The sequence below is a fragment of the Microcaecilia unicolor genome, chromosome 12 (genome assembly GCF_901765095.1).
Source record: "Microcaecilia unicolor chromosome 12, aMicUni1.1, whole genome shotgun sequence".
Lineage (NCBI taxonomy): Eukaryota > Metazoa > Chordata > Amphibia > Gymnophiona > Siphonopidae > Microcaecilia > Microcaecilia unicolor.
Window position 1 is genome coordinate 2,120,665 of NC_044042.1, and position 121,481 is coordinate 2,242,145.

Here is a 121,481-nt window from a genome sequence, read left to right on the forward strand (position 1 = left end):
ATAAGGTGATATTATGGTAGATAAGGTACATGTATGGTAGGTACAATTGGGGAGAACTTGGAGAGGAAGGGGGGAGGAAGGGTCAGGTAATGTCCATTACGGTCTTTTGTTATATTGTGTCGCTGGTGTCCAGGTAAATTTTTTAGGAAAGGAAAAACATTAATGTAAAGTAATTTGTATCTTGACTTGGGGAACAATTTATGACTCCAATATATAACGGATAATCTGATGGTCAAGGGGTGAAGGAGACTATCACAGAGGCGATAAACCATATACATAGAGGGGCATAATCGAACGGGGCCGGCCATCTTCAAGGCTGGCACGGTAAAGCGGCGTACCGACCGTATTATCAAAACAAGATGGCCGGCCATATTTCGTTTCGATAATATGGTCGGAGCCAGTCAAGTCTCAACATTTGGGCCGGCTTTAGAGATGGCCAGCATTGGTTTTCAGCGATAATGGAAACTAATGGCAGCCATCTCAAACCCGGCCAAATCCAAGGCATTTGGTCGTGGGAGGAGTCAGCATTTGTAGTGCACTGGTCCCCCTCACATGCCAGGACACCAACCAGGCACCCTAGGGGGCACTGCAGTGGACTTCAAAAATTGCTCCCAGGTGCATACCTCCCTTAACTTGGGTGTTGAGCCCCCCAAATCCCCCCCAAAAAAAACCCACTCTCCACAACTGTACACCACTACCATAGCCCTTAGGGATGAAGGGGGGCACCTACATGTGGGTACAGTGGGTTTTGGGAGGGGGGTTGGAGGGCTCCTATTTACTACCACAAGTGTAACAGGTAGGGGGGATGGGCCTGGGTTCACCTGCCTGAAGTGCACTGCACCCACTAAAAACTGCTCCAGGGACCTGCATACTGCTGTGATGGAGCTGGGTATGATATTCAGGCTGGCATAGAGGATGGTAAAAAATGATTTTTAATGGGGGTTTTTTGGGGTGTGAGGGGGTTGGTGACCACTGGGGGAGTAAGGGGAGGTGATCCCCGATTCCCTCCGGTGGTCATCTGGTCATTTGGGGCACTTTTTAGAGGCTTGGTCCTAAAAATAAATGGACCAAGTGAAGCCGGACAAGTGCTCATCAGAGCCGGCCTTCTTTTTTCCATTATCGGCCGAAGCCGGCCATCTCGTAACCACGCCCCTGTCCCTCCTTCCGTACCCTGACGAAACGCCCCCTTGAACTTTGGCCGGCCCTGCGACGGAAAGCAGTTGAAGCCGGCCAAAATCGGCTTTCGATTATACCGATTTGGCTGGGTTTAGGAGATGGCTGGCCATCTCCTGATTTGTGTCGGAAGATGTCCGGCCTTCTCCTTCGAAAATAAGCAGGATAGTAGAGCAGGTTGTCAGACAGCAGCGTCACACATTGCAAATACTGGCTAACAAAGTCTGCTCAGCTAACACTGTCCCAGCAATTACATATATACTGTTGCAAATTACGCTTCTCATAAATCATATGATTTCTCCCAAACTAGAAATCAGAAACTATCCAGTGCCATATATGGATAGTCCTGTATTATATCACTCTCTCCTGATGTGGGTTCACGTGGACAGTCGGTGGTCATTGGCTAATTAGCTATCAGTTCTGCGTGCACAGCATGTAGTTAGCCACAGGGCATAGAACAATACCCTTGTGTCCTCTCTCTGTCTCTCTCCCCAGAAATGTAACATTCTCTTAGGCTTACGGTGTATGGTCAGTCTGTCAGCAGCTTCCAAGGTTATATCCATATTATACAGAAAACATACTTAGCTGCAGCCAATTTTATCACTGAAGTGTCATTCCTCAGTCCTGAGAAAAGCACTGTATGTTGCAAAGATGCTAACTTGTTAGGCCAACTTGTGAGAACCAAAGTACAGGCCTCAGTAGCAGTAGTTAGCCCTTAGTAACAGGCCTAGCATAGGAAGGAATATACAATAGTAGCATAGTAGATGACGGCAGAGAAAGACCTGTACGGTCCATCCAGTCTGCCCACTTCTACTACTATTTAGCATTTCTATAGCGCTACAAGGCGTATGCAGCGCAGTACATAGAAGAAAGACAGTCCCTGCTCAAAGAGCTTACAATCTAATAGACAAAAAATAAAGTAAGCAAATCAAATCAATTAATGTGCCCAACAAGATAAACTCATATGTGCTACTTTTTGTGTATACCTTACCTTGATTTGTATCTGTCATTTTCAGGTCACAGACTGTAGAAGTCTGCCCAGCACTAGCCCCGCCTCCCAACCACTAGCCCAGCCTCCCACCGCCAGCTCTGCCACCCAATCTCCACTAAGCTTCTGAGGATCCATTCCTTCTGAACAGGATTCCTTTATGTCATTAGTAAACTAACCTAAGCTCCTGTAATAATGGATCTCATTATGTATTCTTTTGATCCTTTTCTGTTCAAGATGCCAAATTCCCTATATTTATTTATTTTAAATATTTATTTATGCATTCTTGTATTCCACTATTATCCAAAATCAAGTTTCGGTTCAAACTGGCTTACAATTTACATTTTTGTGGAGTTACAATAGTGTTGTGCAATGATGAGAGGGTGTCTATAGTTTGTGTGGTTATTCATGTAGTTTTTGAAGAGGTAGATTTGAAAGGAAGGCAGAGGGCCTTTGTCCAGAATTTAGAACATACCTTACATAGTAACATAGTAAGTAACGGAAGATAAAGACCTAAATGGTCCATCCAATCTGCCCAACAGTTACATTCATTATCGATTCAAGATGTTACAATGTTACTATGACAATAAATCAACAATGAACGTGATATTATATACTTGATCTTGGTCTTTCTTTGGTGTTTCTGGGACACAGACCATAGAAGTCTGCCCGCTTCTGACCTTATGTTCCAACTAACTTGTCTGCCATTAAGACATGTTTGCCTCATCTATTGATATATAAAAATAACCAATTGTTCATTTTGAATGCAGACTAATATTTTATTTCTGGTTCTGCGCTATGATGACATAGGCATACTTTGATCGTCATCTGTCCTCGCCATTTTCAGGGTAGAAGTCTTCCCGGCACTGGCTTAATTTTCATTTACTGGAGTTGTCATTGAAGCCCACTCCAGCCCAAACATCTATCTAGCCATATAGAGACAAAGACCATAGAAGTCTGCCTGTCACTAGCCTTATTTCCAACTAATAGATTTGCCATTTAAGCAGGACTAAAGCTGTTTTGATTCCATGTAGGAATCCTTTGTGTTTATTCATGTAGTTTTTGTATTCATTGTACTTCCCTTCACCCCCTGGGGCAGCTCCGCTCTTCACACCTTGCTCCTTCTGCATGAGAACAATTGTACTTTCCTTTCTGAAGCTGTCAACGATGGTTAATCTGCAAATTAAATAAACACTAGCCAGTGCTCAGAATACAATTGTTTGGTATATGGGTGTGCAAAGTATGACAGAGGTCAGCTCCTTAGAACTAGAGGACATGGATCCAGGTTGCAGGGTGGTAGATATAGGGGTAATGTCTGGATGCCTGGAACACCCTTCCGGGAGAGATGGTGGAATCAAAAACAGTGAGGGAATTAAAAGTGGGATGCCTGAAGTGAAAAAGGATGGAAACACAGCATGGCTTTGAGGTGTAATGTTGGCCAAGAGTAGTTGGGAACTGTCATAAGAATTTAACCATTTATACTCACGAACAGCACAAGACCAAGTCAGGCTTGAAGCATTCTATTTCTTGCAAGAGAGACAAATTCAGCATACGTTCATGAAGTTGTCTGATGATCTATACAAATCCTTCTGTTCTTACATATCTTTCTTCCATCATTAGATCAATTCATAGAAACGAATTCATTATCCTGCTTGTCCAATTATCTATTCCCTTATATGGTCTATCTGCTCAGTTTCCCACTTACATTTCTCCATGCCTTATCTCATGCTGCACCTGGGTCATTATTTTTTAACTCCTTTTGGATGAACTTCATGACCCAGACAATTAACACATTCTTGTACTTTATTTACATTCAGCTGTATCTAAGTTCCATTCCCACTTCAGGCACAGGCAGCTCCTTGTGACTCTGGGCAAGTCACTTAACCCTCCATTGCCCCATGTAAGCCGCATTGAGCCTGCCATGAGTGGGAAAGCGCGGGGTACAAATGTAAAAAAACAAACAAACCATGTTATAGCTAACCAAAAGCATGTCTAAGACAAACTACAGTGCTTCTTGTCTAGAAGGTGTATATCTACTATAATAAAACTCACCCTCAACGTTCTGAGGACACTGACGTCAGTGAAGCCAAGCTCTGACTTCCTTCAAAAAGGTTTGAAGGTTCGTGGTGGTGAAGCCACCAAAATCGCTCCGGGCCCCGCCCTTGAGGGCGGAGCAATGGCAGAACAACAAGGGGTTGGCAGGGAGGGAGGCGGGGGGTGGGAAATCACTCCGGGCCCTGCCCTCGAGGGCGGAGCAATGGCAGAACAATGAAGGGGTTGGCAGAGAGGGAGGCAGGAAGGCGGGGGGGGGGGGGGGGGGGGGGGAAATCGCTCCGGTCCCGCCCTCGCGTAAAACGTCATGACGTTGGGGACGGAGCAATGCCAGAACAACGAAGGGGTTGCCCAGGGAGGGGGGTGTTGGCGACGAAAACCTTGCTAGCGCCCGTTTCATTTGCTCTGAAACGGGCCTCTTTTACTAGTGTAAAAATGATTAAACTATTCATTTCCCTAACAGGAACTACAGCCGATGCTGCTTCAACGGTCTGTGTTCTGCAAATGGCAAAAGAAAGGTGAAGATCAAGTATGTGTATTGTGTATAACTTTATTATCATATGCTAGTTGTGAGGAGGAGGGGAGACATCTTAATGTTGAGATCAGCAAATTTATTACTTTTGGTTATAAAGGATTGTCCCAAGTCTACATGGTAATTAACTACCTATATATGTTGGCATGATGGTAAATTGCCAATGCTTATTTTTTTGTTTGTTTTGCATTTAGAACAATACAATTCAAAGACAGAACTCTTTGAAGGAAATCCAGCAATAATAACAAAAGAAATAAAACAAACGGCCTCTTTGTAGATCACACGAGTGACTCCCGGTGCGGCAAATGAGAGGCAGCTCATTCAGTTCCTGTGGGCTTCCTCTTATTGCCACACGGTTTAGTAAAAGAGACCCAAAGCTTGGAAAAAAGGAAAAGAGAAAAGGCAAACAGAACAGTCCAGAAGCACAAAGAGGACCAAGAGCTATGAACCAAGAAGTGCTGAGTATAATCAACCTACTGCTAATACATTAACAGGACCTAATAGTAACATAGTAACATAGTAGATGACGGCAGAAAAAGACCTGCACGGTCCATCCAGTCTGCCCAAGATAAACTCATGTGTATACCTTACCTTGATTTGTACCTGTCTTTCTCAGGGCACAGACCGTATAAGTCTGCCCAGCAGTTTTTCCTGCCTCCCAACCACCTGTCCCGCCTTCCATCACCGGCTCTGGCACAGACCGTATAAGTCTGCCCTCCCCTATCCTCGCCTCCCAACCACCAACCCCTCTTCCCCCCACCTGCTCTGCCACCCAATTGTAGCTAAGCTGGCAGGTCCCTGGAGTAGCCTAGTGGAAGGAGTAGTTGGAATTGACTTACAGACACTTTTTCTCTCAAGAATAAATTGCAATTGCTTAGGTTCATAACAAATATATGTTAACCTGATAAGAAATAATACGTTTACATGAAAATGTAACTGAAAGGACACCCCTAATTTAATAATAGGTTGGTAATAAAGAGATGATACCTTTTTTATTGGACTAACTTAATACAATTTTTGATTAGCTTTCGAAGGTAGCCCTCCACATCTCTGTACTCATCATAGATTGGTAAAAGTCAAAACCTTCTTACATCTAAGTTGTGTCCATTTGGGGACATCTGGAAAAAGAAACACCCTCTCTCCCAAAAAGGAAACAGTCTTCAATTTATAATATAGTCTCAATATAGAATTTTTGTCTTCAAGAAAAATCAGGAGACCAGTAGCTTAGGTCTACCGAACGCAACAATCTCTGAAGTTTCCAGGAGCCTAGAAACATCTCGGCCTCTGTCATCTTCTTTAGGTAAAGTTGTGTGAAGGGAAATTTTCCACATGACATCTAAATCCAACTTTGCACATTTTGCTGGAAATGTCCAAAGTCAAGTGGCAAACATGGCCATTTCTCAATCTGAAAAAAGTCTATCTTTTTGTTTCAAAAATTACCATTTCCTAGATGTTTTGTGCTCAGTGCATTTTTCTTTTGTGACCAATTTTGGTAAAAAAAAAAAAAAAAAAGGAAAAAAGCACAAAAACAAACCATTGGGATGTCTTTGGGGGGGGGGGGGCATTCTTATTATTTGTTTATTTATTTTGATTTTGCTGACACTTTTTTTTAGTAGTAGCTCAAGGTGAGTTACATTCAGGTACACTTATTTCCCTGTCCCTTGAGGGCTCACAATCTAAGTCTGTACCTGAGGCAACGGAGGGTTAAGTGACTTGCCCAAGACCATAAGGAGCAGCAGTGGGATTTGAACTGGCCACTTCTGGATGTCAAGAGTGGTGCTCCAACCACTAGGCTACTTCTCTACTTAGTAGACTGGCCACACAGACATCCCAGCAGAGCAGTGGAGTACCCTATGGACTTCACATAAAAGGTCCCAGGTACACATCTCACTGTTACCCCTTTATATTGTATGGGGAACCCTCCAAAACCCATTCAAATCCTACTGTACCAAACTGTACACCACTTCGCTAGCTCTTATGTCTGCAGGTGTGACCTATATGTGGGTACAGTAGGTTATTGGTGGGTTTTGGAGGGCTCACACTTTCCACCATAACTGTACCAGATAGAGTGGGATATGGGCCTGGGTCCCTTTCTCCACAGTGCACTGCACCTACCACTAGGCTACTCCAGGGACCCACCTGCTGCTCTAATAGGACTGGCTGTAGCATCTGAGGCTGTCATACAACCTGGTATGTACTGTTTCTTTTACATCTTTAGAGGATGGGAGGGGGGTTGGTGACCTCTGGGCGAGTAAAGGACGGGTCATGCCTTAATCTCTCCAGTGGTTATCTGGTCATTTTGGGCACCTTTTTGGTGACTTAGGGGCTCCTTTTCAAAGCACTTAGAAACCTATGGAACTTTGGAAGGCTAAGTGATTTGAAAATATGCCTCTTAGTAGACCAAAATGTTCAATTTTTAGCCCTGGATGTTTTTGCTTTGTTCCATTATGGCATAAAAATGTCCAAGCTATTGGAACACCCAAATCCCACCCCCATTGTGCCCCTGACCCGCCCTCTTGTGATTTGGATACACTGCAGACAAACTGCATAACAAAAAAAAAAACATTTTAAAAATGTCTTTCAAAAATTGCGATTTGGACATTTTTGCAAGAAAAACGTCCATCTGCCATTTTGTGCTGCTTATTGGACGAATATAGTTTTTGTACAAGACTCATATTTGTTTCTGAGAATTTCAAAATTGACATCAGGAACTTATAAAAAAAGTTCCTCTATATTGGAGACTGGAAAGTTCAATAATCTTAGGGTCAAATTTCTATTCTGGTTCCCCAAATTTTCTACCTTTCTCAACAACAATTTATCTTCCACCTGTTGAGTAATTGTGGTTTCCACCTCCTTAACCATTTTCTCCATAATATCCAGTCTTGAAGAATGTTGTTGTAAATCAGCCTGAAGAGTAGACGGCTTAGTTGAAGTTAAGGAAATTGTAACAAAGTTCGAACAAACCTTATGTAGGCCTTCCAGAGCGTTTCACAGCACCTGCATGTCTTAACCAACGACTTGAAGCGAGCAATATAGGCAAAATCTCCTAAAGCCACAACACCCAACAAACCAGGGCTTCTTACTTGCTCACATCAAGTTTCAAGTTTATTGAAGTTTGATATACCGACCATCAAAGCATCTTCTAAGCAGTTTACGATATATAATTCAAATGACAAAGGGAACCACAATCAAGTTATCAAAGAGGAAAGGATAGAAGGTACACAACAAAGGACAAGAGACAGTGCAGTGCAACAAGACCCTCACCACCATGGACTTCTGACTTAGGTATTAACCCAGATGGTGTCACCTTCTCTCCCAGCACTGACGCTGAAGTTGAAAATACCTTCAGGGTTAACTGGTGCCCCTGCTCCACTAAACCAGAACTACTCCGCAGGTCCTCCAAGAGTTGAGGTGAACTCTCCAGCAAAAGGACTCAATGAAGCTTCGTTGTCCATGTTGGGGTCCTTCCCAGCCTCGACAACAGAACTGCCCAGTGCAGTAGAAACCACAAAAGATGTTATTACAGTCTGGCACAGAGAAGTTATAGGTCGGACTGGAGGATTTGCCCTCTGTCTCCCCCTCCTTCTTGGCATCTGAAATTCGTAAAAGATAATGTTAAAAGGTAAATGTTCAGCCTTTTGGGATCAGAGCTGTTCTAATCTGCATCGTACTCGGTTGCCATCTTGGTCTCCTTGACAACTTTCTTATCAATTCCAAAACTATTTAAAATGTTTAATAACAATTGATTATCCACAAGGTCAAAAGCACTTGAAACATACACTTGTAAAATAATAAGCTTTTTGACCTTGTCCTACCATCTGCCAACAAAGAGCCCAAAACTGTCTCAGTGCTAAAATTAGCTCGAAAGCCTGACTGAGATTCAAGTCAAAGTTGACATTTGTAAAAAAAAAAAATATATCAGATAGAAACATAGAAATATGACGGCAGATAAAGGCCAAATGGCCAATCTAGTCTGCCCATCCTCCATAAATCTTAACTCCTCCTTTTCCTAAGGGATCCCACATGCTTGTCCCATGCTTTCTTAAACTCTGACACAGTCCTCGTCTCCACAACCTCCACCAGGAGGCCATTCCACGCTTCCACCACCCTTTCTGTAAATTAATACTTTCTTAGATTCTTCCTAAGCCTATTTCCGTTCCTGTACATTAATGCCCCTGAGATATTCAAATGTTTCTATCATATCTCCTCTTTCCCTCTTCTCTTTCAGCGTATACATAGTAACATAGTAACATATTAGATGACGGCAGAAAAAGACCTGCACGGTCCACCCAGTCTGTCCAACAAGATAAACTCACATGTGCCATTTTTTGTGTATACCTTACCTTGATTTGTACCTGTCTTTTTCAGTGCACAGACCGTATAAGTCTGCCCAGCACTATCCCCACCTCCCAACCACCAGCCCTGCCTTCCACCACCGGCTAAGCTTCTGGGGATCCCTTCCTTCTGAGCAGGATTCCTTTATGTTTATCCCACGCACGTTTGAATTCCATTACCGTTTTCCTCTCCACCACCTCCCGCGGGAGGGCATTCCAAGCATCCACCACTCTCTCCGTGAAAAAATACTTCCTGACATTTTTCTTGAGTCTGCCCCCCTTCAATCTCATTTCATGTCCTCTCATTCTACCGCCTTCCCATCTCCGGAAAAGGTTCATTTGCGGATTAATACCTTTCAAATATTTGATCGTCTGTATCATATCACCCCTGTTTCTCCTTTCCTCCAGGGTATACATGTTCAGGTCAACAAGTCTCTCCTCATACGTCTTGTAACGCAAATCCCATACCATTCTCGTAGCTTTTCTTTGCACCGCTTCCATTTTTTTAACATCCTTCACAAGATACGGCCTCCAAAACTGAACACAATACTCCAGGTGGGGCCTCACCAAAATCTTATACAGGGGTATTAAAACCTTTTTTCTTCTGCTGGTCACACCTCTCTCTATACAGCCTAGCAATCTTCTAGCTACGGCCACTGCCTTGTCACACTGTTTCGTCGCCTTCAGGTCCTCAGATACTATCACCCCAAGATCCCTCTCCCCGTCCGTACCTATCAGACTCTCCCCGCCTAACACATACGTCTCCCGTGGATTTCTACTCCCTAAGTGTATCACTTTGCATTTCTTCGCATTGAATTTTAATTGCCAAATGTTAGACCATTCTTCTAGCTTCCGCAGATCTTTTTTCATGCTTTCCACTCCCTCCGGAGTGTCCACTCTGTTGCAAATCTTGGTGTCATCCGCAAAAAGGCAAACTTTACCTTCTAACCCTTCGGCAATATCACTCACAAATATATTGAATAGAATCGGCCCCAGCACCGATCCCTGAGGCACTCCACTACTGACCTTTCTCTCCTCCGAGCGAACTCTATTTACCACCACCCTCTGACGTCTGCCCGTCAACCAGTTCCTAATCCAGTTCACCACTTCGGGTCCTATTTTCAGCCCGTCTAGTTTATTCAAGAGCCTCCTCTGGGGAACCGTGTCGAAAGCTTTGCTGAAATCTAAGTAGATTACGTCCATAGCACATCCTTGATTTAATTCTCTGGTCACCCAATCAAAGAATTTAATGAGATTCGTTTGGCACGATTTCCCTTTGGTAAAAACATGTTGAGGTTCATAAGCCTGTCCTTATATGTTTTATGTCCAGGACTGCTTACCAATTTTGATGCTGCCCTCTGGACCGACTCCATCCTGTTTATATCTTTCCGTAGGTGCGGTCTCCAGAATTGCATATGGTACTGGGCACCATCACCTTTTTCTTCATGCTGGTCATCCCTCTCCTTATGCACCCAAGCATCCTTCTGGCTTTGACCGTTGCTTTTTCTACCTGTTTTGCCACTTTTAGGTCACAGACACAATCACCCCCGTCCCTTTCTTCCTTTGTACACAGAAGCACTTCATCCCCTATATTTGTACTGTTCGTTTGGATTCTTGTGCATTTTTTAGCATTAAATCTTAGTTCCCACATTTTGGACCATTCCTCAAGCTTCACTATGTCCTTCCTCATGTCATCCACAGCCTCTAGGGTGGACACCCTGTTGCAGAGTTTGGTATCACCGCAAAGAGACAAATCTTATCGGACAGCCCTTCTGCAATATCGCTCACAAAGATGTTAAAAAGAGCCTGCCCTAGGACCGATCCCTGCGGTACTCCACTGATAACATCACTTGTTCATAAACCTTATTTTATCATCCTCACTTTAATATTCCCTTATCTCTTGTTTGTCCTGTTTGTCTGTCCTAATTAGATTGTAAGCTCTGTCGGGCAGGGACGGTCTCTTCATGTTCAAGTGTACAGCGCTACGTACGTCTAGTAGCGCTATAGAAATGATAAGTAGTAGCAGTAGTAGTCTTTGGGGTTACGGAATCTTGCTACACTTCGGGATTCTGGAATCTTGCTCATAGGTTTGCTTGCTTTGTTTTGAGTGTACTGGATGACGGCTGCTTAGGGGTAGTAGAAACAGAGATTAACCAAATGGGCTTCCTTGCGTACAGTGGACTAGTTAGGCTCACTTCCACTCCTGTCTATTAAACCTCCTTGCAGCAGCTCATAGGCTTGAATGCTTTGTTTTGAGTATACGTGGATGATGGCTGCTTAGGAGTAGTAGAAACAGAGATTAACCTAATTGCCTTCCTTGCTTACAGTAGACTAGATAGGCTCACTTCCACTCCTGCCTATTATATTAACCTCCTTGTAGTAGCTCATAGGTTTGCTTGGTTTGTTTTGAGTGAATGGCAATGACGGCTGTGTGGGGGAGTGGAAATAGAGATTAACCAAATTGGCTTCCTTGCTTACAGTGGACTAGATGACGCACTTCCACTGCTGTCTATTAAACGTCCTTGCAGCAGCTCATAGGTTTGCTTGCTTTGTTTTGAGTGTACTGGATGATGGCTGCACGGGGGAGTGGAAACAGAGATTAACCAAATGGGCTTCCTTGCGTACAGTGGACTAGATGACGCACTTCCACTGCTGTCTATTAAACGTCCTTGTAGTAGCTCATAGGTTTGCTTCCTTCGATTTGAGTGTATGGCAATGACGGCTTCACATGGGAGTGGAAACAGAGATTAACCAAATAGACTTCCTTGCGTACAGTGGACTAGATGACGCACTTCCATCCACCCCTGTCTATTAAACCAAGTAAAGATGGCCGCCGGGGCTTTTCCTGTTCGCGTTCTCCTCCCGGAAGTGACGCACTAAGGCCGCGCCGCGACTTTCCTGTGTCTCGCCCGGCTGCTGGAGCCATCGGAAGAGCGAGGAGCAGCAGCAGCCATGGCGGCCGGCGGGCAGGGAGCGGAGAGCGGCAGCGTCCGGCATTGGTTACGTGGCGCTTACAGGTTCGCCCTGGACAAGAACGACTTCCGCAGGTAACAGAACCTGTCTTCCTCTTTAAGTGTGAAAAACCTTTTCCACCCCAGGGCACTAGACCGATCCTCCCTACCCCATCTGCACCTTCTTCCCCTCCTTTACCAGCAGAAAGCGGTGAAGAAGCAAAGTAGCTAATTTGGCAGGACTAAGGCAGGTAACGTTGTAAATGGACTGAACAACAGTCAAACTCATATCAGCAATGAATGAGATACAAAATAGAAAGGTTAGGGAGCCGCCTCCCCCCCCCCAAAAAAAAAAAAAAAAATCCCTGGTGTCTAGGGCACACCCTGTGTGATTGCTACCCCCCCCCCACCACCATCCTGGGATGCTGTCATTCTTGCAGAGGCAGGAGCCAGTAGGCATTGCTCCTGTTTCTTTGAAAGGTATGCAGGGGGTGAGGAAACATACTAAGGTCATGGTTTTTTGTTTTAATGGGGAGGCTAAGGGTGCTGATGGAAACCAGGGATGTTTATTTTCTTGTTGGGTGAGGGATAGTCTGCTGGGGATGTTTATATTAATGTTGGGGGGTGGGGCATAGCCCTAAGTAATGCCACACTGGGAAAAGACCAAGGGTCCATCGAGCCCAGCATCCTGTCCACAACAGCGGCCAATCCAGGCCAAGGGCACCTGGCGAGCTTCCCAAACGTACAGACATTCTATACATGTTATTCCTGGAATTATGGATTTTCCCAAGTCCATTTAGTAGCGGTTTATGGACTTGTCCTTTAGGAAACCGTCTAGCCCCTTTTTAAACTCTGCTAAGCTAACCGCCTTCACCACGTTCTCCGGCAACCAATTCCAGACATTATGCATTGGGTGAAGAAAAATTTTCTCCGATTTGTTTTAAATTTGTTACACTGTAGTTTCATCGCATGCCCCCTAGTCCTAGTATTTTTGGAAAGCCTGTTCCACTCCACTCATTATTTTATATACCTCTATCATATCTTCCCTCAGCCGTATCTTCTCCAAGCTGAATAGCCCTAGCCTCCTTAGTCTTTCTTCATAGGGAAGTCATCCCATCCCCACTATCATTTTAGTCGCCCTTCGCTGCACCTTTTCTAATTCTACTATATCTTTCTTGAGATGCGGCGACCAGAATTGAATGCCCACCCTTGGCTATGCCACTGTGATGATCTGAACATATGACTGGTTATGTCTCCACTAGTATAGGTTCTAGTCACAGGTGGTTTAACCATAAAGCAAACTAGACTCTTGCCTAGGGTGGCAGTTGCTTGGGGGGGGGGGGGGGGCAAAACAGATCCATAGGTCCTGAGAGCCATAAAGAACAAGCAGATGTGATCATAAGCAGTTTTCAACATAGGTAAACAACTTTTGGAAATTGTCCTAATTGAGAACTATAAATTAGGTTTCTGTAGGGGCACCAGTAATACAAATTTACCTCTGTTATGACCGAGTTAAGGTCTGTGTCTACTTACACACATTGCAACTCCATCCTGGGAATATCTAGGTGCAGTGCAATTTGTACGAGTCATTCACTATATATAAATCACTTATAAAGTTACTACCAGTCTGTAGCAATAAGAAATTATTTGATGAGGAAGTGACGTCAGCGCTGGGTAATGGACGCCTGAAGCGAGAGCTCCGCTCCTGACGGAACAAAAATAAGATAAAACCCCTCCAAATTGAGCGCAGTACTCATAAATTTCTATCGGAAGGATAGCTAAACCCATGGCAGCCCGAAAGAGTCTCGCGAAGTACAAGTTCGCTAGCGAAAAAGGCGAGGCAAGCAAGATCGCGGGATCGCGATCGGGCACACGAGGCGGCAAGATGGCGGCCGGAGACTCCGAAACGGAGCCAGATCCCGAGGAACCGGCAGTAAGTGGCACAGAATTGGACAGAAATGAATATCACGCTGGTTCAAAGAACTAAAAGCAGAAACGATTGCTACCCGGAAGGGAATACAGGCCTCTGTGGCGGAGCTCCGGGAGGAGCTGAAAGACATTGGATTGCGGGTAGCTGAGACGGAGGAACGCGTGGAAACGCTGGGAGACGAAGTGCAGACGCTACAGGTAGCATTAAAGAAAGAACTGCAGTCCAGATTGGATCTTGAACAAACAGTGGAGGACTTGGAAAACCGCTCAAGGAGATGCAATCTCAGATTTAAAGGAATACCAGAGGAAGAACAATTTAGAGATGCCTTGAAAGTGGTGCAGGAACTTAGTGCACACATACTTAAAGAGCGGCAGGGAGGTGGAGACCAAGAAGAGAGAGAATTACCAGTCTTGGACAGAGCACACCGAAGCCTAGGGCCACAAAGAGGCAGGCAGCCCAGGGATATTATTGCATGTTACCATGAATTCAGAGTGAAAGAAGCTGTATGGAAAGCAGCTCGTGCAATGGGAGATTTCAACTGGAAAAACTGCAAGCCAAAGATTTATCAGGACTTGGCTCGAGCCACTCTTCAGAAACGGAAGGAATTTAAAGAGGTGACTCAATACTTGCAACGGATGGGTCTAAGATACCGGTGGCTGTATCCATTTGGGCTCCAGGTCACTGTTGGAATGACGCATAGAAGGCTGCAATCACCTAAAGGAGCATGGAAGATCTTGAGAGAAATGGGGTGTGAGGACTTGCCAAATGAGGAAAGATCAACACCATACCGCAAGCAGACACCAGTGAAAGATCGGAGTCTTGGAGGAAGCCAGACCAGGGGAGAAAAGGAACCGAATATTATGAAGGAGAGGCAGAGAGAATCCGAAGATGAAGGAGTGGACTGAATAAGAGCAGATAAGCTAATCATGGGGACTCAAGTTTTTATATATAGTGAATTAAGCTATAGACTATAAAGTTACATGAAAGTTCAAGGAGGCTGCAAGATTGAAGGGGAGATTCGACTGGGGAGGAGGGGGAGGACATGGAGAAGTTAAATGTCGGGGGACATTGCCAGTGGGGACTTACTTCCTTTGGGAGGAACTGGCGAAAAGGGAGGAGAGCCAGTTGAAGGGGAAGGGGAGGGTGGGGGGAGGGGGGGTTATAGGACAAGGGAGGGGGGGGGAAGGGGGGGATTTTGAGGGTAGGATCGTGGAATGTAAATGGCCTTAACAGCCCTGGGAAGAGAAGTATTATTTTCAGAGAATTACGCAGACTGGAGTGGGATATAGTAATGTTACAAGAGACACATGTACAAAAGAAGGATGAAAAATTGTTAAGGAACCAGGTACTAGGCGAGGGGTACCTATGTGCGAATCCCAAAGGGGGGAAATCTGGGGGACTGGCTATATATGTTAAAGATAATCTGCAATTCACCAAAGAACAAGAATTCAGGGGGAGGGAAGGTAGATGCCTGGCAATCAAAGGATCAATTAAGGGTCATCCAATTACACTCATTAACATCTATGCACCAAACGAGGGACAAGGGGAATTTTTTGAAAAAATACGAACAAGTCTAATGCCTTTTGTTGAGGGTCAGATATTGTTGGGGGGGTGACTTTAATTTTCCCGCAGCAGGGCTTGATCACTCGAAAGGAAAAGAGCAAGGGGCGAAATACACAAGAGGGAAATTTATCAAACTAATGCGGGAATTAGATCTACTGGACTTTTGGAGGTTACAACATCCAGGACAAAAAACTTACACGCACTACTCACATGCACAAAAGACATATGGTAGGATTGATGCGATCTGGGGCAGTCGCTCGCTATGGGGAGCTCTTCGAGGGTCTGAAATTGATAATATACATGCATCAGACCATGCTCCGGTGTGGGTTATGGTGGGAGGTTTAGGCAAGGAGAGAGGGGAAAGGGTATGGAGGCTTAATGAGTCTTTGATTGACACTGAGGAAAATTGCAAGGAAGTGAAAAACATAATTCAGGAATACCTGACATTCAATGATAACACAGAAGTAACAGACGGGACCTTATGGGATGCTCTTAAAACAGTGGTAAGGGGGCATCTGATTAAAAAAGGGGCACAACGAAAGAGGGAACAAGGGATACGGGAAATGATGATTCGTCAAAGATTGGCAGAATGTGAGGTGCTCCACCAGACAGAGGGGAATGCCCAAGTGTTCAGAGAATTAGTGGCTTGTAGAACTGAGCTGCAAAAGTTACAAGTTGGGAAGATGGAATTCCAACGGAAATTATTACAACAAAAATTCTTTGAATACAGCAATAAGGCAGGCAGTATGTTAGCTCGGAAATTACGCTGCAGACAGGTGCAAATACGATAACCAAACTAAAAAGGGGGGGAGGAAACATGGTGCATCAAGACGGGGATATCAGGGCTGAGTTTGTGAAATATTACACGAAATTATACTCGAAAGAGGAGGGAGCAACAGTGGAGGAGAAGCAAAAATACATAAGGGAGTTAGGCCTCAATAGAATAACAGAGACTCAAAGGGTGAGCTTAGAAGCTCCAATAACGTTGGAGGAAGTGTTAGGTGCCATCAAAGGACTAAAAGGAGGGAAAGCGCCGGGGATGGATGGATATACGGGGAAATATTATAAAGTATTTAGGCACGAATTAGCTCCCCTGCTGATAAGAGTGGGGAATGCCTGTTTCAAGGGGGAAGAGTTGCCAGTGAGTATGCATGCAGCGGGGATCACAGTACTCCTCAAACCAGGGAGGGACCCCACTTTATGCGGCTCCTACAGGCCGATCTCCTTATTGAACATAGATGTTAAGATTCTAGCCAAGGTGATGGCAGAGCGTTTGAGCAAGCTTTTACCATTTTTGATCCATGAGGATCAAGCGGGGTTTGTGCCACACAGGCAAGTAGCGGACAACATTCGCAGAACTTTGAATATTAAGTGGGGAGCCCAGAGGAGAGGGGATTCCCTAACTCTGTTAGCGATCGATGCAGAGAAAGCATTCGATAGAGTGGATTGGGAGTTCCTATGGGAGAGCCTGGCACAGATGGGGATGGGGAAGAATTTTTTAGGCTGGCTGCAGAAATTATACGTTCGCCCGGTGGCAAAAATTAAAATTAATGGGGGATACTCTGAACAATTTGATATTCAGCGGGGTACTAGGCAGGGATGTCCGCTTTCACCCTTATTGTTCGCCATAGCTATAGAGCCATTCGCCCAGAGGATCCGGTTACACCGAGAGATACGGGGGGTCAAGATGGGGGGGAAGGAGCACAAGATCGCATTATTTGCGGATGATATTTTATTTTACATCTCAACCCCTATGCAGACAATGCCTACTTTGATTGAAGAGTTGAAGAGTTATGGATGGGTATCAGGATTTAAGGTGAATTATGATAAGTCAGAGGTGATGGGGGTTACGATACCAGAAGTGGAGGAAGAAAGAATAAAAGAAGCGTTCAAATTTAAAGTAGCTAAAGAGAGTTTTAGATACCTAGGGATACAGATCCCGCGGAATCTTACTAAATTATATCAATTAAACTATATACCCTTATTAAAAAAAGTAAGAGGGGACATGACCAAATGGTAAAAGGGGTGGCTCTCATGGTGGGGCCGTATTGCATCAGTAAAAATGAATATTCTCCCTAGGCTTCTATTTTTGTTTCAAACACTTCCAATCCCAGTACCCAAGAGGGAACTAATGAGGTTGCAAACGGATATAGGAACATTTATTTGGGGGGGAGCACCGGCAAGGCTAGCGCGGAAAATAATGTGGGGCACACCAGATCAAGGAGGGAGGGGGATACCAAATTTACTCTGGTATTATTGGGCATCACAGCTTAAACAAATCGCGGTATGGGGAAAGGTAGACTTATCATCCATAACAAAACTAGAGCAGATTTTTGTACAAGAAGGGGTGCTCGAGGGATTGTTATGGGCCCAGATTCCGGATAATACATATAAGAGGCTTACCCTAAATCCCTTTGTATCACATCTCTTAGCATTATGGGGCACTTTAAAATTTAGGCTTAGGGGATCTAGGACTAAATCCACATTTGCTTGGATCACACAGGACCCAGGCTTCCCGGCCGGGATTCAGGGTGGAGTGTTTAAAACATGGTTCCATAAAGGGCTTATCAGATTCAGAGACCTGCTGACAGAAGAGGGGATTAAACCCTTTGCAGAATTGCAGGAGGCCTATGAATTATCATCATCAGATATGTATGCGTATATGCAAGTAAAACACTATATAGCTTCCACAAGGTGGATTAAAGATAAATTAGTAGAAAAGGAAAAGATGGAAGATGTATGGGGGAAGATTGATCTATGGGGAAAAGGAATATCTAGGCTATATGATCATATAAGGGGGTCACAATTCGTAAAACATAAATACATGCAGGCCTGGGAGGGGGATCTGAAACAGGAACTGACTGACTCCGAGTGGGGAAGAGTATGCAGAGAGGTTAAAAAAGCCTCGGTTTGTGTGTTGCTGAAAGAAAATGCATATAAAGTACTAAGTAGATGGTATTACACGCCGGAGAGAGTAAAGGCAATATTCCCGGAGGCTTCAGACAGGTGCTGGCGATGTAAGGAGGAAAAAGGCACCTTTTATCATATATGGTGGGAGTGTGTGCTCATACAGAAATTTTGGGAGGGAGTGACGGGACTATTGACAGAGGCCCTGGAAACTTCTTTCCCATATGATCCAAAATGGTGCTTACTGGGGTGGGGGAATCAAAAAGGAGAAAAATGGGGACAAAGGATTAAGAGGCTGGGCCTCGCGGCTGCAAAATCTATAATAGCAGTGTTCTGGAAACAAAACAAGGGACCTACAATACATAACTGGATTGGGAAGGTCAAGGGTTTAATGGTGATGGAGGAATTGACAGATAAATGAAGGGGGAGGTATAATGTTCAGGCCAAAGAATGGAAACAACTTGAACGGATATTGGGGAAAGAATTGTAAAGGGGGGGGGGGAAATAAGGAAGGGAACTTGGGAATGGAAGGGACTAAGGAAGCGGGAAGGGAGGGGAGGGGGGGGGGGAAATAGGGGAGGGGGGGGGGAAAAATGGAGGAGACATAAGAGAGGACATTCTTTATTGTCTTTATGTTTGTATTCTATGGTTCAGAGAAAAGAATGATTGTTGTTACCAGAATTTAGGATGAGACATTATACTGTAACATTTATAAGGTTTGTTCAATAAACTTTACAAATTTAAAAAAAAAGAAATTATTTGATAATTTAATATTGTAAAAGTATGATGGCCAGTTATTGATTTTTACAGGATAGTTGTGGCAGGAGCTGTGCAGGATAATTTATTTATTTATGGTTCATGTATACCCCACAGTTTCCCACAATTGCAGGCACAATGTGGCTTACATGAATTACAAAAGTAGAGAAGTACAACACATGAATTTTACAGCAGAATAAGGAGAGAACACTAACAACAATTAGGGTGACTAATAAGCAGAATTACTAATGGAGTAAGTTTTTAAAAAAAGGAACGTTTTCAACATCTTCTTGAAAAGGTGATGATCAGATTGAGATTTTAGGTTCAGAGGTAAAGCATTCCAAGTGTTCGGGCTGGAGTAGTGAAAAGTAGAGGCAAAAAGAAGCTTGTATTTGACACCCCGTCAAGACGGATAATGAAGTTGGAGATAGGTGCGAGCTGTGTTGATGGCATTTCTAGGTGGGAGGTCTACTAGAGGAATCATGTATTCCGGAGCTAGACCGTAGATAATTTTATGCGTTAAGGTGCAGAGCTTGAAAGCGATTCACTCTCTAACTGGGAGCCAGTGCAGATTGAGACGTAGAGGTAATTGCACTGGTTACCTATTGTTTGAAGGATCAGGTTTAAAGTTTTAACCCTGATCCATAGAAACATGACGATAAAGGCCAAATGGCCCATCCAGTCTGCCCAAACTCTGTAACCCCTAACTCTTCCTTTTCCCACGCCTTTTTAAATTCTGACAGTCTTCGACTCCACAACCTCCACTGGGCGGCCATTCCAGATTTTTACTTGGAAGTCCCATCTTTTCGATAGATCAGATAAGATGCTTATCTATACTCTATATTATTTCCATATCATCAAGCTGATCAATCCATAGACTGGTGGGTTGTGTCCATCTACCAGCAGGTGGAGATAGAGAGCAAACTTTTGCCTCCCTATATGTGGTCATGTGCTGCCGGAAACTCCCCAGTATGTTCTCTATCTCAGCAGGTGGTGGTCACACACAGCAGCAGCTCTGGCTAGGCCTCCAAGCCTAATCCTTAGGTTTTGTTGAGGCCTGGGGTTGAGGGCTCTTTTGAGCAAGTGCAAACCTGGTGGTGCCAGGTCCCTCCTTTTCTCCCCCCTCCCGCTGGCTCCGTTTAAAAAAAAAAAAAAAAAAATTTTAAACGTCTTTAAAGGCGTTTAATTCGACGTTTCTTTAAACGTTCATTGCAGCTACTCACTGGGACACCAGTTCGTTACAGCTCGGAGCGGCAAGCAGGTAATTTTACCTTTTATAGCGGGCAGGGGGTTCCCCGATTCTTCTCCTCGTGGCAATGGCGTCGGAGGGCGAGGGCGCAAGGGTCGCTCCCCGGATCGCTGGAGCGCTTCTAGAGGGGATGCGGGGGTTTTACAACCTGATTCGCCCTTGATGGGTGACAGTTTAGTGACCGATGAATGTCCCGGTCGTTCCTCCGGCGTGGCGGTTTTTTCCCGCCATAAACGCCCATCCCCCACTCCTCGCCTCCGCCATCTTGGCCGGCCACGCGGCTCGGACGGCTTCTTCGTGGGCCGCCCTTGAGGTTGGAGACATTAATGCCATGAACGCCCTTAATTTGGGCGATGGCACAAGCGGCTAAAGTTAAGCGCCGTTCTTCCCGCGCGGCTCCTTCGCGGAGTTTCGCGCCGGACGCCATTTTGGATGCGCAGCATGTCTCTCCCCCGCTATTGCGAGCGCCGGTTGAGAGTGCGTCTAGGGCTGTTGCCCAGGCTGCGGAAGTGCTCAGTCTGGGGGGTTTCTCCCCCGAGTTTGTTTTGCTGCTGCATCAGGCTTTCCTCATGCAAAACGCTGCCCCTGCTCCCTCTTCTGATAAAGAGGTTGAGGTTCCCAGAGGTAAACGCCCTCGGGTTGATTTCCAGGCCTTGGAGGACTTTGTCTCCTCCGATGTAGATGAGGGCAGCGGTCTGAGGTCTCCCAACGGTCCTTTGCGGATTCCTTGGAGGAGATAGATCCCCGCTCGGATGGAGCGGATGACCCCTCTGCAGCGCGGCTTTTTAGCCCAGAGGATTTGCCCAACCTGTTTTTACAGGCCATGGACACTTTGAAGATTTCCTCTCCGGAGGACGTCTCTCCCTCAGCCCCTGTTGGCTCTGCCATTATGCTGGGGACGAAGCGCCCGCCTAGATCCTTCCACGTGCATGATGCCATGCACACCTTAATTGCGGCTCAATGGGATGTCCCGGAAACGAGCCTTAAAGTGGCTAGGGCTATGTCCCGCCGCTATCCTTTGGCTGTGAGTGAACGTGAGGCCTATCTGTGGCCTACCGTGGATTCTTTAATCTCTGCGGTGACTAAGAAAACGGCGTTGCCGGTGGAAGGTGGCACGGCCCTAAAGGACGCCCAAGACAGAAGATTGGAGGCGGCCTTAAGGTCGTCCTTTGAGGCAGCTGCTTTAAGTTTGCAGGCCTCAGTTTGCGGCTCCTATGTGGCCGGGGCGTGCCTGACTATGGTGCAGCGGGCTTTCCCCTCGGATCTTTCCTTGTGGGCTGATTGGCCGGCCCTGGAATCGGGCTTAGCCTATTTGGCAGACTTGCTGTATGATGTCTTGAGAGCCTCAGCTAAAGGCATGGCTCAGACAGTCTCTGCGCGGCGGTGGCTTTGGCTGAAACATTGGTCTGCTGACCACGCCTCTAAATCCCGCCTGGCTAGATTGCCTTTTAAAGGCAAGCTGCTCTTTGGGGTCGAGCTGGACAAAATCGTGTCCGATCTCGGCACGTCTAAGGGCAAGAAATTACCAGAGGTCAGGGCTCGGGCTAGTACTCGTCCCGGTACCTCCAGAGGACGGTTGCTGGAAGCCCGTCGGTACCGCCCGGGCAAGTCGGGTTCCTCTGCCCCCTCTTCCTTCAAGAGGAATTTCTCCCCCAAGCAGCATTCCTTTCGCAGGGACCGCCGTCCCGGAGGTGCTCCCTCCGGTCCTCCCCCAGGGTCTCGTACCCAATGACGGGGCCTTGGTCCACGCCCCAGTGCAGATTGGAGGACGGCTGTCCTCGTTTCTGGGCGAGTGGACCACTATAACTTCAGACGCGTGGGTGCTGGAAGTCATCAGAGACGGCTACAAGCTAGAGTTCTGCCAACCCTTAAGAGACGGGTTTGTACTCTCTCCCTGCAAGTCTCCGGTCAAGCTGTGACAGTGCAGCAGACCTTGGACAACCTGATCCGCCTGGGTGCGGTCGTTCCGGTGCCAAAAAATCAGATTGGCAAGGGACGTTACTCCATTTACTTTGTGGTTCCAAAGAAAGGAGGTTCTGTCCGGCCTATCCTCGACCTCAAAGGGGTCAATCGGGCCTGGAAAGTGAGGCACTTTCGCATGGAGACTCTCCGCTCTGTTATAGCGGCAGTGAAGGCAGGAGAGTTCTTGGCTTCCTTGGACATCAAGGAAGCGTACCTGCATATTCCCATCTGGCCTCCTCTCCAACGCTTTCTGCGTTTTTCAGTCCTGAGACGACACTTCCAGTTCAGAGCCCTCCCTTTCGGGTTGGCTACTGCTCCGCGGACCTTTTCCAAAGTAATGGGGGTCTTAGCGGCCTTCCTGCTAAAGGAAGGAGTACAAGTCCATCCTTATCTGGACGACTGGTTGATCCGAGCCCCCTCTTATGCAGAGTGCGGCAAAGCTATGGACCGGGTAGTTGCTCTTGTGAGCTCCCTGGGATGGATCATCAACTGGAAGAAGAGCCAGCTGCGCCCGACTCAGTCCCTGGAGTATCTGGGAGTTCGATTCGACACCCAAGTGGGCAGAGTGTTCCTGCCAGACAATCGGATTGTCAAGCTTCAGGCTCAGGTGGACTAGTTCCTAGTAGCCTCTCCTATTCGGGCTTGGGACTACGTGCAGCTGTTGGGCTCTATGACGGCCACGATGGAAGTAGTGCCCTGGGCCAGGGCTCATATGAGACCACTACAGCTATCTCTGCTGCTGCGCTGGACTCCGATGTCGGAGGATTATGCTGTGCGCCTTCCCGTGGACCCAGCAGTGCGCAAGGCGCTGAGCTGGTGGACGCAGACAGACAAGTTGTCTGCAGGATTGCCTCTGGTGACCCCGGAGTGGATTGTCGTCACGACAGACGCCTCTTTGATGGGCTGGGGAGCCCACTGCTTGGGAAGGACAGCGCAGGGGCTCTAGTCTCCTGCAGAGGCAAGTGGTCTATCAACCTCCTGGAACTCAGAGCCATTCGGTTGGTGTTATTGGAGTTCATCCCGGTACTGGTGTTGTAGCCTGTACGGGTCCTGTCGGACAATGCCACGGCTGTGGCCTATATCAACCGCCAGGGAGGTACCAAGAGCGCCCCTCTAGCCAAGGAGGCTATGAGTCTTTGCCAGTGGGCGGAAGCGAACCTGGAGCAGCTTTCAGCGGCCCACATTGCCGGAGTCATGAATGTCAAGGCGGACTTTCTCAGTCGCCATACCTTGGAGCCCGGAGAGTGGCAACTATCTGCTCAGGCGTTCTTGGACATCACGAAGCGCTGGGGCCAGCCGAGCCTAGATCTGATGGCGTCATCGGCCAATTGCCAAGTGCCGCGCTTTTTCAGCAGAGGACGGGACCCTCGATCCCTGGGAGTAGATGCTCTTCTCCAACAGTGGCCGACACAAGAGCTCCTCTATGTGTTCCCGCCCTGGCCCATGTTGGGCAGGGTGCTAGACCGGGTGGCAAAGCATCCCGGCAGGGTAATCCTGGTGGGTCCGGATTGGCCCAGACGTCCCTGGTATGCGGACTTGATCAGGCTCTCAGTCGACGATCCTCTGCGGCTGTCAGTGGAGCAGGGCCGGTTACATCAGGGTCCCGTGGTGATGGAGGATCCCTCTCCCTTTGGTCTTACGGCCTGGCTATTGAGCGGCAGCGTCTGAGGAAGAAGGGCTTCTCAGACAAGGTCATCGCCACTATGCTGAGAGCGAGGGAAACGCTCTACTTCTACTGCTTACGCCAGGGTTTGGCGTATCTTTGCAGCATGGTGTGAAGCAGGCTCACTTTCTCCCTTCACTGCTCCAATTTCTTCAGTGTTGGCGTTCCTGCAAGAAGGTCTGGAGAAAGGCCTGTCGCTCAGTTCCCTTAAAGTCCAGGTAGCGGCTCTGGCTTGCTTCAGGGGCCGCCTGAAGGGTGCTTCCCTGGCTTCGCAGCCAGATGTGGTGCGCTTTCTCAAGGGAGTTAATCACCTGCGCCCTCCTCTGCACTCAGTGGTGCCTGCGTGGAATCTCAACCTGGTGCTAAGAGCATTGCAGAAGCCGCCGTTTGAACCCTTGTCAAGGGCATCTCTGAAAGACCTGACGTTGAAAGCAGTCTTTTTGGTGGCTATCACTTCAGCCAGAAGAGTTTCCGAGCTCCAGGCGCTCTCATGTCGAGAGCCTTTTCTACAGTTCACTGAGGCAGGAGTGACTATTCGCACAGTGCCTTCCTTTCTGCCCAAGATTGTTTCTCGCTTCCATGTGAATCAGCAGCTCTGTCTCCCTTCCTTTCGTAGGGAGGACTACCCAGAGGAGTACTCTGCTCTTAAATATCTGGATGTGAGACGAGTCATCATCAGATACTTGGAAGTGACCAATGATTTCCGGAAATCGGATCATCTGTTTGTCCTGTATGCAGGTCCTCGTAGGGGTCTGCAGGCTGCTAAGCCTACAGTGGCAAGATGGGTCAAGGAAGCCATTGCAGCGGCTTATGTGGCCGCGGGGAAGGTGCCGCCTATCCAGCTGAAGGCTCACTCCACAAGAGCTCAGGCGGCCTCGATGGCAGAGGCCGGTTCCGTCTCCTTGGAAGAGATATGCAAGGCGGCAACTTGGGCTTCGGCCCATACATTCTCCAAGCATTACCGCTTGACTGTGGCTGCTCGGGCGGAGGCCCGGTTTGGAGCTTCAGTGTTGCGGTCAGGGATTTCTATGTCCCGCCCTGGGTGAGTACTGCTTCGGTACATCCCACCAGTCTATGGATTGATCAGCTTGATGATATGGAAGGTAAAATTATGTATAATCATACCTGATAATTTTCTTTCCATTAATCATAGCTGATCAATCCATAGCCCCTCCCAGATATCTGTACTGTTTTTATTCTGGTTGCATTTCAGGTTCAAGTTCAGTCTTCAGTTACTTCAGAAAGACTTCGTGTTCAAGTTTTTTCACTTGGATTCTTCAAGAGTTAAGACGAGTTTGTGTTACAGTGAGCTGCTGCATTCCTCTCCCCTCCGTTTTACGGGGCTGGATTGAGACTTAAAATTCTGCCGGCACTCCCTCCCGCTTCGTGCGGCTGTAGGGCAGTTTTGTACCCCTCCCGCTTCGGCGGTGTTAGGGTCAGTCAGCTCCTCCCGCGGTTGCAGGATAAGGCAGATCCCCCCGCATCGGCGGGTGTGGTGTCCCTCCCCCGCTCCGCGGGGATGAGCTGGACGGATTCCCCTCCCCCACTTGTGTGGGGATGAGCTGGGTTAATTCCCCTCCCCCGTTTCGGCGGTGGTGAGCTGGGCAGAGTGTCCCTTCGTGGGTGTAATTCTCTAAGTGCTGAGTCCTGCGGATGGAGCTTTGATATCGACATACTGAGGAGTTTCCGGCAGCACATGACCACATATAGGGAGGCAAAAGTTTGCTCTCTATCTCCACCTGCTGGTAGATGGACACAACCCACCAGTCTATGGATTGATCAGCTATGATTAATGGAAAGAAAATTATCAGGTATGATTATACATAATTTTACCTTTTACTGCGGGACCTGGTTTAATAGAATGCATTACCTGAATCCTTGTGCAAAATCTGTATTAAGGCATGCATGTTTACACAGGCTTTTGCTATTGGATTAATGGTTCATTATATTTAACTGCTGTATGTAAATTTTGGTTTATTTTGTGCTTTACTTGTTAAGAATTTTTATTGATATTTTATTGGAGACCGCCTAGAATTGTAGGATAGTGCTGTTTATAATGTTTTTAATAAAGAAATAAAAATTTTCTTGTTCTCCCTGTGATTTTGATAATAGTGCAAGCTTAGGGTTTACCTTGGGTCATTGGTTAGTTTGAATTCACAGGATGGGAATAGTGGTGGGGTAAAAGCAAGGAGTAATTGTTACAAAGGAATTTTTTTTCCCCTCCAAGGAACTTGATTGTTAACCTGGGACTCTTTGCGGTAGGAGTTTGGGTCGCAAGAAACTTGACTGACATTGACTTGATGGCACCTCAGCCTGTGGGATAGAAAGGCAGGTAAGACACTGACATGAAGCCAACATCTCAGTGCTTGCAAGTAACTTGTCAGAGCAGCACTTTGTGACCTGAATTGGATAAATAAGAAAAAAATATCTTGCTTGATATTTTTCTTTCCATTAGTCGCAGCAGATGAATCCAGAGACTAGTGGGTTATGCTATCTACCAGCAGATGGAGATAGAGATCACTGTACATATCTGCTCAAAGTGTTTTTAGGAAAAAAAGTTGAATATATAATTAAGCCCTGAATCTGCTGCCAGAAAGCTAGGTTTGAAGAAGGTCTGGAGGACGGATCATTAAAACGTATTAGCAAGATAGACTTAGGTGTGTCTCCTGGACTGTCTTATTCACATCTACCAGGTACATCAGATCGGTTGCGTTCAGAGATAGGATACTGCACTCATGAACCACGGGTCTGACACGCTATGTTTTTATCAATGCCTCTCTTTGAAAAGAGAAAATTCCTTTCTCCAGAGCGCTATATTCAATCTTTCAGATACAAAGATAATTAATAGAAGGGGAGTGCCCTTGAAACTTCCCCTCAGAGTTTACTGTACTCTCCTCTTCTGCCACTTCACAGGAGGAATTGCACCCAGTTGTTTCCTAGCTAATGGCTAATCAATACTGTGCTAAAATAAATCTCTTAAAAACAAATAAGCGAGATCCCTGGAGAAAGTTATGTATCCTACAGTTATACAGGTGGGGGCTGTTTGCAGGGTGCACAGGGTTTACTCCTGGTTTGGACTCCAGTAATGTTTAGGGTTGAGGTGTTTTGATGTTTTTGAGATTGTAGGTTTGTGTTCCACACGTGTTTGCTGGTAAACCTGTGAGGATGGTTCCTGCACTAATCAGGCTGCCTTTCTGCTCTGTTTCCACAGGCTGCTGTTGGAAGGAGGTATCTTAAAATTCTGATCACACCTCTAATCCCTACCTGTAAGGACACATGATAATGAAGATTCTGCACCACCTTTACTTTGTAAAGCCACAGCCTATGACTGTTACTGGGGATTGTAGAGAAAGCAGACTACATCGGACATGTCCTTGTGAAAAATTGTCTGAAAGATGTTCATATTATATATAAAACAGGCCTGACAACGCAGGAAATTTTATTTGTTTTAATAGGAAACTTTTCATATTACAAAAACACAGTGTAAAAAGAGTAAGATTTACAAAAAAATCATAAAAACATGATTCATAATTCACACCCGAAAGAGAAGAACATGTCTCCATGCTGTACTGCATGTAGAACCTGTCAGCTGTTCATCCAGAAGGGCCTTGGCCTCCTCTGAGCCCAAAGAATGGGTGGGAGTGGTAGAAGAGACGGGATCTCACATGCGAGTCACATTGTGTCCTGTACATATGATGAAGGTGCTCTTGTAGTCTCTTGAGCAGATGCTGGGGCCATGGGAGATGAAGGGATTCTAGGAAACATTCTTCATGGTGGCTGGGGTGAAGATGTTGATTTATTCAGTAACAAATCTGTAAACCCAGCTTTTGGGCCCCCTCTTCCATAAAGCAGGTCCAGTCCAGTGCTAAGGGTATTTACTGCCCTAGCACTAAGCTCCTGCCTGCTCTCATTCCACATGTGCGCTCAGTTTTACACATAGGTACTTCATTTATACTAAGGGGGGGGGGGGGGGGGGGAAGGGTGTGCAAAGGCTTATAGAGCTTTCAGCCAAAGTTGTAATGGCACTGGCTTAAATGTTTGCTTTTGGGGCAATACTGATGCAGATTTTTTTTTTGTTCAGTATTGCTTTAGCTATTTTTCTTAGCTTGTTGTTGCTATAAATTAAATTCGTAGGCCTTTTGTTTTCCTAGTTTCTTTTGCCAGCCACTTCTCTCCGTTCCTGCGTCACGTCACTGCCTTTTAAACGTGCACATTCGCAGTTGCTGGCAAGGTGGCCATGCTTCATGTCACCTGTCCCGTTGTTGCATTAACTTTTCTATGGTTATGACTATTCCCTAAACACAGATTTTTAAAAGAGAGAAATAACTTGCATACTGAACAATGGCTGCTAGGAGAGGAAGGTTTAATATCGCTGGTAGGGAAGGAAGCCCCCTCCATACTCAGCTCTAAACACATAGGATCGACTGTGCGCTGCTGCATGAAACACTAACGCACACAGTTCTTGGCCTGTAGTCCTACAACTGTCCACTCGGTTAAGAAGGGCTTAAGCCAGCACACAGGGAGATAGTAGCAAGAACAAAAGGGGACAGTCTGCATTCACATCATTCCCAGAATGGATTTGTGTCACTTGAATCATGAGAGGTAAAACCCACCTGTGCTTAGAACTTGGCTCCCCTTGGAAAGTTACAGTAGATACAAGGCACCAAATTGAGTTCTGAAAGCTTAAGCCACAGCTGAACTGTGTTCTCTGAGAGGGCAGATAACCTGCCAGTAAGCTTCCATCCAAAAAAAGGAGGAGGAGGATGGGGATTTTGAGTACACTTAGATTTGGGAAAGGTGATAAAGGAGGTACAGGTAATGTACTAGCTCCCTGCCCAAAAATGGACCCCAGCACAGCCCGTGTAGGGGTTCCCCCCTAACCCTTCTATGAGAAGCATACAGCCATGTCATCTCTTCTCCAGAGAGGAGGTAGATCACTGGAAACAGCTCTCACGGCCTCTGGTGCTTGTGTGTGAGCTTAAGTAGCATCGTACAAAAGGCACCCTCCCCATCAATGGATCTGGGCTCACTACATGCGACAGTGAAATGCTACGAAACCATGAGAGGCTGCAGCAGGCTCAAGGTGGGGTGTGTATTGGTACTTGCATGCCTCTTCACTTTTAGCACATATCCAAAAGGAAACAGTGCTTCTACTTGAGGGCCAGAGGTTTCCATTTCATGGTATGCCACAGACATTAAGGCCAGCCCTAAACACTGCAACTAATTTATTATTCACAGCTGTGGAGAGAGAGAGATATGCCAGCTTCAGGCTTATCTCTAGTGCCCTCCTCTGTGGCACTGCAGCACAGAGTAAGAACACAACTTGACACTATCACTTTGCAAACAAAAGCTAAACCCTACAGTGTTACAAAAGTTTAGGAGCCTGGCTCCCTGGCAGGGAGGAAGCACTACCTTCAGCCTCCCACCACCTACTCAATTCAAGTGACAACTATTTCTACCTGAATTCAAATATTAATGCAACATGAGCAGTCAAGTTTGCTTTTTAGGAGACTACAGCTGCATTTTCCATACTGTCTCCTCTCTTCCTCCACAGGAAATACACGGTTCCTTCCTCACTGTATGAGTAGGTCTAGGTAACCCTTAAGACTCCATGGGTTTATGGCAGTGGGGTTCCTGCCAAGCTAAATTGTACAAAAAATAGATCTCTGTTTAAAATGCAAAGTCCAGCAGGAGCTGGTGCTCACAGCACTCGGAGGAGCCACAGAACCATGCTAATCTCGTAAGAAGGAATGAGGAAAGGGGCACTTATAGGCAGCTGAACCCAACAAGGGACAACACCAAGAATAAAAAATAAAAATTACATCTTCCCCCCAGAAATGACCTGAGAAGATCTGTCCCCAGAGGTTGTTCTGAAAATACGAACTGGTATCATTCCAGAGTAAATCCCTTCCTACCCTTTTTAAAAGGGAGGCCATGACCATTCAGGAGAATGAGAGGCTTCTCACACTTGTGCACATGACTGCAGTGGCTGGGAAAGGTGAAGATGCTATGACTCCCATCCCGAGGGATGCAAAGAAGCAGCTATTGTGTTCTTAGAAGATGAGGCTGGTGTCAGAGGCAGGTCTTCATGTTGCTGTTGGGTGGCACCTGAGCTGGGAAAGGTGCTTCAACCATCCCTGGTTTGGCCTGCAGACTTGTTCTTTGAGTGTAGAATAGGATATAGGCCTGGGTTCTGCACACTTCATCCACACTGCACATATTCAGCTTAGAGTCATTACAATGCACCCAAAAACCTGAAAGCAGAAAAGAGCCGTATTACTAATGTGAAGTAGGCAGCAGATGTGGGTTGTTGATTTTTTTGTTATAAACTTCAAGCACTCATAAAATGAGCTAGTTTCTCCCAGGCCAAACTAACATAAATTATTGTTCACCAATGTAGATGACATCGTCAAGTGCTGCTCCTCCCTAGGGTCGCTGCCCTTATGTTTAAGAACATAAGAGTAACCAGACTGGGTCAGACCAATGGTCCATCTAGCCCAGTATCCTGTTTTCTAAACAGTGGCCATGCCAGGTCACAAGTACCTGGCAGAAACCCAAATTGTGGCAACATTCCATGTAGAACCCCAAAGAACAGCAAGATTCCATACTACAAATCCAAGGGCAAGCAGTTACTTCCACACGACTGTCTCAATAGCAGACTATGGACATTTCCTCCAGGAATGTGTCCAAACCTTTTTTAAACCTAGATACGCTAACCGCTGTTACCACATCCTCTGGCAAAATTCCAGAGCTTAACTATTAAGTGAAAAAATATTTCCATGTAACTTCCTTGAGTGTCCCCTAGTCTTTGTACTTTTGGAATGAGTAAAAAAAAATTGATTTACTTCTACTCGTTCTACACCACTCAGGATTTTGTAGACGTCAATCATATCCCTCCCCCCCCCCCCCCCCCCCGTCTCTTTTCCAAGCTGAAGAGTCCTAACCTCTTTAGACTTTCCTCATACCAGGGGAGTTCCATTCCCTTTATCAATGCTTACAATAAGTAGGCAATCTCAACAGCCAGTATCTCAGTAAAAATAAAGGTATCAAGAATATAAACAAAAAAGCTTCACAACAACTTTTTTTTTAAATTGGGGGCACCTGCTGCTTCAGTTGCATTTTGTGCACACACACTCTCTCTCTCTTCTCCCCCCCCCCCCCCCCCCCCAATTAACAACCTGATACTGGATTCTTTGGAAAAATCTGTGAATAAATCCCTTCACATACACAAAGTTCTAGTCAAAACGTTTAGCTCCTAAGCGTAGACAACAGACTCACTGTTTATGCAACATTATCAGATTCCTGCCATTCAGGATGACCTGGTCATCACAAACTAGCCTACCTGTAGACAGTGCTGTGGAGCAAGGGGGTGGGGGTGAGGTTGGGGGCAGGCAAAGGAAAGAGATACTGGACTATAGGGGAAGGAAGAGAAAAGGGAAGAAAAGATTCTGGGGGCTGAAGGGGCAGGCAATGAGAAGAAAGGAGAGATGCTGGACTAGTACATTGGGGGTGGGGGAAGAGGAAGGGGACAAACTGGCCCTGCTTGGTTTTGTTTTTATTTCCTTGTGAAAAGCACTCACCTCCCTCTGTATTGTAGCAAAATGCTGTGTAGTGTCCTGAGCCAAACCCTTTCCCGTGATGCATCACCACAGCGGAGAGGTCGTAGACATAGGTGGCATTGTCGCGAGAGGCGAGTGTGTCCCTGCAGCAGTAAGGTTCCATGTTTAATACCTGGTCAAAGAAGACATGGACCCCAATTTTCTCACGGTGATTACGTCCAGACCACCTACAAAAGAAAGGCACATTAGAATGTTCCAAGCATAGGATCCAGGGCTTGAGTACCTGCCATCACAGCAGACCCTCTAATCTTCAGGTATTATACTTGATTTTAAAGTTTGGCTACAGATTACTAATAATACACTACAAAAATGAAATTGCAGATGTATCAGTACTTGGGTGTATTAGTATCCGGTCCAGGTAATTTGCTCCTCTTAAGTTTGTCCAATACCACTTCTGTCTCCCCAGCTCAGTTTGGCTATATCTGTCAAGAACATTTGTTTTGATACTATGGAAATTTGGAAGAGAATTCCTTTTACCAGACTGATTACAATGTTTACCAGGACAAGACGCTGTGGTATGCGGGGGCTTCGGATGAAGGTGAAAGGGGATAGAATCAGGAGTAACCTGAAGAAATACTTCTTTACAGAAATAAATGATGGTGGATGCATGGAACGGCCTCCTGGTGGAGGTGACAACTATCTGAATTCAAGAAAGCATACGACAAACACACAGGATTTCTAAGCGAGAGGAAGGAAGAATGGGCAGACATGATAGGTCACATGGTCTGTTCCAGTCACTGCTTTATTTACCAGCTGCTTTTTTCTTAAATTATGAGTCATACCACTATGTCTCTAGGTAGTTCACATTCCTTGGGTCTAGTTCTCTACAGGCCCTCTCCACCTTCTCTTTTATGGTTTCCCTTGGGATGCTGAAGTCCATATTTCCCTACTGTGCTGTAACAGAATCTTTGGACTACTGCAGTAGCATGGTGGTATTACTCATTCTTCAGGTCACCGCCCCCCCCCCCCCCCCTAAAAAAAAAAAATCTGTAAATTTCTCCCTGATCAGAAGTTTTCTCTACAGCCATCATCAGACTCATCTGTTTCTCTATTGCAGGGGTTCTCAACTTGGAATACACCTAGCCAGTCAGGTTTTCAGGATACGCAGAATGAATATGTATGAGAAACTTGCAGGCACTACCTTCACTGTATGTAAATCTATCTCATGCATATTCATTGTGGGTATCCTGAAAATGTGACTGGCTAGGTGTTTCCTAGGACTGGGTTGAGAACCCCTGCTCCATCGCTCTGGGCTCCTTAGGTGACCACATTACTTGTGATCGGGTCAGTCTTGTGCTATTCATTCTCAAAGACTCAATCCTCCATCTCTGCTAGAGCTTAAAGTTGATGCCACGTGGTTCTTTCACCACAATCCATTCTGAGGCCTACATCGGTGTCTTGCTGCTGCCTTTTTGGCTGACATTCTTATACCCTCCTTTGTCACTCCAGGGCTTTAAACAGGGGGTGGGGATCACTGTCTTGATTCCTATCGGAAGTATTCGATCTAGGTGCCCATGTTAGATGGAGCTTCCTCCCTATGTTTACAGATTTTTTTTTAAATACTCTTCCACTGCTTTGCAAGAATGAATTAACTTCATTTTCAAATACTCAGACAGCTGTTTGAAGAAACCCATGGTTCTTGAAAGTAGACGGTTAAAGTATTTACTCTTCTATTAAATTGTCGTCACCTGGCCTTACTAACAAACGGTCACAATGAATTAACTGGAACACATGCTGTATTTGCCTTGTTATGATTTTTAATCTGTTACATCATCAAATAGACTCATTTTCTATTCCTTAGCATCCTTCTGAACTGGCCCGGCTGAATTGATGGGTTGTGCACGCCTTCCAGCAGGGAGACTGAGAAGAATGAGACCTGTGAGGGCTTTCTTCTGCCTCTGGAGCATACAGTCGGGTGACCGGGTCCCTCCTCCCTACTGTCACTTGAGCCTTCCTTGGGTGCTTGCTCTGGCAAACTTAGTATTGGAAGACTGCCCTACACCCCTTCGAGGGAAAAGGTCCTGTAGCCCTGCGAGGAACAGACACGTTGCCTTGATAGTATTAAAAAAAAAAAAAAAAAAAGGTTAAAGGGTGAGTTTTTTTTTTAATTCAGAGCACTGCATCGTTAAAAAAAAAAAAAAAAAGACCTGCACGATGCCGCTTACCTTTCTCTCCCTGCAGAGTAAAGAGGCTTGAGAGTTTTGAGCGCTGGATGCTTGGCGGGGATGTCACACAAGCTTTGGCGCTGTGCCGTTTGTCAATGCCGAGGAGTTTCGATAGACGGCATTTGTAAAATTTGTACCGCATCGGAATTAGAACTTCTGGCGGGTTAGTAGACAGCGAGCGTGGGCAGTCCTAGTGGCAGCAGGTTCTGTAATGGCGGGGCCGAGCAATGCAGTGGTACCGGTTTTGGCAGGAACCTCTGCCATCTTGGAAGTGCTGGATGCATCCGAGCAGTCTGTGGCGCGCAGGTGCTAAGCAGGCCCAGCTGACAGCTGAATCGGCAAGGGTGTTTCCCTCCAGACATTGTTTTGGCTATGTGGTTTATTTACTGCGCAATGCCTCTCCTCTTTAGCTGCTGAGCATGCCCAGGGTCCGTTACCTTGCGCTAAAAGACATTGGGTCTCTTGGGAAGATCAGGAGGTAGCGGCAGCTCTTAAAGGAGATACACTTTTAGTCGACACAGAGGACTATGAGTCTTCCACAAAGAGGACTTGCAGGAATTAATTGCTCTGGTGGCTACTACTTTAAATTTTGAGGAGAAGCAGCAACCTGTGGATCGCCGTAAAGTGGATGCTCTAGTTAAAGGGGTCCATAAGTTGGGTAGATCTGTTCCTATGCATCAGGGCATAAGGGACATAGTTCAGGTGCAGTGGGATGTCCCTGACGCTCCCTTTAAGCTGGCTCGCTCCATGGTTCATCTCTATCCGGTTGCACCAGTGGTGGTGACCAAGAAGAACATGATTCCGGTGGATGGGGGCACTGCCCTAAAGGATCCACAGGACTGTCATTTGGAGACGCTCTTAAAGCATGCCTTTGATGTTTCTGCTTTGGCAGTTCAGGCGGCTACCTCTGGAGCACTAGTGGCCCAGGCCTTTTTCCAGTTGTTGGAACGGGTTTTGGATAGACAGGCGGATGATTTTACCCTCATTGATCAACAGGTTGCCAAGATTGAGATGGGCTCAGCCTTTCAGTCCAATGCTCTTTATGATCTGCTTATGGTGTTAGGAGTGTCAGCTTGTAGGACTCTTTGGCTTAGATGTTGGTTGGCAGTTGCGGCTTCAAACTCAAAGCTGAGTAAGTTTCCCTTTCGGAGGTCTCTCCTGTTTGGAGATGATTTAGATAAGCTGATCAAGAGTTTAGGCGATACTAAAAGGTGCCTCGATTTCTGGAGGGCCGTCTGAGGGCAGTTGGCCAGGGGTATTCTTCTGTAAGAGGTAGAGGGCGTGACGCTAGGCGTTTTTGGACAGGCAGAGGTACCCATTTTTAAAGGTCCTGGTATTTTCAGCGTACCCAGTCCTTTCGGGGCTCATGGCGGGGAGGCAGGGACTATGCCTTCCCTTGTCAGTCTTCCGGTCGTGCGACACAATGAAGGTTTGCGAGTCCATCCTCCAGTACCGGTCGGGGGTCACTTGAAAGAATTTTAATGGAGGTGGGCCCAGATTACTTCAGATCACTGGGTTCTCAAAATTATTTGACACAGTTACGCTCTCGAATTCACTCACGCATTGTTGGATGTTTTTCTGGAATGCCCCATTGGTCTCGGGTAAAAGCTCAGGCAGTAAGGGACACTCTGGCCAGGTCGGTCAGTTCTTTATGAGCAGTTTGTCCAGTGCCGGAACAGGGCGCAAGCAGGTATTCCATCTGTTTTGTGGTTCCGAAGAAAAGTTCCTTTCAACCTCTTCTGGATCTCAAAAACGTCAATCGGGCTCTGAGTGGCACTGTTCCATATGGAGACCCTGCGGTTGGTTATTGTGGCCGCTTGGAAGAATTCCTCACGGAGGTTTATTTCCACATTCCCATTCTTCAGGCGCATCATCGCTTCCTTCATTTCGCAGTGTTAGGTTGGCATTTTCAGTTTTGTGTGATGCCATTCGGCCTGGCGACTGCTCCTTGGATCTTCACAAAGGTGATGGTAGTGGCGGTTCTTCGCGAGCAAGGCATCTTGATGCATCCATACCTGGGTGATTGATCAGAGCGAAGTCGTATCAGGAGACTTGTCAAGCGACGGCAAAAGTAGTTCAATGCTTGGAATTTCTAGATTGGGTGATCAATTGTTTCTTCCAGAGCTGCGCATTCTCAAGATGCAATAGCAGGTAGCTGCTCTCCGCAGACAAGCCGGCTCCATGTGCTCAGCTTTATCTTCAGGTTCTGGGGTCTATGGTGTTGACAACAGAAGCAATGTAGTGGGGCCAGGGCCTACAAGAAGAGTCTTCAGAACTTACTGCTCTCTAGATGGTGCCCCCAGAGAGACTCATTGGATGCCAGGTTGCCCTTACTATTGGTGGTGCGTCAGGATCTCTGCTGGTGGCTTCAGTTGAGCAATCTGTCAATTCGTCTGGCTCTCATTGAGGGCAAGGCAGTGCGAGTCTTGTTGGACAGTGCTACAGTGGTACCATACATCAACCGGCAGGGCGGTATGAGAAGTCTTTAAAGACTGTTTTAGTTCACTAGGCCCAACAGCTGATTCACTCAACGCTGTAGTGCTGCTTGTCTCCGTAAAGCTAATCCTGGCTGGCTGACACAGCCTCTGGCATGGGAAGGCATCTAAAGGTACGGTAGTTAGAGAGGTGCACCCACATGGGGTTCACAAGCTTGGAAGGATTGCAAGCCTGATGCAGTAATGTGTGGGATTCCAGTAACCACTCGCCTCCACCTACCCTCCTCTCTTCCTTCCTGTACACATTAATTGATTTGATTACTTTATTTTTTTGTCTATTAGATTGCAAGCTCTTTGAGCAGGGACTGTCTTTCTTCTATGTTTGTGCAGCGCTGCGTACGCCTTGTAGTGCTATAGAAATGCTAAATACTAGTAGTAGAAGTCCCAGGCTGCCGCAGGAGATCTGGGACGTCATGCAGTGGGCGGAGATGTATCTCCTGGATCTGTCAGCCTCACGTGGTGGGAGTCCTCAGTGTGCAGGCAGATTTCCTCAAGTCGCCAATCCCTAAATCTGGGGGAATGGTCTTTAAGCTCAGAGGTGTTCAACACAATAGTTCAGAAGTGGGGCTGCTCAGTGGTGGATTTGATGGCGATTCAGCAGAATGCCAAAGTCCTGCATTTTTTTCAGTCACAGAAAGGAACAGAGCTTGGAAGGTTTGGACGTGTTGCTGCACTGGTAGCCAGTGGATCTGCTGTATGTGTTTCCTTCCTGGCCGCTACTCGGACAAGCCATACACAGGAGAGACATGCAGGTCTAGTAATCTTGGTAGCTCCGGATTGGCTGAGACGGCGCTGGTATGCAGATTTAAGCATCAGGAGGCAGTGGGGCACTTATTCCAAGGGCCGGTAGTCATGCCAAATCTGAAACGATTTTGTCTTATGGCCTGGCTCTTGAGAGGGCTAGGTTAAAGAAGCATGGCTATTTGTCAGAAGTGGTAGGGGCTATGCTACATACTTCACTGGCTTATTTCTGAGTCTGGAGGATTTTCAAGGCCTGCTGTGAGGATCATGGAGTTAATTCTTTAAGGGCTTCCATTCTACAAGTTCTGGATTTCCTTCAGGGTGGTCTGGCTAAAGGTTCCTTTCGGGGGCAAGTGAAGGGCAAACCCTTGAGTAGTTATCCGGATGTAGTTAAATTCCTAAGGGGCGTTAATGCTCTGTGTCCACCCAGGTGTCCTCCTTTCCCTTCTTGGGATCTTATGCTGTACTCTCGGCACTGGTTCGTTCTCCCTTTGATAGTCTCTATTTCTATCAATGATCTTGTAGCAATATCGTCAGCAAGGTGAGTGTCGGAGTTGCAGGCTTTGTCCTATAGGGTGCCCTTTTTGGAGTTCCTGACAGAACGCATGGCTTTGAGGCCGGTTCCCTTGTTCCCGCCGAAGGTCTTCACGGCTTTTCATATCCGTCAGTCTTTGGGCCTGCCGACCCTGGGGGTATCCAAAGGGTCGGAGGAGCAGAGGTCTTTGCGCAAGCTAGAGGTCTGTAGGATGTTGAAAGAGTAAGTAAGGCGAACAGAGAACTTTTGCCGATTGGATCGCCTGTTTGTTCTGCTTTGTGGTGGTCGTAGAGGTTTTGCACCATCTAAGGCTATGTTAGCCAGATGGATTAAAGAAGCAATTAGCTTGGCTTACATTCTTAATAGGCCAATTCCGGAGGGGGTCAGGCAGTGTCTTGGGTGGAGTTTTCCTTGGTCGCTCCGGTGGATATTTGAGAGTGGCCACATGGTCCTCATTGCATTCCTTTGTTAAGCATTATAGAGTAGATGTTCAGGCACGGCAGGACGTAATGTTTGGTCAAAGGGTGTTGACGGTGGAGCTGTTAGGGTCCCTCCCTTAATGTATTGCTTTGGTTCTTCCCATCAGTTCAGCTGGGCTGGTCTGGAGGGACACTAAGGAAGGAGAAATTAGGTCCTACCTGCTAATTTGCTTTCCTTTAGTCTCTCCTGACCGGCCCACTTTAAGCTGATTGTAGTTCAGTCGATGGTTTATTATTTCTCTTTGAGGAACAGTAGTACTTTCTCTTTAAAAAAAAAAAAAGACACAGTCTGTAGTTATTAGATTTGTTCATGCACGAAGCTAAATTTAAATGCTCTACTGCCAGCATGTCTCTTGCTCTTTGTGTATGGGTGACTGTGGAACCCAGCAGGGCACAGATGTTTTCTTTCTTTCTTCTGCTTTGTTACTAATATACTGAGACTTGAGGGGGCTGAGCTGGGCTCCTATTGGCTCTTTCAAAAAAACACTGTTCTCAGTCTCCACCTGCTAGAAGGCATGCACAACCATCAGTTCAGCTGGGCCGATCTGGAGGGACTAAAGGAAAGCAAATTAGCAGGTAGGGCCTAATTTCTCCTTAAAATCTGCTGAAAGATCTCCCCCTCCCCCGGATATTCAGCGCTATTTAACTGGCCAGGAACACCTCCTGGCCGGATAAACAGTACTTAACTGGCTCTTTGCGAATATTCAGGGGGAGATAACTGGTTATCTCCTACTGAAAATTCACAGTTAGCGCTTAACAGCTAACCAATTATTTTGTGCAATATAACCGACTATCCGCTACACATTCAGCAGCACATCGCTAAGTTTGCTGGCCAAATTGGTCTTGGGCCGGTTTAAACTTAACGGCCAGCACTGAATATTGGGTTGGCTGGTTAAGTTTAAACCAACGCCGGTCACTGGAAACTGTCCGGCATCGAATATCTGGTCTCACCACTGACCGTGGAGTTAGCCGGGCTGCCTCTCACGGTCTGTATATTGGCCCCACTGTGTTTAACTTTATAATACGTATTGGTTGTTACAACTTCTGTTCAGTTAGGGAGTCACTGAACTTACAAATTGACCAGGGGTAAACGTTTCCATACAACTTTGCAAAATGTCTCAGCTATTGCAAAAAAAAGGAAAAAAAAGATAGAAAAATAAGTCTCCCTCTGTACTGCTGAAGTAATGCATCATAAAGGCAGCAGGAGCTGCTGCCACCGAAGCATCCGATACCTCACATCCTGCTCTTACCTGAATCGCTTAAGGTGCAGCCGGAGGACCTGAGGTAGTCTGTACAGCAATAACTGTTTTTTAGCTTCACTCAGAACAAGAGGTTTTGGAGAGGACTTTCGCCGTCTGCCTGAAAGGAAAAATGCGAAGATTATACAAACTAATAATTTGAAAAGTGGTAATATTTCTTTCCAACTAGACACACAGGGGCACAGCTGGAAAAAATAAGAAAAGCCTTAGTTGAGCAGGTCTGTATCCACCTAAGGGAAGCTGCTGCAGTCTGGGCCCACAAAAACCAAGACTACCAAGAGTGTGGAAACAGGAAAGAAAGCAGCACTGAACAAAATCAGTCTACTTGTTCATCATTACAGTCAGTCTGATTCATCGACATAACAGAATGGGGAAGTACCTTTAATGACTTGGGCCTGTGCTGTGGAAATCAATGACCACAATGAGCAGGACATGTGCAAGACACAGACAGAAAGCAAATCCCTTTTGATGGATCAGAAGATATTGATCAAGTGGCCGGAAATAAAGTAGGATGACACTTACTGTTGCACTGATCGCAAGCATATATTCTCCCTTCTAGGGCCTCTGTTTCCGTAAACTTTGTTAACATTTCTGTTAATGTGCATTCTGTAAGGCTGACAGGAAGGACCCCTTTCTCGATGCAGTGATAGCGTTCTGGGAACTCCAGGGAAAGATCCCAAAAAGGCTCAACAGTGTCCGATTTATAACTGCAGGTTAGACAGGTCACCTGTTTGGAAAAAAAAAGGACCTAAATGAATGAGGTTACAAGTGCCTCTGCCTGAGTATAAGCCACACCCTCCACTGGGTCAATAACAATACAAAGCGAAACGAAACTCCTTATTACGCATTCCTACAATGTCGAGCTCGCTTTCAAATACCGATTGGGACTATCTTCGTCTACCTTGCCAGGTACCACAGCAAATTCCGGTTTGTATGGATGAGCAGAAACTGAATGTACCTGACTGAGCAGCTGCCCATGGAAAATGGTGTTTACCACCTTGAGGACCTGCTTGGTGAGCTTCCTCTGAGAGAAGGGGATGAGGATTCGATGCTTAGTCCCTTCCGATTCTAGCTCCTGCTGCACTTTATCTAGTAGCTCACAAAGGAATTCCTGAGCGTCCTGCTGATCATATCCTCGAAAGGCAGGAATCAGGCTCCACACCGAATGTAGCATGGCAAACGGTGACACCAGTGCCCACTTTCCAGACCACATGACTCGGAAAAGCGTATGCAGTTCATGACAGAGAGAAATGTGCTTTGAACTCCGCTCTTTAGGCTGAACCAATTCCAAGCTTCGGTTTATAGAAGAGCCGCCATTTAGGCCAGCTGGTAAGTTCTGCCTCCCAGTTGATCCCAGTTTATCATGCTTTGCAGACATGTTAGCAGCAGAGCTGTTCGCTGGCTTGTTTGACATTCGAGATCCCCCATTTGTTGTTTTGGCCAATAACTCTTCAGTCTCATTAGGGTCAAGTGTCAGAAAACATTCCCTAAACTTTTGAAGGTGGCTGAGCACCTGAAGGATGGAGTTCATGTAACAGGTATTTCCAAGATTGCGCAGGCCAGTCACACCAGGGGTCACCATCGGCTTACGCCGGATGGAGTAGAACTGGTTAAACCTGCTGGTTGTCACTCGTTTTGAGGTAGGGGCACCTGTCGACATCTCCCTGAACTTTCTAGGGATTAGGTTGTCCCGGTGGACATGGGACAGTAGTCTAGCGCTCTTTCTTGGGGGGGTGCTAGCCAATTCCTCCAACAGACGCCGTTTCATTTCTTGTCTCCGCAGCCTGGCCTCCTCCTTCTTCTTCTCCAGCTCCTCCCTTTGCTTTTTCTGTTCCAGTTTCAGTTGGCCTCGTGAGCTCTTGTCAAACCAGGTTTTCAGGGCTTTGGCTAACAAGGACTGACGTCTATGCCACAAAGCAGTAAGCATCTGTGGCTCTCCCTGAGGGTTCCTGGGATGGCTGCACATGTGCTCCCCTGAGGCTTTGGATCGCAAGGTCCTCCCACTTCGGGGCGACAGGACATTTTTCTGGTTCCTAATCACAGAAAGTGTGCTCCGCAACAACTTAAGATCTCCCTCAGGGTTATCGTTCAACACATAGTCCTCACACAGGTAACAAAATACATATAGTTCAGACACTTCCATGGCCAGTGGATGTCTGGTCTCCTGAAAATGTTTGAATGCATGTTCTTCAATGTACCGTCCACAGGCCACATGAGAGCATTTCAGACAAGCCCAGACAGATTCCGTGGTCTCACAGTCCATGCAGTGCCACCTCTGTGGGTTCAGGATGGAGTGGTCTTGGGCGAGTCGTAGTCGCCCAACATGTTTGCATCTATCCATATCTTACAGGGGTCTCCACTGCTTCAACCTGATGAGAAAAGATGAAACAACACATACACAATCAGTTCATATGAACTACAATCGCTTACCTCATACCTCAAACCTCTGCTGTCGCACCAAACAAATACATAAGACTAGCCCTTAAATCTATCACCTGCAAACGCAGTTAAATTAGGCCCTAATTAGCACCATGATAATAGGGTCTAATTAGAGTTAAGTGGTGCTAGTTTGCAGTTACATGTGTCCTTTAGTAGCGATTCTATAATTTAGCAAACAGCTGCTTGGGGGACTTCAGGTGTTTCTGGGACAGGGCCAGCACTTGCTTGCTGAAGTTAGGGGCAATGTTTCCACCAGCCTTTGACATGGCATAAGTGCTAAAACGCAGACTTACGCTCAAATTCCATAACAACAAGTTCGTGCGTAATTGCTGATACAGAATTTGTGCTGGGTGCCCAGCATTCCAATACCTAAGAAATCTTTATAGAGTTAGGCAGCACAAACCTGGGATGGCACTGCTGCATTCACCCTCCTCCAAGCCAGGCCTGCCCCTAAAACAAAGCAAGGCCTGCTACACCCCCACCCCCCTGCAACAGGCCATGAATGCGCACACCTACCACTCTTACGTTTTATGGAGGGCAGTGGCCATAGCACTCATCCATTCCTACTGGGGGAGGGGAAGCAGGAGCTGTGTGGGGCAGAAGGTTCCCCATGTCCATTCCTGCAGTAGCCCTTGCCAGTCAGGTTTTCAGGATATCCACAGTGAATAAGCATGAACTTGATTTGCATACACTGCCTCCATTACATGCAAATGTTTCATGCATATTCATTGTGGATATCCTGAAAACGTGACTGACAAGGAGTATACTCCAGGACCGAACTTGGGGAAACGGTGCCCTAAGCTGTCAGATACATAAGGGGCAGCAATGCACGCTTTATACGCAAACACAGTGCCGAGGCATTGCAGACTTCCCTGGCACACCCAACTCCACCATAGGCAGCAGTAGTGCAAAGTTTCAAACACCCTTCCAAGATCAGGAACAACATGCACTTCCCCACAAAAGGTGTCTATTATGCATCTTTACTTGTGTTCTACTTAATTTACTGAAAGAGCAAAATAAACAATATGCATGGACCTTCTGAAACTTAGTGGGGCGGCTATATGCGCAGAGAGTGCGAGAGGTTGGCGAGTGGGAAGGGTAACTGGACTGTGTGCATGTGGTGCACAGGATGGCCTTGGGAGTGACCACATACTAACTTCTACTGCAACATAAGTACTTCCTCCTGCTAAAATGTCCCCTCAACCCTGGGTTGCAGATACAGAGAATATGATGCAAGCTAAGATCGATAAGGCCCATCCAGTCTCCTTCCTGGTGCATTATTGTAAGCCACACTGAGCCCGCAAATAGGTGGGAAAGTGTGGGATACAAATGCAATAAAATAAAAATAAATAAATAAAAATCTCTGGCTTTCCTCAGAAGCAGGATCCTTGGTGCATACCCCAAAAGCCAGCTTTTGAATTCCATTAATGATTTTGCCACCTCCCCGATGGGAGACCTTGGAGCGCTTCATCCATCACCCTTTCCATGAAGAAAAACAAACACTCTTTTGCTGTCCCCCCCCCGCATCCTCAGATCAGGGCTACTACTTCTGCAGCTTTTCTCTGAAAGAAGTATGACATTTCCAATGTTTCTCAAATCCCCCATTTCTCCTCTCCTTTAGGGTATAATTTGGATAGCTTTCTCTGTACCATCACTTGCATGTTCTCCATAACTGGACACAATATTCTAGGTGCGATCTCATCAACAACCTTTAAAAAGCATACTCAATACTCACGGAGTCCTGACTAAGCATTCTGCTGCTCTGCAGATGTCAAGGATTGGAGCTTGCAGCAGTCTCATGACAGCCAAGGGGATCTTGGCAATCCTTAAGGTGTACAGTTCACTTTCAGACTGGCAAATAAGAAGCAGCCCAGATTCACGCTCTGCAACAGAACAATACCTGTGTGACACAAGGAAAGAAATTATCTGCACTCTACAATTTCAGAGTACAAAAAATGCCACAGATGGATTGTAAAAGCTTCAACCATCCCCTGTTCTCCCACACCGATGGCATGAACAAGGCTGGTAATGGCCAGGCTGCACATGGAAGACCCTTTTCATCTACTATGCAGAACAATTACACAACAGTTTATTAAAACTTGCCTTAAACCTGTCTTGTTCTGAGGCCAGGTAAACACAAATGCAAACACGAATAACATTCCTGTTAATATCATCTTTGTATACATGGGTATCTACATAAATATCTTACACGAGCGTGTTTAACGTTAAACTAGGAGTCAAATAACTTTGAATGGTACTGCAGCGACCCTCTACAAGAAAAGTCTTCTTTCGCTTGTACCCACCAAACCCTGACCTACATTCGTCAGGATGAGAGAGGAAATGACAGTCCACAGGTGTCAATTCTTCAGTTACCCAGGGCCCCTCCCCACTGGAGTAATGACCTTTTAATGTGTAAAAGGAGGAGGGTAATTCACATCGCTTTAAAAAGAACTTCCAAGAACACCTCCTTGCCTGTACCCTATCACGTCAAGAACTGAGCCTGTGCCCAATATACATTGCATTAGAGGTGAGGTTCAGTGAAGGGTTTTGATGAAAATACAGTACAAGACTACATCACAGCGGTTTACAGTACATAGTTTTGGTAATGCAATTAAATAAAAACAGTACAACAGAGTTGAGTCATCGTGGATAGGATGTTGAAATCTTCCGCTCAATGTGCTGCGGCGGCTAAGAAGGCAAACAGAATGTTGAGTATTATTAGAAAAGGGATGGAAAACAAGCATGAGGATGTTATATTGCCGTTATATCACTCCATGGTGCGACTGCACCTGGAGTATTGTGTTTAGTTCTGGTTGCATCATCTCAAAAAAGATATAAAGGAATTGGAGAAGGTGCAGAAAAGGGCAACGAAAATGATAAAAGGGATGGGACGACTACCTTATGAGGAGAGGTTAAGAAGGCTAGGACTCTTTAGCCTGGAGAAAAGGCGGCTGAGGGGTGATATGATAGAGATGTACAAAATAATGAGTGGGGTAGAGCGGACAGATGTGAAGCGTTTGTTTACGCTTTCTAACAATAATAGAACTAGGGGACACAAGATGAAATTAGAATGTGGTAGGTTTAAAACAAATTGGAGAAAGTTTTTCTTTACTCAGCGTGTGGTTAGACTCTGGAACTCATTGCCGGAGAAGGTAGTGACGGCAGCTGGCCTTGCTGAGTTTAAAGGAGGTCTGGACAGATTCCCGAAGGAAAAGTCCATTGATCGTTATTAAATTTTGGGGTTTTGCCAGGTTGTTGGGGCCTGGTTTGGCCACTGTTGGAGACGGAGTGCTGGGCTTGATGGACCTTTGGTCTTTTCCCAGCGTGGCAGTACTTATGTACTAATAAGCCCAAGGCTTTTCAATAGGCTTATTATCCTTATTACTCAGCTACCTGGCTGGTTAGCTTTTGTGCTCCCTTTCTATTACTTTTTTTCCTTAGCCTTTGCTGTCCTCTCTCGCTCTCAGCTGGTGTTCTTATTCAGTTTTCCTTGTGTTTTTACTGATTTTATTTGTAAACTGCTTGGATTTTATAAAAGGCGGTATATTAAACTAAACACAGCACATCATATAACCAAGACACAGGCAGATTATTCAGTAAACATTATTATTTATTAGGATTTATTTACCGCCTTTTTGAAGGAATTCTCTCAAGACGGTGTACAGTAAGAGTAGATCAAACCTGAGCAATAGACAATTACAGCAGTAAAAATATTCAAAAACAATACACATATGGCATGGTATACTGTGATTGATGTAAAGAAAGTTGCACATGAGGTCAGAGAAATGGTTAAATGTTATCTCAGCTAGGGTAGGAGTGGATAAACATGACCTGCTGCAGTATATGAATTGATGTTAGACAGGTAATCGGTTTATTCAAGGCTGTAGGTAAGTCAGGTTCAATGGGTGTGAGTAGCTGCACATCATCCGCATAGATGTAGAACTGAGTGTCCATTGACCGAATCAGCTCAGCTAGTGGTTTGAGGTAGATATTGAACAGAATAGGTGACAGTATCGATCCTTGTTGTACTCCGTAGGTAAGTGTCCATGGTGGTGATGAGTTGCTGCCAAACATTATGGATTATTGCCTGTCTGATAGGTAGGATCTGAACCAAGCAAGTACTATTCCATTGATACCTGTTTATGTCAGTCGTGCTAGCATGATACCATGATCCACGGTGTCAAAGGCTGCAGAGAAATCAAGAAGTACTAACATCGAGGCAAATCCCTTGTCTCGGTTTCTGTGAAGATCATCTAGTAGGGATACAAGGACTGTTTCTGTACCATAACCAGGTCTGAATTCAGATTTGACATGGATTTAGCCAGTTTCTCTTTTCTAACCAATCATTAAGCTGCCCGTCTGTAGCCTTCCCTTCGACTTCGTTCCCCTGCCCCCCCCCCTCCAGCCACCCTGCGATTCTCCTCTCTCCCCTGCTCCCCCCTCCAGCCACCCATTGATTCTCCTCGTTACCCTGTTTACCTCCGTCGAAACGGCCGTGTCTTTGAAAGCCCTGCCCATCTGTAGCCTTCCCTTCGCGATTCTCCTCGTTACCCTGTTTACCTCCGTCGAAACGGCCGCGTCTTTGAAAGCCCTGCCCTCTGAGTCAAAAGTGCCCTGGTAGAATGGGCTCGCAAGGAAACCGGAGCCATCCGACCAGACAAGAAGCAAGCAGAACAAATCGCCTCCCGAATCCACCGAGCGGTACTTGGCTTAGATGCAGCGTGACCGCGTCGAGACCCTGAAAGAAGCACAAACAGATGATCAGTTTGGTGAAAATCATTTAAGACATTCGCAAATAGCGGAGAAGGACCCTGCGCACATCCAAGCAACGAAGGGCGTGAAAATCTGAAGGATAGTCTTCCTCTCGAAAGGCAGGAAGGCACAGGTCGCAAAGTCACTCCTGCCTCAGAAAATTGCGAAAAAGGATCACGACATGAGAGTGGCTGAATCTCAGAGATCCTCCGAGCTAAAGCCATAGCCACCAGATTCACCGCTTTCAAGGTGAGATCTTTCTCTGAAGCCTTATGCAAAGGCTCAAATGGCAGGCCCTGCAAAGCCCTGAGAACTAAGTTAAGGTTCCAGGATGGAGAGGGACGACGTAAAGGAGGACACAAGTGCAGACCCCCCCACCCACAAAAAATGCACCACATCAGGATGTGCAGCTAGGGAGGAACCAGAGACTCTACCACGAAAACAAGCTAGAGCCACCACCTGAACACGAAGGGAATTATAGGCTAAACCATCCTGCAAAAAGCCAAACGCTGAGGAACCGAAGCTTGTAGAGGAGATCAAGCGCGAGCCTCACACCACTCCACAAAATAGCATCAAACCCGAGCATACGGTGTAGAGGTAGACCGCTTGCGAGCCTGCAACAGAGTTGTGATAACCACCTCAGAACAGCCCTTTTTTCTCAAGCTTGCACGCTCAAGAGCCAGGTCGTAAGACCAAAGCAGCAGGGATCCTCTATCTGAATGGGTCCTTGAAGGAGGAGACCGGGAAGATCTGGAAGTCGAAAGGGCGGTTCCACCAGAAGGCGCACCAAGTCTGCATACCAAGGGTGTCGCGGCCAATCCGGAGCCACTAGGATGACCCAGCCCGAGTGAAATCTGATGCGCCACAGCATCCGGCCGATCAAGGGCAACGGGGGAAACACAAAGAGAAGATGATCCTTTGGCCAAGGTTGCAGCAGGTGTCCTGCCTGCTGAAGAAGACGGCCACCTTGGCATTCGTCTGAGTCACTATGAGGTAGATCCCGGGAACCCCCCCATTTCTGACAAATCAGCTGAAACGCCCCCACCAACAGCTCCCATTCTGCAGGATCCAAGGAGTGATGGCTGAGAAAATCCGCCTGCACATTGCTGTGACCCGCTACATGCGCTGCTGACAGGCAAAGCAGGTGCCTCTCTGCCCACCGGAGAAGACAATCTGCCTCGGTCGCCAAGTCTGGACTGTGAGTGCCTCCCTGACGATTGATGTAAGCCACCGCCGTCGTGTTGTCCGAAAACACACAAACCTCCTTGCCGCATAACAGTGTCCGGAAGGCCATCAGGGCGTTCCCAATCGCTCGAAGTTCCAGACGAATGATTGGCCAAGTCACTTCCAGTGCTGACCAAGCACCCTGGGCATAATGGTGAAGACAATGAACTCTCCATCCTGAAAGACTGGCATCCGTGACTACTACTATCCACTGAGGCGTTGCTAGAGAAATGCCTCTCCGAAGATGAGGGCCCTGAAGCCACCAGCTTAAACTGCGGCGAGCCTGGGCAAGCCAAGATAGCCTCCATAGGTAATCCTGAGACACCAGAGACCATCTGCTGAGGAGAGAAGACTGCAGAGGGCATATGTGAGCCTGGGCCCATGGGACCACATCCAGTGTCACTGCCATGGATCCCAAAACCTGGATGTAATCCCAGACCCTGGGAACTGGAAATGCCAGAAGATGGTAAATCTGGGAGCAAAGCTTGATAATGCGCTCCTCAGGAAGAGAAACCCTTCCCAGCTTCGTGTCGAAATGGGCCCCTAGATAATCCAACTGTTGCGAAGGAATGGGATGACTCTTGGGGGGTTGAGAACCCAGCCCAGAGACTGCAGAAGAGCAATGACTCGATGGGTCGCCTTGCGACTCTCCAACACCGAGTCTGCCCGAATCAGCCAGTTGCCCATACAGGGATGCACTCTGATGCCCTCCTTCCTTGGAGAACATTCAAGGAATAGTAGACAGGCCAAAGGGCGTTGCCTGAAACTGGAAATGATGCCCCAGAATGGCAAAGCGCAGAAATCGCTGATGTGGAGGCCAAATGGGAATATGAAGATACGCCTCCTTGAGATCTGTTAGGAATTTTCCCGGCTGAACAGCTGCCACAACGGAGCGTAGTGTTTCCATGCGGAAATGCCGTACTCTTAAACACTGATTTATATATCGGAGGTCGAGGATGGGCTGAAAGGAACCTCCTTTGCGAGGAACCACGAAATAGATTGAATAACGGCCAGTCTGCACCTCAGGAGGAGGCACAGGAACCACCACTCCTAAATTCAGCAGAGTGTGAAGTGTAGATTCAACAGCTGCCTGCCTGGGGGTGGAAACACAATGGGACTCAAAAACAATACACAGTATGGCATGGTATACCATTTACAATGTCAACACAATACGTAATAAAACATTATAATTTATAGCTAAGGGTTCAGCAAAAATATTATGCACAAAAGGAGATATAAAGTCCACTAGCATCCACGTGGTTCACTGATGCAAGAAGTGTGTAAAACTGATCACAAAAAAAAAACACCAGAAATTAGACTAAGGAAAAAATCCAGTGAAAGAAATGGACGGATGTTTGGACTGGTCTGGTAAGGAAGGAAAAATTCTGGAAGACTAAAGGAAAAAAAATTATCAGGTAAAACAAAATTTTTCCTTGTAGCCTTAACAGACAAGTCCAGACCAATGGGATGTTGCAAAGCTGTGGCCATACAGTGTGGGACCACAGAAAGAGACACCAGTTTCATAGGCATAATTCAGTGCTGCAGAAAATCAGTCAGGGAACGGCCTATACCTGACTCACTCATTATATACAGGCTGCTACAAACGGGCTTAAGTGGAACTGGTGCTTTGAGAGCTCTACTGAATAGCATATTTTACTATTCGGCTGAATACAAATGAGCACATCCTATATAATAAGCACCTCCAATGTTCTGAAGCTGACTCCGTGGCAGTGAAAGGTTGAAGGGTTCGTGCTACCTCTAGCGCTGTATCCATCTCCTGAATTGACGTCACGTACTTCCAGGTTCGTCACAAACAGCACTGACCAACCACAGGATACCAGCACGAGGCACAACCTCAACGTCTTTAGCCTTCCCTTCAAGTTCATTCCTTCAGAGTCCTGCTCTCGTGGAAAGAGGAAATGATGTCAGCAGGCAGGACTCAGAGGGCAGGGCTTTCAAAGACACGGCCGTTTCGACGGAGGTAAACAGGGTAACGAGGAGAATCGCAAAGGGAAGGCTACAGACGGGCAGGGCTTTCAAAGACGCGGCCGTTTCAACGGAGGTATACAGGGTAACGAGGAGAATCGCAGGGTGGCTGGAGGGGGGGCAGAGGAACGAACTCGAAGGGAAGGCTACAGATGGGCAGGGCTTTCAAAGACGCGGCCGCTTCGATGGAGGTAAACAGGAGAATGAGGAGAATCGCTGGGTGGCTGGAGGGGGGGGGGGCAGGCGAGAGGAGAATCGCTGGGTGGCTGGAGGGGGGGGGCAGGGGAGAGAGGAGAATCGCAGGGTGGCAGGAGGGGGGCAGGGGAACGAAGTCAAAGGGAAGGCTACAGACGGGCAGGGCTTTCAAAGACGCGGCCGCTTCGATGGAGGTAAACAGAAGAATGAGGAGAATTGCTGGGTGGCTGGAGGGGGGGGGGCAGGCGAGAGAAGAATCGCAGGGTGGCAGGAGGGGGGCAGGGGAACGAAGTCAAAGGGAAGGCTACAGACGGGCAGGGCTTTCAAAGACGCGGCCGCTTCGATGGAGGTAAACAGGAGAATGAGGAGAATCGCTGGGTGGCTGGAGGGGGGGGCAGGCGAGAGAAGGAGAATCGTTGGGTGGCTGGAGGGGGAGCAGGGGAGAGAGGAGAATCGCTGGGTGACTGGAGGGGGGACCCAGCGGTCTCACTCTCTCTGGTCACACACACACACTCGCACATTCACTCTCTCTCTGTCACACACACAGTCACTCTCACACACACTCTTTCAAATATACACACTCCGAGAAAAACCTTGCTAGCGCCCGTTTCATTTGTGTCAGAAACGGGCCTGTTTTACTAGTAAATAATAAAAGCAGCAACATGAAATCGGAGATCAAGCATTTATTTCGGTAGGATTTAGCACAATAGAGGACCAGATTATTCGTATTCAAATTTAAGTCACTATTCGGCTGAATACGAAGCGAATCAAATACAAATACTGCCCTACTTAGTTCACTTCTTGTTATGGAAAGGTTTTTGCTTGGTTGTAATTGGCTTAGGGAGTTACTACAAGGATCTGCTTTATCTTACACACCACTTTTTAAACTTCTGTGGAAATTAGATATTGATTTTGGGTTAGACTGACATGGTATTTGCTCCTTTCCTTGTTAACATGAGGAACAATACCCTACTATACCTGAATGTACAACCCTTTAAGCACTTTTGAGCTTGCAAGCAGTGTATAAGAAATTAAAATTAATAAACCCACATCATTGCCCTCTCTTGGAATACAGAAATCACAAAGCTGAAACTGCTGCAAGAGCATTTGTATTCAGAAGAGGTCACCCTTATTTCTAGGACGTTGCTTCAATATTCCCAAATACACACATTTAAAAGGGCTAGAATCTATTTTTTCTTCTTACTCCGCTAAGGGATTCGAGTTTTCTTTGCTTCTGTGCCAGGGAGAATTTCTGGCTTTCTGTATAACCCCTTCTTCCTGCTCTACTCGGTCTCTGGTTTCCTCATTAGTCAGGTCTCTTTTTTTCTTTGTAAATAATATCCACAAAACCATTACTTAGAAAAACAAAAACCTGGACAATGACAGCTTGAAGAATCTGCGATGCCATCAATGATTAGAAAGCACATGGAGCAATTAACAGTTTATTTTTACAGGACACAACACAAAGTCCTCTTATGCCACGGCCAGGGGACTGCTGCCTGGTTTGTTGCACCTGCCTCTTTCTGGAACTCCTAGGGCTCAATCGGTTATCTTATATTTGGTAATCTGGGGAAATTATTTGTTTACAAGTGTGATTTTGTTATGTCTAATGTACTAGAATTGTACTGCTCCCATATCCTGCCATCATGAAGGTCACTGCTAAGAAATGCATCTATGGGGACTACGACCCATGGGCCAAACACTAAATCCCCAGGGCCATCATACAGCAAATGATCCTGGATGTACAAGTCATCTCCATTTTAATTAGGTTGCTAATATAACAGCTGCCTTCAGAAATGTCCAGTGAAGCTCAATGCGTTCAGAGTAATCGCCACGATTGTTCTATTTGTATTGAATGAGAAATCATAAAATAAGTCGTGGCCCACAAGCATCTATACCTACAAGGGATGTTCTTCACGATGGGCTTAGCCTTTGGAATGCCAGATCTTCCTGCTTCACCAGTCCAGGAACAACCACCATCAGCAAAGGAACTTAAAAAAAAAGAGCAGGACACATGGAGGGGCATTTTTGAAAGAACGTCCAACTGATAATATCCATCCCGCAGCCATTTTCAAACGGGAAAAACGTCAGGATTTCCTGTTCAAAAATACGGGAGGACGTACTCTGAAAACGTTCAAAATGAACAGACATTTTCCAAAAATGTCTAGTTTCACTTGTACAAAAATGGCCACACAGACGTCCCTGCACAGCAGAGGGGCAGCCTAGTTTTTTACTTGTATTTTCACTATTTATATACTGTTTAGATGTAAGTGCTTCTTCAGTCTTCTTTTTCAGGTACTAGCACTGCCCCTAATGGGCTCACAATCTAGTATTATATTGTACCTGAGGCAATGGAGGGCTAAGTGACTTGCCCAGGGTCATAAGGAGCTGCAGAGGGAATTGAACCCGGTTCTTCAGGATCTGAACCCTAACGCATAATCATTAGGCCACTCCTAGTACTAATCCCACCTTAATTCATTTATAGGTTATTGTGAGCCCTCCAGGAACAGATAAAAAAACTAATGTACCCAAAGGTTCACCACTACAACAGCCACCATGCTTGCAGGTATAACTTCAGGTACAGTAACATAGCAACATAGTAGATGACGGCAGAAAAAGACCCGCATGGTCCATCCAGTCTGCCCAACAAGATAAAACTGATATGTGCTACTTTTTGTGTATACCTTACCTTGATTTGTACCTGTCCTTTTCAGGGCACAGACCGTATAAGTCTGCCCAGCACTATCCCTGCCTCCCAACCCCCGGCTCTGCCACCTAATCTCAGCTAAGCTTCTGAGGATCCATTCCCTCGGAACAGGATTCCTTTATGTTTATCCCACGCATGTTTGAATTCCGTTACCGTTTTCTTCTCCACCACCTCCCGCGGGAGAGCATTCCAAGCATCCACAACTCTCTCCGTGAAAAAATACTTCCTAACATTTTTCTTGAGTCTGCCCCCCTTCAGTCTCGTATCGTGCCCTCTAGTTCTACCGCTTTCCCATCTACGGAAAAGGTTCATTTGCGGATTAATACCTTTCAAATATTTGAACATCTGTATCATATCACCCCTGTTTCTCCTTTCCTCCAGGGTATAAATGTTCAGGTCAGCAAGTCTCTCCTCATACGTCTTGTAATGCAAATCCCATACCATTCTCGTAGCTTTTCTTTGCACCGCTTCAATTCTTTTTACATCCTTAGCAAGATACGGCCTCCAAAACTGAACACAATACTCCAGGTGGGGCCTCACCAACGACTTATACAGGGGCATTAAAACCTCTTTTCTTCAGGTACAGTAGATATTTCTATGGTCTAGGACAGGGGTAGGCAACTCCGGTCCTCAAGAGCCGCAGGCAGGTCAGGTTTTCAGGATATCCACAATGAATATGCTGGAGATAGATTTGCAAGCACTGCCTCCATGGTATGCACATCTATCTCCTGCATATTCATTGTGGATATCCTGAAAACCTGACCTGCCTGCGGCTCTCGAGGACCGGAGTTGCCTACCCCTGGTCTAGGAGGGCTGACATATTTGTACAGAAATAAAAGAGTTAAAGTGGGAGTTACACCTGGGTCCCTTTGTCCAAAAATCCACTGCACTGACCGCTAGGCTACTCCGTACCCTTGCTTGCTGCTTTCTTAGGAATGGCCATAATATCTGAAGCTGTCATAGAGCCTGGTATCCACCGTCACTCTCAATTCTTAGGGGAGGGGGTGGCTGGGGGGTCAGCAGTCACTGGGAGATGGAGGGGTCATGCCTTCACCCCTCCACGGGTCAGCTGCTCAATCATGGCACCTTTTTGTACCCTTGACAGGATTACATAAGAATAGTTATACTGGGTCAGATCAATGGTCCATCAGCCCAGGATTCCGCTTCCAACAGTGGCAGAATCCCAAATGATTGAAAACAGGTCTAGATAAAAACATCCTCTTTTTTCGACTTGAACATTTCTACCTGTTCCATTATCGCTAAAAGATGTCCTAATTTTCGTCCCACACTAGTCCTGCCCAAACATGCCTCGATGAACTGCCGTGTAAAAATGTCCAAATTTTGCCTTTCAAAAATCACAATTTGAACATTTTCTGTAAATGGACAGTTTTTTGACCATTTTCAGACGTCCATCTGCTTTGAAAATGAGCACCAAGGTGATGTAAGTTCATGCACACATGCACTTTAAAACTTCCTTAAAATAATTTGTTCATTGTCATCCAAATACTCCAATAAAATTTGATACAAATAGTGAATGAAGGGACTGAGTTAACTCAGTGTTGTCAAACTCATTTCAACATCAGACCTTACTAGGAAAGGAAAAAACATACTTTAAGCAGGCCCTTTGATGTTGTGGCCAAAGAGGCTGGCTGCAGTGCTTTATTTATTTCAATTTCTATTCTGCACATTCTTGGCGGATTACAAAGTTACATACAAAGTAATGAAATACATCACAACCCTCAAACCAAAAAAACAAAAATTGTTAACATAGCCTCTCCACCCCACAAATCCATGAAACCTCCCACCTCTGCAAATGCTTTTGAAAATAAAAATGTTTTAAACTAATTTCTAAAGCTAAGCAACGCTTCAGCTTAACGCATTTTCACTGGCAAGGTATTCCAGAGCTTAGGCTCCACAATTTGAAAAGTCATAGCATATTAAATTATGTATCTTTTTTTCTGATACGTGTCCACCTAATTTAAATTATAAGAACAGCCGTACTGGGTCAGACCAATGGTCCATCTAGCCCAGTATCCTGTTTCCAACAGTGGCCAAGCCAGGTCACAGGTACCTGACAGAAACCCAATCAGTAGCAACATTTCATGCTACCAATTCAGAGGCAAGCAGTGGCTTCCCCATGTCTATCTCAATAACAGACTGGACTTTTCCTCCAGGAACTTGTCCAAACCTTTTTTTAAAAACCAGATACACTAACCGCTGTTACCACATCCTCTGGCAACGAGTTCCAGAGCTTAACTATTCTTTGAGTGAAAAAATATTTCCTATTTGTTTTAAAAGTATTTCCATGTAATTTCATTGAGTGTCCCCTGGTCTTTGTACTTTTGAAAAAGTAAAAATCGATTCACTTTTTACCTGTTCTATACCACTCAGGATTTTATAGACCTTAATCATATCCCCCCTCATCCGTCTCTCTTTCAAGATGAAGAGCCCTAACCTCTTTAGCCTTTCTTCATATGGGAAGAGTTCCATCCCCTTTATCATTTTGGTCGCTCTTTGAACCTTTTCTAATTCTATATCTTATTTGAGATATGGTGACCAGAATTGAATGCAATACTCAAGGTAAGGTCGCACCATGGAGTGATACAGAGGAATAATAATATTCTTTGTCTTAGTTTGCATCCCTGTCCTAATAATTCCTAGCATCCTGTTTGCATTTTTTGGCCGCTGCTGCACACTGGGCAGAAGATTTCAGCATATTGTCTTTAATGACACCTAGATCTTTTTCCTTGAGTGCTGGCTCTTAAGGTAGACCCTTTTTTGGGAGGTGGGGGATTGCATGTTCATAGTAAACAGGAAGGAGGGGACAGAAAATAGAGGTAGGGAAGAGGAGATCTGTGGCAAGAGAATCTCATTAGAGACCCCAGAGGAACGAAGTGGAAAAAGATCTAGAGAAGGCAGATCTACTCATACTCCATGATACCTCCAACCCCCTTTACTCACCTCTCTTCACCATCCTGCACCCACGTTCCCCACAACCCACCCTCTAATTTCCTCACTTTATCAGAGATTCCCATCACCCTTTCCTTCAACAACCCACAAGCTCTCCGATCCTCTCCACTCACTGCTGCCACTCTCAGATGCTCCCACTCTCATGTCCTGTGATCTCCTTGGTTACGTTCTTATGATAATCCTGCTTGTTAAGATGAGGAACAGGAGACTGGCACTGTAAGCACCTACAGCCACATCCTCCTCCTTTAGTGCCAGAGGTAAGTGTTGTGCTTTGGGTAGGATGCTGTAGTGCTGTATGGTTCTAAGCATGATGTTCTGGCCCAGCAGCAGAGTAGATGTGGCCCCAGACATCCCATTGCCACTGGCCTCCTCTTAACAAGTGCAGGATCTGCACGGGGTAGAAACATCATGCTTCCAAGACACAAGGCTCAGCTGCTGTCATCATCCTCCTAAGCAGCAGGATCTATTCTTGGGAGGGGGCAGGGGGGGGGCAACACTCACAGCCCAGCCACAAAGGATGCAGCCTGAGATCTGCACTGCACTGTCCTGCTCAGTGCCCTGTGCCACATGCCAATATCACAGAGATCCTAAAGGGTAATAAAGTCAACCTGGCACTTTAGAGCCAAGCCACAGGGAGATGTCCTGAAGGCGTCTAGATCCATGGAGTACCCCCTCTCAACCACCTCCAGAACCCACTGCTCTGAGGTGATGCGGACTCATTCGTTACAGAAGAGAGACAGCCTGCCTCCAACCGGAAACGAGGGACCCGGCACCTGGCTTGCTTGGGACCTCAAAAGGACTCCTGTTTGAATGATTTACTCTGCCCCCCTACCTGGGCTGAAGGGTGCCGAGCGGACCTGAAGTGGCCAGCCCCCTTGAGGCCAAGGTTCACTGTGCACCCTTACCACAGTCAGGCAGATGGAAAGCCACGCCCCCCCATATCCTTCACCGCAAGCACTCCCTAAAGGGCAGCTGACTCAAAAGCTTCTTGGAAGCTGCATCCACACCCAGTGGTGAAGCCATGATCAACGGTGACCCTCGACACCGTCACTGAGCGGGAAGCCAGACGGACTAGATTGTATAGGATGTCTGCCCAAAAAAGCTAACCCGGACTCTAGGCAAGAAGTCTCCGGGGTCTCCGGCAATTGCTGGAACCAATGCAGCATGGAACTGCGTAACTGCCACAAATAGCAGCCTGAATGCTGGGGCCCCCACTGAAAAGGCTAGGTAGAACTGCTGCTCCACATATCTCTCTATATAAAAGGCACCACCAACGTTCTATGAAGCCTCCAGCCGGAAGTGTGAAGGGGGAGAGATATCCGGTTGCCCCATGAGTGTCTGCCCCGCCCTCTGCTCTCTCTGTAACACAAACAGTGAAGGAAAACACAGCAAAGTACGAAATCAAATCGCTCTCTCTGTAACAGTGAAGGACTCAGATGGGGGAGGGGAGCGAGGGCAGGGACACACACTCTCCCACATGCACACAGAAGAAAACCTTGCTAGCCCCCGTTTCATTTGCATCAGAAACGGGGCTTTTTTTTTTACTAGTTTTTCTATATTTTTCAAGGAGCTCCCTAAATGTAAAGCCCCCTTGGACAGGTACAGCAGTCACCATGTCCACTATTGGGATGACAACACTTCTCCACCTCCTCAGCAAAGGCCTACAGATGACCATCCAAGAACTCCACTCCACCATCATCAAGTGGATGAGGGCCTTATGGAGTAGAAAATTCTTTTGGGCCCCAAGTGACAAAAGGGCCAGAATCCATGGGACCCTCTTCCAATAGGGAGGGTCCTCTGAACCAGAGTCCACAGGGGACTTGGAGCCCAAGAGGATCTCAAAGTCCTCTTCTGCTCCCTCCAAAGAAGTTGGACCCCCTGGAACAGCCAGATAGCAGGTGCCGAGACCCCAAAACAGGGCCCTTGCTGATCTCGGGGCTCCTAGGTGCCCTCCCAAGAGGATGAGGGTTAGGGCAAGGGCTAAGATTAGTCCCAAGAGGGGACCTGTACTGGGCCTGCTTACGCATCTAGGTCAAGCTCTGGAATCAAAAAACCACCAGGGCTCCTATGGACCCCCAGGGGCCCCACCGGGACCCGTCCTGCAGAGGAACTCATGGGGACAGGAATGAAAAAGCCATCACCTGACCAGGGGTTTGTCCTCCCTATCTGAGTAAACAGAGAGGAGAGAGGATTCTGCCAATGTGCCTCGGCAGGCACACTGGAGAGTAAAATATACCCATTTGAGCTGAGGGGGGGGGGGGGGGGGGGGGGGAGGGAAGGGAAGAACAGCATATGTAAAATGCTCACTGAGAAAAGACAGACAGATTGACTGAATGAGAACACATTTACACACTATAAAAATAATACATTATCCCTGCTCAGATGCTGGCTCTGAAGGCCGTGTCGCCAGCACCTCGGCACAGGGCTCCAGCACCTCTGCTGTCCCTGGCTCTCTCCGGGTATGCCTAAAGGGAAATTCGCTACTTAGTTCTTTACTATAGCATTAGCCCCTGCCAAAGAGCATGAAGCTGGCCAGGCCAAATGACATTTTTTTTCTTTTCTTTGGAAAATGTGCTGCCGAAGTGAGCATTTTTGAGACGTCTGGGATATGCAGGAGGACCCTGCTGGGAGGGAGGGAGGGAGGAGGGAGTACACCCAAACAGGGTGAACGGGCAAGAGGGGTGGGAGAATACGTGCAATTGGGGGCTTCAGAGCCAAGCTTCGAGCTTAATCGGGTATGGTTCCGAGACTAAGGTCGCAGCTAGCGGAGCAGGGAGCTACGCCAGGGACAGGAGCACCGTCCGCACAACTTGTTGTATTTGTCTCTACCTTCAGTAGGTGGAATCGAGCGCTGTAGCTTATACTGGTGATGTCACCAGCAGAATCAGTATTCTCTACCTCCACCTGCTGGTAGCAAAGGATAACACCCATTGGTTCAGAACAGTGGAGCCGACGCTAAGAAAAGAGTATTACAAGGGATTAAAATTGATACTGAAAAATGCTTTAACATCAAAGAATAAGATAAAAGCAGTTAAAATTGTTATCAAGAGTTTTACCAACAAGGATGCAGGACTAGAAGAAAGAGAAAGACAACTCTTCCTTCTTGTGGAAAAAAGTCTTGACGGAAAAGTAAAATCATTGCAAGCAGAGCTATCCTTGAAAGATGAGTAATAGGATCAACACCTGGATTTTCTGAAAGCTTTCAACAGCCCCTCATGAGAATCTCCTAAGGAAAGGAAAAAGGCTTGGGATAGGAAGAAATGCCCTGATGTGGGCTGGGAACTGGTTAAAAGACAGAAAGCAAAGAGTAGGGTTGAATGGCCAATTTTCTCAATGGAGAAAGGTGAATAGGGACCAGAACTTTTCAACATATTTATTAATGATCTGGAAATGGGAACATTGGAGTAAAATGGCCAAATTTGCAGAAGACAGAAAATGAATCAAAGTTGTTAAACCATATGCAAACTGTCAGAAATTGCAGAAGGATCTCAAGAGGCTGTAAGACTGGACATCCCAATAGTAGAATGTAGACATAGTAACATAGAGGCATATTTTCAAAGCACTTTGGGAGGCTAAGTTCCATAGGTTTCTATGGAACTTTGGGAGGCTAAGTGCTTTGAAAATGAGCTTGATAGTAACATAGTAGATGACGGCAGAAAAAGACCTGCACGGTCCATCCAGTCTGCCCAACAAGATAACTCATATTTGCTGCTTTTTGTGTATACCCTACTTTGATTTGTACCTGTGCTCTTCAGGGCACAGATCGTATAAGTCTGTCCAGCACTATCCCCGGCTCTCAACCACCAGTCCCGCTGCCCACCACCACCAAATGCAAAGTGATACACACAGAGAACAACCCAAGAAAAGGATCTAGTGGACACTGTAGACGATAATACTGAAATCTGCTCAGTGTGAACAGCAGCCAAAAAAAAAAAAAGGAAACATTGTTAGAATTATTAGGAAAGGAGTACAGAATAAAACAATGAATATCTATATGCCTCTGTATCGGTCCATGGTGAGGCTCACTTTGAGAACTGCGTGCAATTTTGGTTGAAACAACTTCGATGTAGTGGAATTAGAAGAGAAAGATATCCAAAATGTTTCATATGAGGAAAGGCTAAAGTGGTTAGGGCTGTTCAGCCTGGAGAAGAAAAGGCCAAGGGGAGGCAAGATAGGGGACTACAAAATCTTGAGTGGAACGAGTAAACGCGAATCAATAGTTTACGCTTTCAAAAAGTACAAAGGAGAGAAAGCACCAAGAAGTTATATAGTAATAAGTTTTAAAAGAAATTCAAAAAAATATGTATTCAAAGCTTAAGTAATCTCTGGACCTGGCTGCCATAGTAAAAGCAGTTAATGCAGCAAAGGATTGGACAAATTCCTGGAGGAAAAGTCCATAAACCATTATTCAAGTAGACCTGGAGAATCCCTGGGGTAAGTAGCATGGAATCTCGCTACGTTTTGAGGTTCTGTCAGGCACTTGTGATCTAGACTGGACAATGTTGGACTTTTGGTCTGACCCAGCACGGCAGCTCTTATGCTTTTACCATGTGCTATGGAATTTTGTTTGGTATCTTTTTTTAATAGAGCTGGTTAAAGTGTGTGCTATGAAGTGCAGATAGTACCGGAGGGCCTTGGTCTCTATACTCCCCCTCCATCCCTTGGGATCTTCAAAACAAAACCTATGTTGTAGCCCCCCCCCCCCCCAATCCACCTCTCCAAGGGTCTGGCTACACATCTTTTCACAAGTTTCCTCTCCCCTCATGGTAATTTTCATCCTGTTTGATTAATTTTTCATAGTTTATTTTCCCCTTGGATTAGGTTTTTGGGATTTTGCCAGGTATTTGTGACCTGGATTGGCCACTGTTGCAAACAGGATGCTGGGCTTGATGGACCTTTGGTCTTTCCCAGTAAGGCAATACTTATGTACTTATGTAGAATAAACAAAGTTGCCACGCTCAGGGGTCAATGCAGAAGGCATGCAGTAGATCCACACACCAATGGTTGAGTTGGTGGCTTCTGCCGCAAGATTAGCAAGAACTATTTTACTAAACTGAAATCCTAGGAACTGAATGGGCTTCCTCTCATTGGCCGTGCAGGAACCGGTAGTGCAGCTTGGTAAAAAAAAATCAGACACGCGTGCACAAAGGTTTTGCGGTGAGGGAGCGTCACTGTGTCAGAAGAAAACCAGATCTGCACAAAACATTAGCTTTCTGTGGCGGTTAATATGCACAAAACAACGTGCCCAGATGAGTGCAGCCACTCATTTTTCTTTGGACATTAAAAAAATAAATAAAATAAAAATTATATCCTACATCATCTGAAAATTTTAAGTCGCTCACAATAAAACAGTCATAATATTGTCACATGAAATAGAAGTAAAAATGAAAGTAAAAAGCATTACACTTTGTTTTTTGATTTTAGTTACAAAACAGTAAAAACATAAAAATAAAAATTAGTCTATCAAGGATCTTTATTGGACATTCTATTCTTAAAATTTATAGTCTGCACTAATCTCATCAATAGATTCTAGGGGGATAACAGATAGACATCTAACCAGATACAGAAATTGACAACAACCGTAGATTACAATTTAAGCAAGTGCATCATTAACAACAATTAAAATAATAAGTGTAAAACTTTTGAGAAAATAAGATGAAATCCGACAGATTATTCCACTGCTTAGTTCCCCGATATTGAAAAGAATTTTCAATTAACGACGTTAAACAAACAGATTTTACTGAAGGAAAGTCAAGTTTCAACAAAGATTGATAACATGAATTTTTACAGTTAATTGGACATGACAGATATTATGGACCCATACCATATAAAATTTCATATACTAATGTTACTAATTTAAAAATCAACTCTCTCCTTAATAGAGAGCCAATCCAATCGTCACAAAAGCAGAGTAACCTGATCATATTTTTTTTGACTCAAAATCAGACAAGCTGCAATATTTTGGAGCAGTTTCAGTCTTGCTGTAATACCACCATAGAACTGCAATAATCTAATTGAGGTAAAATGATTGCCTGAACTACTACCCAAAACCTTTACGTTAAATATGGACGAATTGCACGCAATTGAAAAATAATCCTATCTGAATTCCCAAAACAAACTTGTTATACATCCAGTCAATCAATCGAGTAACATACTGGGCAAACCCATTCATTTCGTCCAAATTCACATATATGCAAAGAACATTAAGAGTGAGGCAGCTGTTACCGCCACTGTCTCTTGTAAAGTAGCAGGTACCTATAATCAGAGAAAAACTGGCATTAAATCCTCTTGACCACCATGGGCATGGTTGTGAATTTCTCGCACTGCGCACGTGTTAAAATCCTACCAAAGCATTTTACATTTATTATATGCAGGTATTCGCTGTCCCCAGTGGACTTAAAATCTAAGTTTTTGTATCTGAGACAATGGAAGGTTAATGAACTTGCCCAGAGTCACAAGGAGCTGCAGTGAGAATCGAACCCTGTTCCCCAGGTTCTCAGCCCACTGCATTAACTATGAGGCTCCTCCTCCACATTACCATTCATTTTGAATATCCTGTGCACTCATATGTCCTATGGGAGTTACATACTGCAGTGAATCCTTTTCTGCACTGTACAGCCAGTAACGAGCATGCAAAACACTTGTTAACTGCACAGTTCTGCCCGTTTGGTCCCTCTGTCACTAGCTTCGAAACAAAGATCCTGGGTGTTATCTGTTAGTTATGGCAGATCAGAAGTGTACCTGAATGTAATTTACCTGCAGCTATTAATGAATAAAATTAATTCCCCTTCAATGTAGGGATGTTTTGTTTGCAGCTCAGCTGTGCATTTGCAGAGCTTCACTAGAGAGAAAGTCTGGCTCCTGGGCACAGTTTACTTGGTCTTTGGTGAAACAGGTGTTATCACATGAAGTAACTGACCCTCTCAAACCATAATCACAATGCTTTTACCAGAGGCTTTGGGGGGGGGGGGGGGGGGAACGACACATATCGGGCTGAACAGCGCCAATTCTACCTAGCTGTTTCTTATATAAAGTGGAAAGTGATCTTAGCAATATTCAAGATTGAATGTTGGCAAGGAACAGCTAAAGAACATATTTATGTAATTTAACATAACACTTGAGTGCTAGGTCATTAATCAGATTACAATTCAAATAACTCATTTGCATTAACTTATGATCTTAAGCTACTGAACATAACAATCAACCATGCTTTTAAGAACTTCCTAAATTTTAAATGAGATGATTGCTTTTGTTTTGTGGCTGTCAAGTCCAATGTCTGGATGGCCTGTGATAGACAAAAGACTTTGCAGTGTCCAGGAGGCTATAAAGCCAGTTTTTTTAATATATAAAATTTGAAATCCAACCAGAAGCCAACTGAATGGTGATATGCGGGCTCCTGAGAGAAGCCTAGACAGGACCTGTTTAATCATCTTTTTACTTATACACATAATGGTAAGGCAGTCGCCTAAAGGAAGAAAACAGAAAAACATGGACAAATCTGTGCCAGCTTGGCGGCTCCACGTTGAGGATGCACAAGCAGCAGGGTCTTCACACCCACGTCACCATGTCTGCGTGAGGGAGTAGTTATCTGTGCCCCTGTATGATTTGATGGGAAAGTTAGGAAGGAATAGAAAAACAGTGAAACCCCCCCAGGTAGTTGTAAAAAGAACCAAGGCTACAGCACTACAAACTGATTTGGAAATCCAAGAGAAAAAGCATATAACTGTTCAAACCCCTCTCCCCATCAAAAATAAAAACTAAAGAACCAACCAATCAACTTAAGGTTGCATTTGCTAAGTACATACCGTATCCCCCCGAGCCCTTGGCTAAATCTAACGCACATAGAGACTGGCAAAGAAGTTCATTTGTTCTCATGTACTGTGCTACCACAGCTCACACCCATCCCACCCCAAAACTAATATTACTGAAAATGAGAACAGTTTACATGTAGGCTGTACAGAAAGTCAGAATCCACTACACTACAAACCTTCCAATATTAACATAAAACCAGATGTGTCTCTTTACAGCCACAGCACACATATGAAATCTCTTTCTGGACTTCTAAGAGCATTTCTGATGTTCATGATAACTTTAAAAAAAGGCAGATCAGCGTGTGCCTATGGAAATCAAGAAGTCCGACCTAAATGGGTACAGGAATGGGTCTGGCATATATACCTTTCTGTGGCACAACCTAAGCGATTCACATGTTACCTATAAGTACTCTGTCATTAATAAGCTCACAATCTAAGCTTTTGTACCTGGGGCAATGGAGGGTTAAACGACCTAACCCAGGGTGATAAAATAGCTGCAGCAGAAAGTGAACACCCTTTCCCTGGTTCTCAGCTCACTGCACTAACCATTAGGCCCTTCCTCCACGCCAAAGAACCGATGCCACTGCTCAGTGGTAATTCCACATCCCATTCATGTGCTGACTGCCTGGCAGTCTTCCCAAGGATGCTGGAGAAGACGATGAGCAAGGTATGGCCAGGATCTGCATCTAGCAGTGGAAGGAATATATTTAAAATATAGCTGCAACTTATGATCTATACTAGAATTATAGGATTGTGTGAAGAACCGAAAGAAAAGCGTGCTGAAGCAAATGAAGAGAGCAGAAAATCAGATACTCAAGGAAAAAGCAAAGATCTAGGGGGAGAAGCATTAAACTTACCGAGTTAACAACATGCTTTCTAGACCAGTTTTAGCTGCTTTAGCAAGCATGTTATTCAGCTGGAGATGCACAAAGGACAACTGTGGGTTTTTTTTTTTTTTTTTACCATGTGGAGCAGGAGAGAACGGGAATCCTATGCTAATCTATTTAAATTAGGTATTAAGCATTCCAAACAATGCACAGCCTTTTTCCTCAGTGATGCACAAAAGCAGCCCTTACCTAACGGGAGGCCTGGAACTGTCGGTTCTGGCAGCTCTTCATTGTTGCAGGTACTCCACAGCTGCTCAGGATCCTCTGCTGCTCCCTCCCTGCTTCACCCTACTCCCTCACAATTGCAGATCCATCTGGAGGGCAATCAAAAAGCTACACACATGATGGAGCAGAAGTTTACATGCGTGTATTAAAGTCATGGGAACGCTGTGGAGGGCTGTTCTGCGAATGCGCTGGCTTGAGCTGCATGGTAAAAGTCCGTGTAGCTCATTTGCATGCGATTTGTTTTGAGCATCCCTCGCTATTTCCACCTCGGTAATTTTTTTCTGAGATGGAAATAGCAAGTGACTTTGATGCATCCCTCCCCCCCCCCCCCCCAAAAAAAAAAAGGTCATTCTTTTTGTTCTCCTTAAGATTTGGATAATCCCTTCACCTCTTCTCCAATATAATGTTATTAAGAGACCAGCAAGGGCAGCCACCCTCAGAGAGAGAAGCCCCCTCAGAGAGAGAAATTTCATCCTCAACTAGGGGTGGGGGGTAGGCAGTAATGGTGGCAGCTCATAATGTCATTACAAAAGAAAAAAAAAAGGAAAAAAATCCTCTCTACCCCTGCAGGCCTCTGAAAACAAGGAAACCCAAGGGGACCTGAAAACCAGGCTTTTCCCCTATTTCAAATCAGTAGCAGAAAACAGGATGCCACTCAGAAACCGTGTGTGTGTCGGCTCCGGGAGACCACGGGGCCAGCAGTATTGGAAAAAGAAAACCTCATGTGTGGTCAGTCAACATTCCTTCAAGTCACCCCCCCTTCCACAAAGAATGAAAAGGGTCACATCCAATCGACCTTTGCAGGGCTGCAAGAATCTACTTGTTCAAAAACAAAAGACCAGAAATCTGAATGAGTGCTGGTCAAAAGAAAGCTTACCCCTTTGAGCAGAGGAGACAATGTGGTAAATACTGAAAGCATCACAGCACCCTAAAAATGTGTCAGAATCCCTCCAGCTCCCCCAAACCCAGAGAAGCCACAGGCTGAAACAGAAACAAAATCTTGCCCAATGCTCACATCCGAGACGTCCTCTGATGGAGTTCCCAGCACCAGGCTGAAAATTTCTCCTACTCAGCGCACCAGGGTACGTGCCCTTAACAGCCTCTGGTTCTCTCTCCTTCCATAGCTCAAGACCTGCTTGGAGGCCCGACTACTTCTGACTTGATTCCAGAGAAGGAGACAGAAATTTGCTCATTCTTAGCTGCCTATGGTGGTATCGCAGTTCATGACACTAAAAACACAGTCTTTCACGCCAAATGAGCTGTGAAGACTTTCTATAGCGCTGACCTATCAATATTCATTTAGACTGACACAGTAAACAGGTAAAGCCCAAGAGATTAGCGGAAAAATGCTGCTCAATCTTGCCAGTGAATGGGGGCTACGGCTAGCTGATAAATGGCCTCCATTTAGTCCAGAACAAAGTGTGAAATGGCCAGGTTCACACTTCACAGCCAGAGTGTCTGTACACTGGTTGCAGAGGAAAGAAAGCCCGTACCATCTGGAGGGGTTCACTAATGAGATACAGGTCATTTTCATATGGGCAATAGAATTATGTTTGTATGAATTAATTTGGCTTAAAAAAAACTATACAAATCAGAGAGTTAGACTCTAAGCCATACAGTTCCAAGGAACTTTTATGTACGGATTTTTTTTTAGGGGGGGGGGGGGGAAGAAAAGAATAGCATATAGGGAACAAGGGCTGCTAATAGATTTTTATTTATTTGTTACATTTGTACCCCACATTTTCCCAGGCTCAATGTGGTTTACATAGTACTGTAATGGTGTTCGCCAAGTCGGTTGATAACAAATACAAGGTTACATTGTGGTTTGATGAGGTAGGTGTGTGTCTGGCACCATGAGGATCGAAGGGAATGTAAAATTGTTTATTGTCCCGTACGATCATTGGTTATGCTGTGTTGCTGGGTACGGTGATATACCCCACCGATGATATACACAATGGGAAAAGCTTCATTTTACTGAAACAAAATTCACATCTTTTCCAGAAAATGTGAGTGTAATTGTGTGGTGGGTGTGTTTCTTCAGCCTAGACCTAACAATCATAAAGCTACATTTGCGATCCATAACAAAATCCCATCATAACTACATCACAAGTGCAAATGCAACCTGAAACTAGCCAATCCCAGCAGAAATAAGAGATTTACTGAGCTGAAATCCAGGGAAGCCAGGATTCAAATCCCAACTCTCCCTCTGACACACCTCATGACCTTGGGCAAGTCACTTGACATGCCAGTACCTAAGGTGTGCTTCCATGCAGGCATTAAGGGGGGGGGGGGGTAATGGATTTAATATATTTTTGCTTATTTTTGTTACATTTGTACCCTGCACTTTCCCACTCATGGCAGGCTCAATGCGGCTTACGTATACGGGTACTTATTTGTACCTGGGGCAATGGAGGGTTAAGTGACTTGCCCTGTGTCTGAAGTGGGAATACAACTCAATTCCTCAGTTCCCCAGGACCAAAGTCCACCACCCTAACCATTAGGCCAAATATACTGCCTCTCTGTAGTACAAAGTGGTTTAAATATATTATATGCAGGTACTTTCTCTGTCTCTTTTGTACCAGGGGCAACGGAGGTTTAAATGACTTGCCCAGATAATAACGAGCCACAATGGGAATCAAACCCGGTTCTCAGCCCACTGCTAATAACCATTAGGTTACAAAGGAGTGGAGGAGTAGCATAACACACAACATTTACCACAAGTCCTGGGACCCATGAACTAAAATGAGCACTAACAAAGTAGTGTTTACTAATCTAGACCTTAGATTGTATCTGATCGTAACTCACTTTTAGCAAGTAATCACATCTAAAATCCAAACCCTCCGTGGAAAACAGCCTTCGTGTTCTCCTGCCCCATGGACTAGGGAGGGACGGGAAGCACTTGTCTGCAGAACTCTCCGGTCACCTTCATGGTAAACTGTCCCACAGTGAACACAGCACACCTTCCCAGCTGCCATCTCTGCAATCCCACCAGATGTGGCATACCCCAAACCTATCTAACAAGGGAATGGCTTGAAAGAAAGCTATGTTCTAACTACCCACTAAATTGGAGCTTTACGGAAGCCATTTCATGGATTTTCAAAAGACATTTGACAAAGTACCTCAGGAAAGACTCCAGAAGAAATTGGAGACTCATGGGATAGAAGGCAGTGTCCTATTGTGGTTAAAGGATAGAAAACAGAGAGTAGGGTTAAATGGTTAGTATTCTCAATGGAGAAGGGTAGATAGTGGGGTTCCCCAGGAGATGGGCGTAACTAGTGAGGTAATTAAATTTGCTGACAACACAAGAAAGTTGTTGCCCTTCTCTGAGCCTTTTGCAGTTCCACTACAACTTTTCTGAGACGCAGTGATCAGAACTGTACACAATACTCAAGGTGCATTGCCTAATAATTCCTAACATTGTTTGCTTTGTTGACGACCACCATACAGTGAGCAGAAGATTTCAACATACTGTCCATGAAGACACTGAAATCCTTTTCCATGATGTAGTTGTAGTCTATTTTATCACTCATGAAGCCTCATTGTACTCATGAGATCAAACACTGCCACCCTGAGGTCCCATAAGTACATACTTATTGCCATACTGGGACAGACCAAGGGTCCATCAAACCCAGCATCCTGTTTCCAACAGTGGCCAATCCAGGTCACAAATACCTGGCAAGATCCCAAAAAAGTACAAAACATTTAATACTGCTTAGACCAGAAATAGTAGATTTTCTCCAAGTCCAATTTAATAATGGTCTATGGACTTTTCCTTTAGGAAGCCAGCCAAACCTTTTTAAAACTCTGCTAAGCTAACCGCCTTTACCACATTTTCTGGCAACAAAATCCAGAGTTTAATTACACGTTGAGTGAAGAACTGTGCTGGCTTGATAGTTCTCTAGAGCTCCGACAAAAGATCCTACGCATAGTTGTGACATTCCTGGGACATGGCTCTGTTAAGGTATCAGTGGAAGTGTTACCACCTGACCTGACTAAAACATTAGCACTGAAAAGTTAAATCCACTCTCTAGGAAGGAAGGAAGGTTTGGATCCCTAATAAATTAAGTGTTCAAGAGCCTCCAGCATGTTGTCCTTTAGCCAAGAGCGAGCCTCACAGACACCTTAGTGCAATGCTTTGCTCATGCTCACGTAAGCAGCGAGTGTGTGCTATATCGAGTTTGCATATAGGGTTCCATGGATAGATCACGCATAAGGGGATATGTTTAAAATCTTATCTAACCCTGTATACCAGACCTTGCTGGTTTATTAAGATTTCACTGGCATATACCAAAAGAAAGAAAAACAAGAGAAAATAGTTTTGTATGAATGTATGTTTACTAGGATGTTTACATTACGTTTTACTTTTGTAATAGGTATGATTTTATGTTAGTGATCTTGGGGATTTTTCTTTTAGTAAATTTGCTTCAAATAGGATTAAAAGAGGCAATGAAATACTATAACGAAAATAATACTGAGAAAACATTAGAAAACATAGTATGGACTGTTTTGGTACAAATACCGGGATTGGGTCCGCAGTGAAAACTTCACTTGGGCTGGTTTTTAAAATGGGGTTTTCCTGATTTTCAGGCAATTTGACGTTCATTTTACCCTTTCATTCTGTGCATGTACACTGTATGTAAGACAGAACTCGCAATCGTACATGCATTAATCCGTAGGCACACAAGTGATATGAGCGTACTTTAAATTTTTAAGCGTCCAAATGAACCTAGTTTATACTAACACAAAGCAACAGGTTGTTATTTTTTTTTTTTTTGCCGGGGGGGGAGGGAGGGAGGGAGGCTGAGGGCAGCGGAGAAAGAAGGAACATGCCAGTGTACCTAAAACTATCAGAATGGAAGAGTGGATCAGGCGCCAACTGATTCCTGCACATAAACAGGCGGGGCTGGTGGTTGGGAGGCGGGGATAGTGCTGGGCAGACTTATATGGTCTGTGCCAGAGCCGGTGGTTGGGAGGAGGAGCAGGTGGTTGGGAGGCGGGGATAGTGCTGGGCAGACTTATACGGTCTGTGCCAGAGCCGGTGGTGGGAGGCAGGGATAGTGCTGGGCAAACTTATATGGTCTGTGCCAGAACCGGTGGTGAGAGGCAGGACTGGTGGTTGGAAGGCGGGGATAGTGCTGGGCAGACTTATACGGTCTGTGCCAGAGCCGGTGGTTGGGAGGAGGGGCAGGTGGTTGGGAGGCGGGGATAGTGCTGGGCAGACTTATACGGTCTGTGCCAGAGCCGGTGGTGGGAGGCAGGGATAGTGCTGGGCAGACTTATATGGTCTGTGCCAGAGCCGGTGGTGGGAGGCAGGGATAGTGCTGGGCAGACTTACATGGTCTGTGCCAGAGCCGGTGGTGGGAGGCAGGGATAGTGCTGGGCAGACTTATATGGTCTGTGCCAGAACCGGTGGTGAGAGGCAGGACTGGTGGTTGGGAGGTGGAGATAGTGCTGGGCAGATTTATACGGTCTGTGCCAGAGCCGGTGGTGGGAGGCGGGACTGGTGGTTGGGAGGCGGGGATAGTGCTGGGCAGACTTATACGGTCTGTGCCCTGAAGAGCACAGGTACAAATCAAAGTAGGGTAAACACAAAAAGCAGCAAATATGAGTTATCTTGTTGGGCAGACTGGATGGACCGTGCAGGTCTTTTTCTGCCGTCATCTACTATATGTTACTATGTTTTCATTAATATATCAACTCCATCAGCTTTGTTCATTAACTTATTATATGGGAAAATTTCTAAAGTGTTTTCCACAACTGGGACTCCTTAAGGGCATGTCTGCACTTACACACAATTTTTTAAAAATGAGATGTTATGCTCATAAATTAATCTAGCAAATGTGTGCATGCTCAATTTCCCTGGGGTATGTGCATACTTCACTCTGAAAATTCAGCCACCCACCAAAGCATACACTCACTTTGTACACGTCTTTTTGGGGGTCATTTTATATGACTTAACCATGTAGAAGAGCATATTATGTGCTTATAGAATTACCTGGGAGGTGTATGTGCAAAAAGCAGACACTGGGAATGCACAAAGAGGCATTTTCGAACGGGGACACCCATCGCTAAGGGCGCCCATCTCCGAGGATGGCGCAGCGATGGGGCGGGGCCAACCGTATTTTCGAACGAGATGGACATCCATCTTTAGTTTCGAAAATACGGTTGGCTCCGCCCAAATCTCAACCTAAATGCTGAGATCGCCGGATGTAGAGATGGGTGCCCTCGGTTTTCCCCCATAATGGAGACCGATGGCGCCCATCTCAAAAACGAACCAAACCAAGGCATTTGTTCGTGGGAGGGGTCAGGATTCGTAGTGCACTGGTCCCCCTCACATGCCAGGGCACCAACCGGGCACTACAGTGGACTTGGCAAATTGGTCCCAGGTGCATAGCTCCCTTACCTTGGGTGCTGAACCCCCCAAAACCCACTCCCCACAACTATACACCACTACCATAGCCCTAAGGGATAAAGGGGGGCACCCACATGTGAGTACAGTGGGTTTCTGGTGGGTTTTGAAGGGCTCCCATTTTCCACCACAAGTGTAACAGATGAGGGGGGGGGGGCAGGTCTAGGTCCGCCTGCCTGAGGTATTCTGCACCCACTAAACCTGCTCCAGGGACCTACATACTGCTGTCATGGACCGGAGTATGACATCTGAGGCTGGCAAAAAAAGTTCTTAAAGTTATTTTTTTGAGGGTGGGAGGGGGTTAGCGACCATTGGGGGAGTCAGGGGAAGGGATCCTCGATTCCCTCCGGTGGTCATCTGGGCAGTTCGGGCACATTTTTGTGACTTGGACCTAAATAAAAAGGGACCAAAAAATGTGGACCAAATTCTCGCCAGGGACGCCCATTTTTTTCCCATTATCGGCCGCAGCCGGCCATCTCTTAACCACGCCCCGGCACGCCCCCGTCCCGCCTTCGCTACCCTTCAGACATGCCCCCGGGAACTTCGGCCGTCCCGGCGACGGAAAGCAGTTGGGGATGCCCAAAATTGGCTATTATGCCGATTCTGGCGCCCCTGAGAGAAGGGCGCCCATCTCCCGATTTGTGTCTCTTTCGAAAATGAGCTGGATAGTGTCTACTTGTACATGATCCATCTCTAGGCATTCCCGAGGGTGGACAGTGCAATGGTGTGAGTAGTAACAACAAAACCCCCACAAATGCATCAATTCCCACTGGCACACACATGACCAAAATTGCCCCTTAGGTGTGATTTGCTGAGATACTGAGGAAAAGTAACTCCAGAAGCTTGTTGCCCGATGTGCAGAGATGCATAAAAGGAAGAAACTGGTGCATTTCTGTGTGTCTCTTCTATTGGTACATATACACACAAGGTGACACCCGCCGAGAGAGTGTGTGTGTGCCACTGACTTGTATATCACTTTACTACTGTTTTGTGTATCTCAGCTGCTTGCAGTTCCTACACTGGTACCCCTTACCAATTGTACAGGTCCCCTTATGATGGCATTTTGTACCAAAACATGGCCTGTGTTGAGACTTTTTGTCAAGTGCATCCTGTATACTGCATGCGAAGATTGTAATGTGAATACTTTAATTACCTGGATTGCCTGTTATAAAAGTTACAGATTTACAACTCCACAGAGCTAATTCAAACTAGTTTTTCAGCTTGTTACTCTGCCCTACAGAAATCGGACCTGAGATGTAGCAGCACAAGACTCAGACGGACATGAGCACATGGTTCCCTGCTGTTCCAACAGGCACATTGTAAATGACAACCGAAAAGAAAAAGAGCATCTGCTCCAGCCAGAATGTGGAAGAAAACCCAGCCTGCACTGCAGGAACATCATACGACATCCAGATGCTGAAAATGTTACTCAGTTCTGTGGTTTATTCAGCTGTTTCTAAAATTCTTGAAACCAGCCACATTCAAAAGTGTCAAATGGTTTCACATTGGAGGCGAATAGCTCATGTAGGATCACGTTTGCCCGAATCTACATGTAACACTAGAATCCAGAAACAGCATATAAACGTAATAAACCTGATGTTATCTATGACTTCACAGTTCCTATGGACCAATCAGATCTGCTGGGTATAAGGCAATTATTGACGTACATACTAAGCACTGCACCAGGAGCTTTAGTTTAAGAATGAGCTAACAGTAACAAGGGGAGAGAAGACACAGTAGCTTGTCCCTCTGAAAAGCAGAAGCATCCTTCTGAGCCTGAATTACATCCTGTGTGATGTGACCCATAAGACAGGGAGTGATTTTGACGCCCCCATTTCTCTTGCCTCTTGTGTGGCGACACCCCCACCCAGCCCTTAGGACAGCCCTGCTGAAAAGTATTTCAAAAGTACACAAGAAGCATTAATTCATGATATCAATATTCCTGCTGGAAAAATCTGACAACACTATAATGCAATAATATATTGTTTTATATAGAGAGCATAAGAACCGTCATACTGGGCCAGACCCAAGGCCCATCTGCTTCCAACAGTGGCCAACCAGCCCACAATCACCTAGCAGAATCCCAAAGAGTAGCAACTTTCCATGCTATCCCCATGTCTACCTTAAACCTTTCCTCCAAAACTAGTCAAATCTATTTAAAATCCAGATACACTAATTGCTGTTACCGAATCCTCTGGCAACAATTCCACACCTTAAATATTTCCTCCTATTTGTTTTGAAAGTATTACCAAGTAACTTCATGGAGTGTCCCCTAGTTTTTATACTTTTGAAAAGTAAACAAACAGCTGTTTCTTTTCCAAGCTGAAGAGCCCTAACCTCGTTAAACTTACCTCATATGAGAAGTTGTTCTATTCTTTTTATCATTTTGGTCGCCCTTCTTTGAACCTTTTCCAATTCCACTATACTTTTTTTGAACACAATACTCAAGATGAGGTCACCCCATGGAGTGAACCAGAGGCATTATAGTATCCTTGGCCTTATTTTCTATTCTTTTCGTAAGCTACCAATGGCCCAGCGTGTCCATGTTTGCATTCTATTGCAACACCACAGACATGTGTTCAGTTTGTACATCTAAAATTTTAAACTGCTTGTACTTGCATATACCTATGAATTAACAGACTAAAAATCAATTTGTGAGCTTGAAGTTCTAGCAGCACTCATACATTGCACATGCAAAAACAGGACAGATGACAAATGAAAAAAAAATGCTCAAAAATCAGGAAAAGGTTGTTTAAAATGAGCAGAAATCAAACTTTTTTGGCCTTGCACATCAGTAATACAGACTATATATGATCTCTGGCCTTTCCCTAATTTCCCTGCTTTCTTGAATTTCGATACCAGTTTTTGTCTTCTCCGATTTTGGTTACATGGACCATGAACTGGGGAAACCACCGATACTCCTTGTGACGCTGGACAAGTCATTATCTTCTGTACAACCCATTTCTTCCAATGGGCCTTGTAGCAGACAGCCAGCAGGTATGTTTTAGTAAATAACTCCCTCTATCTTTCATTACCTTACTTAACCATTTAGACTATAAGCTGTTTATTGCACCTGAATTACTAGTAATGCTGGAAGCCCCCTTGGAAAGGCTGCCTTAAAAAAAACAAAAATGTATGAACTTGCAGTTCTCTGATCTTGACATGTTGGACCATGGAACTTGAGCATGGCAGATATGCACTAATCAAACCCAGGAGTCATATTGTGGCCCCTCCCCTTTTCTTCATTTACAAGTATTCCTTAAAATGTATAAGCACATAAGCACCGCCATACTGGTCCATCAATTCCAGCATCTTGTCTCCAACAGTGGCCAATCCAGGCTTCAAGAGCCCGGCAAAACCCACCAAAAAAAAAAAAAAAATTTTAATAATGTTCAATGGACTTTTCCTTCAGGAATCTGTCCAAACCCCCCTTAAACTCCGTAAGGCCAGCTGCTGTCACGACATTCTCCGGCAACGAGTTCCAGAGTCCAACTACACGCGGAGTAAAGAAAAACTTTCTCCTATTTGTTTTAAATCTACCATATTCTAGTTTCATCTTGTGTCCCCTGGTTCTATTGTTGTTTGAAAGTGTAAACAAACGCTTCACATCTGTCCGCTCTACTCCGCTCATTATCTTGTAGACTTCTATCATATCATCCCTCAGCCGCCTTTTCTCCAAGCTGAAGAGCCCTAACCATCTTAGCCTTTCCTCATAGGGAAGTCGTTCCATCCCTTTTATCATTTTCGTCGCCCTTCTCTAATTCCACTATATCCTTTTTGAGGTGCGGTGACCAGAATTGGACACAATATTCGAGGTGCGGTTGCACCATGGAGCGATACAACGGCATCTTAGAGGCATCTGAAAACAGTCTATGAATTGACCAACTTCCGTAAAGCATTAAAAACTTATCTCTTTGACAAGATATATCACAATGATCAACACATGTAACTGTACAACCCTTAATTCATCCAGCATTATCTTAAAATGCCTTTTGCTCTTACACTATCATGTATTTCATCTTCATGTAACCCAAAACACTCTATAAAACCAAATGTATACTCTCTTTTATTTCAGTATCCATGACGAATTGTAAGCCACATTGAGCCTGCAAAGAGGTGGGATAATGTGGGATACAAATGTAACAAATAAATAAATAAATAAATATCCCTTAAGAATCTTCATGTCATGCACTTCCTCCATTGTATGCAAATGCATCTCATGTATATTCATTATTCTGTGGCCCTTCAGAATTGCAGTTTAACACCCCAGGTGTCTGCAGCAGCAGACCACCATTTTGGTTAGAGGGGCAAAAAAAAAATTGCCAACTCTCCAAGCCCCGCCCCCAAGAATCTGATGCTGTTGGGCAAAATATTGCGAGGGCCTGGTGCATCCCATTCTGCTGCTCATGCCTGGTACAAAGGCACAACATATATATGTCTCCCTTAACAAGAGCAGATCTGCTGATTGTTCCATTTGCATGTTGATAAATGATTTTTCAACATATTGCCCCTGCAGGATCCAGCTTTGGATTTGCCCAATGTAACCTGGATTTGTAGTTTCAGATTTTTCCCTATTAATGCCCCTAAGAAAATCAGAAGTGCATATCCATGCAAGCAAGCAGACAAAAGCAACCCTGGATTGGTGAGGTAGCAAACTCTAGCCTCAATACTCACCTTCTTGCAGCCAGGATTCCACAATTCAATCACGACCATTTCCAAACCCTGCTTCTTGTGCCTATCCATCAAACCTGATATTTCTTTTCACTGACCAGCACATTTCAGCACTTGTGAAGAATCGCCTCAGCAGTATCCCAGACTCTGCAGGAGCCACAAGATTTTCCTAACCTGTCACTCGTTAAAATCACAGCATCTCAAGACCGGCCCCATTTAGTCTTCCTTGAACATAACGAACAGCCCACCTGGAAGGCCCAAATCATCCTCTTCTGTCTCTGCAGAAAGCTGCTTACTTGCTCCGATACCTGTGCTAACCGCAATAGCAATATCTCTAAGAAAATACCGAAAGCAGGTGCGAGATCAGATTTTCCTGCCTAAAAGAGTTCACTTTGCCCTGTTAATCATCCCTGTGTTCGGTGGCAAAACAGAGTAGCAGTAAGCAGAGTCAACAAGACAGACTGGCTGAAGCTAGCGAGCCTAGTGGCTACATCAGAGCTACACAGCAATTTCTGGTGTCCGCTGCATGACCAGAAGACAACACATAGACACTGTGCCTGAAACAAAGCAAAGGTCCAAGGCAATCCATACAGTAGGAAGCACCAGAAGAAAGAGAGGAATCTTAGAGGTGAATCTGTGTACAATAATTAAGTCTTCCTTCCTCGGGCAGGCTGAGAATAGCATCTATAAGAATAAAACAGAGTACTAGGGACTGGAAGCAGAAACATTTAGCCTCCTTGGGATGGAGGAGAGGCAGACTTCGATGCTGATGCACTTATCATGAGTTGTACGCAAACGTTACTGGCTGAGCACAACTTGTGCAAAAGACCTGGCCACACACTGCATTCAAATGTATGCTACTGAGACCATTAAGTATTCCACAGCAATGTACAGAAGGCCACTGTGGCTTCTGATACGCAAATAGCACAAGTAATTTTTCACCAAGTGCAAGGCAGTGCTGAAGGGATACGTGAGAGGGTTTCATGCTTTTTTTTTTTTTTTTAAACAATTTAAATGCCTTCTCTTTTTTTTTCTCCAGCCAGAACAGTATCTGCAACTTTAAAACACACAAGGGAGGTAACAAAATACGTGCACATCCAAATCAATAAAGTGTACCATACATCTACAGTTGTAGTTCTGCCTCATAAATATCAGCTGTACAAACATTTTAAGTGCAAGAAACTTTTGCAAGTTTAATATTTATGTAAACAACAGCCGCAGATGTTTGAAGAAAACTAAAGTTGCTAGCACACAAGAAGGAATTCCCCGATTACCACTCAAGTTCTGCGAACATAAAATCTGCATGTCATTAACTTTCTACATGGCATGGTTTTCAGCTTCCAATAGAAGCCATGAACCTTTATGCATCGACTTCTCTGTGCAGCACTTAAGGGTATGTTTACTAAGGTGCGTTAGCGTTTTTTAATGCGCCTGTAAATTTAAGGTGCATTAAACGCTAACGCGCCTATACATTTCTATGGACATGTTAGAGTTTAATGCACGTAAACCATTTATGCGCATTAAAAATGCTAACACGACCATAGCGCCGCTTAGTAAACCTAGCCCCAAGCTGGGGGGGGGGGGGGTGGTTTAGGGGGAAAATACTCAGAGTAATACCGAGCCCACCCCAGGAAGCTAATAGTCAGATTCTGTCTGGAAGGAGGCAAATCCTGAATGTTAACACCGAGCCCCCGGGATGGGAGCACTGTTCTCTAGGGATACTAATATAAAAACAAACTTTTTCCAGAGGAGGGAAGGTCATGAATCAAGGTTGTGGAGGGGCCAACTCAGGAATAATGTCAGGAAGTATTTTTTCACAGAGAGGGTGGTAGATACCTGGAATGCGATTAAAACGGTAACAGAATTCAAAAATGTGTGGGATAAACACACAGGACTCCTGTACAGATGGCTGGAACCAAAGAAGGTTAGTGGTGATTAGATGGCAACACTAGTAATTGGGAAGCAAAGCCTGTGCTGGGCAGACTTCTAGGTCTGTGCCCTGATTGTGGTGGGCCAGATTCAGCTTCAGGAACTGGAGACCAAAGCCAGTGCTGGGCAGACTTGTACTGTCTGTGCCCTGGTGGCTGGAAGATTTGGATGGGCTGGAGTGGGGCTATGATGACAACTTCAGTAGGAGAACAAGGCCAGTGCCCTGAACATGGCAAGAGAAACAAAGGAGTGAGGAAACGCATAAGGCAAAGATAAACACTGGCCTCAAGGATGGCAGTTTACTAAAACATTTCAAATCAAGCAAAGCTAATCAGTGTCACATCATTGCTTATACTGAGGTTGTCTTGCTGGGCAGAATGCAAGGACCATGCAGGTCTTTATCTGCCGTCATCTACCATGTTACTGTGATGATGGAGGGGGGGGGGACAGATACTGGGGGAAACAACGAGTCCCCCCCTCCAGGGGGTTAAGGGTCAGATGCTGAGCCCGGGGGGAGGGGGGAGGAGTCAGGCGCCCAGTCACACGCATTAACTGCCCTCACGCGCCCAACCCGCTCTTCACACGCATTGTTGAGCCCAGGGGGAACCCGACCCCCCCACCCCGCCTCTCCCCCTCCCTCCTACCTTCCAGCGGCGACGGTAATTCATCCAGGTAAGCCACAACCGGCCCCGCAGCTTTGCTTCTGTCCGGCGTCCCGCCCCCTCTGACGCCACTTCCTGTTTCCGGCAGGGCGGGACGCGGCAGAGGGAAGGAAATTACGTCAGGGGGCGGGCCGCCGGCTGCCTGGAAGGAAGAAGAGAGACTCTCCGGAGCAGAGACTGAGGTAGGATGGGGGCGGGGGGGAGACACGGCTGTCTGTGTTTTAGGAAGGGGGCGGGGTCGCTCCAGTCTCGTGCCGCGGTTAGTGTCAGGCGTCGCGTGGCTTCTACTAAAGGCAGCGCGAGGCTGAGCCCAGGATCCCCGCGTGCGGCCACCGGAAGGGAGATGAGCTGGTAAAAGACGGATCTGCACAATCCCCGGGATCTCCTCTAGTGCTGATACTATGCGGGGAATCTCTTAGCTGGGGGGCGTTAAAGGCCTCTCCCCATGCTTGGAATAAACTCCCTGAGCCCATACGCCAGGCCCCCTCCCTGCCCACCTTCAAATCCTTGCTCAAAGCCCAGCTCTTCAATGTCGCCTTCGGCACCTATCCAGGAAATCTAGACATTTCGTCCTTTAGATTGTAAGCTCCTTGAGCAGGGACTGGCCTTCTTTCTTAATTGTACAGCGCTGCGCAACCCTGGTAGCGCTCTAGAAATGTTAAGTAGTAATGAAAGATATGCTGCACACCAAAGGGTCATGGAAGGAAGAGAAGTGCTTAAAATGAAAAAGGAGAGCGAGATGCTGAATATCATTATCCCTTCTGTGGATGAATCTGTCTTGTCTGGCCCCTTCTCCTCTACTGCTAATTCCAGACTCTGTTCCTTTTATCTCGCTGCACCTCATGGCAGGAATAGACTTCCCGAGCCTGTACGTCTAGCACCGTTTTTGGCCATTTTCAAATCCAAGCTAAAAGCCCACCTCTTTAACGCTGCATTTGACTCCTAACCACTACTCACTTGCCCTGTATCCTTTTATCCCCACCTCTTTAATTCCCTTACCTCTTAATTGTTCTGTCTGTTTGGCTGTCCTATTTAGATTGTGAGCTCTTTGAGCAGGGACTGGCTTTTTATGCAGTGGCGTTCCTAGGCTGGCTGACACCCGGGGCGGATCGCCAATGAGCCCCCCCCCCCCGGCGAAATTACACCCCCCCCCTGGGTGCAGCGTGACACCCCCCCCCGGGTGCATTTTTACCAGCTGGGGGCGGGGGGGTGCCGCACGCCTGTCAGCTCCGTGTCCACTCGTTCCCTGCTGCTCCCTCTGCCCCAGAACAGGAAGTAACCTGTTCCACGCAGAGGGAGCAGCAGGGAGGGAACGAGCAGACTTGGAGCCAACAGTCGCGTGGCACCCCCCCAGCGGCGTGCACCCGGGGCGGACATTTCCCCACCGCCCCCCCCCCCCTTGGTACGCCACTGTTTTTATGTATGCTGTACAGCGCTGCGTATGCCTTGTAGAAGTGATAAGTAGTAGTAGCAGAAAGGCAGGAAGGAGATAGAAGGTGAAATCATGGCAGGGTAAAAGGAAGAAGAGAGATGCTGGAGCTCCAAGGAGGGAGAAGATAGAGACATACAACTGAATCCAGGTGTCTTTCTCACCACAAGGGTGATGGAAGATGTAACGGCACAAGTTGAAGAGTAGCAAATTGCCTGGACCAGATGGGGAACTTGTAGAACTGTGGTTAGTAATATGTAATTTATCTTTAAAATCTAGCATGGTACTGGAAGGTAGCCAATGTAACGCTGTTTTTAAAAAAAAGGTTCCAGAAGTGATGTGGGAAATTATAGACCAGTGAGCCTGACAGCACAGGGCAAAATGGTAGAGACTATTTTAAAGAACAAAATTACAGAGCATATTCAAAAGCATGGACTAATGAGACAAAGTCAACATGGACTTAGTGAAGGCAAATCTTTTGAAGGGGTGAACAAACATGGATAAAGGTGAGCTCGTCAATATTGTGTATCTGGATTTTCAAAAGGCGTTTCACAAAGTACCTCATGAAAGACTCCAGAGGAAATTGGAGAGTAATGGGATAGGAGGTAGTGTCTTATTGTGGATTCAAAACTGGATAGAAAACAGAGAGTAGGGTTGAATGGTCAGTATTCTTTCAATGGAGAAGGTTAGATAGAGGGGACAGCTACTTTTTAACATATTTATAAATGATCTAGAGATGGGAGTAACTAGTGAGGTAATTAAATTTGCTGATGACACAAAGTTATTCAAAGTTGTTAAATCGCAAGAGGATTGTGAAAAATTACAAGAGGACCTTATGAGATTGAGAGACTGGTCATCCAAATGGCAGATGATGTTTAATGTGAGCAAGTGCAAAGTAATGCATGTGGGAAAAGAAACCAGAAATATAGCTACGTAACGCAAGGTTCCACATTAGGAGTCCCTAACCTAGAAAGGGATCTAGGTGTCATCGTGGATGATACTTTGAAACCCTCTGCTCAGTGTGCAGTAGTGGCTGAGGGAGTTTCTCACAGTCCTCAAACTCAAGGAGGCTTATCTGCACATTCCTGTCTGAGAGCCCCATCAGCGATTCTGCTGGCCTTCAAGCAGAACATGGTTCTGACTCCTCTCATAATGTCCAAAAGCTGGATTTGTGAACGGTATTAGGCAGTTTGAAGATGACCAGTCCCTTTTGGAACTCCTATAAGATCTTTATCCTGTTTCAGGGGCCGCACAAGGGGAAAATGTCATCCAAAGAATCCATAGTGTGCTGCTGGATTAAACTGGACATTAAGGCAGCCTGCATAGCGAGGCACATAGTGTTCCAGTGGGGCTGCAATCTCATTTAACCCAGGCAGAGGCTTGGGCCATTCCACCAGAGCATATATGCCAATATGCTGCTACATTCCAGATAGACATACTGGTCAAATAGTATGTGACCTTTGGCAGGGCAGTTGTCAAGGACTGCTCTTGTACATCCCTTTGTATACTAGCCTAGCGGGAAAAAAGGGAATGTGAAATGTATTCATACCTGTTAATTTCATTTCTTTGAAGATTTTCATTTTGCACTTTCATCGCTTGACGCGAAGGATTATGGTCAAACCCTTTAGTGTCCAATGTTCCCGTAATAAGCCATATGGAAATAGATTGATGGGAACATTGGACACTAAAGGGTTAATTATGATGTTCTGCAGAGGTTTTCCATACAGGGAAAAATGTTTTGATCTTGTAGGACAGTCAGCGACGTGGTAGACTCTGTATTAGACCCTGATAGGAACTGGGTTTTGACATTTATTCGGAGACAATGGGTGAAGCTTATAGGTATGAATATAAATGTGTTCTCTGATGTTGCCCAGCTACCCAAAAGAGGAGGAAACAATTTCTGTTATTGAGACCTGGGGTACTGCAACTGGGGGCTCAATTTTGACTAAACGTTTCATGTAAATGTGTTTAATAGTTCTAAAAAGTCATCATGGTCTTGCTTCAGTGGTCTCTTCCCCTCAATGTTACTTGGGAGTTGATTCCTTAACACCAAAGCATGCAAAAAAAAGTATTCTGCGTGGAGTGCAAGCAAGCCTATGCAGAGGCTGGAACTGTCAGCAAAGAAGTGTTTGCTGACCTTAATACTTTACATGGGGTATAAGGATTTATTTATTTATTGCATTTGTACCCCACATTATCCCACCTTTTTGCAGGCTCAGTGTGGCTTACAGGGTGTTAATATGATATAGTCATTATATAATCTTAGATATAGTCGATAATAAGTTGAGGGTAAATAAGAAGGAACCCCCTCATGTAACGCTTTGAGTCGAGATCAGCATCTTATATAACAGCCAGAACTGTATAGAATGCCAATGGTAGAAAGTATAGAAAAGGGGGGAGGGGTTATAGGATCCCTCTGCCTTAGTCCCCCTAACAAATGAATTCCTGTATTCTGCAAAGTTCGTAAATGTTTCATAAGAAGATGACTAACACCCATATAAACAGTATTATCATAATCCATTTTAGAAATTAGTAAAAAAAAAAAAAAAAAGTGACAATACGTGCAATAGAATTTCATGACAATATAGATGAATTGACAATAACAACCTTAATACATAAAATCCAGAACAAAGTACTTTGGGTATCTGTTGCTCGAAGCACAGTTCTGAGACCAGAATAACTCCAAGATACTGAAAGGAGTTGCAGAACTGGATCAGTGCTCTTAAAAACTGAGGTACCAAAGTAGGGCAAGATAGATGGTCAACTAGCCATTCAATATCATCTATGCTGGATTTAAACCAGTCTGCAACTGTAACCAAACAATTATGTAAGGCAGTAAGGTCTGGCGCCTGAAAAGCACAGTATCCCACAAGTAAAATATCATCGGCATACACATAGACGCCTACATCAAAATCCTGAACCACCACTATCAATGGCGCCAAAAAAATATTAATGGTAATAATGTTGATCTTTGAGGAACCTCAGAAGACAAACAATGAACTGAGGATAACCCCTGAAAAAAGGTATGACTGGTTGGAAAAGAAACAAACTAAGCCAAGACTTGGTCCTTCCAACCCAGTGCCTCCAATCTATAAGTAATTGATGATCCAATACATCAAATGCAGAGGTTAAATCCAACCTTCCCCTTATCTAACTTAGCTCTAACATCACCCGGCAATAAAGCCAAAAGCATTTCAGTACAGTGACCTGCCCTAAAACCTGATTGGTAAGAGTTCAAGGCGTTGAACTCCTCTGATATGCTCAGTCAGTTGTATTAAACTACCCTCTCCACAACTTAGCCAAAAACCACAGATTTGAAATTGGTCTATAATTAGTCACATCCATACAATCCTTCTTTACATCTTTTAAGTACAGGACAAACCAATGCTAGCTTCTAAGAAGATGGGGACAAACCGTTACATCAAACTCCTACAAACCAAATCATACCAAATCTTGCACCATAGCTTGTAAGCCGCACTGAGCCTGCTATCAAGTGGGAAAGAGCGGGGTATAAATGCTATAAATAAATACAATATGGGCATTAAAACTGTCTTGAATTTTTATCCATGAAAAAGTGACCGGGTTCAGTACAGAACCTGTTGTTAGATCTTGTAACTGTCAAACAAAATCCTCTGAAGGAGGAATCACTAATAAATCCCAATCCCTAGTCTTCACACTCTCCTCCAGAGAAAGATCCAGTCACAATATCAAGGCTCTTCACCTATCCCTCCTCCTCTCCTATCTGAATGTAAAAATCACTCCTGGCATGGGTTGAGGGCACCTAATCATACTGTTAAGTTTAAGACCTTGTACAATTGAAATGGGAAGAGGTTAGGTACATTGTCTTTGACCTACAGAAGCTGACCACCTTTTTGGTTGGTAAGTAGACTCTTCCTCATCTTCTTCCACTACTACCTCTAGGATAAGGGATAGTCCATAAGTAATTAGTGCAGGTACTTCATCACTTGCTTTCTTAAAAAATGTTTCTTCTTGATGTGAGTGGGTTATGCTCCCCTTCTAGAGGACTGGATAGTCGATTCTACATCCAAATGTCTTTCTGCCTTATTTGGTTGTAGGTCCTTTTACAATCACTATTTTCTTGGCAAATGTAATTGCTTGATTTGTAACCATTTGAATCCTACAAATAAAGAAAAATTCACTATTCATTTTATTCTTGGTTCCAAGAGTTTGGTTTAATAAAACTTTCTCTCTCTCCCATTTTGTTTTATTGCAAAGAAATAAACTGAAACATCTGAATATGTATAGCCAATAATCTACAGTACAAGAAGCATCCCAAAATCCTCCCTCTCTCTTGGCTGATTTGACGTGTTCTTAAATCTGCTGTTACTGAGCTCTTTGCAGGCAGTTAAATACCTTTTTATTGGGACAGAGTAAGGCTTTCCCAAGAATGTTACTGTATAAGAGCTTTTCAGGCATTGTGACTGATTTTCATCCTTACTCATAAAAAGCAGTTGCTTTCAGTTTTATGTTAATGCCTTCTGTTTTTACTCATTTTCAGACCAGGTTGGTCAAGAGGGAAGGTTCTCTGAGTGCAAGTGGTGGTAATGAAGAGGAGGTCACCAGGTTGATGCATGCTTTGCTATACACTACCGGAGCACTGGGAAATTCCACTACAAGAAGGAAGGGGCCTATTCTATTGGAATAGTGAGAACACAAAGATGTGGATTGTGACTTTGAGTTTACTTATGCTAGAGTGTCAGCTGCAGAATCCCCAAAGTAGAGTAGAGTTTCCCATCTGTGTAAATAGGCCCTGGGACCTATTGCAACACTAATCTGCAAATAAACCTAAAACAGAATGTAAACTAATAGAAATTGAAAAGGGCTTTTCTGGCTTAAAATTCATAATATTTTACAATTAGGGACTCAATAGAGCTGCTGGAGCACTCGTATTGTCAATCACTAAATAGCCCCAGTCTTATTGAATACAAAATATCTTTATTAAACACGTGTGCTTCAAAACCTGCTCACGTGTATTTAAAACCTTTATTCACAAACAATTCTCTTATATCTTTCATGCTCATTCACACCTTATAGTACCTGCATAGAAAATCTATAACAAGGAGGATTTATATATACATAACTTTCTTGAATATCATTACACACTGTGTCAAAGTTCATGATATCTCGTCTCTCAAAGAGGCATCACAGAATTAGAAATAAGAAACCTTTGCATATGTCCATTCACTCTGCTCTTCCGGTTTCCGGTTTCACATGAAGTTTCATGAAAGTTCAAGACAAACCCCAACACACTTCTCTGGGGGTAAACAACTCCACTTGCAATAGATTTCAGGCACTACATTAGCGGGATGAGACTTTTCAATCTCATAACTGCTGTTACTCTAGTCCTTAAGCAAGCATCGGCTCCTCACGTGTTTAATAAAGATATTTTGTATTCAATAAGACTGGGGCTATTTAGTGATTAAAATTCATAAGCCAAACATTTAGAAGGAAGCTGAATTGCTATTTAATAGCCATTTGTGTAGATAACTACTAATCCAGCAATGCTTATATTAGGACATATTTATATTGGGGTTTTTCTTTTTTGCTGTCTGAACTCTGAATGTAATATTTATTCTTTTCTAGGATGCACTGTGGAACGCTGGATGTAATAGACTAGGATAGTGTAATAGAAGTGAATTTTAAAGATTGTTTTTCAACTCTGCCTTGACTGACATTGCACTTGGGGTCTGTATTTTTGATTAGAAGTAATTCTGTTTAAAAAATGATTGTTTCCTTTGATTGTGTGAAAATAAGTTGGAATGTAGAAGATAATACACAGCTCTAATTAATTTGGTATGTGAAGGGAGAGGTGGAGCCTGTTTTGAGTTCAGACTGGCCACCTGGACTGAGAAACATGTGACCACATTCCCACAGTATGGCTAATTTTCAAGCATTCTGTAATTTTCTGTAGCTCTGAACATAAGTTCTAAGCCTAATAAAAAAGGGAGTTTCTGTCAGTGAAATTGGGAGCTCATCTATGAGTAATGTATGTACGGCGTAGAGAACTATATTTCCTGGTCAAAGAAACTCCTGGCTTTTGCTGTGAACAGCCCCCCCCCCCCCCCCCTTGCTGATGATAAGAGCCTGGATGATGTAAGGATTTATGGACCAGTGATGTAATGATTGTTTATAGGTATTGTTTCTTTTCAGTTATATAGCTTAATCATTGTATATTTTAGAACCTCTAATAAAAGTCTCATTTACCTAATACAAATCCAAAAGAATCCACAGTAATTACTGAGTAGTCTGTGTCAGTGAGGTAGGCTGTAAACCTAGGGCAGAAGATAGATATCCTTGGAATTTTTGCCAAAAAAATTCATTAGCCTTTTTCCGATGACTACATCCCTTGGGAGCTGTGGACTATCAAGGTCAATGTGGTAATCTTCGCTGATGAGCAAGAGAAGCGGATGCACAGTGGAAAGAATAAACATTGCAGAAGTGATGAAGACCTGCCACAGATGCCAGTGCAGTCAGTAGTGGACAATATATGTTCTTTTATGTTTATGCAATTTATAAATATGACAAGATTTTGTACAGAAAAATGGTAAAGATGAAGTTACACATAAGAAAATAAAAGACATATGTTGGCTGGACTTTTATGGTTTGTCCCACAACTGGCAAAAGACAGATGATCAAGTATGTGTATTGTATATCAACTTTATTATTCTATGCTAGGAGGGAGGGTGCTGTGCATTTTAAGTTGGTGTAGAAAACATCTTAAGGTTGAGATTAGCAAGTTCAATACTTTTGGTTATAAAAGATTGTCTCAAGACTGTATCATACTTAGCTACCTCTAGGGCTCATTTTCAAAAGAGAAAAACATCCAAACAGTGGCATAAATTTGCATTTATTTACTGCCTTTTTGAAGGAATTCACTCAAGGCGGTGTACAGTAAGAATAGATCAAACATAAGCAATAGACAATTACAGCAGTAAAATATTAAAAAAAAACCAATACAAAGTATGGCATGGTATACTATTTACAATGTCAACACAATATGTAATTGAACATTATAATTGATAGCGAAGGGTAAAGCAAAAATGTAACATATAGAAGGGTAGGAAGAGTTAGAAAGCAAGGTGATTGATTTAAAGAAAGTTGCACATGAGGTCAGAGAATGTTAGCTAGGGTAGGAGTGGATAAACATGTCCCGCTGCAGTATGTGCAGCCCGAGTCAATCCTTGTGTGTGTGAGTGAGACTAACAAGTTAGTTACTTCTTCCGTTAAAGGCTTGGTTGAAGAGCCAAGCTTTCACCTGCTTCCTGAAGTAGAGATAGTCTTGTGTTAAGCGCAGCCTTTCAGGCAGTGCATTCCAGAGTGTGGGGGCTACTCCGGAGAAGGCTCGCTTGCGGGTATCACATCATGTAATGTCTTTTGGAGAGGGTGTAGGTAGTGAAAGTCCTTGGGAGGACCTTGGTGGTGTGTGGAGGATCATCCTATTTTTCAGGTACTCGTGGCCATTTCCAAGTTTTAGATGTTTTTCTATGAAGTCCATTCAGATCACAAGGCGGTGTGTTGGGGCACGTTAAGAATGGGATCTGGGCATTCCTAACACTTGGACATTTTTCTGCCATAATGGAACAAAACAAAAACATCCAGGGCTGTAAGATGTTTTGGTCTAGACCTGTTACTAATGAACAAACCACAAAAAAAGTGCCCTAAATGACCAGATGACCACTGGAGGGGATTCGGGATGACCTTCCCTTACTTTCCCAGTGGTCACTATCCCCCTCCTACCCCTAAAATGTGATTAAAAACATTACCTACCACCCTCTAACGTTATACTTGAGTCCATTAGAGCAGCATGCAAGTCCCTGGAATAGTCTGGTGGTGGGTGCAGTGCCTGCAGACAGGTGGACAGGCCCATACCTCCCCCTACCTGTTACTCTTGTGGTGGAAAAGTGTGAGCCCTCCAAAACTCACCAGAAAACTACTGTATCCACATATAGGTGCCCCCTTCACCCATAAGGGCTATTGTAGTGGTGTACAGTTGAGGGTAGTGGGTTTTGGGGGGGGGGGGGGGGCCTCAGCAGCCAGAGGAGCAATGGTTAGATGTGTACCTGACATCATTTATTTGAAGTCTACTGCCATTTCTCTGCTGGGACGTCTGTGTGGTCAGTCTACTAAGAATACTGGCTCCTCCTACATCACAAGGGCTTGGTTTTGTGCATTTTGAATTGGATTTCTTTTTTTCCATAAATGGACCAAAAAGAAACGCATAGAGCCTAAAAATATCTAACAACTAGCCATTTTCCAAATAAAAAAAATAGATGTTTCTCTATTTTGAAAATGGCTATATTCCCCTCTTGAATTTTGGATGCTTTTAGCAAAACATCCAGAGTTGAACTTAAACGTATTGAAAATGCCCCTCTGCATGTGTTGGCATAACCGATGCTTACACATGAATATAACTTCCAAAGTGGTAGGTGCTGCTTCACCTTGCTTGGGCTGACTGGGGTTCTTCATCTGTTGTCATTTACTGTGTCACCTCAATAGCATATATTAAGCCCACATTAGGAGGAAGACAAGGATAGACAACTGTAAAACTGAGTGCTCCCTGGACCACAGTTAATTGTTGGCTGCCATTAACACCTGATTTGAAATCTTAAGTTGCAGGGGGGGGGGGGGGGTCAGGTTTTCAGGATATGTCTACTGAATATGCAAGAGAGAAATCTGCACATAATGGAGGTGACACATGCAAATCTAAACCCGACTGGCTGGTTTGTTCCTTAGGACAGGTTTGAGAACCAATGGCATAGGCAGGTGTTTCTCAACTCAGTCCTTGAGAGCCACCCAGCCTGTCATGTTTTCAGGATATACTCAATGACTATGCCCAAGATTTGCATGCACTGGGGAACGGGGTTTGATTCCTACAGCACCTCCTTGTGACTCTGGGCAAGACACTTAGCCCTCCATTATCCCAGGTACAAAATAAATAGTCATATATAATATTTAAACTGCTTTGTCTGTAACCACAGAAAGTCAGTATATCAAATCCCATCCCCTTTCCCTTATATGCAAATCTATATTCATTGTGGAGATACTGAAAACCTGACTGGCTGGGTAATCACCAAGGACTGGGTTGAGATGTACTGCTGACAACCTCAGTTGCTCTCTAGTTTTCCTTTCACTTTATCACAAGTCAACTGTGCTTATCTCAAGCTCTCTTGAATTTGGCCAAGGCCAGAGCAAGATGACAGCAGGCAAGCTCAACTACTGAGCTGTGGCTCTTTTTTCGAGCTTTCTTTTTTACCTGAATTTGACACCATGGGTAAGAGAAAGGGGCAATCTCATATGTCATCACAGTCTGACCTGACCTTTGGCAAGCTGGATTGATAATTTGCAACTCGTGTCCTGGACATGATGGTTCTTCCGGAGATGCTACCACTGGAGAGCATGTCTTTAGTAGTAGGAGTCCAGCCCTCCATGGCATTAGAAACAACTTTGAGCCTGGAGGAGAAAAGACAGCCCTATCCCCCAGCTGAATCTTTGCCAAGCGGGGAGGCAGCGTGACAGAGAGTTCAGCCCAACATGGGGTTTCTCAGCTCTTGATGGAGAATATTGGTATGACATTTTCTCCCATGGGGGAGTTTGCTTCTCTAGATAATGTGTCAGCTTCCAATTTGGATCAGAATCAACAGGAGATTTTTTTGTAAGAGATTGGAGCATTTTCTTTGGAAAAGCTAGTGGTGGTTACTCTGGACTCCGACTGACTGGGTAAAGTACTATCATTTTATTTATTGGGATTATTAACTGCCTTTATGAAGAGACTCACCCACGGCAGTGTACAGTAGGTACAGTTTAAAACCCTTTAGTGTCCAATGTTCCCATAATAAGCCATATGGGAACATTGGACACTAAAGGGTTAACGTAACACATAATTTTGTTAACAGCTTAACAATAGTAAAATAACCAAGTATAAATGTACTTTACATAAACATTTTATTTTAAAGTTTCTGGGACCCAGATAAATAGGTTATCTGAAACAGTTAAGGAACAACTTTGGAGAAAAATGTGATGGTTTTGGAATTAAAATTCTATAAACTCGAGTTATCTGACTGCAATTATTAAGGATAATTTACTTAGTGCTAGGAAGCAGGAAAATCCCTCTCAAAGTAGAAATCTTCAGTTTGTAACTTTCCAGCCTAAGTGGTTTTGAAATTATCTGAAGAAGCACCTCAGAATTCTAAGTGCTTTTACATTACACTGATGTCATCTCCGAGTTCATGGGAAGTTCTAGAAAAGTGAACAGTATCAGTTGATACTTTAATAAATATTAGAGTCTGATAAAGACCAGAGTTTTATTTTTCAAATTTCAAACATTGAGATTCTGTGGTTCCCAGCTTTACCTCGAATTATTCAGAGAAATCAGCAATGCTTATTGCTATGGCCTAGGATGCAACAGCTAAAGGCCGTATCTTATGAAAATCCCAAGTGTCTTTTTTTTTAATATATCTAACAAAGCCCCTGGGGATAGAACAGAGCAGTTCTGGAAGGTGTCAAACCCGCTTAATGGCTTGAAGCCTTATTAAGAAATGGTTGCGCTAGCCTAAAGCTTTTTCCCTCAGTTTTCTTTATAGTCCTGCTCTGTAGTTTGGACTTCATTTTCAGAATATGTTTGTGTAATTTTCCTGATTTAAGAGAGTATATATGTTAACTTGTTACATATATTTCTGAATTACCTCAACAAATTAGCCCGGGTGTTCAGTACTTTATTCCTGAAAAGATAAAAGAAGGAAAATGGACTTAGGTAATGAGGAGCTACTCTTTGGCATCAATTATTTACCTAATCCACGGTGCTTTTATTTAAAAAGAAAAATCACCAAACTGATTATTTTAAGTTAATGATATTGACACAAAACTGCCTCCACCAACAATTCAAAGGAGGACAAGGACAGCTGGAGAACGTCTCCTTACCCACCCCACTAACAAGTAAATCTAAAGGAGTTGTAATTTTTGCTTCCTTGGGACAATAATAGTCCTGGTCTGCTGCAGATTTTCTAGTCAGCCTAACCAAAAATTTGTCATTGTGGACCTGGAGAAGGGTATGGAGAGATCTAGACAAAATATTTTAAATATCAAACCGGGGTGGGGGGGGGGGGGGGATTTAAAACTTACAGTACACTCACCAGCAGGTAAAAAAGTGTGGAGATAACCTACATCAGACTGACTCTACAAGATCAAATACACAGGGTAGTCGTAGTCCCTGTAAAAATGGTTCGTCATCTCATTCCAGTGCTCGATACTTGCTGCTGCTTGCGAATCTTATTCAGCAATTCCATGTATTGGATCATGGTGTCGGCTGGGCTGTAAACACTATCATGTTTGGAACCAAATACAGATGGGATTCCAGGAGTGTGGCTACCCATGAAGCTTTGCATGAACTCCATCATCAAGTTCCAGCAGTCATTAGCCACCACACAGGGACAATATTCAACCTGGTAACAGAGAAAGAACGTCAACCAAACAACCTGAGGGGTTGAAAACAAAGTGAGCAATCCTAACGGGTTCTATGGTATGGAAAAAGTGCTTATCCAGAGCAGATTTCAAGTGAGAACTGATGCAGCTGCAGAGGTTATTGCTCTTGCTGTGACATGCTACTTTGAATGCTGGTAAGTAATAAAACCATGAGTTTTCTTTGACCCAAGAAGTTATAAATGCCATTTTTTCTCCACATCCTCTCAAGTCAAGCAATATGCTTTCCCCTCCCCCCCTGTATCATTAATTCACAGTTCCCTCTAATCAAAACAATGCACCAATCAATGACTTTGAAAGACACTGCACACCTCCACTGATATCCCACGGGCACTGGGTCCCATAGTAACTGTGCCAATTTTCACCAGGAAGTCACAAAACTGGTAGCGCGTTCCACGGCTCTCGATCTTATTAGCCTTGGCATTCTGGAAAAAGCCTTTCAGCTTCATCATCAGGACATCAAAGTTGGTATCTGTGATGAGGCAGGGACCATTCTCAAAGAGGGCAAAGCAGCTAAGTGGGTACTCAGAGCTGTGCATCACGTACATCAGCTTCCCAGGTTGTGCTGGAACAAGAGTGGTTGAAGCATTACTACAAGCATTCACATCATCTTAAGTTTAGCTGGTCCCTTCCCCTAATATTGCACACAAAAATGCTATAAATTCTTTAAAAATGTGAATTTGGATTTAGTAAAGGCAAGGAAAGTAAAATAATACAAATTAAAGCCCAAAGTCAGTCAATCTTAACTGTTTAAAACTGGCTGGATTTTTAAATATGTTTTCGATGACCAAGCAAGAATAATAATGGCATTCTATTCTGGACCCAGTAGTTATCCCTCAAGAATGTCAATAAACCGGACCCCTGAATTCCTCCAGACTGGACAGTAGAGTTACTGTGTGGAGTGGAGAAATTAAATCCAGGGAGGATTCCTCAGAAATGAAAATACGTCAGGTTAGGGGAGCAGAGGCATAAAAAGATTGGATGAATGTTTCAGTATACGAACAGCTAAATGCAAAGGTGCAAAGAGTAAAAGTATGAAGTCTCAGAGCTATGCTTAACTAAGTACTCCTTTTACAAAGGTGTGCTAATGATTTAGCATAGTATAAATGGGCTTCTTAGCATTTAGCACATGCTAATCATTAGCACACACTAAATCTGTTAGTGCACTTTTGCAAAAGAACCCCTAAGATAGTAAAACCTAAGTGTCAGGTGCAAAGAAGTCCAGGATGCATCATACCTGGATTTCCCATGGTGGTGGTAGCAGTGTGGTAAGTCTCACAATCCACGCAGAAGGTGCCCTGTTTTTCAGCTCCAAGCAGCTCTAGTTTCCGTGTCAGCATCTCCACCGTCTGCTGAACACTCTTCCCTTCTGCTACTGGTATCTGGGATACACTGTGAAAGATAACAGATAGGAGACATTCCACTAAACCCCCAGAGTTGTTATTTTTTCATCTTTACTACTAACTTTGGCCAACACATGCAAAATTATCTGCATAAGGTAAAGCTCTGCTCCTCTAGCCTGGGAGAGGGGCAAGAGTTCTTTACAAGACACATATCCTTAGGGGTTACACTGGAGACATGTTAAGGATATTTTTGGCCTACATGGTTTTAGGATGTTCCCTATCACCTATCCATTGGTACTGTAACTGAGAGCACCCCAGTGTCAAGTAACAGGGAAGCTATTGATGTATTCTGAAAGCAGCCCCAGGGTCTGAAAGGCACCTTCCCCGGAGCTCAGCACGATTATTGCCAAGGCAATTTTTAAAGGACCCCCTGGCATGTCCCCACGTTTATGGACCATTTCACAGTTTTCCAGCTGCCTCCACACGCAGACACAAGGGAGGGGGGGCAGTGGTTTCCATGCAGCAGACACAGGGGCAATGGGGGGAGGGGCACCAGCAGCCTCTGGAAAGCATCACAACTCCTACCATGTGACCCCCATAGTCCGAGTCTCCAACCAGAAGCCGCTCCGCTCTTAAAAGCACTCTAGGAGGAGAGTAGAAACGTGCTGCTGCCCCTGTTAAAAAGATAAACAACAACTCCCAGAATGCTGAGCGGAGTTTGAACTCGGAAGCAGTCGGCGGGCCTTAACTCTAGGACCTCCTTGAGTGGCTCAGACTAGCGGAGTCCCGCCCCTCAAGGGGTGGAGCAGACAGATTCTGCAGCGCCTATTGGTGGAGACGGCGCGCCGGCGGAAATGAGAAAGGGGGCGGGGCTTCTAGCGCAGGCGCAGTGCAGGTTGCTTCTTCCCCACGTGTCCATCGTCCGGCTCCGCCATGCCCAAGGGCCGGAGGGAGAGGGAGCGGGGGGCAGCGCCCCGACCGCCCCCCCTGGCAGAACACATCCTGCAGGCCGAAGCCCCGAGGCCCAGCGCCCGGAATAAGCGAAGGGGCGACCCCGGGGGGCAGGTGCTGGATGGCGGGGGCTACGTGGACCAGAAGTTGTCCCGGAGGATCCTGGAACAGGCCCGGCTGCAGCAGGACGAACTGGAGGACGAGCACGGGGCGGTGGCTCCGCGCCTCAGGACTACGGTGCTGGGTGAGAACGGGGCTGGGTCAGGGGCTCCCCCCCCCCCACCTCCTTCAGGCTCCCGCTGACTTTCTGCTCTTCCTGCCCTGTTTTAGGCTCCAGAGCTGCTGCTTCGGACTCCGAGGATGAGGAGTGGCCGTCCCTGACCGCTCAGCTGGAGGAGGAGGAAGAGGAGGAGGGGGCGGAGGCAGTGCTGGTGAGCCTGGAGGATGAGAAAGCGATTGAGATGTTCATGAACAAGAATCCCCCCCTCAGGTGAGGCCCTTCCCCACCCCAATTCCTGTATCCCAAAGCACTGTGGGACTTGTAGTACCTATTCCTGCCCATTGACATCAGTGGTGTAAGAGCCAAATGCTGAGGAAAGGGGGAGTAGGCTCTTGAACAACACCAGTAGGCGACGTAGATAGGTACAATCTCTTTATTTAAATGTACACTCGACTCAACAGAGCCGTGTTTCGGCGCTACAGACGCCTTCTTCAGGAGTCTTGCGATATATAAATATACGAATATTAAGCTCAAAGAGAATGAAAGCAAGGCTTCTGCTACAATTGTAATCCACTGCCGATGCAGGAAAAAAGCTCAGCGTATTCAATTGCACTTTTTCCGGCTGTGTTGAGTCGAGTGTATAATTAAATAAAGAGATTGTTCCTATCTACGTCGCCTACTGGTGGTGTTCAAGAGCCTACTCCTCCTTTCCTCAGATTCTACTTTTCGTAGGAATTTGTGTACCTCCACCCTTGTGGTGGTTTGGCTTGCTTGTAAGAGCCAAATGCACCAAGATGGGGTGGCCAGAAATCCAGAATTTCCCAGCCTGGAATCGGGTAACTCGGCAATTTTGCCATCTCTGATTTCTTTTTCATGTCCTTTTGTTCATTGGCGGGAGGATTTCATTAAAAGTCTGCACTCTTTGCATTATTGCACCAATAACAATATACTAAAAAAAAAAAAAAAAACCCAGAACTTTCAGGATGTGAGGGTATTTTTCCCTTTCTGGAAAAAATGATACAAAACAACATGGAGAATGTTTCAAACAAATGCACATCTCAACTTTAAACCACTGTTTTCCTTCCAGTCTTTTTCAATGCAGAAATAACAAATCAAAGGTGAAACCTTAAGAAAAAGATCAAGGTGGCATTGTAGATAATACACTGAAATCTTCTGCTCAGTGTGCAGTGGTGGCCAAAAAAACAAACAATGCAAGGAATTATTAGGAAAGGGATGGTGAATAAGAACAAAAAAAATCCTTTAACACCTTTGTATCACTCCATGGTGCGACCGCACCTTGAGTATTGCATTCAGTTCTAGTTGCTGTATCTCAAAAAAGATATAGTGGAATTAGAAAAGGTTAAAAGAAGAGCGACCAAAATGATAAAGGGGAAGGAACTCCTCTTGTATGAGGAAAGGCTAAAGAGGTCAGCTTGGAAAATAGACGGATGAGGGAAGATATGATTGAGGTATATAAAATCCTGAGTGGTGTAGAACGAGAAGAAGTAAATCAATTTTTCACTCGTTGCAAAAGTACATGGGGACACTTGAGGAAGTTACATGGAAATACTTTTAAAACAAATAGGAGGAAATATTTTGTACACTCAATGAATAGTTAAGCTTTGGAACTCTTTGCCGGAGGATGTGGTCACAGCTGTTAGCATATCTGGGTTTAAAAAAGGCTTGGACAAATTCCTGGAGGAAAAGTCCATAGTCTGCTATTGAGACAGATATGGGGAAGCAACTGCTTGCCCCTGCATTGGTAGCATAGACTGTTGCTGCTAATTGGGTTTCTGCCAGGTATTTGTGACGTGGCTTGGCCACTGGTGGTTACTGGGCTAGATGGACCATTGGTCTAACCCAGTATAAGGCTACTCTTATGTTCTGGGGAAGCTGAACACTTCTTTGATGCAGCTCTTGGAAGCCAATCACCATATGTATATTTTTGCTTGTATTTGTTGCTTTCTAATTCCGTACCATGCAGAGGTCCTTAGGTATCGCTACAGGTGTTCTTAAGGCATCCGTAATTTCAGGAGAAAGGCAGGTACTTGCTATGATTGAGAATAAATTTGAAAGTGTCTACTTCTGATCACTCATATTTCCTGGTCCTTCAGGCGCACTCTGGCAGATATTATTATGGAGAAGATCACTGAAAAACAGTCAGAAGTGGAGACGGCAATGTCAGATATTTCTGGGAGACCCATGCCTCAGCTGAATCCCCGGGTTCTCGAAGTCTACAAGGGAGTAAAAGAAGTAAGGCTGTGTTGTCTGTGACCACCCGGACTGTAGCGATCTGTGTTATTGGAACTGGTCTTTCCCTGGTCCCAGCACTGCCAGATGATCAAATGCAAAAACATAACAACATAGTCTTCTCTTCAGTATAATCAAGAACACAAAACCAAAATAGTTTGTAAAATGCAGATAAGGAAGACAGTTTCCCTAGTTATAAGAACATAAGTGTTGCCATATTGGGATAGACCAAAGGTGCATCAAGCCCAGTATCCTGTTTCCAACAGTGGCCAATCCAAGTCACAAATACCTGGAAAGATCCCAGAACAGTTAAACAGATTTTATGCTGCTTATCCTAGAAATAAGCAGTGGAGTTTCCCCAAGTCCATTTTAATAATGGCTTATGGACTTTTTCTTTTCTCCTCTACTTAGGAAGTTAAGTCAAACCTTTTTTAAACTTTAAGAAATATTTTCTCCAGTTAAGTTTTAAATTTACTACTTAATAGCTCGTTGTGTGCCCCCTAGACCTAGTATTTTTGGAAAGAGTAAACAAGCGATTCGCAGCCACCCATTCCATTCCACTTGTTATTTTATAGACCTCTATCTTATCTCCCCTCAGCTGTCTTTTCTCCAAGCTGAAGAGTCATAGCCATTTTAGCCTTTCCTCATAGGGAAGTCATTCCATCCCCTTTATCGTTTTTATCGCTCTTCTCTGTACCTTTTCTAATTCCACCATATCTTTTTTTGAGAAATGCGGTGACAGTGTTCGAGGTGCAGTCACACCATGGAGTGATATAAAAAGCATTATAACTTCTCATGTTTGCTTTCCATTCCTTTCCTAATAATATGGTGGCTAATGTAATGAAGTTGTCCATTCTGATGCTGTTCTCCTTGTCCTGACCTGCAAGTTGGCCGTAGTGTCCTCTCTTTTTTTCTTTTCTTCTTCAACAAGAGCAGGGTTTTATTCCATTTTGATGCCAATTAATTTTCTCTTTTCTACTGTTCTATACTACCTAAAGTGTATTTAGAATTGTTAGATTTATTTATAGGTGTACTATGAATATAATCAGATATCGTTGGCTAAGAAAGTATTTCCAGGAAACAGGGTTTAGGACTAATAGATTTTATTAATATTGGTCAACAGTAAAATCCTTATTGCTACATCTGTGAAAATTGTTTGGATCCTGAAGCGAATTTCCTCTTTGTATTTCCTTCTTGGTGAGTGAATGTTTTTTTTTTTTTTTTACTGAGATTGATACACTCAGTTTAAATTTTATTTGATGCAAAAATGTTACAGTCCTCTGTTCATGCACAAGTAATAACCTACGATTGCTAGAAAACATTGCAGTTAAACTTATCACTGGAACTTGACCACATCACCCCACTTGTGGAAACAGAAAGCTGGTTACCAGTAGCGTACGGCTACCATTGAAATTCTGACATACTACACAAAGCCAATTACTTTTGATCCCAGCAGAATCTTCAAGTAATTAGATTTGATAGATTTGATGCTTCATTTTTAGTGTCTGGCATAACATTTGGAAACTTCTTTCCAGAAATTTAAGGTTGGCCTTAGCATATTTTTTTTTTCTGTAAAGCTTTTGACTCTCAAAGATCTCTCTTCTTCCCACCCCCCCACCCCCCAATCATCGCCCAAGGAAACTAATGTCAGAGTCTGTGAACTGGCATATGCAACGACAAAGCTTTATCACTGTTTTATTCTTTTTACTATTTAAATTGCATTTCTCCTTTCCCTCCCTGTTCTTTGCTACATATTATGTCATTTGATTGTAAGCAGCATATCAAGTGTGCATCTTGAAACTTTACCCTTTCGTATGCATTTTGTTACTTGTGACTACTTCTGATATATTCTTAGAAGAAATAGGTAATAGGATTGATGTGAGAGTTTGAGGCCATCTTCCTGCAGCCTTCGTGCTGTCATTTAGTTCTGTGTTTCACAGGTCCTGTCTGCCTTTGGACTGAACATCTTATAGCAGTGCAGAAACTATTGCACATATCAACCAAACACATACCAAAACCTTTTTTTTTTTAATGTCTTTGTTTAGGTGCTGTCAAAATACCGAAGTGGAAAACTGCCAAAAGCCTTTAAAATCGTCCCTGCACTGTCCAACTGGGAGCAGATTTTATACATCACGGAGCCCGAGACTTGGACTGCAGCTGCGTTATACCAAGCCACCCGGTACGTGTGCTGCCTGACGTGTACTTGCTCTGTTATTATGAGATCTCTTCCTGACCCTACAAGCGGGAGTTGGATATGCACTGTTCTCATACCTTTAAACAGAAAGGTTTCTGATCTCATTCTGTTTCTGACTCCAGGATTTTCTCCTCTAACCTGAAAGAGAAGATGGCCCAAAGGTTTTATAACTTGGTTCTTCTGCCTCGTGTGCGAGATGATATCGCAGAATACAAACGCCTCAACTTTCATCTCTACATGGCTGTGAAGAAGGCTTTATTCAAGCCTGGTGCCTGGTTCAAAGGTAAAGCCCATAGTACGAGGAATCCCCAGGAGCAAGGTAGCAGTAGCTGTGTGAATCTTGGAGGTTATTGCAGCTGATCTTATATTGAGTGTGCTGTACGGGTAACATCCTTCCTGAGGGGGATTATCTTAAACCAACAACAAAAATTAATTGCAACACCATATTCAAAGATGTGTAACTATCTCTTGGTTGAATTATTTAGAAATGGGAGTAAAAGATGTTAGATGCCCAAAGCAGAGACCTGCACATAATTTGAGCTGATTTTGCTGAGAAGTTTATCTTTCATATGTCTTTTTATTTATTTATTTATTTATTTATTTATTAAGTTTTACATTTTTACAAGCATAATATCTTGCATCAGGAAAATTCGGATAAACAGAAAAAGAATATTTTTAAAGGAAAAAAAAAAATTATTGAAGCATTATTTCTTCCAGTCCGATTTAAGTCCACTATGGGGAGTTCAAAAAATTATACAAACATTGTTGAAGTGAAAGTTAAGGAAATATTACAGTACAACTTGTAGGCCAGACGAATTCTGGACACTTAAACATTTATATCAAACATTAACAACAGGTGGAGTCACTGCTCCACCTGTCTTCCTAGATGTTATAAACACCTCCAATTGGGATGGATCAAAAAAAGTAAATTTCTCATTACGGTATGAAATTTGACACTTGCAGGGAAATTTAAGGAAAAAAGTAGCTCCCAGGTTAATCACTTCTTGCTTTTTTTGTAAGAATTTTCTCCGGCGCAGCTGTGTTTCCCTTGATACATCCGGGAATATGTTAATTTTTAACCCCTTAAACATTTTAATTCGATTTTTATAGAAAAGCCATTGTTTATCTGGTAGTAGGGCTACAGTTGCCACCAATGTGGCTGGTAGCACTAATTCTGTATCTGAGCTTTCCAAAAGAGCAGAGACATCTAAGGGTTGACTCTCTTGCTGCTGTAATTTCAAAGAAGGAATATAGAATATTTGTGTAAAAGGAGGCGTATTCTGTTCATTTATCTGAAGAACTTGCTTTAAATACAAATTTAACATTTCTTTTGGTGCTATATTTGACATATATGGAAAATTTATAAAGCGCAAGTTATTGTTTCTGGAAAAATTTTCCATAATTTCCGCCTTCCTTCTCAAATTAGCCAAGTCTCTTAACATTACATTTTGAGTTTGAGTCTGTTTTAAATCCTTTGCTTGATTTTCCACCTGTGTCATTAATCCTTTTACCTTATCTTGAACTTCAGCAACATCTTGCTTAAGGGTTTGTATCTGTGGTATCATAGCTTTGCCCAAATCTACAATCAAATTCCAAAGGCAGTCCAGTGTAACCTCTGGGGGTTTACTTTGAAATAAATCAAGTGAGAAAGTTCGTACCTCCGCTTGTTGTAAGGAAAGGTCTACCCCAACAGGAGAGTTTCCACCACCTGCAGTTATTCCGGGCAGTGTAATTACCGCTCCTTCCTGATCTCCATTTGCCCTCGGTCTTCCTTCGTCCTTCTCCCCTTCCGGGTGTGGATTAGGAGACGCCGATAATGAAGGGGCAGGCCTAACTTGCCCTGGAGGTGGTGGAGGCGTTCGAGTGTCGGGGCTTAAAGAAACTTCCAGCTGTAGAGATCCCGGCGAGCCTTCAACCGCAGCAGGGATATTCAGCGAGCTGCTCACCGGCGTACTGGTGTCCTGGAGAGCCCGCTGTAAAAAAGAATCGATCGGGCCGCTTCGAACAGGGGTACTCAGGCGTTGGTGGGCAACGGCAGCCGCCTTCCCCCGTCGCTTCGGCATTTTAGAAGAAATTAGTGGCGCTTAATCAAAGAGCCAGTAAATATATGAAGAAAATTACAGGAGCTCAAAAAATGCGTCTGACCTACACGGCGGCCATTTTGAACTCCTCATATGTCTTTTTAAAATAATTCTATTTTCTTTATTCAACCGTCATTTTTGATATTTTGTTCAAAAAAATTTTTTCTCAAAATATAACTTGGTTTAAAAAAGAAGAAAAAAAACAACCGCTTCTTCAATGCAAGTTCCAATCCAAACATTTAACACCGAATGTTTTTAGCTTCTGTCCCCATGAGAAGCTTCAGCTCGTACAATGAGCATCAAACTTATTAATGGCAAGTGACCGAATCACCTGCAAATGCGCTCTAGAGACTTCCCTCTCTAGAAGGTCAAGACATGAGGGTGGAACAGAGAGGGAAACGGAGTCGGATGCTGCTGCCGCCGCTTTAGCCTGGAAACGAACATCGTGCGCACCAACCTCCCCCCCCCCCCCCAAAATCACCGCCGCCGCTCCCGCCCCCTCCGTATCGGGCCCCCTGCACTGACCTGACAGTGCCTCTCGCCTCTGTGTGGAAGCGCTGCAGGCAGCAGCAGAGCGATGTGCTGCTGCCTGCAGCGCTTTCACACGGAGGTGAGAGGCGCTGTCGGGGGGGGGCGGCGAGGAGGGTAGCTGGACATTGGGGGAGGGCAGGGGGGAGAGGGCATGCTGCTGGACATGGGGTGACAGCAGGGCAGAGAGGAGGGTTGGTGGACGGGGGGGTGGGGAGGCCAAGGGAAAGAGGAGGGTTGCTGGATATGGGGGGAGGGCAGGGGAGAGAGGATGGTTGCTGGACGGGGGGGGCAGGGGATACAGGACGGCTGCTGGACATGGGGGGGGGGAGGGCAGGGGAGGGAGCAGGGTTGCTGGGCAGGGGAGAGAGGAGGTTTGCTGCACATGGCTGGATGGATGGAGGTGAGAATTATTACATTTTGCAAAACACAAATCTCGCCCGTTTTAACGGGCTTAACGGCTAGTTCCTCATAATATGTAAGGAAGGTCTGCTGCTTCTGTAAGTCTTCAACTTGATCTTTTCCTGCAGGATTCCTGATCCCTCTCTGTGAGTCGGGAACATGTACCCTCAGAGAAGCCGTGATCGTGGGCAGCATTATTACCAAGTGCTCCATCCCAGTGCTTCATTCCAGGTAATCCAGCAGTGCCAGGAAAGGCATTTAATGTCGCGGCTGCCTTGACCACTAGCATTAATCTTTATACACAGGCTTAAGGTTTCAGGTGTGAAGCAGGTACGTCTGCAAGCCAAGCCCCTCACGTGCTCACTTTTCCCTTCTCTCCCTTTAGTGCTGCCATGCTGAAGATCGCAGAGCTGGAGTATAATGGAGCCAGCAGCATCTTTCTGCGACTGCTGATCGATAAGAAGTATGCGTTACCCTTCCGGGTGGTGGATGCCCTCGTCTTCCATTTCTTGTCTTTTCGTACAGACGGTCGGATGCTGCCCGTTCTGTGGCACCAGTGCCTCCTCACCTTTGCCCAGCGCTACAAGGAGGATCTGTCTTCTGAGCAGAAAGAGGCTTTGCTGGAACTGTTGCGGGTTCACCCCCACCCCCAGATCTCTGCCGAAGTGCGACGGGAGCTGCTCAACTCCGGCTCTCGAGATGCTGAGGTCGTGCAGCCAGTGCTGATGGAGTGACGTGTGCAGAGTTTCTTTAACATGCGTGTTAACAGTCACGGACGGCTTTTTGTGAACAGAATTGCAGGAGGGGTTTGAGTGGCTGCAGCCTGGTCCCTTGCTCCTCCCCTTCTGCTACTGTGAGGAACAGCAAGAGGTACCAAGTAATTCTGTAGCTGCCACAAAATATTTCTATCCATAAAATCTTTGCTGCTCAGGCTGCTTTTTATTTTAAAAGGATTATGTTAAATTACACAGTAGGTTTTCAGCAGCAGTGGATCAGGCCAGTTCTGTGTGGTGGACTTGTGGCAACCATGATGGGCAGACTGAGACCAAACAGCCCTTCTGTGGCAGCATAGCCAATGCTGGATTACTGCACAATGTTGGCACTGGCCAGCTCCTGTGCTATAACAAAAGGCTGCAGTTAAATGAAAGAAATAAAATATGTTTCTTCTGTGACTTGTACCCTTTTTTAATATGTGAATGGTTGTAGATTTGATATACCGCCTCGCAATCTTTAAGTTTTGTGTCTGGGGCAAGAGAGGGTTAAGTGACTTACCCAGGTCACAAGGAGCCACAGTGGGAATTGAACCCAGGTTCTGAGCACATGTTGTAAACCAGTAGTTATTTGTTCCCTGTACTACTGGGACTGTCTGTCTACACTGATTGCTTGGAATGAGGTTGTGGAAGCTACAGGCAGATAGTCCCTTGCTTTTTCTGTTGTAAAAACCTCTCTCTACACAGCAGAGTGAATGAAGTTGATCCAAGTCCAGTTCAGCTTTAACCAGAAGTCATGGAGAAGACACTAAAGAAAAAGTGATAATAGCCTTGTACTTATAAATATGTAAGAAGCAAATCTTTCTGGAAGAATAGGATAATATCTCCAACTAAGATAACCTTTTGCTTAGCCTCACCCCTTTAACAGGGTGTCGAGCAATAGGTCACTTCCTGGGGACAGCGTCTCCAAATGGTTTTGTGCAAACTGTGCCAATAATCAACCTCAGTCCTGCCAGAGAGCGCTTCTTTCTTCTGGAGTTTATAAGATTTAGAATAGGCAACTTATCAAGGTGTCCTTAGAAATTTCAATTAAAAAAATGAATTTACAGGCCAATTCAAGGCAAAAAAATATTAGAAATATGTAAGGAAACAAAACACAATTTAAGCCCATACCTAGAGGGACATTTCAACAACAAAACAAATTTATATTTGAGAAATGGGGAAGCACAAGGAATTATAAATCTAAGCCAACTCTTAACCATCCCTCCAGTTTCCAAATATCAAGAAAAAAATACACTGAGTTCCCTGTAACGTGATCAACACTTAGACATTTTAAACAATGTCAGCTCTCTCATGGCCAACACTCAAGCCTTCAAAGCCAGGAACAACTTCTTGGCCACAAGCTGAATCTCTTGACCACGGAACACCGAATTCTTTTTATTAAAGTCCGTCTTCAGAATCACCACCGTATCTATTTCCTTGAGGGTTGACTGAAGCAACAGTAGCAGCAAAGTTTTCAAAATAACCCAAACCCTTTCAAATGGGTAATGGTGCCTCCTTTTCTCACATCTGCCACCCCGTGTTGCTTCTTTGCTTTGGTTCATTCTCCTTCTGGGATGCGCAGACTGACCCGGCAGTGAATGGGGATAATGAGCAGGCCGGGGCTGCAGCTCACCAGAGAGCTGTGGGTTTTGTGTGCCATAGTAACATAGTAGATGACGGCAGAAAAAGACCTGCACGGTCCATCCAGTCTGCCCAACAAGACAACTCGTGTGCTACTTTTGTGTATACCCTACTTTGATTTGTACCTGTGCTCTTCAGGGCATAGACCGTATAAGTCTGCCCAGCACTAGCCCCGCCTCCCACCACCGGCTCTGGCACAGACCGTATAAGTCTGCCCAGCGCTATCCCTGCCTCCCAACCTCCAGTCCCGCCTCCCACCACTGGCTCTACAGATACACCAATACTGGCCTCAGCAGGCAGAGGAGACTGCAGGGGTCAGTGGCCAAAAGCAAAGAGGTTTATGTTGGCAGAGGAGGAACAGTTGGCTACGTCCTGCAGGGGACAGACCGAACAGGAGATTGCATTATATTAATCTTATTTAATTGCTTTTTCTCTTTCCATATCATATTTCCCAGGAACAGCAGTATATTAAAAGAACAATAAGCCATATTTTTACGTTACCCAAACTGCATGTCAGGTGAATTAAAGAGCAAAACACAGAAGTTGTAAGAGATACTGGACCAAATGATCGCTGGTCTGGTTTTTCATTCATGGCTGCCAAGGGTGGAACAAAACTCACTGTGACTGGAGCTATTCCCTGTTTTTAAAATTCTGTAGCTGGGCTTTAGCTGCTGCCCTTTGTTGTTGCAATTCACACAGCTCCCAGATGGGGGCAGTAGCAGGTAAGTCCCAGGAAACGAACAGTATAGCGGCCAGAGTGAAATTGGTCCCAGATCTTGCCTATTGCAAGAAAAGAGGACACACTGAACCTGTCTCTTCTGTGCAATGAGGGCACTAAAGATGTCAGAGAGACTTCCAGCACTTCAATCCTGCAAGGGCAGAGGGAGGGAGCAGCTATCCTGCTCCAGGGGGTCAGTGGTCAGGAAGAAAAGGTTCCACACCTCCAGCAATGGGCTGCTTGTTCCTGCTTCCTCTGTCACCCCCTGCTTGATAACTGATTTATATTTACACCCACTTGACATCTTTATGTAACAGTAGGAATAAAAAAGACACCGTGAAAGACAAGATTGTTTCCAGAAACGTTTATTAAAATACAGTCCAGCAGTGCATTGCTGGCTGATCCTAGAGCCCCAGGTTCCTTAATACCTTTCCCTCTCCTTCCCCCCCCCCCCCCCCCCCAAACCAATCACCACCACCACTGTTGGTTGTTGCACAGACAGGAAAACAGGTTATAGGTTTTATTGCTCTTCCCTGAAGCCCAGGACATGTTTGAGTCCTAAAGAAGCAACAACCAACAGTGAGGAAGTGGATGTACAATGCAGCACCACTAACCACCACATCCGCCTCCACCCAGCTGGTTATGGCTGTAAAAAAAAGGGTTTTTTTTTCCTAATATGTAAACAAACATTAGGGGAAAGAATTAGGGCTTGTTCTGTTGGAATTTGCTTTCACATCAGCTACATAAGTTCATGAGCTATGTTAAGTTCATCAGTACATGAGCAGGGCTGTAATATCCAGCCTGTACAGACATGACTCAGACTAGTGCTGAGCTAGGCAACTGCAGATCTCAGCTGGTGGCAGATTAAGTGCTATCTCTCCACCACCACAGCTTCAGGAAACCTGCAGCAATGGGGCAGAAAAAGTAAATCTCTTTGCTCTGGGGAGAAATCATCATTGTTCTCAGGACTCCACTTAAATAGAGCTGTCCAGCATCTCCGCAAGGAATGCAAGATGTTCATACTAGAGGGAAGGTGGGCTGGGCCCCTCACTAGGCAGAACAGACCCACTACTGCATTCCATCCACGACTGAAACCAAAAGGACTTCAAGAGGGGACCTTTCTGGGGCTGAACTACCCCCTCCCTGCAGCTGATGGGGGGGTGGGGGTAGCCAAGGCATTAAATCCTCCACAGGTCAGATGTTCCAGACTGCTGCTTCTTCACCTCCTGAAGACGATGACTCCTGTCCCCGAGTGGCTAAATGGCCAGTGCCAAGAACTGGACCTTTGGAAGTCTCGTGACCCCTTCCAGTAATGTAAGAGCCATGCTGAAGAGGAAAGGAGCAAGTTTCTATCAAAACTGATAAACCATGCTGAATTCAGACCCAGCTGCAGCTTTCTAATTCTTCTCATTCCAATTTGCTAAAAATATCCCTACCAAAAAGGCAGGGTTACCAGGTCATCTGCCTACCTGTAACCCCCGATTGCCCCTTCCGGGTTTCAGTCACAGTTTGGAGGTCTATACATTACAACATGACCTTGGTGACATCTGTGGGTGTGCTCATTGGTTTTTGCTTGTGGTCCCTGTGGCATCCTGCAGCTTTTGAGGAGAGGAGCTGGGACTGGGACTGGGACTGGGACACACGTCTCAGGTTCTCCGATAGAGCAGCTTCGATCTTTTCCTGACAGGCAATCAGAAGGTCCTGTAAGAGGAAAAGCAGAATTAGCAAAGCCCTCCCTGCCCCTTCTGAAGGAAAAAGCTGTTCTTCTGATTCCGATTCACTGTTAATATGGGGTGGGGGGGGGGGGGGGGGGAGGTCCCTACTAGGGAGCTGGACAGGATGTCTGACTTGGGTGATGAATGTGAATGTAAGGACCGGGCCACATTTTGTGAAATCCAGTTTGGATTGCATTTATGAAGTGACTCAGAACCACAGCTGCTTGTAGAAGTGTTACATGATTCTGTCATGCTGAGATTCTTAACCAGACTTTTACAAAAGATTGTAGAAGAGGGCAGAGGAAATATGTCATAAAAATAACAATCCCCTCTTTCAATTTCCAGTAAAGTTACTAAGAGCAGCTAGTCAGACAGTATTAGCTGCAGACAAAAACGCTTCAAGCTCCTTTACCTCCAGTAGCGGGCGAGAGCTCAGGAACCAGCAGGGACTCCAGAGTCTGCAGAGGGAGCACAGCTTGGGAGCCAGTAGGACGGTCACCCAGCAGTACTGGGGTGGAATGGTAACCAGTGACACTATTGGAGCAGATGCATTGGAGATTTACACACACACCATTTGTGCAGTAGAAGCAGAGATGGGGAAAAATTTTAAGGGACAAGAATCGGAGTAATATGTCCCTACAACTCCTGTCTTTCGATCCTTCCCACTCCCATTTCTCTGGATTCCCATCAACAAGGAAAGTCTCCAGCGCAGTGTCAAACAAACAGGAACCTTTTCTGGCCTCAAGAGGTGGCTGTAGAGCTCACAGTCACATTGGCCTTCTGTTACAACAACCAGACCCTCAGCTTGTCACTAGGGCCCTGAAATACTGATCTGGAGTATTCAGGAAACCAACACCATCTTACAGGGCCCCTAGTCACTCCATCCTCCTAAAACCTGGCTCTCAAAACAGAGATAAACCTGGCTCAAGTTTCACAGTGCAGCCAGCCCATATCCACAGCCTCCATTCTGCTTGCGAATAGAATTTAGGCAGTGTAGAAAGGAAGAGCGGAAGAAAAAGCACGCTCCGTCTCTTCCCAGTGTAGACAGAGCACAGGAAACGAGCATCACCGTCTTTTCCTAATATTCATATTCATAAGTATTGCCACACTGGGACAGACCAAAGGTCCGTCAAGCCCAGCGTCCTGTTTCCAACAGTGGCCAATCCAGGTCACAAATACCTGGCAAGATCCCCAAACAGTACAATTTAATAATGGTCAATGCTTTACAGTTAAAGCATTGCTCTCAAGACTCAGAAAAGCCAGGGTTCAAATCCTGTTCCTCCCAGTGACCTGTGGAAATCATTTTCCCCTTCTATTGCCTCAGGGACAAACTTAGATCATACCTTAAGCACGGGTTTGGACCGAGTATAAGTGCAGGGACTACAGCACTGGGAGTTTTCCCCAGCCTGTAATACTCACCACTTCTGTGCCCGTTACTCCTGCCAGTAGCTCTGCCAGTGGGTCACCAGACTTGCTGTTTGCAACAATAGACAGTCCTTGCATTGCTGCAGCAATACTGCCCGTGGCAATCATGGATGGAGGGTAGATACTGAAGGTAAAGTCTGCGAGGGAAAGAAGGAGGGAGAGAGACATAAGAATGGCCCTACTGGGTCAGACCAAAGGTCCATCCTGCTGCCAACAGTGGCCAGTCGAGGTCACAAGTACCTGACAGAATCCCAAATTTTGCAGCAGGAGAGGATGGGACCTCAAGAAAACTGGAGTTGTAGAGACACAGAGATTTCCAAGGACAAAGCTGAAAGGCCAAATTGTGGGCCACAGGAAGGAGGCAGAAGATGGAGCAGCAGAGAGAGGTAAAGAAAAGGGTGTCTGCCAGGGGTGCACTGGGCAGAATGTCAGGCCAGGTATCAGGACCAACCGCAGATGAAGCACGATGAACGCGAGCGATCAGACTGAACTCGTACCTACAGTGCAGAGTATGATGAAGGACTCAGCATGTTTCTTCACCAGCTCACTCTCATGGACGGGAAGCGAGAGGTACCGAATGATGTGCTCCAGGAAGTCATGGGATAGCACAGCTGCAAGATCCCACTTCAGCTTCCCCAGGACTATTATCTCCCACTCCTGCCACAGAAGAAAGATGTGTTAGCTAGAGAATGACACGTGGACAAACTTTGTCTCCGTTCCCGCCCCCGTGGGTTCTGTCTCTGTCCTCACCCCATCCCCACAGGTTCTGTCTCCGGCCCCGCCCCGTCCCTGTGGGCTCTGTCCTCATCTGCAGAAGCCTCGAACATTTATGATTTTATATTTAAATCTTTTTATTAAAGTATAAAAAGGAACGATATGCTGTGCAACTGCTGTGTATAAATTACAAATAGAGAACAATAATAACAATAAGCACCTATAATAACTCTCCTTCCCAACACCACCCTCTACCCTTCCAACCCAAGCAATAGCTGATTTCTGCTACACCAAGGAATCCTAATTCACACTGTTAAAATGTCCAGGGGTATAAAATACAACCCCTTCTATATGCCCTAGAGGGGAGAAATATGCCCTATGAAGTTGTGTGGGGGGTGGAGAAAAGAGAATCAGGTACCCGCAGCTCATGTGGCCAGATGGTATAATCTGTGTAAATGCAGAGATTCTTCACAGTCAGGGGGCTGCTTTCTTTCATCTTGGAGGCTAGCAGGATACACACAATGCCCAGCAGCTGGAGATGGCACTTTCGGGTAGGCACAGAGGACAGATAGCGGTCCAGATAGTTCATGGCCAGTGAGAAGACCTCCTTTTCACATTTTTCCTCTTCACAGACCTGGCAAGAGTAGACAGAGTGAGAGACTAACTTAAAAAGAAAGAGCAGTAGGGTAAAGCCGCTTAAAGGAAAGTCACAGTTTCAAAAACAAAAATGTACATTATAATATACGGTACATTTTTAGAACCAGAACAAAAACTTAGAAGCCCTTTTACTAAAGGGTTGGCGCCCGGCAGCACTTCCCACCCTCCAGTGCGTACCATTTCTGGCACTACAAAACTATTTGTACTTTTGTAGTGCAGGTGGTGGAGATGAAAACGGTAACGGAGTTCAAACATGCGTGGGATATGCATAGAGGAATCCTGTGCAGAAGGAATGGATCCTCAGAAGCTTAGCTGAAATTGGGTGGCGGAGCAGTTGGGGGGAAGAGGGGTTGGTGGTTGGGAGGAGAGGATAGGGGAGGGCAGACTTATACGGTCTGTACCAGAGCCGGTGATGGGAGGCGGGACTGGTGGTTGGGAGGCGGGAAATACTGCTGGGCAGACTTATATGGTCTGTGCCCTGAAAAGGACAGGTACAAATTCAAGGTAAGGTATACACATATGAGTTTGTCTTGGGCAGACTGGACGGACCATGCAGGTCTTTTTCTGCCGTCATCTACTATGTTACTTGGCAGTAATCAGCGCTGCCTGGTTACCATTGGGTTAGCGTGGGAGCCCTTAAGTGTCTCCCCCTCCTGAAATGGCCACACAGCAAGTGGTTCACTCATTTCTTTTCCAGCAAAAAAGAGGGCCTCAGCGCACGTCAAGACATGCGCTGGCGCTAGTGCAGACCAGGGGCGTAGCCAGACTTCGGCGGGAGGGGGGTCCAGAGCCTGAGGTGAGGGGGCACATTTTAGCCCCCCCCCCGCGCCGCCAACCCCCCCCCCCCAGTGCTGCCGCCACCACCACTACCACCACCACCAACAACCTTGACCCCCGCCGCCAACCCTCCCCCCCCCACCCCCCCTACATTTGTACGTTTAGGACGTCAGACTCAGAAACAGAACGAAGGAAGAAGAGGACCTCGGCTGGCAGGGGTTGGGGTCCCCCGCCAGCAAAGGTAGGTGATGGCGGGTTGGCGGCGGGAGGGGGAGGTCGAGAGGGTCATCAGGAGGGGGGGCCCAGGCCCCACGTAGCTACGCCCCTGGTGCAGACCCCCTTTTACCGCAGCTTAGTAAAAGGATCCCTTAAAGCCTGATACCAGTCGGAATCAAAGGTTTGGTGTATCGACTACGCAGCCCTGGTCGCGGTGGCTTCTGAGCACAGGAGACACTTCTTCACTGTTGGTTGTTCCTTCTTTGGGGCTCAAACGGGTCCTGGGCTTCAAGGAGGTGGCTGAATTTTAATTTTATGGCAATAGGTTCTTTTTAAATTAAAAATAAATGCTTTCACGGGCTAATTAGCGAGCATTGATCCTCTTTGCAGTCCTCTGTTCTGGCTCTTTCAAAGGTGTTTAATTTTTGGTACCATTTAACTGAACCCCACCTAGAACAGTGGATAGAGTGGGTTATAAATCTTTTAAATAAATACAATTTTGATCCTTATGGTTACAGTTTTGTTATTTTTTTTAATTTGTTACTTTGCAATTAAGGTTTATAGAACAAAAAAAAACCAAAAAGAAGTTAAAGTGATTTTTATTGGACTAATTTTATACATTTTTTAAACTTACCTTTAGAGACCAGAAACACCTTCCTTGGGTCAGAACATAAGAAAAACACAAAAGAATTCCAATGTAAAAGAGAAGGATTTGGGGGAGGGGGGGGTAATGAAAGGTGACACCGCAGTAGAAACCCAGATCTTTGTTACAATATTTTGACATTCCTCAATTGATTAAAAACATTTGCTCTTAGTATTCTGACATAAGGTCATGATGCAGGGCTTTGGGTCCTGAAAAGTGCTCAGCCACAGAGAGGTCGCCTTGGTTTGTCTCAGGGGAAATATCTGTAAATGTGTTAGTTTTGTTCATCCTAAGTCAGGAAATGTGGAGAGTGATCTCAGCCTGAGTTTGGTTTGCTACGTCTGATCTGGCATCTGTTTGAACTGCAACTTGTCTGTTACCATCTGTCCCTTCTCCCGTCCATAGGAGCCAACTTTTCAAAATTATTGGGGGTGCTAAGCCCAGTGGAAATAACCCTTCTTTGGACACATACATGGAAATTTCTCAATATTGGGGGCAGGGGCGTAGCCAGACCTCGGCGGGAGGGGGGTCCAGAGCCCGAGGTGGGGGGGGGCACAGTTTAGCCTGCCACTTAGAACCCCCTCCCGCTGCCAGGTACCTTTGCTGGCGGGGGTCCCCAACCCCCGCTAGCCAAAGTCTTCTTCAGCGCTGGTCGACTCTGGCGCCTTCGCTGATGATCTGTTTCTAACTCCTGACATCCTGTATGTAGCCCTGTGCAGGATGTCAGGAGTCAGAAACAGATCTTCAGCGAAGGTGCTGAGTCGACCGGTGCTGAAAAAGACTTCGGCTACCAGGGGTTGGGGACCCCCGCCAGCAAAGGTACCTGGCGGCGGCGATGCAGGAGGATCGGCGGCGGAAGGGGGTCCAAAGTGACAGGCTAAACTGTGCCCCCCCCACCTCGGGCTCTGGACCCCCCTCCCGCAGAGGTCTGGCTATGCCCCTGCCCCCAATAAATTGTAAATCAGAAGTTAACCTGGGACACATATCTCTTTTAGTATTGGCTGTAAATCTTTTACAGTTCTTCTCAGTTTTTTCCAGCTTTGCACTGTCTATCATTAGAAGAGGAAGTCTCTCTGTGGTTTTCTTTTCTCTCTCTGGATATGTGAAGCCAAGAGGTAATCATCCTTGAGATCACTTTGGGGTTGTAGCCTTTCTGTTTGAAGCATTTTGAGGTGTTTATATTTCTATCTTGGATCAGAGTATACATGATGGCCTTTTTTTTTTTTTTTTAAAGTGAAAGCAAACTTTGGAGGTAACCAGGACCGGCCCTGCCACTAGGTGGACTAGAATAGATGTCTGCAGAGGGCAGATAAGTCTGAAGGGGTGATGCTGCTGCACTCCTGCTCCCTCCTCCCCTCCCCCCACCGAATCAAGCACCTGTAAGCACAGACCTGAAGCAAAGTACTGACTTATCCACCCCCCCCCCCCCACCACCGATTTCCTGTCAGGGGGAGGGGGCAGTACACTGTGTTTACAGCTCTTGTCTTGCAGCAGCCCAGAAGCAGGGATGGTTGAGAATGTGGGGACAGAGGTAGAGAAGGAGCGATGAGATGGGAAAGAAACACTGGCAAACTTGGGGGGGGGGGGGGGGGGGGGCATAAGGAGTAGAAGGTGAGATGCTGAACTAAGCAGGAAGGGGGGGGGGGGGAATCTTCAGTTACCCCCGAACATACTGTATCAGTACTATTTAAAGGGTTCCATCTATGTGTTCAAAATGCGTGACGGCAAACCCCGCGGGGCGAAGCAGCCTACTATCCTTTAAATACCCCTAAACCGAAGCTCCATATAAAAACACTACAATACATCACGGAGGTTTCCGGGGGGGGGGGGGGGGAGAGGCGAAGCTGCACAGGAAAACTGCAATTTCCTTCCTCCTGCATTAGAGGCGCGTTTGCTGCTTTCCTCCCCCTACCCCGAAGAGCTGCCTCCTGAATGGCGATTGGAGGGGGGGGGGGGTCCTACCTCCAGGATCCAGATGGCCAGTGTCCTGCGCATGGGGGGTTTGATCTCCTGCTGCACGCACTGGAAGTAGGTGGTGCGCGGGCTGTACCGATCCTCCTGCTCCAGCAGGTTCTGCAGCACCCTCCGGTCCAGTAGTAACCGGGGATCGGGACCAGCACGCAGGGCCCGGCCCGGTACCTCGGCACACAACAGCTCCATATCCGGGAGCGACCGAACCGAACCCTGCCCAGCACACAAAACCCGCCACCGCGCCCAGCTGCAGCCGGCAACAGAGAAAAAACCCGCGCTCCCCTGCACATGCTCCGCCCACCCGGGTGACGCAGAGCGGGGCGGAAGGAAGGCGGCTCTGTTTGTGCGGGGCGGCCCAGCAGGTCAAAGGGCAAAAGCTCACCTGTGCTTCAATGAATTGACCACCAGCGCTGAAAAAGGCCAGAACTTCATCCAGATCCATCTGCAGCACCTCTGCATGGTCATTGCCCCCAGACCACACTTTCTTCCAGAAATTGCCCCTCCTCCTCCTTTTCAGAGACACAGCAAAGCTGCCCGTTCATTTCTAAAATAGGCTCCCAGACCCAGAAGTACACAGATTTAGATCTGCTAAATACCAGAGGGTGGCCAACATGACACCAATTGTTAAAAAGGGTTCCGGGAAATCACAGACTAGTAAGCCTGATGTCAGTGCCGAGCACAACTGTGAAAATTATTATATTATAACTATTATAAAGGATAAAATTACGAAACACATAGACAAAACTGTGTTCAGTCGACTGTCGAGGGAAGTCTTGCCGCACCGATTTGCTTCATTTCTTTGAAGGTGTGGATAAAGGTGAGCCGTTTGATGTAGTGTATCTAGATTTTCAGAAAGCTTTTGACACCTGAGAAAAGTAGAGTCATGGGATAGGAGGTAACGTCCTTCTGTGGATTAGGAATTGGTTATTGGACAGAAAACAGAGGGTAAGGTTAAATGGTCATTTCTCTCAATGGAGGAGGGTGAACAGTGGAGTGCTGCAGGGATCAGTACTGGGACCGGTGCTATTTAACATATTTATAAATGATATGGAAATCGGAACAACGAGTGAGGTGATATAAAACTATTCACTCTGATTTTCAGGAGGTCTGCAATGAGTATGCACGAGACAGATTTGCATGCATGGTTTCAATGGTATGCAGTTTTATCTCATATATAAGAACATAAGAATAGCCATACTGGGTCAGACCAAAGGTCCATCAATTCCAGTATCCTGCTTCCAACAGTGGTCAATTCAGGTCAAAGTACCTGGCAGAATCCCAATTAGTAGCAACATTCCAGAACCTCAAATAGTAGCAACATTCCATGCTACCAATCCCAGGGCAAGCAGTGTCTCCCCCCATGTCTGTCTCAATAGAAGACTATGGACTTTTCGTCCAGGAACTTGTACAAACCTTTTTTTAATCCAGATGTTACCATATCTTCTGGTAACAAGTTCCAGAGCTTAACTATGAGTAAAAAAATATTTCCTCCTTTGTTTTAAAAGAATTTCCATGTTAATTTTATTGAGTGTCCCCTGATCTTTGTACTTTTTGAAAGAGTACAAAATCGATTCATTTTACCTCAGGATTTTATAGACCTCAATCACCGGAGAACGTGAAGGCGGTTAGCTTGGCAGAGTTTAAAAAGGGGTTAGACGGTTTCCTAAAGGACAAGTCCATAAACCACTACTAAATGGACTTGGGAAAAATCCACAATTCCAGGAACAACATGTATAGAATGTTTGTACGTTTGGGAAGCTCACCAGGTGCCTTTGGCCTGGATTGGTCGCTGTCGTGGACAGGATGCTGGGCTCGATGGACCCTTGATCTTTTCCCAGTGTGATATTACTTATGTACTTATATCCTCCCTCAGCCATCTCTTTTCCAAACCCTAATCTGCCAACGCAGCACACTAGGCAGAAGATTTCAACGTATTGTCTACAATGACACAGAGATCTTTTTATTAAGTGCTGATTCCTAAGGTGAATCCTAGCATCGGGTAACTATGATTCAGATTATTCTTCCCAATGTGCATCACTTTGCATTTGTCCACATTAAATTTCATCTGTCGTTTGGATGTACATTCATTGTGGATATCCTGAAAGCCAGATTGGCCAGATGTGACTTGAGGACTGGGTTGAGGAACCTGTGCTTTGAAGGTACACGGTGTATCCCCAAGGCTATGTTTTCTGTCCAATCCGGAACTTCTCAAGTCTGTCTTGAAATCAAATCCAAAATCCAATGGGATTCGAGAGAGTTCCGGTCATCCTGGTCTTTAAGTGACAGCGAAAACTTGATGCTGTGTCTTATATAAGACCTTGTAGTGGCCAGGGACCCCAAAATCATCTACAAGCTACTAGGGGTTGGGGGAGGCTCATGGTATAGATGAGAGAGGCTCTCCTTGAACTCACATGGAAGTCTAAATGGTTAACAGTGCTCTGGAAGGGGAGGGAAAAGAAGCTGGTTTGGCTCGGGCAGCCTCTGCCACAAGTAAAAAGAAAGAGGAAAGGCTTGTTCCTGAGAGACGCTGAGGAAGGGTTGATACGAGTGAGCACAGCTGAGGCCCCCTGATAAGCTCTGCTCATAACTGCTCCCCACCCTATCCTTAAACTCTAGCTGCAAACGTCATCCATCTTAAGCCTCAGTGCCCATGAAATGAACATGTCCCCCCCCCCCCCTTCTTTTTCCCTCCCCTCATGCTCTCAGTTGTTCACCTTTCACTGCTAAAGGTTCTTGAGGGCAGGGTTTCACGTACCTGTCCTTGTGACCTCACGTCCAGTCGTGTTTTCTGGATATCCACAATGAATAGGCATGACATAAACACTGGAGTCTGAGTATATCCTGAAGACCCGACTGGCTGCAAGGGCACCAGCACAGGTTTGGGAAGCCATGAAGCCTTGTCCAACGATGTGCTCATTTCTCTCTGCATTACAGTGGGGATGAAAAGTGCACTGCGTCCTGTAAAGACACTAAAATTTGTTGCGCCATGTTGAAATAATTTACAAATAAAAACTCGAAGAACAAACACTGGGCTGTAGGACCTTCCTCTGGGCTTTTAAAGAGTTAAAAATTAAAGGCCTTTGTAATTGTTTTAAACCTCCTTCTGCCCACTCTTAACCACTGGGGCCTCTCACACTCCCTTTACAGAGCAACCTTGGGACCCTTTCTTTTACAAAATGCAGCACTGGGACATCCTACACTGAAGAACTTATGCAGAGACACAGAAATTGGGCTTTACAGTGGTTCAATACAAGGGTCAAGGGCAGGCAGATAGGGATTGTGACTCATTGTTTTCTTTCTGCCACCTTTAAATATCAGGAAATCGCCTGTGTTTGAATTAAAAGCAGTTTATTATTGGTCTTACTTCGCAAAACAAATCTTATTGCCCCATGTGGATAAAAACAGTCTTTTAAAAATAGACAAGTAATATTTTGAACTGTGATTTGCATATCAGAGTAAAGTTAATCGAGAAGTGTGGCTTTTCAAGCCGATATGCTGGCTTCTTTCACCTCCGGAGGGAGTGTTTTAAGCCTCTCAGTCTGTGGTGCAGCTGTTGCATCTTTAGAAACTTTGCAATAATCTACATGTACAACTGTGAAATCCAAATATTTCTCAATAGCAGCGAGAGCTATAAGAACAAAGAAAGAACCCAGATCTATTTACCCACCTCACCAATGCAACCTGTCCACATACACATATGTACATATGCTAATGCAAACAGACATGTCTATAGGTACATAATCACATGCACATACCCAGGTCCATATATACATATACACTGGCACACGTACGTTGCGGGTGATATATTTTAAGAAATGCACATGTTCACATGACGTGCATAAATACATAGCAGACTGAGGAGATTGTACCACACTCTTATTTTGAACAGGTGCAGCCTTTGTCTTCCAGTTCAGTTAAAGCTGCTGCCAACCCAAGAGACCAGAAGCTGCCCAGGCTGTTGTGGTTACACACAGCCAACAACAGGTGTTTGTACACAGCCTTCATTCAGCAGGTGATGGGCAGAGGAAGCAGACATCCTGCAAACCTAGCCACAGCCGAACAGAGCGAAGGGGCCAACCTTCGCCTTTGTCCAGATCAGCCAGTTTCAACCATCCACTAAAACCACATCATTCAATTTGTTTCTATATATGGGAGGGAAGTGTAGGGTCTATACGGGATGGCAGGCAGTCCCAGTAGAAACATACCCTGTGTCCACAGCAACTCCCCAAACATATGCAAAGCGGAAGTACTGTAGGAGGGTTGGTTCCCCTTATTAGTCAACATTAAAACAACAACAACATTCTAATTCTGGTGTCATCTCACTAACAGCAACACTGCAAAGTAATACAACCCTTTCAAAAACCTCAGCATATAGGGCTCAATTCAAAGTTAGGCACCAAAACACTGGGCACTGAGCCAATTGAACCAAACGTGTTACCGCAAGTCAAAACACACAGGAAGCCCATGATGTGCCCTTTGCAAGTGTGTGCGAGAAGCATTAGGGGCTAATTTTACAGCACTGCTTGGGATAGTGTTGGGGCCTCCGTCTCAAATTCATTTTGTCTCCCCTCCCCAGGAGTGGAGGAGTAGCCTAGTGGTTAGTGCAGCGGACTTTGATCCTGGGGAACTGAGTTCGATTCCCACTGCAGCTCCTTGTGACTCTGGGCAAGTCACTTAACCCTCCATTGCCCCTGGTACAAAATAAGTACCTGAATATATGTAAACCGCTTTGAATGTAGCAAAAACCACAGAAAGGCGGTATATCAAGTCCCATTTCCTTTTCCCCCTTTCCCTTATGACATCACAATATCAGAAGTGAGCCAAGTATCGGGCAATCAAGCCATTGTGACATCATTGATGAGGTTGGCTCTTATTGGTGGAAGGAGTGGAGGAGTAGCCTAGTGGTTAGTGCAGTGGACTTTGATCCTGGGGAACTGGGTTCAATTCCCACTGCAACTCCTTGTGGCTCTGGGCAAGTCACTTAACCCTCCATTGCCCCTGGTACAAAATAAGTACCTGAATATATGTAAACCGCTTTGAATGTAGCAAAAACCACAGAAAGGCAGTATATCAAGTCCCATTTCTCTTTCCCCCTTTCCCTTATGACATCACAATATCAGAAGTGAGCCAAGTATCGGGCAATCAAGCCATTGTGACATCATTGATGAGGTTGGCTCTTATTGGTGGAAGGAGTGGAGGAGTAGCCTAGTGGTTAGTGCAGTGGACTTTGTCCTGGGGAACTAAGTTCTATTCCCACTGCAACTCCTTGTGACTCTGGGCAAGTCACTTAACCCTCCATTGCCCCTGGTACAAAATAAGTACCTGAATATATGTAAACCGCTTGGAATGTAGTTGCAAAAACCTCAGAAAGGCGGTATATTAAGTCCCATTTCCCTATCCTGCCCCCACATTCAGCATTTCACTTCCCCTGCCCAACATCTCCATTCTGTATCCCTACCACCCCACTTGCTCAGCATTACCCCTGTGTCCCTATCCCCCAACCATAGGCCCCCCAAGTCTAGTACTTGCCTTCTGTGTCCCTAACCATTGGTCCTCTGTGTCCCTACCCTCTCTCTAGCCAGCATTGACCCTCTGCTCCTCAATGCCCACTATGTGTCCCTATCCCTCCCCCTATTTGCAGGCTCAATGTGGCTTACATAGTACCGGAGAGGCGTTTGCAGACTCCGCTGTAAACAAATACAGATTGATGTTGTGGTAAGAATAAAGTTCATGTGGTTCAGCCACATAAGGGAATCGTACAACGGAAGGGGTGTGTTATGTCCATTACATATTTTAGTTTTGTTGAGTAGCAGAGATCAGGCATTTATGTTGGATTGGTAGAGTATGCCTTTTTGAACAGGTAAGTTTTTTGTGTTCTCCGGAAGTGTAGATGGCCGTACGTGGTTTTCAAGGCTTTTGGTAGTGCGTTCCACAATTGTGTGCTTATGTAGGAAAAACTGGATGCGTAAGTTGATTTGTATTTAAGTCCTTTGCAGCTTGGGTAGTGGAGGTTTAGGAATGGACCGATATTTGACAACTAAGGTTTAATCCCAAAAAATGCAGGGTCATGCACTTGGGTCGCAAAAATCCGAGGGAATGGTACAGTATAAGGGGTGTAGTGCTTCAGTGTGTGAAGGAAGAGCGGGACTTGGGGGTGATTGTGTCTGACGACCTTAAAGCTTTCAAACAGGTAGAAAAAGCGACAGCCAAAGCCAGAAGGATGCTTGGGTGCATAAAGAGAGGCATGACCAGCAGGAAAAAGGAGGTGATAGTGCCGTTGTATAAGTCTCTGGTGAGATCTCATTGCGTGCAGTTCTAGAGACCGCACCTACGGAAAGATATAAACAGGATGGAGTCAGTCTAGAGGGCGGATACAAAATTAGTAAGCGGTCTTGAATGCAAAAATTATAGGGACAGGCTTATGAACCTCAACATGTATACACTGGAAGAGAGGAGGGAGAGAGGAGACATGATAGAAACGTTTAAATATCTCAAGGGCATTTATGTACAGGAAGAGAGCCTTTTTCAAATGAAGGAGAGCTCTGGAACGAGGGGGCATATAACAAAGTTAAGAGGGAATAGGCTTAGGAGAAACCTAAGAAAGAACTATTTCACAGAAAGGGTGGTGGAGTCGAGGACTGTTTCAGAGTTTAAAAAGGCATGGGATAAGCATGTGGGATCGCTTAGGAACAGGAAGAATTAGGGGTTACAGAGGATGGGCAGACTGGATGGGTCATATGGCCTTTATCTGCCATCATGTTTCTATGTTTCTAAAAGCATAGATTAATGAGACAAAGTCAACATGGATGTAGTGAAGGGAAATCTTGCCGCACCAATCTACTACATTTCTTTGAAGGGGTGAACAAACATGTGGATAAAGATTGAGCCGGTTGATATTGTGTATCTGGATTTTCAGAAGGCGTTTGACAAAGTACCTCATGAAAGACTCCAGAGGAAATTGGAGAGTCATGGGATAGGAGGTAGTGTTCTATTGTGGATTAAAAATTGGTTAAAAGATAGAAAACAGAGAGTAGGGTTAAATGGTCAGTATTCTCGATGCAGAAGGGTAGTTAGTGGGGTTCCCCAGGGGTCTGTGCTGGGACCGCTGCTTTTTAACATATTTATAAATGACCTAGAGATGGGAGTAAGTAGTGAGATAATAAAATTTGCTGATGACACAAAGTTATTCAAAGACGTTAAATCGCGGGAGGATTGTGAAAACTTACAAGAGGACCTTACGTTACTGGGAGACTGGGCGTCTAAATGGCAGATGACGTTTAATGTGAGCAAGTGCAAAGTGATGCACGTGGGAAAGAGGAACCTGAATTATAGCTACGTCATGCAAGGTTCTACTACTACTACTTATCATTTCTATAGCGCTACTAAATGTACGCAGCGCTGTACACTTGAACATGAAGAGACAGTCTTTGCTTGACAGAGCTTACAATCTACTTCGGACAGACAAACAGGACAAACGAGATAAGGGAATATTAAACTGAGGGTGATAAAATAAGGGTTCTGAACAAGTGAATAAGGGTTAGGAGTTAAAAGCAGCATCAAAAAGGTGGGCTTTTAGCTTAGATTTGAAGACGGCCAGAGATAGAGCTTGACGTACCAGCTCAGGAAGTCTATTCCAGGCATATGGTGCAGCAAGATAAAAGGAATGGAGTCTGGAGTTAGCGGTGGAGGAGAAGGGTGCAGATAAGAGAGATTTACCCAGTGAACGGAGTTCCCGGGGAGGAATGTAGGGAGAGATGAGAGTGGAGAGGTACTGAGGAGCTGCAGAGTGAATGCACTTATAAGTCAATAAGAGGAGTTTGAACTGTATGCGGAAACAGATAGGAAGCCAGTGATTATAGCTACGTCATGCAAGGTTCCACATTAGGAGTCCGTGACCAAGAAAGGGATCTAGGTGTCGTCGTCGATGATATGTTGAAACTTTCTGCTCAGTGTGCTGCTGTGGCCAAGAAAGCAAATAGAATGTTAGGTGTTATTAGGAAAGGAATGGAAAAAAAATGAGATTGTTATAATGCCTTTGTATCGCTCCATGGTGCAACCACACCTCGAATATTGTGTTCAATTCTGATCACCACATCTCAAAAAAAGATATAGTGGAATTAGAAAAGGTACAGAAAAGGGTGATGAAAATGATAAAGGGGATGGGACAAGTTCCTTATGAGGAAAGGCTAAAGTGGTAGGGCTCTTTAGCTTGGAGAAAAGGCGGCTGAGGGGAGATATGACAGAGGTCTATAAAATAATGAGTGGAGTTGAACGGGTAGATGTGAACCGTCTGTTTACACTTTCCAAAAATACTAGGACTAGGGGGCATGCGATGAAGTTACAAAGTTGTAAATTTAAAACGAATCGGAGAAAATGTTTCTACACTCAATGTGTAATTGGGTCTGGAATTCGTTGCCAGAGAATGTGGTAGGGGTGGTTAGCGTAGCAAAGTTTAAAAAAGGTTTGGATGGCTTCCTAAAGAAAAAGTGCATAGACCATTATTAACTGGTCTTAGGGAAAATCCACTATTCTGGGATAAGCAGTATTTATTTATTTATTTGTTACATTTGTATCCCACATTATCCCACCTCTTTGCAGGCTCAATGTGGCTTACAATTCGTCATGGATACTGAAACAGAAGAGAGTATACATTTGGCTTTACAGAGTGTTTTGGGTTACATGAAGATGAAATACATTTTTTTTTGTTACATTTGTACCCCGCGCTTTCCCACTCACGGCAGGCTCAATGCGGCTTACATGGGGCAATGGAGGGTTAAGTGACTTGCCCAGAGTCACATTTGGCTTTACAGAGTGTTTTGGGTTACATGAAGATGAAATACATGATAGTGTAAGAGCAAAAGGCATTATAAGATAATGCTGGATGTATTAAGGGTTGTACAGTTCTCTGTGTTGCTCATTGTGATATATCTTGTCAAAGAGATAAGTTTTTAATGCTTTACGGAAGTTGGTCAATTCATAGACCGTTTTCAGGTGACGTGGCAACGCGTTCCAGAACTGCGTACTCATGTAGGAGAAGGTAGATGAGTGCATTAGTTTGTATTTCAGGCCTTTGCACTTAGGGGGATGAAGATTGAGGAATGTACGAGAAGATTTCTTTGTGTTCCTGGGTGGTAGGTC

General features: G+C 45.3%; 4 protein-coding genes across 7 annotated transcripts; 1 reads left to right on the forward strand and 3 right to left on the reverse strand.

The window, feature by feature from the left end:
• Nucleotides 1-27,493: 27,493 nt before the first annotated feature.
• Nucleotides 27,494-78,281, reverse strand: USP49 (ubiquitin specific peptidase 49). Of its 2 annotated transcripts, none has more exons than XM_030220599.1 (7): nt 78,203-78,281; nt 43,528-43,675; nt 40,312-41,722; nt 39,876-40,080; nt 39,345-39,453; nt 31,641-31,846; nt 27,494-30,314 (listed from the first exon to the last, which is right to left on the reverse strand). In XM_030220599.1, the coding sequence occupies exons 3-7, from the start codon at nt 41,692-41,694 to the stop codon at nt 30,133-30,135; spliced, it is 2,085 nt and encodes a 694-aa protein (XP_030076459.1). In that variant the 5' UTR covers nt 41,695-41,722; nt 43,528-43,675; nt 78,203-78,281; the 3' UTR covers nt 27,494-30,132. The 2 variants fall into 2 exon arrangements, with proteins under 2 accessions (XP_030076459.1, XP_030076460.1); XM_030220600.1 differs by having other exon boundaries at nt 43,528-43,692; nt 78,203-78,279.
• Nucleotides 78,282-89,595: 11,314 nt separating this feature from the next.
• Nucleotides 89,596-93,157, reverse strand: MED20 (mediator complex subunit 20). 3 transcript variants are annotated; one of them, XR_003943968.1, is made up of 6 exons: nt 93,074-93,157; nt 92,383-92,537; nt 91,457-91,710; nt 90,827-91,108; nt 90,353-90,388; nt 89,596-89,906 (listed from the first exon to the last, which is right to left on the reverse strand). XR_003943968.1 is itself a non-coding variant. In XM_030220603.1 (4 exons), exons 1-4 carry the CDS (start codon nt 93,085-93,087, stop codon nt 90,893-90,895), a joined length of 639 nt encoding a protein of 212 aa, XP_030076463.1. In that variant the 5' UTR covers nt 93,088-93,157; the 3' UTR covers nt 89,596-90,892. The 3 variants fall into 3 exon arrangements, 1 of the variants encoding a protein (XP_030076463.1); XR_003943967.1 differs by having other exon boundaries at nt 89,596-90,388; XM_030220603.1 differs by having other exon boundaries at nt 89,596-91,108.
• A 222-nt stretch (nt 93,158-93,379) lies between these two features.
• On the forward strand, nt 93,380-102,286 carry BYSL (bystin like). The gene is made up of 7 exons (XM_030220601.1): nt 93,380-93,683; nt 93,770-93,929; nt 95,774-95,912; nt 97,955-98,088; nt 98,226-98,386; nt 101,243-101,345; nt 101,500-102,286. The coding sequence occupies exons 1-7, from the start codon at nt 93,422-93,424 to the stop codon at nt 101,846-101,848; spliced, it is 1,308 nt and encodes a 435-aa protein (XP_030076461.1). The 5' UTR covers nt 93,380-93,421; the 3' UTR covers nt 101,849-102,286.
• Nucleotides 102,287-104,687: 2,401 nt separating this feature from the next.
• Nucleotides 104,688-112,625, reverse strand: CCND3 (cyclin D3). The gene is made up of 5 exons (XM_030220602.1): nt 112,335-112,625; nt 108,498-108,713; nt 107,863-108,022; nt 107,360-107,502; nt 104,688-105,926 (listed from the first exon to the last, which is right to left on the reverse strand). Exons 1-5 carry the CDS (start codon nt 112,530-112,532, stop codon nt 105,750-105,752), a joined length of 894 nt encoding a protein of 297 aa, XP_030076462.1. The 5' UTR covers nt 112,533-112,625; the 3' UTR covers nt 104,688-105,749.
• Between the last annotated feature and the right edge of the window lie 8,856 nt (nt 112,626-121,481).

Coding starts and splice junctions, on each gene's coding strand:
- BYSL (XM_030220601.1), top strand. CDS start 93,422: ATGCCCAAGGGCCGGAGGGAGAGGGAGCGGGGGGCAGCGCCCCGACCG. Junction 93,684..93,769: donor CCTCAGGACTACGGTGCTGG/GTGAGAACGGGG, acceptor GCCCTGTTTTAG/GCTCCAGAGCTGCTGCTTCG. Junction 98,387..101,242: donor GCCTGGTGCCTGGTTCAAAG/GTAAAGCCCATA, acceptor CTTTTCCTGCAG/GATTCCTGATCCCTCTCTGT.
- CCND3 (XM_030220602.1), bottom strand. CDS start 112,532: ATGGAGCTGTTGTGTGCCGAGGTACCGGGCCGGGCCCTGCGTGCTGGT. Junction 107,503..107,862: donor CATCATACTCTGCACTGTAG/GTACGAGTTCAG, acceptor TTTCCCTCGCAG/ACTTTACCTTCAGTATCTAC. Junction 105,927..107,359: donor GAGTAACGGGCACAGAAGTG/GTGAGTATTACA, acceptor TTCCTCTTACAG/GACCTTCTGATTGCCTGTCA.
- USP49 (XM_030220599.1), bottom strand. CDS start 41,694: ATGGATAGATGCAAACATGTTGGGCGACTACGACTCGCCCAAGACCAC. Junction 39,454..39,875: donor TGCTTGCGATCAGTGCAACA/GTAAGTGTCATC, acceptor TTTTCCTTTCAG/GCAGACGGCGAAAGTCCTCT. Junction 31,847..39,344: donor CTGCACCTTAAGCGATTCAG/GTAAGAGCAGGA, acceptor TTTCTTTTGTAG/GTGGTCTGGACGTAATCACC.
- MED20 (XM_030220603.1), bottom strand. Junction 91,711..92,382: donor CACCACCATGGGAAATCCAG/GTATGATGCATC, acceptor CTCTTGTTCCAG/CACAACCTGGGAAGCTGATG. Junction 91,109..91,456: donor CCCGTGGGATATCAGTGGAG/GTGTGCAGTGTC, acceptor CTCTGTTACCAG/GTTGAATATTGTCCCTGTGT.